We start from the raw sequence: 139,552 nt of genomic DNA on the forward strand, positions 1-139,552 counted from the left end.
TATTCAAATTTTTCTCAGATTTCTCTCCTGAGAGGTAAGGGGCAGTGGTGAGGGGACAGTGGTGAGGTCCCTTTCCGGTCTGCTGAGCTCTTACAGCGGATGCTTGAAAAACTGGAGCAGGTGCTTTTTGCACTGGAATTTTATACCACTTGGAAATCCCATGTGAAACATTCCTGGCGGATAACACCAATTATTGTTTACTTGACCTTGGGCATTTCCTGCAATGTTACCCTTGGGTTTTGTTCTTTGTGCTTCTGCAATCCCTTAAGGGAGTTGTTTCTCTGTTCCTCTGCTAAAACCAGCTTCCATGACAACTCCTGGGGGCTTTCCATGCATTTCTTTACACACACTCAAGCTTTTTTGATTCCCAAACTGCCTTCATGAGGATCTAGTCCCAGCTCTCAGCAGTGTCTGCTCTCGAATAACTTCATCTGCACAACTTACATCTATCACAAGCCTTCACCCATTATGTCAGAAGGGAGTGATGCTTAAAATTCCTGGTAAAGCAACACACTAGTACTAAAAAGAACCAAGCCTTGTGGAAAATGACACAGATCTGGCACAGAAAACATGGACAGCACAGTATGCAATAGCACTGGGGGAAAAAATGACCTAAAGGATTTTCATAAGTGAGGTGTTCATCAGCTGGAAGCCAGGAGAGGACGAACATTGGCTGTTAACTGCACAGTGCTGGAATTCTGCCTGACATTCTTTTGAAACACAAAATCAGGAGGTAGGAATCTCCTCATTCCTTCTTGGTTGCACTTTCTCCTCAAAGCTGCTGATGCCAAATGGGTTTCAAAATTTCCATGTTGTCATGAGCGTCCTCTTGAATACCACATTCCTCACATCTTCCATGAGGATGTCTGTGCAGTCCCACCTTCCCCATGTGTTACCCAAGGCAGCTGTGAAGGTGAGGCAGTGGATACATTTGCTTAGGAACACACAGGATCCTTTTCTTGAAACAAAACCCTTGCTGGACCAATACTAACGCTGCTAATTCATGAGTAGTAACTTCTTCTTGTGCTTGGCCCATCTTGTCTAGGCTATGATGATCCTTGAGGTCACTCTCAACCTGGAATTCTGGGATTCTATGATTCTCCATCATTTGAAGAGTATATCTTTCAGCTGACTTTTTTTTCAGCATTTTGTGCTAAACCTTTGGAGGAACTGACCCCCTGTAGCCTTAAGTTATGTGCATTCAGCACATACCAGAAGCACTCCTCTGAAGGCAAACTATGAAAAAATTCACTGTAAAATTAGGTGTATTCTTAAGTGCTTTCCTGAAACAGAAACCTATGAAGTTGTTTCTGTTTCATCACAGTTCAGTTCATAGCCAGGAACTCCTCTGCCAGTTCTCAGAAGTAATTGGAAATAAGCTGTCTATATTATTTCATTGGAGATTTTCATTTGAATTTTTTCTTTTTTGAGTCAGACTTTCACAAAGAATAAAAACATTCTATAAGGCAGTCGTAAGGAGGAGTAAGGAATTTGTTGTTCTCAGAAGCTGGTGTTAGACACGACACATCCTCACTGCCTGTAATATGCAAAGGAATGTATGGACAACTCAGAGAATCATTAAATGGCTTAAGTTGGGTGCAACCAACAAGGATCATCGAGTTGAACTCCATGCTGAGATTTTCTGCTGGGCTTTGTGCCCAAGGGCTTTCAGATGAGCTCTTCTACCAGGGGAACAAGACTGGGGGATACTGAGGTGTATCCTGCCCTGTTGAAAGATTTTGCTCCTCCAACACAAACAAGGCTAATTTTTAACTGAGATATTTGCAGTTACACATGAAACCCCCAGTACTGACCACCAGCAGGGACAGCAGTGGGGGCAAAGGCAGCTGTGGCCTCCTGGGGAAGAACAATTGAACCCAAACCAGCCAATTCCACACAGCAAGGATTAGGTTCTCCCAGGGCTGCATAGCCACAAGAGTAGTTGTTAATTTTTTTTTTTGCCCCCTTGCCTTTATGTGTTGTTTTATAGTATTTAGTTATGTTGTGTGTTTTTTACAGTTTTTTTTTTTATTTTAGTTGAGTTTTGAATTTGTTTATGTGGCAAGTTTTAGGTTATAGGGTTAGAAATTTTTTTTAGGGTTTGGTTTATATGGTGGAAATTCTGACAGCTAATTTCCATGCCTTGAGAAGAGGCAGGATCATGGGATAGCCCACACCACAAGCTGTGAGAGACCAGTAAGTATCCTGTGAGTACATGTGGTGTTTCAAAGGGCAGGGGATCTCTGCAGAAAAGAAGTGCTGAATCACAGGCAAGGTTGTTCCTCCATGACATGACAGCACACAACACATAAATATGGGTGAAAGGAGAACTTGGGGTTCATATTCTCAGAGCTGATTTTTCCTTTCAAGTTCAGAGTCATGCAGTGGAAAATGTGCACTCCTATTCTTATCTCCCAAGTTTCCCAGCTAAAGAGCTCTAATCTTAGCTTCTGGGAAGATCAAAAGAAGTCCAATAAATCACCTGCCAAGCTGCAGTATCACAGAAGGAAGTAAAGAGAGACAGGAATAGAAACCAGCAGCAGGGAATCTGTGTGATCTGACCAAGGCTGAGCAAGTCCCTGAAGCCAATCTGGACTCTTTATCTGGGGCCTTACACTTTCCACTCAAAACCACCCTGAAATCCACATACCTGAGGCTCAGCAGCACTGATCACCCAGCACACATCCTACCTGATCTTGTGTCCTCACAGCCATGCCTGGGAACTTCATTCCTTTTGTTTCCATAGGAAAATAATCAGATTTCCCAGGTCCACTCCCATGTGACAGCTAAGTCACCACGCTGCTGGAGCTGCTCCATGTTCAGAGCAAGCACAGACCCTGGTGCACGGGATGGCCCCAGGGCAGTGCTTGGGTGAGCAGTGACAAAGGACACCACAACAGAGACCTGGATTCTCCCCACACCCACATGGCACTGTGAGATCTGGGATCCCCAGGGCTGCTTAGTCACACACAGCAGGTTTTCTGCCCTCTTTCCCTAAACATTGTGTTGTTATAGTTGTTTTTCAAGGGTAAACAAAGTGTTGCCGAGGGAAGACTGCAGTTGACTCAGACCGTAACACGTCAAGGGCTCATGGTTCTAAACAGGGAGAGTGTCTGGACATTGTAGTTGTGGCCACGGCTTTGTTACCAAGAAAACTCTTTTAAGGTAAAGGGCACCAGAAACTTTACTAATGCATTATCATTTTATTCAGCCAAGAGAAGGCAGTGCCCAGACCTGATCATTAGAGCCCAAGTACCTTGCAAGCAAAGTCAGGGGAGCCAAACAATGTCTGACCAAATAGAATCACAGAACATCCTGAGTTGGAAGGGACCCACAAAGATCATCAAGTCCAACTCCCAGCCCCACACAGGACATACCAAAATCCCACCACGTGCCCAACAGCATTGTCCAAGTGGTCTCTGAGCTCTGGTTCAGGCTTCGGGCTGTGACCACTGCCCTGGGGAGCCTGTTCTAATGCCCAGCCACCCTCTGGGACAAAGATCTTTTCCTAACATCCAACCTAAACCTCCCTTGACACAGCTCCAGCCATTCCCTCAGGTCCTGTTGCTGTTCACCAGACAACAAAGGCCAGTGCTGCCCCTGTAAGTGACCCTTTCAACCTCTCAGGGCAAAACCAACCTGTCCTGTGAAGGACAAGTGATGTCCCAACACTTGCTTGGAAGTAGTGAAGACTGGGAGTAGGAAGAAGTGAAAACTGCAGCACTGTGCTATATAATTACCACAAGAAACCAAATCCAAGTTTTTGTTTAAAAAGACAAGTTCAGGTTAGTATTTCTTTAGCTGCCTTTTAAATGGTTGACTCAGCACTACAGTATTGTCTGAACACAGGTCTGTTGACCACTTTATATTCTTGAATAATTGAATTTACTCTGGGAGGTGGTGATAAAAGGTACTGTCATCTGTTCTCAACTTAGCAGCAGGCAGCAATCATTTGCTTTTTTGGAATGTGATTACTCCAAAGACATCCCAACGCCATTGGAATGTGGAACCTGGAAAGATTCTTCCTTTTCACAGAATCACAGAACAGTTTGAGCAGGAAGGGACTGTTAAGATCTTCTAGTTCCAACTCTACCATTTTTCAAGGGGGACAGAAAGGCCCTTTGGGGACCAACACAGGCAGTTGGACAGTGAGGTGAGGGCAGGGAGTGACCCCCCAGCCCCTCCTGCACCCCAAGGCCGGACACATCTCTAACCTGCGACCCTCCAGCAACACTTGTAAGGGTCATCAGGCCACCAAAATGTGTTTGAGCTTCTTTAATAGGACTATATTGACGAACCAAACTGTTTCCTTTTACTGATGTTTTTCGTGGAAACTTCATAGTTTCATTGGAAAGATTTATCAGCCAGATTCTGGTTTCTGTCAATGCAAGGCAAAAATTCTCTTTCCATTAAAAAACATATGGTTTGTGCTCAGGAGACAGAGTTTCACCCAGTTCCAAGTGCAGATCCATGGTATGAACCCCACTCAGCCCAAGAGCACCTGATCCATCTCCTCACCTGGCCAAAGTGACACCAACTCATCATAGGGCTTCCTGGTCCTCACCTCTCTGTTCCTGTGTCCCCCTGGCCCCATCTGGGACAGGTCACCTGCTGTGCCTTCTCACTTTTGGAGACTTCTCACTCTAAGGAACCTCCTTGAACACAGAAAGGAACAAAAATTATAAATTGAGCAGGGGTAGAAATGAGGGCAGGGAATCAGGTGAGACCCTGTGGGAAAAGACCTCCCAACACCAACCCCCTCTGCCCCACAGGCTGGGCTGCCCTGCACGTCTCACCCCTCTCTGCTGCTGCTCTAGGACAGGATTGACTTCCTCAGACTCACCTCTGCTTCTCCAACAGGGCTGGCACATCCTGTAGCTTCCCTTCCATAATCCTTTGTGATGTGTCACACAGGAAAGGAAGAAGGGAAAATGTTCCCATCAGGAGGAAAATAGAAGATAAAATCAGCACCTCTGGAATAGTGAAGGGTGAATGCAGAGAAGTTTGGTGTGCTTTAGCACTCCCTGCATCCTCTCCCACAGAGCCTGGAGGGCTCAGCCCACTGCCAGCTGCTGAGCAACTTGGGAGGGTGGCAAATCCTGCAGGCAAGAGAGTGAATTTACCTGTCTTGTGTATGACAAGGTGGAAGCCTCAGGACCAGGAGGGCTGCAGGCTGTTTCGACAAGATGAATTATGCATTTGCACTGGTTTCATCCCCTCTGTATCTCTCTGCACACCTGAAAATTTCCCCATCCTGGATTCCTCTATCAATCCTGGATCTCCACCCTTGGAGGTCAAGGCGTGAGCCAGCTGTGTGACCTCACTAGAAAAACTCCCTTTGGATTCCTTCCACTCACATTAGTCATTCCCTGAACCCTTTCCAAATTTTGCAGCTGGGCCAGCACCTGCAGCGCTCTCCTTGGGATGTGTCACAACCGCTCCTGCAACCAGGAGATTTGGAGCACGTCAGCTCCTGCTGGGGTTTGAGGTGTCACCTCCACCCTGAGTCATTGCCACACCTGGCTGTTACCTGTGGCCAAGTTACAGGTGGCCAAGGAGCCCATGGCACCGACCTAAGCCACCTCAGCACTTTAAACCACTCCGTGGTTTTGTGGGATTTTATCTGGGTTTGAGCATTTAACAGCAGGGGGAGGCCTGATGTGGAGAGCAGCATGGGCTTGGATTTTCATGTAGTGCTCATAGGATTTGGAAAGTTATCTTTTGTGTACTAAATATCTGAGTCATCCTGGGATAGCACTGCATCCACTTTTAGATGTTACCATGTGCTCTCGTCTGCCACAGCTTATGAGGAAAGATTCTTTTAAACCATCAGGAAAACCTCATGCTGCCAACTCTTCTCTCTCCAGCCTTTGGAAACTTCAGGGGAAACCAAAAGGGATTTTTATCTTCTTAATGTCAATTAGCTGAAAAGGTGAAATACCTCGTGATCAAGCCACATGTGGTTTGAGAGCACTCGCTGTGTCTGGGTGCCAGGCAGTGGAGGTGGAGGTGGGGAATGCTGGGTCTGGCACCATGCAGTGCTCGTCCCAGCTTTTCCAGCAAAGCCCATTTCCTGGAAGCCCAGCAGGACTCACGTCCCAGGGTGTTTGGCCCTTCTAAAGGTTAATATTTACCACAAAGGTCCTCCTCAGTCACCCTGCCTACAAGCCCACATGAGAAGAAAATTCGCTGTGCAGAAATTCCAGCTAAACTGGCAATGAGGGGACCAGAGCTGGGGCAAGACCTGAGGAGAAGCTCCAAATCCCCTGAACAGAACACAATAACAGCACGAGGGTGCTCTGGAGATACCCTGGCAGAGTGAGTCAGGCTGGTGGCACCAAGCTGGGGAGCTGCTGGTGGCACAGGGCAGGGGAAGCCTGGCAGTGAGTGCAGAACTCTCTGACTCAGGTTGGGCCATCCCATTACTTAACCCCACTCTCCTGCTTCACCCAGCTGAGCTCTGTGGTCCCACTGCAACCTGCCAAGGCACAAGGATGCCCTGAGGAGGGTGGGACAGGGTGGACCCTCACTCAGTGCTGGCAGGGCCACAGGGGTCAGCAAGGCATCACTTCCTGACAGCCTGGGGAGGAGCTGGCAGCTCTCCCCGCCCTTCCACACCTGCACACGGATGGTAACCCTCAGAGTCACAGCAGTGGGACACAAACTCTGGCAAACCTCTGTGGGAGAGCAAGCCTGGAAAGGCATCTGAAGGGACAAAGGATCTGTGCTGGTGTCCAGGTGGGATGGAGCACTCAGGTTATTAAATAAACACCCACCAAAATAATAAAAAGGACCCCAAACTTCCCTCCTCTCCATCAGCATTCAGCAGAACTGTTTCCTGGGCTCTCCTACAGGCCAAGGCAGCCCAGGGGGAGGCTGGGTGCTGGGAGAAGCAGGATCACTGCCCAGGCTGTGTTTAACAGCTCCTGGGCTCTGGCACTGCTCTGCATCCACTTCTGCCAGCACCTGGTTGGGCCTGGGTCTTCACTGAGCCCCTGGCCATGAGTGCCTGCCCTGCCACCAGAGCAGCCCCAGCTCACCCAGGAGCCCAGAGAACAGAGTTGCCTCCTTGGGTCTCACTGCACAGCTGCTGGAGGCCTCTAGCAGACACCTTCAGGGTTTTTCCTCCCTGGTGAGAAGGGCAGGAAGCTCCAAGGATGACAAGAAGTGTCCCAAGGATCCTGAGCTCAGCCACCAGGCCCCACAGGGACTTCCATCTCAGCACTGAGGTCCTTCATCAACAGAAAGAAATACACAGAAAAGGCACTTCTTTTCCTCTGGAAAAGTTATCCAACTAAACAACTAAACCAGCATCCAGCTTCTTGCCAATAATATTCCTGTTTTCCCTCCCTCTCAGCTCCCATGGTAAATACATATCTGAAGAAGCCAGGATGGTGTGGGAAGCAGTTTCTGCACTAACAGCTCTCCATTCCTGCTCCCCTTCAGACCAAGGGCTCCAAATCCTTTGTGCTGAGCCAGGATAACTGCAATGCAGCAAGATGGGAATCCCTCAAGGAGCTGCAGCCAGTGCCAGAGGCTCCGGCTGCTCCAGCCTCCAACCCATCAGCACTGGGTGTCCTGCCTTGCACTCTGCCTTGGAGCAGAGTCCTGCAGCTGTGCTTCAGTTCTCACAGTGCTCCAGTGGAACCCCTCCTCATCTCCTGCCCCAGCTGCTCTGGGACCTTGGCAGCAGCATTTGGCTCCTGCCAAGGGACTCGGAGTAAGTGAGGCTCAGGGACTGAGCTGCATCCCACTGGGATAAGGCAGCTTGGGAGGGCAGAGATCAGATATGATAAAAATTGAGCATTGGGAAGGGGAGTTCTGGTCCCCTGTGAAGCTCCTTGGCAGGACTTTGAGGGCCAGGCTTGACTGGAGATTGCCAGGGCTGAGGGGGTTCCCAGGATCAGCCCAGGCTCAACGCAGAGGGGTGAGTGCTTCCCTCAGCTGCTTTTCAGCCTTTTGCTTCTCTTCTTCCCTGGCTGAACTGACCCAGGACAACGCCAGGGTCACTGAGCTGCTTCATCCTCAGAGCCCAAAACTGGGGTGAGGCTTTGCAAGTCTGGGATCCCAGTTCAAGCCTGGCATCCTCATTTCAAGGCTGTGGAGCCAGGCAGGTGGGAGCAGACATCCAGGGACTCCTGAGCTCTGGAGCAGGGAAGAGGCAAGTGCTGCCCCTTGGGATTGTCCCCTGTCATCCAGACTGCCATGGATTCACTTGTAACTGCAGCAGGAAGAGCCTGGGATGTCTGTGGGCAGTGAGGGGAGGGTAAAATTCTTTTCTTCCCCCTGCAGCTTCCTTGCACAGGGGAAGTGCAGAGGCACTTTCACATAGCACTCGCTTCAGAGAGCTTTAAACAGCTCTGAGCTGGGGGAAATACCGGCTCCTGAAACCACAAACTATTCCTGGCATCTGCTCCACTAAAAAGAGCTATAAAACGTCAAACTCATTCACAGCATAAAATGTAGCTCTGCATCATCATTGCTACAGGCTGGGAAATGCCTGGAGGCATCACTCTTGTTGACTTCCCTAAGCAACATTTGTTTAAAAAAACCTGCTGCAGTCAGCATGACTGCCCCAAGCTCAGCTCTTGGCTGACTGAGCACTCAGTCAGGTTTGGGGACAGAGCTGGGGCGTAGGAGGACACGGCTGGGCTGACCCAAGAGACAGGAGTGTCACCATGGCCATAAATCCCAGTGCAAACTGTCTGCATTCCTCTGGCACACAGCCTCACCGTGGCTCACAGGGGCAGGGGGGGCTGGGGATGTGTGAGCACAGAATCCCTGAATGGTCTGGGTTTGAAGGGAGCTTCAAAATCATCTTGTTCCAAGGCCCTTTCATGGCCAGGAATGCCAACGAGTGGAAAAGCACTTGGGAAAAACAGACAAGGGTAAGCAGGGTCAGACAGGATGGTCTGGGACTCCCAACACCACCTCCAAGTGAGACTAGGAAAGGACTCTGGTGACAGAATTGTACCATAAAATAACTTCTTTGGTTTCTTTCTTTAGAAAACATCTTTCACACATGGTATAAAAACAGGTAGTTAAGAAATAAATTTCAAACCAGCTGTACCAGTGAGTTTGGGGCACCCTCCCCCTTCCTGTGCCTCAGCTGCAAACTCTCTTCTCTAACAAAAGCATGACAAAAAAATGCAAGCAAATCCTCTGTGAGAAATACTGTTAAATGATTAAAACCCCCAACAAACCCAAACTTACACAGTTTTAAACAAAGCCAAACAGTTTTCTGTAAAGGGGACCATGTTATTCCCCAGGAACAATGACCCTGGATGCAGGTTTTTCTTCTGATAAAATATTGACCCTTGCTGAGGGTTGCAAAATCCGTTGCCAACACCTGGTGAGATCCCAGGAGCTGCCCCAGCCACTGGCAATGGAGTGCTGCTGCTCACACATCCCATCCCATCCCATCCCATCCCATCCCATCCCATCCCATCCCATCCCATCCCATCCCATCCCATCCCATCCCATCCCATCCCATCCCATCCCATCCCACCCCATCCCAAGTGACACAGCTGCCGTGGCGTGGTGCCACTCCATCACTCATCTCTCGTGCTGTTTTTCAAGTTATGTCTGGAAAGATGAATAAATTAATGAAGCCTCAGAAGATAAACACCAAAACAAAAAGCACCCAAAACGTCCAGTTCACGCCCTCAGGGCAGGTGGAAGCGCTCGCGGACCTTCTCCTCGATGGAGTGCAGCTTGACCACGCGCAGCGCGTCCAGCAGCTCCTTGGTGATTTCAGAGTTCTCCTCCTTCCTGTGAGTGAGGAAAGCCCGGATTTTCTCCTGTGTGGCTGCCCTGGTCCACCGTGCCTGCTTCCTCGGTGAGCGCTCCAGGATCTGCTGCAGGCGCTTCAGCTTCCTCACGGGGATGTTCTGATACACCACAAAGTCTATCACGGCTTGCTTGCAGTCGTCACCTTCAGCTGATGGGGGAAACAGCCCGGAGGTTAAAGGGGCATGGGAGAGCAGGGCACAGCCCTGGCGAGGCTCTCTGTGAGGCATCTGCCCAGGGAGGGGGGGAATGCCCCAGACCTGGAAGTGTTCAAGGCCAGGTTGGATGGGCCTTGGAACAACCTGGTCTAGTGGAAGACTGAACCTCCTATCAGTGACGCGCCCTACAGGGGGCAGTCAGAAAACAAAATGTGAAAGTTCTGGAGAAAGTCAATGTATCTGTTCCATGCTCCTCCCCATCAGGGAATGGAGTAAAAGCCCAGACAAATCTGACGCAATTGCAGTAAGTATTTATACATTCTTTTTCCTGAAAATTTCTGTTTTCCTACACGGATTAGTAAATCTTGTAACAGGACCAGCCCTAAGCACAGCCCCAGTCGGGGCACTGGGATGGGGCAGATCCAGTCCCAGCTGGTGGAAGCTGCTGGAGTGCATCCAGGATCAGGAATGAAAACAGAAAGAATTTTTAAGAGGCCAAGGCCAAAGGATTACTCAAACAGGGAGAGATTCGGTTTCGTGCCATTGCAAACTGGGAACAGTTTCACTGATTATAGAGGGATGGGTTAAGCTCCACTGCTCAGGCTCAGCCTCTCCAGCAGGCTTGGGTTGACCATGAGCAGGCCCCTTGTGGCTTCTGAGAGGAATCATAATAAACTGGAGTTTAAAAAAACCCTTCAGTTCCCATTTCTGGGGTGTAGTCTCTCTATAAATATCTGCAAAGGGCTGGTCTGGCCGCGGGCGCCGGAGCATGACGCACGTGCTGCTGACACTGCTCTGACCTGGCCACCCCCCACCCCGGGACTGCATCCCACTGCTGACGGAGCTCTCCAGTCTCTGTGTCAGGATCTCTCCTGGCAGGGAGCTCGCGGGGTGAGTCAGGCTTTGTAAGGAGAAATTTCCGCCCCGTGATGCCTGGAGAGGATGGAAAGGCAACAGCTGCTGGAGGGGAACGTGGACGTTCCCTCACCACAGAGGAAAATCTTTTAGAGTCATGGGATGTCCTGAAGGGACCCCCAAGGTTCATTGAGTCCAAGTCCTGGCTCTGTACAGACCACCCAAAACCCCTGTGACCCCCTGACAGCTTTGGCCATGACCACTTCCCTGGGGAGCCTGTTCCAGTGCCTGACTACCCTTTTCTACCAAGCTGCATCCTGATGAAAGAATGACATTTTTTCACACCAGAACCATCTCCCCAGGATGTGGTGAGATCCCCATTGCTGCTCAGATTTTCAGGACATGGCACTGGATAATCTCATCCAGGCTCATTTTCCCATGAAAGGCTGGACCAGGTGAATTTTCAAAGTCTCTCCCACCCTGGGCTGTTCTATGGCTTTATGACTTACTGTATTTTTGGAAGCTTAAGGGTGAAGGTACACTGCCATCCAGACCAGTCACAAGAAATTTGTCTCCCATGTCTGGATCTTCAGGCTGGAGCAGATGGTTCCAAACAGCTTCCAGCCTCACCTCAACTGGCATCAGGCCCTTGGGATGGGTTTGGAGGCCCTTGAGATGGTTTTTCAGTCCCTTTCTCACCCCCTAACTTGGGGAAGGGCCATGGTACAAAGCACCCTTGTAACAGAGCCTTCTTCTCTGCCCTGCACCTCTCTCATGTTCTTTTGCCAAGAAAGGTTGAACCAGACAGTCCTTGAGATCCCTTCCAACCTGGGATTAGGGGATTCTCTGATCTGTGCCCATTGGCGGCTCCTGCCCAACCTTCCACCTCTGCCATGCCTCAGTGCTTTGTCTGCACCATCACAGTGAGGTGGTGTTACACCTGAGGGGTCAAAATCCACCCCACACTCAGCTCTGATGAACCTTGGGCTCTGCTCCCCTCAATCTGCACAAGACCAGGCTGTGGCTGCCATAAAACCTTCTGGAAAGCAGATGAAGCCAGGAAAAGGCAGTGCAGGAGCCATGCCAGCAGCCAAGCTGGGTGCCTCAGCTGCCAACACCATGCCCTGTCCCAGCACTCCCAGTCCTCCCTGGTAAGATCCAGCAGGATTTCACTGTCAGCTCTTTGTCCTCACTGAGTAGTTACTGTTGCTTAAGCCCAGCACCCTCTCCTTGTTCTGTGGGGCTGACACTGGAAGGAGATGGAGACAGACTATTTTATCCATAATTATTATTAATTATGGATCTCTCCATGCTTTTACAAGCCATTTCACCTCATTTTGCATATAAGCAGGAGAAATTCCCAAGGAAGTTTGCCCTTCTACCCTCGCCCTGGCAGCATCAGTCCTGGCACGCTGTGCCCGTGGCTCACCTGACCCCTGTGTGCTGTTGCCTCTCCCCAGCATGCAGGACGTGCAGAGGGTGTCGTGGTACTTGTTGCCTTGCACGTTGGTCACCTTCCCCTGCTGCTCACAGTCCTGGTGTGGCTGGCACGGATTGGTGCTGGAGTCGGAGGAGAAGAAGCCCTGAGGACACTCATGGCACTGGGTGTCCTCAAAGGGGGTACCTGTGCATGGGGAGACAATGGGACTGTCAGGGGACAAGCTGGCACAGGGGCAGAGGCAGCAGCTGGGGGTGATGCCAGCATCAGGGAGTGTGAGGGTTTGGAAATGATCACTGCCAGCATCTCCCCTGGGAATTGCCTGTCCTCAAGTAGTGCAAGCAGCAGTGCTTTCCCCAGCCTTCTCCCAAGGCTGTGCTGATAAATTGTCAGCAGCCCACAGACATGAGAGGAAAATGAGAGGACAAATCATCTGCTATGAAAAGGCCAGCTCCCAGATAGGAGCCAGCAGCCAGGCTGGTGCTGAGCTGCCAAACCAGCCCTTTGGTTCCCAGAGCTCTTCTTCCCGGAGCCACAGGCTCCTGAGCAAGTGAAAGTGAAAGTGTCTGTGGAGGTGAGAGCTCAGCTGGCCTTGGCTGCGCTGTCACTGCTGCCCTGGCTCCGGGCCAGCGCTTCCCTCGTGTCACAGGGGTGGTGGCACACCAAGGGCAGGATTGTACCAAGCAACTTTCCTGTTCCCTGGGAGCACAGGGAAGGACTCTGGGGCCAGGAGATTTTCCACCCCTTTCACCTCCTCTTCACAAGTCAAATGACAAGCAGTTTCTACCTTGTTGCTGCTGCCTTTAAGTTTTCCCAGAAATCTAATATTTCAGGTCCCTCCCAACCCAGACCATTCTGTGATTCTAAGGCTCAGCTATAACCCCCAGCCACTGTTTGCAAATGGGAAATCCCAAAGAAGTTGGTTTGCCCGGGGCCATTGCTCACGGATCAAAGCCCTCACCAACCCAAACACCAGCAAACTCTGCCTGTGTCCCCAGTTCACACCTTCCTCATCCAGACACCAGCACTGGCAGGTCCAGGGCTCTGCCCACCACACTGGACACTCAGTCCTTGCTGTGTTATTCCAGTGGCTGGGCTGGAGTGCAATCCTCCCCACACAAGAAGATAGTTGCAAAAAATAAACAATAATAACAAAAAACTGGCTTCTCAAATACCCAGCTTGCTTGCATGGCTCCTCAGTCCTAAAGCAAACCCTCCAGATATAGTTCGTGTTTAATTTCAAACTGCTTCCCTATAATGCTTGGAGATCTTCCACCCCCTTTGCTGTGTTACTGCCTTTTGTCATGTCCTATAGAAAATTAAACCACAAATCTCAATCATAAACATCAGCTGAAGACAACAGATATTTTCCCTCTGCCTGATGAGCCTGGAGCTCTTCCATGTCACACATGGAAGGATTTCAAAACCCTCCATTATTTCAAAAGCCTCCACATTTCAAAAGCCTCCCCACTTCAAAGTGTGAAGCAAGATGCTGCTGGGTTTGCTGGTTTGCTGTCCCCTGCTGTGGTTTCCAGGCAGAGCATGCCTGGTCCTCAGTGATTTATGAGTTTACACACATTTGGAGCAAAAAAAGGACCAGAGAAATCTGTACTGGGGAAACTAAATCCACTAAAATATTTTGGGACTTAGATCACACAAGGAGATGGAGTCTCAGACTCAGGAGATAAAACAAAGCTGATTTTGTGGGTTTGGAACCTGGCTGTATGTCCACTGTGTGTTTTCAACACAGCCTCTCCAAACCGCTCAATGAAAAACCACAAAACCGGGCCCCAGAGCTATACATATTCACCAGCCCCTCCCTTACATCCTCAGCCACCTTTTCCAGCCCAGACAATGAGCATTCCCATCTCCTGGGCTGCCCATGCAAGGAGAAGGGAGCTGATGAAGGATCAGGAGCAGCTTGGACCTTCCTACCTGCCCGTGGAACCTGGCTGCTCCAGGGGTGGTCAAGTCATAGCCTGGCTCTGCCTGTTGTGGCAGGCGAGGGATTGACACATTCCATCGAAGTGTTCTGCTGGGGATTTCAAAGGCTTTCAAAGCGATAGCTGGGGGAAAACCCAAGCAAATTCCTCCTTGGAGAGGAAGCAGGAGCACGCCGGCCAGGATGGCACTGTGCCAGTACCAGAGCTAACAGGGAGTCTGTCAGGCTATGGGCAAAAGCACTGGCTGCTGTATTTGTCCTTGATTTTTACCTCCAGGGGAGATTTTGGGGCATGACCAGAGCCTTGTGAGGATGCACAGCGCCCGTGTGGGTACTCACCCGGATTCACAACCCCAGAGCCCGGCGGGCACTCGGAGTGCCTGATGCAGAACTCCATGTGGGAGTAGTATCCCTGCTGGCACTGGCAGGCGCGGTTGTGCGTGGCGTTGCACTGCTGCACCTCCACCTGCCTCTCCCCGCAGATGACGTTGCAGTAGAGGCACTTCTCCAGGTAGTTCCAGTAGCGGGTGTAGTGCAGGTCCGGGCAGGGCTGGCACACCGTGGCTCTGTCCCTGGAGCAGTGCTGTGCCACGAAGGTCCCCGGCGGGCACTGCTGGCATGTGATCCTCTGGCTGGTCACAGCATCCTTCCACTGGTACGTGGGCTGGGCACCGCAGGCGAGCTCAGCCAGCAGGAGGAGGAGAGGGGGGAGCATCCACTGTGCAAAGACAGCGCAAAGAGCCCTGAGCTCAGCCTCAGGCAGAGGTGGGGGCAGCAAACGCGGCCGCTGCTGTTACAGAACTTGTTATTGTTGTAGATACAAGAAATTGTTCTCCCCCCCTATGCTGTTCCCAGCCCAAGGATCAGCTGCTGCCCTCCTTTGCCATCCCAGGTGACACAGCATCCTTCCCAAACCCATTTGTGATGCCTTCAGAACCCAGTTTCCCTTATTCAGAACTTGAAACAGCTCCATCACTTTCCTCTCTTTCTCCCCATTCATTTCCCCACCATATGCAGTAAGAGACACCTTTGCAAACCAAGAGGCAGAAGGGAAATTTTCCAAACTAGCAGACACAAAGCATGCTCCCTAGGATCTTCAACACTTTTCGAAAACCCAGATGCTCAGGATAGGACTTGAATCCCAGTTTGTTCATCCTCCCTTTCCTTTGCAAAGCCCACGTGCCCACCTGACAAGCAGAAGATCCATTACCTTGGACGGATGCCTCAAACTCGGCACGTGGCAGGATGGCATCACACCGAGGGCTTCCAAGCGCCGGGATCAGGAACCTGGGGAGGCAGAGAGGGCTCCTCAGAGGCTGGTGCTGGCTGGGCAGGAGCTCCTCTCTGCAGCAGCAGGTTCAACCCAACCAGCCGGCGTTAAAACAAGAGGGAGATTGGAGAAAGGCTGATAGGCAAAGGCTGATAGGGGAGGGCTGTTGGGAAAGACTGGGTTTCCTCGCCTTTGCTTTCCTCCTAGTCAGCCCTTCCTCCGAGGGAGATGCCGGCTCTCCCCAGCGCAGGGACGGAGCGCAGCCTTACTTATAGCGGCTGCGGGTGGGAGCACTCCCGGCCACCCACGCAGCGCCAGATACGTGGAATGGCCCGGGAGGGGGAAATCACCTCCAGCCCACTGCAGCCGAGAGGGAGCAGTGGTGAGGGAGAGGGAGCTGGTGAGGGAGCAGCCAAGGTCTCCCTTTCCTCCCCTTCCCTCCCATCCTCCGGGACCGGCTCCGCTCACCGCACCTCGCCTCGCACCTCCGCACCGCGCAGCTCCCCGCGGCCGGCAGCGCCTTTATAGAACGGGCCAGTGGGAAAGACCCCTCTCGGGCAAGGGGAGGTGACACCGCTGCTCCATCCCGGCCCCCTCGACTCCATCCCGGCCCCCTCGCCCTTCCCGATCCCCCTCTGCGGCCGCACCGGCTCCGCCTTCGCGTCCCGGCGCCCTCCCTCACCCGAGCGCCGCTTTCGCTCTCGTTTCTGCATCTGCTGAGCGCAGCTGTCAGAGCAGTGGAGCTCGCTCACCTGTGTGGAGGAAGGAGCCTGGTACCATTCCATAGTGTTTCGAGGCTCTGTAAGTTTTGCAGGAGGTTGGTGAGGAATTCTTATCTGGCAAGGGGAAAGGCGGGGAAATCCCCCTGTGAATGTTCTGCTCCCCGGCTGTAAACCCCGAATAATTCGCAGGGACAGCAGCTGCCCCTCGCTGTGCGGGCACAGTTCTCCAGTCAAAGGCAGCCCCGAGGGGCCGGTTCTGCCTGTGCTTGGCCGGAGCTGCGGGAAGCATCGCTGCGGCTCTGCCCAGGGGCTCCGGGATGAGACCCCCTCCCACTCCCACCCCTCCGAGGGCACTGACCCTGCCAAAACACCCCTGATCGTCAGTGCTTGGCCACGGCATTCCTAAAGCCGGCTCCGAGCTTCAACCCTCTCCTTTCAGGAGCACCGAGGATGGCACCAGCGGTAACACTAAACACAGGTACCTCCTGTGGCACAACAACATCCAGCAGCTAAGGAGGGCAGAAACCCCTTACAGGTGACAGAGCCGTAAGTCTTGGACCCCAAGGATTCAAATGAAAAGTGAACTCAGTCCTGCAGGTACAGCCTTGGCAGACTGCGTGTTCCGGTGCCTGCTTCAAGATACGAGACTCCCGCACTTTGTCCTGCTCTGTCTCACCAGATTCCCTCTCATCAGACACTGACAAACAGTCAAAACCAGAGCAAATGCTCAAAAAGGAAATGCGAGTCTCTGTAAGGATGAGGAAGTGAGGACCTGAGAGGACTTGGAGGTTTTTCTCCTCAGGAGTCAGCTCCTCTTGCGGATCACTACAGAGAATTAACAATTCTACCTCTCGCCTCCAGCTCTCAGCCACTGGGGCTGCAGATGGAGAATCTCATGGATTTTATTCTGAACACTCCTAAAGATCAGACCCACAAGAGCTAAACACATCATTCACCAAGAAAATCAAAGCCAGTTCTCTGCTACCCAGAAAGAAACCTCAATGGTCAGGAGGAATCCAAAGCTCCTTTCAGTGAGATCATTTTCCACCCACCTTGGTTAAGGAAAATCCTCTGAATCCTGCAGGAGCCAAGGAGGGTCAGTACTACACTCCCACAGCAAGGTCTGGGCTGTGTTTATTTGCACTTTACACAGAACAGGTGATTTTCACAGGCCCCTCTAAAGTGGGTTTTCATTTTACTGCTTATTTATCTTGATCCCCTGTAGCTGTTCAAAGTAATCCCTGAGCCAAGGACTGCTGGGATTTGCTTCATCAGCTCAGTAATTAATCAGCTAATCTCCCAGCCCTGCTCTGGCACTGAGGCACAGCCCCTTGATGTTTTTTGGGGTGAAACCACTGGACTAGACTCAGTAGAAAGTCCTGCTCTGGAGGGTTTCAGTGGGATCCCTCTGCCTGAGGCTTGACCACCCAGGAGCTGCAGAGCATTTCCTTCTCCACGGGCAGAAACACGACTTCAGTTTTCTATCCCTGGATTTCACATGGAACCCACAAGGTGTGTGAAACAATAGCAGGTGCTTACACCCTGAATGGCACCTGCTGGCAGTCCCTGTGTCCCAGCCATGTCCCTGCTGGGATGGACTGGGACACAGGGAATGCACCGGGAAACTCCGAACACGCCGCTGCTCGCTGCACTGCCATGCCTCATCAACAATTATTTGTGTTGTGAATTTGATGCCTCATCAACATTTTTTTTGTTGTGAATTTGATGCCTCATCAACAATTATTTTTGTTGTAAATTTGATGACGACAAAGATGTGTCAGATGGATGCTCCCAGAGAGGAAAACACCACACTAATGGGACAGAAAGGGCTTCTCCAGACAACTTCCCCAGACTCCAACAGAGACTAGTGGAACAATGATGTTCAAATATTCTTTTTCTGTCTGTTCTTTGCTGGCCCAACAAACCCCCCCAGAAAGGGTTTATCATTGTCTGATTACCAGAAAGCAGCAACACAACTCATAGTGACTCTGACCAGTGGAGGTAGCACAGGAAAGGAATTTAGCTTTGTATTACCAGGCTCTGACTTAACTTCCCTTTCACTACACAGGGCATATTCTCATTCTGGGGTGTCCAGCAGCACTACCTTCCAAAACTACTCTTGCAAAATAAGGTTTCTTGTTATATTCATAGAAAATTCTCTATAGCAAAGAAATCCCTCGCTTCCCATCAGTAACCACTTTGCCAGCCAAAGACAGGGCTCATATCTTTCCTGATTATTAAACATTTTGCTCTGCTGTTTTGATCTCTTTTGTGAGTCCTTTCAGCTGATTCGATGGGGAAAAAAAACAGCAGGAAAGGCTTGTTCAATGACACACCACTAATATTTCAGGTCTAGTCATAGCACTGCACGCACAGCAGGGACAATCAAAAAATTATCTACTTCCTTCATGATCTGTAAGCCATGTGTCATTTGTTTCCTAAAATCAGCAAGGAGTGTCCACAATAGGTTTCTGTCCCCCCAGGCATTAAGGAATTTTGCATCACTTGCATCCTCTGGGTGATCTGCAGAGGTCCCTTCCAACCCCAAGCATTCTGTGAATCTCTTGAAGGCACTGAGATATCCTTAACATTGTTTCTCTGCCCTGTCTCAGAACTGAGCATCCCCAGGTTGGAACAGTCTTCAGACTAAAAACAACTCCAGGAAAAAGCACAACTTTAAAACTACTTTAGTTGAGGGGAAAAAACATCATCATCATATTTATCCCTTTCCAAGTGTGTGAAGCAATTCAACCCCACAATACTTTTCAAGTATTTCCTTCTGTCTTGCTGGATCTGGCAGCGTTTTTGCAGCCCAAGGCCGATATTTCCATCAGTAAACCCGACAGAGCCGTGGTGCCACCGTCCCCGAGGGCTCTTGGCTGTGCTGTGGTTTCCCTCCAGTGGCAGGAGCAGTCAGCTGCAGCTTTCCTGGACACACCAGGCACTGAACCACCACCAATAAATGCCATTTTACTGCTCACTGCTCCCAGCCACACTCCAAATATTTTTCTGTTCATTTTTACAACACATTTGTATTTACATAACTTTTTTTTTTTTTTTCTGTCATTTCTTCCACTTATATTTGAAACATCCAGGACTTTACCTGCGTTATTTGTTCTTGTTTTGCTGTACTGAATAGGTACATGGCTAGAAGGTAATATTCATCCACAAATTTAAACATGACAGACTATGATAGCCCAGAACCACCTCAATTCCTGCCTAAGAGTTTGTTATTTTAATTGTTAATGAAGTACAAAAGTTCCCATTTCACTGCCAGCAACTCTGAGATATGAAGTGCCACTGCGTTTGAATTCTACAACCAGGGGAAATAGGATACTTTGTTAAAATACAGCTGACTTTTCAATTCTGTTAAGAATAAAATTCTATTAACATAAAATTTTCTAAATTCCATTGATATGAAAATCACCTACAGGGTACAACCTTTCCACTTGCTCCTACCAGGGCCATTAGGACTCAATGTCCAGTGTTTTTATATCTGGTTATTTTTTAAAATTCTTTTTTTTTTTAATTAAACCAAATCAAACTTAGACAAAATGGTTTTATTTTACAGTCTAATTTACAGCAGCTATAGAAGATTTAAAATGGATACAATTTTTTAGGTTAACCACTACTCACAGAGAGTGGAAGTATCAAGGAATTTTTTTTAACCCATCTAACTTGATTAATTTAAAAGTTTTAAAACATTTAGTTCCTTCTTCTTGGAAAGCAGATCAGGTAATACAGGCAGATGGAAATACCAGCACTGAGTGAAGAGTAAAGCCTCCCTAGAAGCATGTTCCAAAAAAATCCCATGATAGTTGGAATCAGGCATTGGGGTGTAGAGCAGATGAGGGAGCTTCTGTTCACCATCCACCAGTGGAATTCATCTGTATAAAATGATCCTTTCAGTATCTTCTGCTCTTGGAGACAGTGGCTGCTGCCAAACCCCAAACAGTGAATGTGAATCACCTCTTCCAGGAACACCAGTGGGTTAGGTAGGGGTAGTCTGGCCTCCTTAGCCAGCTCAGGGCCATTGCAGGAGCATTCCTGGGGTTTTTCCATGATCTGGTATTACCTGAAATGACAGCTGCCTCCAGGATATAAAATTTCAGCCAAAGAGTGGCCACAGGAGAATTCAGGGGGTAAAGTGAGTAAAAAATTAACTTTCTTAGTTCTAAGAGAGGAGTATGTTCTGCTTTGTCCCTGCAGTGAGACTTTTCAGGCTCGATCACCTTTGCCAGAAAACGACCTGTGCTGGGGCTCACTCCTAATCCAGAGACAAGGATCACAGGGATTTAAAGAATCTCCATCCTCATCCTCATCTGGCTCCTGCTCAGCAAGAGCCAGGGCACAGCCACTGCCTTCTGCTGGCACAGAGGATCTCCTGCCCTTTCTGTGGGTGGATCAGGACCAGAAGAAAACCTGGATTAATCGCTTCCTCTTCACTTCACTGCGGCACTCGGGACACTTCTTCAGCACCTGTAGAAATGAACAAACAAAACACACAGAATGTATTTATTGTGGAGGAAATGCCATGAATGGAGGGAGTTGTCATGTGGGCAAATAGCGACAGGATAAGGGGCAATGGTTTTACACTGAAACAGGGAAGCATTATGTTAAATTTTAGGAAGAAATTCTTTGCTCAAAGGGTGCTGAGAGGCCCTGGCACAGATTTGCCAGAGAATCCCTGGAAGTGTTCAAGGCCAGGATGGACAGGGCTTGGGGCAGCCTGGTCTAGTGGAAGGTGTCCTTGCCCACGGCAGGGGGTGGGAGAAGATAAGCTTTAATGTTCCTTCCAACCCAAGCCAGTCAGTGAATCTCTGATATTAAATATCTCTAGCACATTTTGTCCAATATGAACCACAAGCTGCAGCAGTGCCGTGTCAGCCCCGAGATCGAGATCATATCTGCTGCTTGCAACCTCACTGTTACCACACAGTCAATTATTTATTTGGCAGGAATAAAAAGGAGAGGAGGCACCATGCAAAGTGGCACCAGACTTCACAGCACCTGTCCCAGCTATGACACATCTGGAGGACTGAAATACAGGAACGAGGAAATGTGGAGCTGCAAGAGCTCTTGTGAAGTACAGCTGCACTTGTGAGTAAAATCCTGTCAAGGGGTTGATGAGTTCCCTGAATTCCTGCTTCCTCTTGCACAGAAGACATGGAAATGTCTCCTCCATGCCCAGAAATGGATGACACACGTGGTCATTACCAAGAGTTTTGTAGGGGAACCAAATACATTTATTTCTTCATAGCATCCCACACCTTTATCATTAGCAGCACAAGACATGAAGGCACATGAGGCATCATTTTGCCACTCAGGTTTCAGTTTCTTCTTCACTAATCATCAATTTTAAAGTCATTTGACTTGCAGATGAATCCCAGCTGTTCTTCCCATGGCTTGCAAATTACTGGTAAAACTGAACTGATCTGTTTATTTCAAAAAGGAGATAGTAAATAAATTTTTAAAAAAATCTCTGGGAGAAGATTGCCAGCTCAGGAGGCCTAAAAACACAGTCAGCTACATCAGTGGCACTGCACGGTGCAGAAGTTCATCATCAGAATCACAGAGTGGTTTAGGTTGGAAGGGACATTAAAGCTCAGCTCATTCCAAACCCCTTCCACGGGCAGGGACACCTTCCACTACCCCAGAGTGCTCCAAGCCCTGCCCAGCCTGGCCTTGGGCACTCCCAGGGATCCAGGGGCAGTCACAGCTTCTCTGGGCACCCTGTGCTGGGACCATCACAGGGAAGAATTCCTTCCCAGTATCCCATCTAACCTCTGCCAGTGGGGAGCCACTGCAAGAAAAGGTGCAGATGGCAAAGCAGGCTCAGGCAGTAGGATTTTGGTTCTGGAGACATTGACTGAAATATCATAAATGAAAGGGGAGAGGAAAAGTCACTTTATCTCCCAAAAGCCAGTGCTTTACCAAAGGCAATTTTAACTGTGACATTTAATTGTGAAATCTTTGATTATTTGCCCATATCACAGATAGTCCAAATGAGAATAACTCAGGCTTTCTGGAAGGCCTGCATAAACAAACCATGCATTTAAACACTGGGAAGCAGCAACTGAACTCTGGAGAGAAAAACCACACCTCAAAGCAGCATATCCTGGTCCAATCTCTGAGGCTTCCCCTAACACACTGAGTCATCCAACATGCTCCAGCACTAGTCCCCCTAATCCTCCTCTAGCTGCAGGGAATTCTGCAGGGAATTGCTCCTCCAGTATCTTCTAAAAGCTTCCAAAATTATTCACCACCTCTCCCCACCACTCTTTTACCAAAATAACAAATTGGACAAGTTATTATCACAGTTTGCAAATCCGCGCTGTGAGTGACACTCTGAATCACTTCCTTGGTGGGACAACATGCACCAAAGGGCATTTGAGTTGAAAAAACAGTGACTAAGTTATTAAGAAAGAAAAACAGTTTTAAATGCAGCCCTGTCAGAGGTAACAAAGCCCAGTCCCATCTGATGAGAGTTCAGAGCTTGGACATGGTGGCTCATTTCCTGCTGGTAAAAGTGTCCCTAATCCCAAACATATGGATGGGGGTGACTGTCCAACCTCCCTGGGCATGAGTGGGATTGGGGATGGATGAGGTAGGACATGGCTCCTCTGGGATTGGGTTCAGGGAAACACAGGATAATCTTCCTGTTTGCAATCCTGTGCTTCCCTCCAGCTGCATGACCAGCACAGCTCTGCCTCATCACTGCAGAAACATCTCTGCATCAGCCCAACTCATATCCTAAATTACAAGGGGATAGGGGAGATTTGGACAATAGGAAGAATTTCTCCGTGGAAAGGGCAGTAAAGCACTGGAAGAGGCTGCCCAGGGAAGTGCTGGAGTCACCAACACTGGGAGTGTTCAAAACACATTTGGCCATGGCAGGACGTGGTTCTAAGGTGAACACAGTGGTGGTGCTGGGCTGATGCTTGGACTTGATGGTCTTTAAGGTCTCTTCCAGCATCAATGATTCTATGACTCTGTATTTGACTTTTCATTAATCAAACAACACCTGAATCACATAATGGGCCACTTAACATTCCTGTACATCGAGAACATTAATTTTACTTATGACAGATTATACCTGTGTAGTGATTAATCAGGTAAGTGGCCAATATGGAAAACATTATTAGTAAGATTATTCAGGTAAGTAGCAAATATGGAAATCATTACTAGCAAATGACCCATGACTCATTTCCTCAAACATGGTTTTGCATGGGATATCTAAATAGAAGAGAAAGAATACTTCCAGTTGGAAGGGACCTACAGTGATCATGAGCTCTTCAGGGCTGAACAGAAGTTATGGCAATGTAATATTAAAGAGCATTAGGCCCTCTCTAAGAAGCCTCTTCCAGTGTTTGAGCACCCTCTTGGTACAGAAATGTCTCCAAATATCCAGGCTGAACCTCACTGATAAAAGCTTTGGACAGCTCCCATGAATTCTGATATTAAATCCCAGGGAGAAGAGCTCAGCAGCTCCCTGTGCCCCGTCCTCAGGAAGCTGCAGAGATCCACCACCTCACCCTCAGCTTCCTTTCTCTGACCCACACAAGCTCAGCCACTCATCCCAGGAGGTGCATCCAGTTCTTCCCCTCCCCTGGACACTCTCAAGTACCTGAAACTGAAACACAATCTCATCTGGCAGGCCAGACTATTTTAATCTCTGCTCTGAGAAATGTACAGTCAGATAAAGGAGCAATTAATAAAAAATTAGGTTGACCAAGTTAATGATCTATGAAAACACACATTAACTTGAGGACTAAGAAGAAATCCAGACCATTAAATGACCAATTTCAAGACAAAAACCAGAACAGGGCAGTACAATTGCTCAATATACAACAGCTCTAATTTTCTGGATTCTTAAACAGATGAAACAATAAATTCCATCTTACTGGTAAAAGAAGTGAATTTTCCCCCTTTTTAAGGTCAATACTTATTGCCTGAGATAACAACCATGCTGTGGGATGCTGAAATGCTTGCCTAACCAAAAAAACTCCCCAGGGACCTCATTCAGTCCTTAAGCAACTCAAGTCTCAAATGGCAAAGATTATGAGCACATGCTTGTAAAATTCTTGTCATGACTTTGTTGGAGTCCTTTCAGCAGTGGAGGATGCTGCCTGTCAGATATTCATCCCCTTTTACACTTCAGCACAAAAGGAAAAATTAGATATTCTGCAGTAAATTTGACTGTCCCATCTGCAGCAAACATGAGATGCCTTTCTTTGACTTTCTTGTTCTTAAGTATGTTCTTTATAATCCAATACTTTTGGATTTTAACATTTTTAAAGAAATATGACAGAACAGACTAAGAAGGAAATTTAGTTGAACAGCTATTCTGAATTCTCTCTAGGACATGTGTCTGAGACATCAGTCTAGACATTATGGAATAAATCCAGAGGAAGTTACTGGTTAATCATAGGGCTAAAGAAGCTCTTCTCTGGAGCCAGGCTGAAAGAGCTGGGGGTGTTCAGCCTGGAGAAGAGTGTGGGGAGACCTTAGAGCCCCTCCCAGTGCCTAAAGGGACTCTGAGAAAGATGGAGAGGGCTTTGGACAAGGGCATGGAGTAAAAGGACAAGGGGGAATAGCCTTAAAGGAGAGCAGGGTTAGATGGGAGATGGGGAAGAAATTGTTCCCTGTGAGGGTGGTGAAGCCCTGGCACAGAGAGGCTGTGACTGCCCCTGGATCCCTGAGAGTGCCCAAGGCCAGGCTGGACAGGGCTTGGAGCACTCTGGGATAGTGGAAGGTCCCTGCCCATGGCAGGGGGTGGAATGAGCTGAGCTTTAATGTCCCTTCCAACCCAAACCACTCTGATCCTATGCTTATTCTATATTCCTCTTGGACCAACTCTGTCTTGGCTGTTATATTTTATTTGGATGTCAGTCCAATGTTTTCTGTGCTTAGCTGACAAGTCAATGTCTTCTTCCTGAGAAAAAGACTTTTCTCTGGAATTTGGAATAACTGGTTATTTTGCACTTGCTTACAGATTAATAAGCTGAAGAATTTTCTTTTCCTTCTGTACTGTTTTTGGATATTCCTGAGCTCCATTAATCAGCAGCCTTCTCATCACATATGAATGTTTAGAAACCCCTCAACTCTCTCATTATTTTGGTTTTGAAAGTCTTTTAACCCCTGGCTGCTGAATCAAATGTTGAGTAAGATTCTCCCAAACCCAGGCAAATTGGGACCAGCTACATCCTCTTACCTAAAGAATTTCAACCACCAATTTACTCAGCTGGGGAAACCAACAAACAGGATGACACAGGAGATCTTTGAGCAGGAATTCAGAATCACAGATTCACAGAATCATTTGCTTGGGAAAGACCCTAAAGGTCACAGAGTCTAGTGGTTGACCCAACACTGCCAAGTCTACCTCTATACTTATGCCCTTAAGTGCCACATCTACACATTATAAATCCATCCAGGAATGGTGACTCAACCACTTCCCTGGGCAGCCTTTTGCTTGTTTGCTTCCTTCTCATGATAGAGCTTTACAGTAAGATTTTGATGGGGAAAATTATGAAACAGAGAATTAAAAAAAAAAATTTAAAAAAAAAAAAACCCCACAGTTTTTCAAGTTGACTCCACAGCTTGTTGCCTATGTAGTTTTAGTCCAGAAAACACGTGGAGGCAGCTCAGAAAGATGCAAAAGTGTGAAAACCCCAGCTTAGGGCAGAGATCTGCCTCCAATCATATTGCAAACCATGGGAAACAATGAGTTAAGTGGTAAATCTTCCACTGGCATTTGGGTGTTCTTTCTGGAAACAGAAGAATTCTGATTCCAGGCTTGTTCACATCATTCTCCTGAAAAGCACAAAACTCCCCAGCAGTTTTGGAAAAAACCAAACCAATAAACAGGAGAACCTTTAAGAACTGCTTCCAGCACGTTTTGCAGCAAGTGAAGTCACAAAATGGGCATTTAAAAGGCACATCATCCTCGCATTTGCAGTTAGAGCAGTGGAATCTTCCTAGAACAGAGGGGAGGGTGAGGAGAGGGGAAGAGAGAGAGAGAGGGAGGAAATGACTAAATTCCTGTAATCACCTGTGAAATTCTCATGTATCCACACTTCCAGTGCAGTCCAGAAAACAATGACCACAAGTGCAATGAACTACCTCAACAGTGCCCTGCTATATTATTTCTTTCAAGTGACCTCATAGTCTCTTGATCAGATCCCAGTAGGAACTCGGGTTACATCCTTCCTTTACAAGGAAGTTGCCAAGAAAAAATCCCTAAAGTTCTCAGGAAACTACTACAGCATTGTGATGAAGACAATGAAGCACTCTGAGAGCACATGCAAGGTACAGAAAGTACAGATTTTACTCAGCAATCCACAGCAGTCATGCTCCACCTGAGCAAATACAGGCAGGAACCAGTGGTTTCATACACCATCAGTCTCAGTGTCATTTCTGTAATTTATCTTTATTCCCAAGTATTAGAAAATGACATCCCAAACCTCCCCTGTACCTACCACACTCTGGTTCCATCTCTAGGGGAAAGATGGGCACAGCTCCAGAGTCTGTGGGTGCTCTCACATTACTGGTTTCTTTGGACACTTCAGTCTTTGGCAACTCAGGTTCACTTTTCTGGCTAAAGCAGAAGGAGGAAATCTTACTCTGAATTTTTCCTGGTGCCCCACTCTTAGAAGGGGCTGTGTCTGGGGAGAAAAAGAGAAAACCAGTGTATAAACCTGTATCATGCAGAACACTCAGACTTTGCAAAACACATCAGGAAATTTCCTCAGTTGTCATTGTATAAGAAGAAAAGCGAATCTGAAGACTCAGTTTTTATGCTATATGATTGGCAACAGATGTTTTTGATAGATACTAACACACTGAATGTTACTGAGAGAGACCCTTTATATGGGAATAGTTCTATGGAAATTCTTCCTACAGAATGGGCCTTGATCCACTCCTGCCCCAATCTCACTTAAATGTAAAAATTCTGCCTTAACACACTTCACAGTTTAAACACGGCAGAACTATAACTAATTTCTTTCTTATTTCTTTGCACTTCCCCAACTCATGTTACTTTTTATCTTACTCCTGTCTGAGTGTGGTTTTTTTAACCCAATGTAGAGATAACCAATGGCTTTGATCCTGCTTGACAGGCCTCCTAGCCCAGGAGAGGGACTTTCACAGGGGTGGGGAGTGATAGGATAAGGGCAAATGGCTTTAAACTAAAGGAGAGCAGCTTTAGATTGGAGATTAGGGTGCAATTCTTCCCTGTGAGGGTGGTGAGGCCCTGACACAGGTTGTCCAGAGCAGCTGTGGCTGTCCCATCCCTGGAAGTGTTCAAAGCCAGGCTGAACAGGGCTTGGAGCAACCTGGGATAGTGAAAGGTGTCCCTCCCCCTGGCAGAGGATGGAACTGGATGAGCTTTAGAAGATGGTCCCTTCTAACTCAAGCCAGTCTGTGATTCTGTGAGTCTAAGGCTGTTGAGCCCTACCCATCATAATAACTAAGATTCTAAACTTCTGATAACTGCTCATTCCCCACCTTGCACGTGGCTGATTCCTTTTGTGCAGCTCTCCAAGCTCTGGGGTTTCCCTTCACTTTGCTCCAGCTGTTGCAGTTGCTTCTCTCCCTCACCACAGACCATTCCAGTCAAATCCTTGCACAGCTTTCTGAACTGCTCTTTGTGGTGAGGACGCACGAACATGTAAAACCCTGGCCAAGAGAAAACACAGTCAAATGTGTAGAAAAGCAATGCCTGACCATGGGAGACTCCATATTTTGGTGGGGAGAAATTCTTTGGAACCTGAGTAATATCAGTCCAATCCCTCAGAGGATCTTAAGCTTGGTGGAACGCTTGATGCTTTTGTGATTTTTATAATTATGGGGTTTTCCTTGCCAGAAGGCAGATGAATATTTAGCATTGAAAATAATCTCAATTTATCTTGAAATTGTTTTGCTCTCTACAGCTCAGGATAAACACCCACCTCAGTGCTTCACCTGATGAGTGACCTAAGAACATCAGGTACACACAGAGAGACTCGGGAAGGAAATTTCTTGTTGCTGTTTGGTTGACAAGGATTCACAACATACAGAAATTCTAAAAAGCCCCAATTAAGATTTACTGCCAAGCACAGACAATTCTACCACAAAGTGCTCTGAGGTCAAAACATTTGCTCAGTAGAGACAGTGACTGTGAAAGAGCGCTCAGGGGGAGGTTATGACTCACGGTGCCACACAAATCATTTTTCTCCCACTCTCCACTTTGCTAAGACTAATCAAACTTGTTAACACACCAGAAAAAGGGTATTCTCTCACAATTTGCAGACTGTGGATCTATTCAAGGCCAGTGGAATATTTATTGTTATCTGCTAAAGATAACAAACAAAGTTCCATCAGCATTTCCCAGCATACACCGAATGCATCATTTCCAGCAGAAGTCATCCCACAGACATGGGAGAAGATCACACAAGATATCACCATTGAGGCAACTAAGATCAGCATATAATGCCTCTTCTTCAAGCCCAATTTCAAAATTTAAAAACCTGTAGCTCCCTAAATCCTTCCATCACTAAACCTACGAAAGGGAAATAAAAAAAAAAACAAAACACTTCTGAGAAAATAAATTATGACACAGTTCCAGAAATATTTTCAGTTGAAGCTCTGTAGAAGAATAGTAAATTAAAAGCCTGAAGTGATCTAAGAACTTAGCAGCAGTATTGCAATCATTGGTCATGGGAATACAACTGAGTCAGTTCAATAGTCAGCATTATCCTTTCTAAAGAGCAATTGTAGTTACTGAGAAGAAAAAACAGTCATGGAAGCATCTGACTGAAGTTAGCTGGGATGAAGGTTAGGACTGGAATTACTGAAATCTTGTGTAATGTTTTTAATGGACAATTTCTACCTGAACAGAGATAACATTTTATAATCATGACATTTTTTGCTCTCTCTATGGCATTCATTGAACACGTTGTTTCTGCCACTCCACTGATCTGGGTAGCTAAACCAAAAGGTGAGACCTCACATGAGATTACAGCAGCCACACTTTCCTTTCAAATAAATAAGAGTGATTTTTTAAAAAAACCTTACTTTGTAGGAGATGAAAGTCCTGTGGCCTCTCCGTGGTGAGTGCTGCTATCACCGACACCATGGCATCGTAATTATCTGTCTTCTTGTAAGCCAGCAGAGCAGAGTAGAACTGGCTGTAGCTGCTTTTGTCCAGAGCCCTCTGCACATCGCTGAGATAAGCAGTCCTGAGGGCCTGGTGATGCTCTCTCCTGGAGCCTGGAGCCTTTTCAGCCTCTTTCCTTGGAGCTGCACTGGCACTCTGCCCTGAGAGACACAGAACGCGTGAGCAGGGCGTGAGGAACAGAGACAAACAGGTCCCTCCATCACATCCACTTCTCATTTCATCTGAAGGCAATTCCTGAAACACTTCAAAGTGGTGAAGAGAAGCCCACCTGCCCAGCCATACACCTCCCTGTGGAGCCAGACCTGCTCCTGGAAATGGCAATAGAGCAAAATTATTCTGGGGATCACTTTTAGCATCTTCTGGAGCTCCTTGATCATTTTAAATGGAGAAATGTGTCAGTAGGTCATTAGGGAATGAGGAGAAGGGGCATGGAGGTCAGCAGTGAATCAGGTTTTGTGGTCCACTGAAGGACTAAAAGCATCTTAAACAGATGGGTTAACCAACTCTACTGGCCTGAAATGTGCAATTTTAAAGTACAGATTTATGACTCCTTAACAATAAGAGCAGACAGGGGGTGGGGTGTGTGTTTCCCAACAGAAAAACAGTGTCCAAATATATTATCTAACCTGAAACAACACTCAAGAGAGCACAAGAGTAATGTAGGAGGTTTGCAAAAGGTAGGAGAAGCTTGGAACATCCTGATAAATGCCAAATGAACTTTATTTATAATATAATTCTCTGATTTCTGGTATGTCTTAGAGAAAAAATTCTGGTTTGCATATCACAGGCATGCAAATATGGATGAAGGATATGACAAGAAACTGATTTAAATTAACCTGCCATATCTTTTGGTATCTGGATCTTTAAAGCCCTTTATTAGATGATAAAGATAATTAGGTTTCAAGACACAGGTTTCATTCAATTTGCTGGAAGGAAAAAAACGTGGGTGTGAATTTTATAATCAGTATTTATTGGATATCCTAGAGCTTTCTTATATTTCCACAGAAGCATTCTCTTCTTAAGGAGTGAGGCACAGAAATAACACATCCATTTAGCTCCTATTATTTTCTCAATTACATATAGTGGAAATAAGTTTCTGTGAAATCATTCTAATGGTTTCAGGGCAAGATCATTACTAAAGATTCTGCTTTATTCAACTATTTTCAAAATACAAAAGAAAATGAGAAAACAAATCAAAAGAAACACTATGGCTTCACACATGAAAAGCATTTAAAGCCTTCCAGGAAACTGGCTTGTTTTTTTTAAGGAAGGATTAACATTTGACTATTCTTTGTCCTCTAAAGAAAGACTTCTTAGCTGTCCAACGATCCTACTCATTTCCTTGTGAGAAACACAAAAAATTCCCAGCTGTTCTCTGGAAAACCCAGAATTAAATAATGAATGAGCCCACGAGTTTGAAGATAAATACTGGACAGAATGAAATTAGAAGGATGCACACAGAGGTTATGTATACTACTCCCTGTTTCTGCAGAAAAACCAGGCTGCCCACAGAGGGAGCGTAAGCTTTACAACAAGAACAAAATGAAACAGTTTCTTCATACCTGAATTCATACTGACGTAATCCTAACTCACATTCTTTAACTGGCTCCCTTTCATGGGCCCTGGACAAACAGGAAGCCCAGCAGACCTGTGCTCAACTCCCACCTCTCCCAGCTCAGTTTCTGGTACGAACGTCTGGCTTCGGCTGGTTTCGTTCACATCCACCTTGATTTAATTTATTGACTTTCTTGTTTTGTTTTGCACAATCCTTGCTGAAAACTCTGAATTATCATCCCTCCCACCTCCAGAGAGTGAGCCACTGTGGTAGGTAAGCAAAAAAAGAATATTGGTTTGCTCCAGGAGAACTTCCAGTCTGTAATGAAATAAAACAGAATAGACTGGGTTTTTATTAAAATGTGAAGGGTACCTGCACTATTCAGTCCTGTTGCCAAGTGAGATCCTCCTTGGTTCAGGTGGAGCCCAGAGTTCAGCTGAGCACACGAGGCCTTGGAGAATGTACTTTTCTGCTGGCTCTGTTTCTCTTCTGTTAAATGAAACCAGTTTATTAACAGTGAATTTAGGGAAGAATGAACATGGAATGGTGCATTTCAAAGTATACCACCCTGTGCTGAAAATATCTGAGCAACCCAGAGAGGCTGTGGCTGCCCCATCCCTGGAAGTGTCCAAGGCCAGGTTGGACAGGGCTTGGAGCAACCTGGGATAGTGGAAGGTCCCTGCCCATGGCAGGGGGTGGAACTGGATGAGTTTTAAGGTCCCTTTCAACCCCAACCAGTCTGGGATTCCACACGGATTTATTTCTCTGATGATGAGCTAACACCCCACTTTTTCAGAACTTTACTGCTGCAGGATTCCTGACAAGTTCTGTCAGGACACAATCACCTTCCAGTCACAATTCTGGTGGCACTATGTGGGCAGCAAAGAAGACAAACACAAGGTCGTTTAATTCCCCAGACTAAACATTTTAAGCAGACAAGTAAAATCCCCTTTTGATACAAAATGACATCATTATTAACTCTGCAGTAACCAATGCTCAGGCATCTGCACAGCTCAAGGGAAGGCAAGGGGATCATGGAGAACAGAGACTTAGCTCAGTACATATTAAATTGAACTTCCTTGCATTTCTACAGCTCAGACGTCCTGCTCTATGAGTGGGTGAACAAGGACATTTGTCATTCAAATGATCCAACTGAACCAAGCTCCTCACCCATTCTCTTGGCCAGGGTCTCCCTCTCCTCCCGTGGGAGGCTGTGCTCAGGTTTGTAGCCACAGCCTGCTCCAGTCAGACTGCAGCACGCTTCATCAAACTGCTTTTTATGCTGGGGTCGAACAAACTGGTAAAAATCTTGCATCAGAGAGAGGGAAAAGGGGGGAAAAAAAGAAAGGGAAAAAAAAATCAATCCACAACAGGTAATAAATGCTACTGAATCCTACAACAGTGGAACTTCAAGGTTAGATAAAAAGGTGCAACTAAATAAATTCAAATCTAAAGGTTTTTATCTAGTATCTATATAATAAGCACACTTACAAATTACACATTACACAAAGGTCAGCTATCATGTAAACACTGAGTAATATTATTACCAGTGGGTAAAACCTCATTTTTTCATTGTAAATATAAAGTAACTCACTTCTCAGTGAAACAGCCCTTGAAGTGCCTCATAAACCATGAGATCCAAATAACTGCTAGGCCGATACTTTAAATAACTGATGTACTGTTAACTTTACACCTCATGTTACTCACTTACCACAAAAGACTGGCCAACCAGAACCCTAAATAGCAAATCAACTTTAGGTTTCAGATGCCTGACAGCTTTCAAAACTAGATTTAGACCTTGATTTGGTGATCAAGTATTTTCTTATTTATGTAGATCAAATTGCGAAACCATGTGACAGAGCTTCCCATTCTTTAACCTTAGATTTTCGCTGAAACAATCTACAAGATGCATAACTACGTGTTTATTATCTCTGTTAATGAAAAAGTCACAGAAAAAAATCTGTCTGTTTGTTCACAAGCTGAGAGGGAAATGAAAAATTACACAGAAAATACTGTTAAACTAGAAGAAATCTTCATGGGAATTCAGTTCCTGTCAGGACAGTTAAAAGGCAATAAAAAACCAGCTAATGCAGTAACTATCCATGTTTGCCCAGATCCTTTTTCTTACACTCACTATCATTTAAACAGAAAATTTCTGTGTATTCTGTCTATTTATTTACTGTTTTAGCACTGAACCTTTATGAAGGCACCCCTCCAACTCACATAACCACACTCTTTATCTCCTAAATTACCAGGAATAAGTCACTGTACTTTTAGACAGCATTTAAAATAACAGAAACTTCCATGGAATATGATTTTCTTCATGAGCTAACACACAATAGAATGAGATTCTTCTGTGTTATCTGGGGATATAAAGTGATGACTCATCCTAATTGAGCTACACTTCACATCTAAAACCCTTCTGACGTACCCAAGCCTGCTTAAAAGACCAAAGTCACTTCTACAAATACACCAGGCATATACCAAAGCTCTGAATGTACCTCGTAGCAGGACGTGCTTTTTTTCATCCTCTACGAAGAGAGAGCTCATTTGGGACAGCATGGCATGGAAGTCATCTGTCTTCTTGTACTGCTGCAGAGCCTTGGAGAAGAGCTCGTAGTTCTGCTGGCTCAGGGTGTCCTTCACCGTGGCGATGTAAAGCGTGGCCCGCGCCTTCTTGGGCTCCGCCGGCTCCGCTCTCCGCTCCTGCTGCAAGGCACAAGAGGCTCCTCAGCAAACAGCAACACCTGGGGGGCTCCTTTCAGGTGGATTTCAGGTGGAAGCAACACATTTACAGTTCCAACAGCACACAGGGTGATGGAAGGAATCATAGAAATCGCTGAGGTTGGAAAAGTCCTCTAAGGTCATCTGTCCAATGGCCCACCCAGCAGCACCACTGTGCTCACCACAGAACCATCAATGTTTCCACCTGACAGGTTGTAAATCTATGTATTATTCACCTTCCCCATTGACAAAACAGCTTCAGGAAAAATTCCTAGAGAAGGCAGCCAAGTATCATTACACAATTGTACTCTCAGGAGAAGGGTTAATAAATTTACATTTATTCCAAAGCTGGAGGCTGACTCATCGTGACATCAGATAGCAACAAACTGCAAACACAACCTTCTGCATGAACCTGTTCTCTTCCTTCTCCCAGATAATATCAGCTTTGGGATGAGTTTTGTTTGCCAGGTGCTTGGCAGATTGACAGACAGGGAATATCCAGTTAGGACAGCACCTTGGACAACTACTGGCACTTACATCACCCAGGGAATTCTCCTGAATGTATTGTGGCTTAAGCAATTAGCTGCATAATGAGTTAATTTAGTTTGGAGATAGGGCAAAACAATAATGCACAGCTGCAGAGCTAACACGGTAGGATGTGATTCCTTACCCCAAACTGGTCAGCTCAACCATTGGAGGCTCCACCAGAGCAGTTGGATCTGCTGATCATTGTAGGTCCCTGCCAACTGAACTATTCCATTTTAATAAAAAGGAATGAAACCACCCACCACTCCAGTCAAATTGTTCACACAACTATCAGTGTCAGAAAACAATTCTTTTCACCTACCATCCCTACCTGGACCTGTGCTTGATTTGGTCTGGGATGTCTGGATTTGGGAAAGAGCATGACAAATAGATTTCAGATATGCATTGATGAATATCTACAATTCTGAGAAAAAACCACATCTGTTCTAGCATCAGTCATCTGTCTGTCTGGAAATTTCCAATTCAAATTAAAGCAATCTACAGTTCAAAGGGATGGCATAGACACAGGGAAACACCTACTGTGTTGCTGATTAGCTTTATTTTCTTCCTTCCTCCTTTCTGCTCATCTGTTAATCTCTTCTCATACTGAAGGGAAAGTGTGGACAGATGATGTGCCTGTGAAGATGAAAAGAAAATAAGGTACAAAAAATGCTTCTCAGAGTTATTGCCCATTTAATTTATGTATTTTCAGCAGTAAAACTTGATAACCCAGTTTATGATCCCATTCAAGAAAGTGAAACAAGTCAACCTAAATTACTGTAACAGAGCCTGGGCACATACCTTTTTCTAGAGGGTAGGAATTTACTGGACAACTCACAGAGACCAAACCAGAAGAAATTAAAGACAAAGTGGATCTTGAGTGTGCAAATTCCTGACTAAGCAAAGTAGACTGTTCCAGGGCAGCTGAGAGTGTACACAGACCTGTGTGTAACTGGTGGTTCACACTCCTTTCACTTTCCTGCCCAGAACTCCTTGTACACACAGACCTGTGTGTAACTGGTGGTTCACACTCCCTTCACTTTCCTGCCCAGAACTCCTTGTACGTAAGGGAATGAAAAACTGGAATATAAGTAGCAAGTCAAATATTTATGATACATGCAGTAAGTCAGAAAAATTATCAAAACCATCTCCTAAATCCTGTGCTATGTAAAGGCAGCACCTTGAAAAGCATGATTCAGCAGAAATAAGGCTTCCTAGACAAGTTTTCATGAGGCGTAACTCACAAGGAAATCTGATGACGGGGAACTGTTATTATTTAAATTATTCAAATTCAGAAATTATTACTTGTACTGTGAATTTTTGAGGTGACGAAGCAAATTCTTTCTGAATGAGAGCAGCTGAACTTTCATTATTTCGGGAACAAGAGTACAGTGTAACTCTGATAAAAGGAAAAATGATAACACAGACACTACGCTGGATGGTGAAGACAGGAAATGACACAAACCTCATCTTCAGTCCAAATCCAGTGCTCAGTGCTGGACTCAGTGAAAGCTGCCTGAGAGCCAGGGTGGATTATACCCACCAGACTGCTGGGGCCAGGTCACCAATTTGGGAGCAGCACAAGGTGACCCCAGAGCTCTCCACAAGCCTCAGACAAGCAGAAAAGCCAAATAAGCAAATAGGAAGTGGACCTGAGTGAGTGCCAAGCTGTTGGGTCTATCATCTTATTTGACTCCAGAAAATGCTGAGCTCTGCCAAAAGCACTGCAGCTGTGTTAGGAATATTCTGTAGCTGAGTTACCAAGTCCCTGGAAATGTGCCAGGCTTTCCAAAGAATAGGTTTTGGTGTCGATGTCATGGCAGCACAATGAGTGACAGAGCCCATTTTCCACTTGGCTGCACACAAGTTAAATATTTGCTGTCCTTTGTACATATCTCCATTCATGTCCTTGGGCCTACTTAGATATTCCACAGATACTCCTACATTTACACATTTTACCTCAGGCATTCCACCCCTAAGGAATGTACTTAAGGACACTGCAATAGGCATTGCTGAGCTCCATGAATGGGTCTGCAAGCCAGCAGTAAAATACTCCAGCCAGCTAAGGGAGCCATCCAGCTACTGCAAACAGGGATTTTGGGGAAGCAAGAATGCAATCCAATTACTGATGTATCAAAAATACCAATCCAAGCACAAAGTAAACTAACAGCACAGAAGCAGCTTCATTGACCTTAACGTGATAGTGGATTTTTGATTCAGATAAAATATTCCACAAGTCAGCAACATTCTTTCTCTAGGGCAAATCAAAGATTTTCATCTGAAAATGCAATTTCTAACCCATAAATCCTGTCCCACCCTTTTTTGAATTCAATATCTGGTCTCATACCAGAGGCTGACGCAGACTCCACCCAGGACAAATTGTGTATTTACAAACCTCTTCTGTGGGAGCTCCTTGCTCCTCAAAGTGTGGATAACTTCCAGGAATCCTCCTGGACAGCAGCCTTGGAGCACAGAACAAGCACTTACCATTGATCATCTACTTGGAGGTGGCAAGGAAAGCCTTTGATTAATTTAGTTATGAGAACTCGCAGTTACTGGTGCTGATCACGGTGAGCTTTTCTTGAAAGAGGATTGAGCTGGCTCCCTTGATGCCAAAACCATTCTGCTTTAAAGCCTGCAATTTTTACTTATAAGGAAGTATTTTGCCATTACCTTTTCCTCTCCTGACAGATCAGCTTCCTCCTCTGCATCTTCAGTGCTCTTCTCACTGCGCTCCAAGGCATCCAAGAGCCCAACACATTTTCTTCGGGGTGAGACAAACTCCTGTTCATATTCCACACACAGGCTGGGTGCTCCATCTCCATTTACTGCCACCACAGCAGAACACAGGAGGCAAATTAACATTTCACATTCTCTCCTGCATTTTCTTTAATTTAGTGATAGTTCCCCATCTTATGAAGCAATCCCTAAATATCTGTTGGTGAATTAAATAATCTTCCACCTCTTGCAAAAGTGCACTATATAATTTAATAAGAAGACTGCTTTTATACATCACTTCCAAAGTTGGTCAAGCATTTAGTACCACAACCTGGCAGATTACTCTCAAACTTTTTCTTAAGTGAAGGTGACATTTAACCCCAAAATGGCTTAGGATAAATGGGAAAAAGTTTTACTGCAGCAGCTGTCTGTGTTCAATTATTTTAGATTCATGGATTTTCACAAAATTGAGTTCCAGAGTTTTTAAATCATGTTTTGTACCAAAATCTCTTATTATTTTTAAACAGAGCAAGTTTTTATTAAAGCCTACAATTCTTACAGTATCAATACCCATAAGACACAGTCACCAAGGTCCCAAATTACATATTCTCAGTAATCAGAATCCAGGTTTCAAATACAAGAATTTTGATCTGTAAGTAGGGTTAAATTAGTATCAGCTTGATATTTCTGTAAGGCATTACCTTCAAAATGTATTTCCACTAGTTTGTGAAGTGACTCTAACAGTCAGTTGCCAAGGAAAGTCACTATTTTGGGAAGAATGGAGTATATTATGATCACTGTGACTACAGGGGAGTTTGATGTTACAGCTGATGCAATGCAACTGAAAATTCTCTATTATACAGGAAATGAAACTTCTTCCCTTCACCTCCAGTGACACACTCCAGCCCACACTTTGAGATGGATCTACCAGCCAAGTGTGTGGAAGGTAAATAAATTGGTTCAGCAAAGCTCAGCTGCTCATTGTGCAGCTGCACAAAAGAGACTCAAATCAAAGGAAGGAGCAAAAAGTGGAAATTTTGATTTGAGAGGGAGAAAAAAAAGTGGAGGCCAAAATAATCCCTTTTAACAACAACCAGCAACTACACTGGCTGTTACTGATAGGTAAAGCTTTATAAAAGCTTTATAAAGCCTTACCTATAGGTAGCAACTGGCTTAAACGTAATGTGAACTCACCCTCACTAATAACTGGTTAGGAATCACAGCTTTAAACAAACTTCACTGTTCTGTTCCAAACCAGCAAGTCTAGAGTGCTGGAAGAATATCTGACATGAGAAATGTTCTATTCTTTGGCATTAGCTACCCACAAAATTTTAAATATTGCTTTGTTCCCATGTCCTTTTTGTTTTCTTAGACAGATTACTGAGTAAGAATCATCTATACAGCAGGATGGAAGGAGGACACAGAGAAGCCAGTGCTAGGCAGAAAGAGACTTCCCGTTCTTATTTTCCAAACTGTGATACTCCACCAAAAACTTCTCCTGTTCTGTGGGACACTTTTGCCAGTCCCCTCTGCCTCTTTTCTCTGCAATTGCAACAGTTTCCCCCCATTTTCTAATGCTTAACTATGTCCCTTCTGACCAGACTTTTACATCAGTCTTTGACCTCTCCTTGCTTTCTCTCCCATTTCAGTTTCTAGCTATTTGATCCTCCTTTTTGTGGTTCAGCTTAAAAAAAAAAAAGGTGTATCTGTGAGGACCCAAACATTACCTTTCCTTTTCCTCTTCAAACTTGGAACATGGTCATCCAGGTTTTTAGCTTTTTGCAGGGAGAGGACCTGCTCAGATGAAGTAGATGGTGCTGCATTGCTTTCCCCTAGGGAAGCACTATGTCCAGGAGGGCACTGAGGCAGGGGTGGAGGAATCTGCAAGCAGTTCACAAAGTGTTACAATAGGCAAAGGCCACTTTTCCACTTCATCCGTGACCAAAAATCTCAGCAACAATCCAGAGACATCTCCTTTACCCCAAATAACCTTTGGTAGAAGACTGTTACACACTCTGGGTTTATGGGCTTTTGAAAAAAAGGATCAAACAGTTTACAAGTGACACAGCTGAAGTGCAGTAAGCACTCTAAGTGACCTGGTACCAGAAAAAGGAACATGACCTGCTAAAGAACAACCACTTCCTAATGCTATCCTTGCAACAACAGCTCCTTCTGACAAAGTACATCAGGTTGTGGTTTTGATTTACCATGAAACTCTCACTCATGATCAGAAAAGATCATCAAGTCCTGAAGCATCATCCATCTGTAACTGATTAGTCTGAACAACTTGTATTTGGCTAAAGCATCTTCCAGGAAGTTGTCCAAGTCTTTATATGAAATTTTAAGAGCTTATTTTAATCTTAACATCTCTTTTGGGAGCAAAGAATTTCCCACCCTGGCCTCCAGCCCATTTCTTGCTATGACTTTCTCCAGTGAATTAGGAAGGATTTTTACAATATTAGTTTTTAAATCAAGGAACTATTACAGATAACATCATCTTCCTAATGCTAATAGAGAAGCTGTTTTAGTATAAGTGACCCAGTGAGGAACTGCAACAACAACTGATGGTTTGTATTACTCTTTTTTACTAGTCCATTTAAAGCTTCAATTTAAATTTTGGGGCATGATCCTTCCACGCACATAACCTCACCCTGAGACAGAAAGCTTCTGGATGCCAATATCAGTTCCAGGATTTGCATACCAGCCAATAAACACATGTTTACTTAGGAGGAGCTGGAAGAGGAAGATATTTTTGTGATCTAACCTAATGAATTGCCCAGCATAACAACACGATCCTGTCCCAGATCACTCTTGGAGAAAGATGAGGCATATCTCCAGTAAATCATCCAGTGTTGAGAAGTGACAAGTGACTCTGTTTTAGGCAGGCTTGTGAGGAGCAGCGAGCCAGGCTCAGTGATGCTGATGCATACCTTCCAACCTGAGATCACCTGAGATTATCTCACATCTCTCACCTAGCTTGGCATCCCCAGTTCCCAACACTGTTCAGGAAATAGTGGGGGGTTTTTTTTGGTTTTTTTTTAAGACACTTACAATTTCTTGAGCAACACGGAAGAAGAGGGAGACACTTCTGACCGCGTGCCCGAAGTTGTCATAAACATTCACATAGGGCCGGACCCACGAAGGCAGTTTGCCTCTGACATCAAAAGTTGTGAACCTGGGCAGGACAGGAAAACCTGAAGATTATTTGCCAGGTTGGGCTAAATTAATTAAACAAACCCTAGATCATTATCCAAAAGGGCAAGAGAGGAGCAGCAACACAAATAAAGACATAACAGTGCAGTAAATGTAATGGGGTGATGCCTTCACTCAGGAGAGAAGGGCTTTGCTGATTCCATGTACTATCAATTAAACTCCTGTTGCCTATAATATACATATTATACTAATGAGCATTACAGAAATGGATACTAATGCAGTATAATGTAAATACAGGATATGGCTATAAATAGTATTGTTTCAGTAATATAATCTGCCCTCATTTCCATTCTTCTTCTCTCAAAACACTGCAATGCTGCTGACTGCCATCTCAACGGAAAGATGGAGAAAGTGCAAGATCATAAATTGTTGTCACATGGTTTCCTGTGTTATTAAAAACATGAATTCCAAAAATTAGTCTGTTTTCCATTAAAACCATTAACCTTCTTCTGCAGCTCCAAGACTACATCGCTGGGGAGCAGAAGATAACAATCAGTTACTTCCTTGAAGTAGCGCAATATTTATATAACCTGCTATATAAATTAATGTTAATATTATGAACTGTAGTCTTTTCCAAACAGCAACATCAGCACATTTATATTCAAAATACCAACACCTCTGTTGGGATACAAAGCTGTTGATGTTGTTGACACCCCACCCCTGGAAGTGCTCAAGGCCAGGCTGGATGAGGCTTGGGGCAACTTGGTGTGGTAAAAAGTGTCTCTGCCCTTGGCAGGAGGTTGGAAAGAGATGAGATCTGAGGTTCCTCCCAACCCAAAAGATTGTGGGATTGAGTGAGCCAGGGCTCACCTGTGGTCACACAGGAAGATGGCCCCGTAGTCCTGGCGGTGCCTGATGACCCGGCCGATGGCCTGGTTGACAGCCCGTGATGCCTGCTGGCTGTACCACTCACGCCCAGACAGATACTGCAAGAGGAAGAATTAACATTATTTACCAGCTAAAATGTATTCTCTGTGCTGTACAGTCACTATTTTTTTTTCCTAAAGAAATAAAAAGTACAGAACAGATGTTGGATAGTATCTATCAGATGTACTGATCTGAGAAATCTCAAAGAGCTGAGGAAAACCAAACACAGGCGGACTCCAAAGTCACACCTGATTTACAGAGCACAGAAAACTCAAGCAGTGATGTCCAGCTATTTCTTACGCTATTCTTACATGGTGTACTCAGAGCCTTGGCAGTACAACATATTTACCACACTAGAAAACTAAACCCAAACACTCCAACACGCACCACCACACTTCCAAAACAATAATTCCCAAACCAGGCAGCACAGACCATTCTTCCTGCCCACGCTCTATCTGGATGAAATAAATCCCTCACAATGAGAGATGGATAACACATACAAAGATTTTGACTGAAACTCTGATTACATCCTTTTTTGGGCCCTGTATTTAAGACTGTGCCAGAATTTGGAACCCTAAACACCATTAAAAAGGTGGCTGTATTTGTGACAAATTCCCAAGGCTGTTTGCATTTTTGATACTCATTATCCCATGAGGCTGAGAGGATAACAAAACCCAAAACCCACTGGGACAAGAGGCAGAACCAATGACACAAACATGCAAAGAGCCAAGAGTGAGAAGCTGCCCAGTCTTACCTGTGCACCTGCACTAGTTCTCTTCATCTCATCCAGGAACTGCATCTTTAAAATGACCCTGGGATCCATACGAGGGGGAAATGGAAGCCCAGTAATGATGACTCCTCGTCCATTTATGTCTGCAAAGTCCAGGCCCTCACTGGCCTGCAGGGACAGAGTTTTCCATCATCAGTGGGGTTAGAAGTGACATTTCAGAGCAATTCAGCAGTTGTTGGCCCTTTTTCTCCATTCAGGTAATTCCCTAGACAAGTGTAGTTTATCAATAGTTTCAATTAATAGCTTCAACTAGATTTTTTGTTGTTGTTGTTTTGTTTGGAGTTTAAACTTGGCTTTTTCCTCTGCCAAAAGTCAACCCTATTAATTGCTGGCCTGTTCCTAGATAAGACCAGCTGAGAACATGTCAACACCTTTGTTTAAAGCTTCCACACCCTGAGTTGTTGACAAGACATAACAACATAGCAAACCTTCTGTGACAGTAAAAATTAACAGAATCATTTCAAAGCAATAACACAAAGGCATCAGAATCACCAGACTATAGTGCCATATCCAGCAGCTGTGCTGTTGACATCCCATCAACTATTTGTCACTCATGTCCCCTGTACTCGTTCACTGTGCTGAAATGAATAAAGCTGAACAGATTGAAAAAAAATTAGGAAAAGAGAAAAAGCCATTCTGTTCTTCAGCTGAATCAAACCCCAGCAAGGAGACTTGAGAGAGAGCTATGTCTTTTCTTCACTCTAACAGCCTCTTTGGAGACTGGGACAAAAGTTTCCAGAGTTGGATCTTTTCCTGGTACACAGTAAACAGCAACAAAAAGGCTCTAAGAATGATTTGGCAAATATTTCCATTGACAAACATAAGTCAATTTACCAGCACTGGAAGATGCAAAGGAAAGGCCATCAAATGTGTCCAGAGAACATGAAGTTAACAAATTAAGTGTTTTAAAGCTGAGTATTACGTTTGGTTTGCAGCAGTGCTGTTTTAATTTTAACATTACACTTCTCCAGAACAGCTGTTCTCATCCAACAGGTTACATTTTCTGTGAGTAACCAACATGAAATGCAAGTCTGATGCTCATCCACTTCAGAGAAACCAAAACGTGTACATTTTATAAACACAGGAGTGAATCACGCAGAAATGTGACCTAATTTTGAAAAAGCTTCAGAGCATTTGTTTTTTTCCCCACATATAATCACAGTCAAATAACAGAAACGTACTGAAATCCAAAATGAAGGGTTTTTCTATCAATTATATAATCTGATCTCAGATGAAACAAGTTCTCAGTTACATTACCTTGCCCCGACACACTGCCAGAAATACAGCTCCATTGGACTTAGGACAGGTGACTTTTTCATAATAGGCATCAATAACCTAAAAAATATAAACAAGTTTAAGAGGAAGAATGGTATTATGGTTAGTACAGGGTACTAACTAAATTTCACTTGTACACTAAGATCTAAACTGTGATTAATTTGGTTTTGTATAATTGTCTTTTACCTAATTGGAAATGTGAGAAGCCATTTTCTCAGTAAAAACCTTATATCACTGTGAAAGCCAGAACACATCTGGGTAAACATAAAAAAATTCAGATACTTCTGATGAGAAGATGGACCACCCTCTGCTTCTGCAGATCGTTAAGTAAAATAGACAGAACAGGAAAGCAATTCTCAGATATTAATTATTCTAAGAAGCAAACAGAATGGGTATAAATAAACAGGATGACACTGCACAACTCTTTAACATCCAAAGCAGGATGAGCTGGGAGGAAAAGTCCTGTAGAAGGTCCACAAATGCTGACTGTTGAAGTGACAGCTTTCAACCAGCTCAATTACTCAGCATTTGTGTTAGCTGCTCTTACATCACCAGATTTAAATGAAGACTGAACCCTGCATGGCCAGACAAGAGGAAAGGAAGGATGCACACGAAAACTATACTTCAAAGAAGCACTCAGTTTTACTTTCCCCCTAGGCCAAAAACTGGGGTGTTTCACACCCAAATGCACCTTAGGGAAGGTTGTTAAACTTAGAAACAGTTTCTGAAAACGATAGAGGTAAATGCAAATAATCAACCTCTGAAAAGCTTCCTTTGTTTCTGGGTTCCACAAACATTGGCTTCACTTCTTCTATTCTTTTGGCAAAATCATGCTCCTGTTAAAAGAGAAGGTCAGAAATGCCAAGTGAGCTCACACCACAAGAACAAAAATGCTCAGTGTAGTTTCACTGACTTCCCCACCACAGCCTGTTCCTCTCTTGCCAAACACAGAAGAGATGGAAGCAGAAATGTGCAACCCCCTAAGAGCACCAGCAGTGATCCCTTGCAGTTGGTGCACCTCAGATATCAGGCAGATGGGAGAGTTCCAGCACTCACCTCCAGTCCCAATCCACAGCATGAAACCTCTGCCCCTGCCTTCTCAAGGAGCATTTAAACCAAAACTGTTCCAGCAAATCTCACCAGGGACATTCAACTCATCAGCACAGAAGTACCAGAAGTTACAGAACTTTGCAATGGTTACAAATTAAAATTAAAGCAGAGATGCCTACATTGAGATTTTTTCCCCCAAGTGTTGAAACAGAGACTAATTCTAATTCAGAGGTTTAATAAAGAAAGGTCTGATGAACTAAATAAAATGTGACATCAGATGGAACAATATATTAAGACTCTTTTGGGTTTGGTTGAATTCTTTTGCTTTCTACAGCACTGCACTTCAGTATATTGTGCTCAAAATAAAAGAAGCCTTACCTGAGGTTTTTTCTTTCCAGATTTTATAATTTACTTATTCACAAAGAATTTTTCATAGCATACCAGAATGTTTTGGGTTGGAAGGGACCTTAATAATAATCCAGTTCCAACCCCCTGCCAAGAGCAGCAATGTCTTCCACTAGAAGGTTTTTAATTAACATGGTTAAATGGAATAATAAAGGCAGAGCAATGAACATACTCTCCAGTATTCCAGGCTCTTATCCATGACAGGATATGATGGGAAGAACATCAACAGCCCATGTGGCACAACTCGCACAAGGTTACCTGCAGTGAGATAAGACAAGAGTGTAGCTGAGGGTATTTTCATCCTGGGATAGAGAACATGGACTGCAGAGGAAAAACAACAGCATGGACTCCTTCCAAAATATTTTCTACTTTCTTAATGTGAATGACTGTGTATTAGAAGTTGTTTCAGTTCTTAAAATCATTTGATAATCTTGTCAAGGTGTAAGTTTTAACAGAGAACCAAACCAGCTTTCATTTCTCCTCCATGTCCTTCAAGCATTTCTAGATTTAACAGATTCTTTTCAATCATGTTAGCCAAACTACACAAATGCTCTTTTATTCTGTCCTTATGTGTTACAACTTTGTAATTCTATTGTATTAATAAAATATAACCAAAACAATAAATGCTGACTTTAGGCAGGCTTGACACAGCTTAAAATATCACCAAAAATTGCACTGATTTCCTGTGATCCTCAATTGCTCTGCTCATCCTTGTCTGCATCACCTCTGGCTATTGATTTCCTAGTTTGAGGCACTATCTGACTGTGTTAAAGAACCACCTTTTTGACCCAAACACAAACTCATGACTATAAACATGAAGTCCAGACTTGGAAATATGAATTCAGGGACTCAATTTTGTGTGCTTTTAGAGCAGCCAGCTGCTTTGAGCAAGCAGAAACACAGAAAACCAGACAGCAGCGAGATATGCACTGCGATCCTTTACCTTTCTCCTACTGCACCTTCTTTAGCATTGCCCATTCTAAATTTCAAAAAGTCCTGGACATGAACCCATTTCTGAAACCCACACACTTCACTTACCAATTGTTTTCCCCAGAGAAGATAAATAATCCTCTGAAAACCTACAAAGAAGAAAAATCAAATAACACCATTGCATTTCCTTTTCTATGTTTTTCATCCACACTGATTTCTTTTGATATTCATCTAAAATAGCATTTAGAGACTGCCAGTTGCTCTCCCTCCTGTGGCAAGAACCAATACCAAGGGCAAGAATTAATAATACCTTGACTACATTTTACTAATACTATGAAATATCCTTATTGATAGCTCTGAAGATTATCTAAGCTTCAATACTTCAAAATGCACAGGTAAAAATGGGCAGCCATGTGAGCAACAACACACATGTGAGAGCTCTGCCAGAAAAGTCTGCCAAGCCTGACTAATAGTAAGACATTTTAAAAGAATTCTTGATGAATTAGGTGTGGTGTGTGCTTCAGGGTAAAAAGTTAGTTTGGTTACTATGGCAATAGTGATTTACTATTCCTTAGTAAATCACCTTGTCTTTGGCTGAAGAAGTCCTGCTCTTCAATAAGCCATCTTCCAGACCTGACTGAAAAATCCCCTGTTCTCCCATGCATTTATGTTCCTTTCTTTTTAGTACCCTGTAGTTTTGTGTACTGTTTTCCCAGAAAATTTATATATGCATGGAAAATCCCTAACATATATACCTTTATAAGACCTACAAATACTAGTATCAACACACAGATGTTGTCAAAACACTATGAATACCTTTCCATCAAAAAATCCCCATGTTCTAAAGCCTTGGAGGGGTGGAACCCCCACCCTGCTTCTTTAAAAGACAGTATCTTCAACAGAAGTGGAATGGCACACTAAAACCTCAGAAAATAAGAAATCCAGTCTGAGGGTTTTCCAGATTATGACTTCTCTGTAAAAATCCATTACAATTGCTGAGTCCCTTTCCAGTTCTATGGAACATCTGGCCTTTGCTGGCAGCAGAAGCACTGCCAACCCTGAACAAGATACACAGAAAAAGTGATGGAAGACCAGATGAGCAAAAAAAATGATGAAAAGCTTGACAAATATTTGGACATGTTTTCCTTAAGTAGGCAGCCCAGTGGTGAAAGAGAGGCTGGGCATGGTGACAAGCTTTAAATATAAAAATAGTTATTGCAAAGGCCAGTCATGTTTGAAGTCAATTAAGCCTTCAGGAAAAAAATTCAGTGCAGCTCCTGGGGGTTGTGGGTGCAGGTCCCATCTGAGGCTGGTCAGGGCCATCAAGGACCATCAGTGCCTTGGTACCTGATCCCTCCAGACCTCCAGTTCTAAATTTTCAGTAGGAGTGGTTAAAGGATGTTGTTATTCAGCATTGATCCAAGAAAACCACTAGAGATCCCTTACTTAACTGGCATATTCCTGTATGAGGATGCCAGAACCCAAAATGTTGGAACCCAAGACTTCAAAGCAGGATTCCACACTGGAGTTCATTACCTTCTTTCATAGGTGGAAGTAAGCACAGTTCCATCAGGTCCCTTTGGAATGATCCCAACCCAGAGCTGGTGTTTATCAATGACATGAGGATTCTCCAGGCAAACAGGAAAAGGGCTGGAGAAAAAAAGAGGAAGATCCCAGTCATACTTATGATATGATTCCCTACCAGTTCCAGAACCATAGAATGGTTGGGTTGGAAGGAACCTTAAAGCTCATCTCACTCCACCCTTGTGCCATGGGCAGGGACACCTTCCACTGCCCCAGGGTGCTCCAAACCCCATCCAGCTCAGCCTTGAGCACTTCCAGGGATGGGGCAGTCAGAGCCTCTCTGGGCACACAGAACACTTTAAAATCCTGAGATAAAACCTGAATCCACGAGAGCAGATTGTGCATTTTTCAGGAATGGCAGTGTTCCCACATCCAGGTACTCACATCTGCATTTCCATTGTAAAGGATGAGAGGGGGGAGAGTGTCCCGCTGGTGAGGATGATTGTCCTGACTCCCTGTCGAACGAGCTCGTGCATGCTGTACCCAGGGCTGAAACACCAATAGCTTAAAGTCTTCCCTGCATTAAATAAAGAGAAAACACTAAGAAGTCACTCAAACTGGAAAAACTAAACTGTGACCAGCATATGGCACATTGCATCTAAACCTCAGAGTAAATCAGACAGCATACAAAGTTAAAATTCCAGATGTATGGTATGACCTGCTTTTGTTCTTCCTAGATTTAATGACTTTTAATTAAAACATCACTGCTCCTTCATAATCTAATCAGAATGTATGTTCAACCTTGCACCTGCTTGAAAAAATAACCCCTTCTCTAAGAGGAATTTCCTATATATCTATATAGGCTATAGATCTTTCACCTAAACTTCTGACTTTCCTCACAGTCAACTCCCAAACGTTTCAATTTCTGCTCAAATCTTTTATGGGATGTGATGACATATATTTATTTATATATATATATATATATACACACATATATATATATATATACACACACACATATGTATTTTAGTGTGTGACTCTGAAAACATGTAAGTTATCAACAGGAAGAATATTAAGAAAAATAAATAAATCACATCAGTCATTTCCTTCACTGCTCAGCTCAAGCTTGCTGAAAACTGCATCAGCTTCTCAGTGACACAGGCACAAGGGAATGAAACCAACATCCATGTCAAGAACAAGAGCAGCCAAATAAAACATCAGCTTTTGTTTCTGTTTCTGCTTTTCATGAAACTGCTTTGCAGTTTCAGTGATAGAAATAAATACCTCTCACCCAAGTATCACGTGCACTTTTAAATTTACAGACATCAATCAAAGCCTTCATTTCTAAAAGTAGCAGCTGACGTTTTCAGGAAATCCCCATTAATATCTGCCCAATGAGTCACTTACTGCTTAGAATGACAAATGAACATTTACTCTCAGGTAAAGTTTTACCCTTCCATCCCATTTGGACAAACATATCCAGACAATGCCCAAATTCTAGAAGACTCACATTTCAAAATTCAGCAAATTCTGTATCTTTCTAACTCACACTAACAATTCCAAGCAAACTCGTTTGGATCTGTGTATGGACAGGCCAGTGAGCACCTACATACAAGAACAAAGTCACTCAGCCAGGAACCCAAGAAATCCCAGCACAAAAACAAATTGGGATGGCCTGGAAAAGGACAGCAACCCCTCATGTCTGCTCCTCCAGTGCTCAGCTGGGAACACATTTCTGTACCCAGCATGACACCTGCCAGGCACCAGCTCCTGGACAAGCTGGGACTGCTGTACATTTTTAGTCTGGCGTGCTACAATTATGTCTTTAAGCTTAAAAACAATTTTTAACCATTTCCAAGGTACCATTCACCAGCAGGAAGTGTTGGGTGTTAAACAAAGCTGCAGCAGCTTTTTCCATTCCTGGTACAAGGACAGCTAATGCAAGGAGAAGTGGCTTGCTAATAGTTTACAACATGATGATTTTGAGCAAATCATGAATAAGAGCATTTCAACTTAATGCTAAACTGCAACAGTCCAGTATTGTTGGCATAAACAGCATCTGTTCCCAGATGACTTAGGCAGGAATCTCATCAGCTATCCCAAACTATGCCCCTTCTCCTCACCAATTACTTTGTAGAGAATGATGTTTGAGTGGATAATTTCTGCTAAATCTCTGGAAAACAGCTGTTCTTAAATGTTTGAATTATTTCTATGCTATTTGCTATATCACTACAGGAAACCAGAGACTCAGTCTATCCTGTCTGGCCTCTGCTAGGCTTACACAAAGCACAAGTCTCAGCATACTCAGGTGTGTCACACAGGTACTTGCAAATACTGCTTTTATTTGGAAAACAAATATATCAGAATTCATCTACTGAATCACAGAAATAACCTAAAAGTGTTTGTATTAGCCTCCTCCTGTACCCATCTTTCACCACATCTACTCAGAATTATTCCTGTATCTTAGAATTCCAATTGAGCAATATCTCAAGAAACCAACATTTGCAGATTACCAAACAGCACTAAACTTCGTGCAGACATTAATGGGGATATTATGTGCAGACCCAGTAAATTCCTGGAAATTCATTCTTTGAAAAAATGTTACTTTTGTCCTTAAAAGAAGGACTTGCATGAAACAGATACTTACATACTCATGAGCACTTAACTGAGTAATTAAGTAGATATGAGGCTAAGTATTTACAAAAATCCCTGAAGAGTGCTCTGTGAAGAAGACTTAAGTAAAGATCTGCATTTATCTTCTCTAACTGAAAGTGTTCTGTTTTCAACCTAAGTATTAAAAAAATAAATTAAAAATCAGAAAGAATGAATGCTGGAGTCCAACAAAGCCAAGCTTGGTGCTGCTTTATAGGAGCATTAGGATAAGCCTTTGATTCAGAAGCCAAGTTTCTTTTCTTCTAAATATATGGGTTTGAAGAATGGTTATATTGAGGTAATTCCAGATACTGGGTTCTGCAGAGCATAAGGAACAAAAATAGGCGGGAGGAGAGAGACAAGGAGAGGGAAAAATCCCAGTTGAACTGGAAAGTGTAGTTGAAGCTGAAACCATCAAGAACTGACAACACATCCTGAAGAATTTAGGAAGTTGCTCAAAGTAGGAAGTTTCACAAAGTAGAAAGGTAAACATGCCCCAAGGCATGGCACTTTCTGCCTAAGAGCTCACATGATCTCGACAAGATCTCTGGCACATGACATGAACCTTCCCTACAGGGCTCCAAAAGGAGCCAACAACTGCAGCACCTGCACAATGTGAGTAATTTCAACAGAGAATGAGGACTTGCATGGAATTTGCTCTTACACCACCTTTAACAAACATTTTTGCCATCATAACTGTACCTGAACCCCTTCTTGCCAAAGGCAGTTACAGCCTTATTCAACACCAATTTTGTGTTGAACTCAATTGTTGTACAGAGAAATCCAGCTGGTATGAGGAGAACAGAACATGCCATGAGCCTCAGTATCAACCTAAGGGTTGGAGGAGAGCTCCCCATTCTTGGCTGCTCTGAAGATTTTCTCTACACCAATACAAACTACAGTTCCATAATGGAGATGGATCTTCTTTCAACAGAATCACTGCCCTACAACAACTCCAGCAGTGCACAAAACACTAATAATACAAGAAAATTTTGTATTGAGATGGCACGTGTCACCTCCCCTTCAGAAAAAGTGAAATGCTTGTCCCCAACTCATTGTACCCACAGTGGAGCTGCACTTGTTTTCTTCTATTTGAACCAGAAAGGAGCAGTTTCAATCCAGCTTTTGCATGAACCTCCCCAAGAGCAGTCCTGTACCTTGTCTTTTGGAAGATGATGAATTCCAGGGATCTGTCTTTTGTTTCTTTTTCTGACTACCATTATCCACGTGAATATGTACCTGAAGGAAAGTAACAAACATTTCTAGCAATGGCTGCAGAAACAAACTTGCACTTCATCCCTCCAAAAAAACCTGGCCTACATTAAGAATAATTAATGCAATTAGTGTCATTTTTATAGTTTTACTAAGGTTATACAATTTCCTGTTTCTTTTATATTTTGCCACCAGTATTTCGTAACTAAGGACCAAAAAAGTGCATCACCATTCAACCAGTCATTTTTGATTCAGATGATGGGAGCAGCTTTTCATGGGCTGACCTGAGCAGAGCCCAAGAACCAAATTATTTGGGTATTTCCATCAGCGTAAACCACACAGATTAAATGTAGAACATTAGTGTGATGGAAAGATTGCTTCATTTGGCAACAAAAATAGTATCAAGTCTTAATTAAAAAGATGTGTTCCTAAAATTCATCATAACACATCCCACAAATTCCAAACTTTAAATAAATTAAAACAACTTCAGGGAGGAGGTTCAGTGGTTCTGTTGCATTTGATTAGCGCTGGACTAAACTAAAAACACATTGCTGGAAGAACACATCAATTCTTTCTTAATATTCAATATCAAAATTTTCTGAAATTCCCATTTGCTGCACTTTCATAATTTAGTTTACAAATTCCTTTAAAAGTTGTGTTTCTCTTCAGAGTATAAATTAAATACAGTTCCTTTCGTGTGGTTTTAGGGGTTTTTGGGGTTTTGTGTGGGTTTTTTTTGGTTGGGAGGTTTTGAGAGGGAGGTTTTGTCTTCTTTTTTCCTCCCCGTAATCAATTTGCTGTACTATCCACATCCTTCCAAGTCTTAGATACACAATGCACAGACATTAAATGCCATGAGGAAAAATGCAGCGCATAAAGCCTCCCCTACCTTGTAATATTTAGATATTGCCTGATGTGGCAGGAACCCTGTTGTGACTCCTTCTGGAGGATCAATGCTGAACACTGTCTGCAAAATGGAGGGAAACGGAAGCACAGAATTATTTGAATATGGAAATATGACAGAATATGGAAATGACCTCCAAGATCATTGAATCCAACCTGTGACTGATGCCCACCCTGTCACCCAGACCAGAGCACTGAATGCCACATCCAGGCATTCCTTGAATACCTCCAGGGACAGGAACTCCACCACTTCCCTGGGCACTTCCTAAAGCTTGACAACCCTTACCCATGGAGAAATACTTCTTGATGTCCAACCTGGACCTCCCTAGCACAGCATGAGATCATTCCCTCTTGTCCTGTCCCTGTTCCCTGGGAGCAGAGCCTGACCCCACCTGGCTGCACCCTCCTGTCAGGGAGTTGTGACAGTGAGAAGGTTCCCCCTGAGCCTCCTTTTCTCCAGGCTGAGCCCCAGCCCAGCTCCCTCAGGGGCTCCTGGTGCTCCAGACCCTTCCCCAGCTCTGTTCCCTTCCCTGGACACGCTTCAGCCCCTCCATGGGTCTCAGAACAGGACACAGAACTGGAGGTGAGGCTTCACCACTGCCCAGCAGAGGGACAATCACCCCCCTGGTCCTGCTGGCCACATTATGTTTTTATACATACATACACATACATCCTTTTGATTTTTTGCTTCAGTAAGATCTCTAATATGCATTTGCACTGAGATACGTCTCCACAAAAGTTACTGCTGCGATAACCTTAAATTTATTTCCTTACTCTTGTTGTCATACAAGACAGAGAACCTTGAATAAATACAGTTCTTCTGGGCAATTCTTGCTACCCACACGGGGCTCCCATTGTTCCAAAAACTGCAAGCCAGCATCTAAATATACTCAGACTACACAAATGACAATATTATTATTCACACTGTTCATGACTCTGCCTGTGGATAAACACTCTTATATAAGAGATCAGTCACAACTAAGCATAGAAGAACTTTTTGAGTTCTTTCAGTCTAAAATTTCATCTGTGGTCCCTCTGCTAATAACACTCTGCTTAGAAAAACCATCAAGTTGTAATCATATCTAATTGACCGTGTATTAAATTAAAAGCTTCTATCAGAGTTATGCTTTTCCCCCCTTTCCTGTGTGTGATGTCTCATGACTACAAACGATGCTCTTTAAAACATAAGGCATCCCAGTGCAACTTCAATGAAAACAGCTGTGGTTCTCAAATATTTACAACTCTGTTAATTTTTCTAAACAAAATTTCTCCAGACATTGATAGGAATTACCCGAGCTCATAAGAGATTCAGCTAGTTACAAAATGTTCCCCAGCAATTGAAAAAAAAAAAAAGCATATTTCCTGGAAACATTTACTTCTGAAAAATAGCCAAAGATATGGTGTACAAAAGAGATTTTGGTAAGTGTTCTTTGAAAAGGAAGAAAAAAATATTATTATTAATTAATACAAGCTGGTGATAAATAGAGACTCAAAGACAAGGCTCTGCAAGAAGCAGACACAAAAGCTCTGTCCTAGTCCCACCCATCTCAAGATGACAAACTGTCCCCTGGCAGATCCTCTGCAGTCACTGCATGTCCTCAGCAGCAGAAAAGGGAGCTGAGTTTTCTCCTCCAAATTCAAATCTCTTTTTACCTATCCACAGCCCAAAAGAGCACACGCAGACAATGATTCCAAGTTGGTTAGCAGTCCTCTGGGATCAGGGGACCTGGTTTCTACTTCTGAATTTTCTCATCTCTCAGCTTTGAAACATTGAGAAACTAATTCACATGAGGCTCACCTGACCTTCCCTCAGAACAGCAACATCTCCCAGTCTAAACCAGTCGGAACCAGTGTACACAAATCACTACTGCTGTACTGGAACTTACACATGAAGGTTTTGTTTAACCACTCCTAGAAAAACAAAATCCTATGCATGCCACCCTCACAAACACCCATGCATTCAGAGTTCAGTGTTGCAAATCTGCCAAGACCACTCAAAACACACCCAAGTTACTTGTCTTTATCATACAGGTCTGCAAAGTTTGAATATATTTTTCATTTTCAGTTTTAAACAGGGTGTTAATCTCTGGTGCCCTTTTGCACACATATATTTCAGGCCCACTGCACCTCTGAATTTTATGGGGCTTTGGATTTTCATAAGCAAAGTTTTGGAAGTGCACAACAGGGAGACAACTGACAGCACATGGATACCCACAAGTGTCACATTCAGTTCCTATGGAGCTGAAATTATTTTTGGTTTAGATATCTCATAAGTTAATAATTAAATGAAAAAAAAACCCATTAAATTATCTTTTGTTTGCTTTATTAGTTAACTTCTCTTGTTATTTCATAAGATGATCTCATATTCCTAAACACTGCTGCAAACAAGTTCAATGACCCAGCTCCACCTGGTGGATGCTAAGCCTAGCCAAAATTTAAATCCAGCATTACCAAAAAGGGAGACCACAACAACAAAAGAAAAACTTGGGTAAAAATCAGATCAATCCATCCCATCAGGCAGCACCATTCTCCTCAAAAATTACAAACTTGCACCATTGCACAAGTGTACATCCCAACAAGAATAAAATTGACCCAATATTTTTCCACATCTTTTAAACCAGCTCTTCTATCCTTCAAATGATTATAGAAGCAGCATTAAATATTTACCTGGATAATATCTGAGACCTTATGCAATCCAGATGTATTGATAAATATCCCAGTACCTGGAGAAAACAACACAAGATTACTCTTAAAATACAAATATATATCCTCTTGTGTACAGCCACACCATGTCTGAAGAGCTCAACACTCTAAATATGATTTGAAAATATTCTCTGAAACAATTAATTTATTTCAAATTTTTCATCATTATTTAAGATGCAAAGAGAAGCATAAAACTGGCATTCCATGTCTGACACACTGGGAAACTGTCATCCCAGAAAATCACATGCACTTCTTAAAGCTCCTCTGCATTAAAAATGGGAAAGGAGCTAATTAAAGCAGCAATTAGAGGAGCAGTTAAAAGAACATATGAAACATACTGATGGTGGGGATTTTGCATCAGAAATGATCAACAGATGCACTTGTCAGACCAGAATGCAAATGGCCTAAAAGGAGAAAGGTGCTGGGCAAAGAAAAAAGGAAGAGTGGATGTGTTGTCCAAGGATGCCCTTGCAGAACTGACAGTCTGTATTCTACTCCTTTCAGTGTTTTTTCTGAAGAGTCTGCTGGTAAGAGCTAAATTATTTTCTTAACACATGTAGAAGTTAAAAAAAAATCTTTACAGTAGAGTAATTTAAGAACAAGTTGCTGACAGATATTAGAACAGAAGCTTGTTAAATCAAGGAAAAAAACCCCAACATATTATACAATTCTCTACATTCCTGTCTTTTAACTCCAGAGCCAAGAAGAACTCACGACACTAAAAGCACCATCAGAAAAATGTCAGCAAGCTTCACACCAAAATCCATGTGGTTTTGGAGAAAAACAGTGTCTGTGCAAAAATCCTCTGCGTGGATGGATGGACCCATACATGGGTACAAACTCATGTTTGACACAAGGGGTTCTCAGCATCAGTTCAGATACATGAACAGACATAAAATACGTTTCCTAACAGAGAATCCTGCAAGTCTTAATAAAAAGACACAAGTCCTTAAGGTCAGATTTTAGCTTAGAGAAGCTTTATCATTTGATTGTCTCCCCTAATAATGCAAATCTCCAGTCACTTACACTAAAGAGGAAAGTCTGAGTAGAACAGCTAAAAAGTTCATGCACTTACGGCCTGAAAGAAACTGTAAAATCTGCTCCAGTGACTCCAAGAGGGAGGATTTGGTCTGCCACGTTATTTGGGCCTCTGCAAACAGATCAAAGATGTAGCTGCAATTTACAAAGAAAAAGCAGAAATGGGTAAACACTGTAAAGAATCAAATGGACACACATAATGTTACTTTTTCAGAACAATAATTTCACCATCAAGTAGCAAAACATGTTTCTGTCTCCATGAGAATGAAAAATTTACAAGAATTAAAGTAAGTACTTGCTTATAAAGGCAGTGCACAATTCTGCCATGGCAGAAAGAGCACAGACCACACCATTCCCTTTTTCCACCACTCCTTTCCAACATAAAATCCATTACTAATTTAGAAGCAGATAGGCATGCAATTTCCATGATTTTTTTTTTTTACCATGTATAGCAGGCACCAGTTTAGAAATAGGCTTCCAGAGCTCAGAGGTAGCTCAGAAACATCACTGCAGCATTGGTACCTCTGCTTAAATAATGACACAAAATTGAAAGAACCACAGTGAGGAGCTTCTTCCAGCTCAGGAAACCCAAGCAGAGAATTTTCCACTCTTGAAACACTAAAAAAGGGAGTTCCTCCAAAAATAATAATTACTACAGATAGGGGTATTTAAGGAAAACCAAAACCTTGAATAAATACTATTCCCAGAAACTAGAACAGAGCTATAACCCCAACAGCTGACCCAATTTGCTGTACTTTTAAACATTTAAAGACATTAATGAGAAGAAATTTACCTTCCCTCTTTGGTGACTCCACTACCATTTTCTGGCAGCTCCACTGCATCAATAGCACTTTCAAGCTGAAGAAGAATTTCTTTAGAAAAATTAAGAGAGAAGAAGTTAGGGTGTCATGTCTGGGACACATCTGAATCACTTTTTCAAATGTACTTTATCACAAAGGCTGTTACAAAAGAGAGCAGCTTCTCTCAACTCTGTAAACAAACCAAACTGATCAAAACCAATTTCCTGGATATCAACTTTAAATATTCATATTCAACTCTAAGAACTCCCATGATGTCAGTTCCTAGATGACGCTGAAGTCAGCAGCTAAATGTTAAACTCTTCTTCACAGACAGAAAAGGTTGTTCTTGGAAATGCTTTGTATACACGAGCTATCTCAAGCTCTTGCTGTTCACTTCAGGTTCTGACAGCAGAATGATGCAACTGATGAAGTTCCAGCTCACTGACAAGATTAGAAAACATGGAAACTTCTAACAAAAAAGTAAAAGACACATTCATCTGCCAAATCTCTCTTCTTGGGAAAAAACTTACTAAACACTCCAAAAAGTTCTTAGGAAAAGCCAAACAACCATCTGTGAATGCCTCCATTATAAGTAATGTATATGGCAATGCTACGTGAGCTTGATTTATAATTGCTGAACTTTTGAAACTGTTTTAACAATTTTCAACAACACAAAAAATAAACTTACTCTTGATCTTCGCTATATCTTCCAGTTCCATGTTCAGTCCTGTTGAAAAAAAGTAAAGATTTCACAGAGGTTGTTTCAGACCTATTTCATTCCCAGTTTCTTCATGCCTTTCCAGAAACTATGGCTATGAAAGTTAGAATTGCATGCATGGAAAGATATTTTTAGTGTTCTCTTTCATAACCCCTCATGCCACATTGGTTTGACGAAATCTGTGTCTGGCAACAATTACTAACAACAATTTACTTACTAACAAGAGGGCAAATTCCCCAGAAACTTTCCCTGAAAGTTATTTTCCAGTTCTTGGTAGTGGCACTTCATAATCCCAGAGAAACAGTGATGTTTCTGTCACTGTCACTGTCAACACACCTGAACTGGCCAACTCCATGTTGAATTCAGCATTGATTTCATTCTGTTGAACCACTTTGGCTTGTTCCTCCAGGACAACATTTATTGCATCCATTGCTGAAGCCAAATCGTAGGGAGTCAAGTCAAAGGAAGAGGATTCCTCACACAACTTCTCCTAAAATGTAAGGAATGGAAGAATTATTCTGACCACTCTGTGTGCAGTTTGTTCAGGTAGTGTCAGACATGATGAAGTGGAAGTGACCAGGCTTGATTTCGTTTTTCATCTTCAGCTCAGGCCAGAGGATATTTTATAAACACCTGAAGACTTTGACTTTTAGTAAGCATCATTTTTTCTGAAACGTAGAACAGATTTTGCCTCATCCACATTATCAACATTCTAGAGAGTACAGAAAGTAATTGATGTTCAAGCAGGAAAATTTTTAATTAGCGAATCAGTTTGTTCTTCAAAAAAGCTATTTCTACACTTTCTATTTAAAAAGTAGCAATGGTTTAAACACTCAGGATTAGTAAGTTTGACAAAAATGTCTGTGACTTTGAAAATTAGGTCACATATTGCTTTGCCAGAAATTTTCATTCACAAAAAGAATCATTTTCCCTGAGGAATGATGATAAATAATAAGGCCTAACCTACACAAATATTTGACTGTAATAGCTATGAAGAAATAAGTTATAAAGAAAAAAACTGCTAAGCGAGGTGCATGTGTAAACAATCTAATCAGAAAGAATTTTATTTCAGGGTAATCACTAAATTTCCACATATTAACCTCAAAGAGACAGCAGCATCAGATAACTATTGCAAAATGAGAAACTATTCTGGCTAATTTCTGCATGCAGGCATCAATTAGTACTTCTTGCACACTACAAAGGAAAAACCAAATCCAAACCCCAAACAACTGTGACAGGATTTCCACACATTTTTTCAACAGAAGGAGAGATGTTCTGATGAAAGGAGCAAATGCAGGATGCAGCTCTGCAGTGAAGCAGAGCAGAGCTGTTTACTGAAAGGACACCAGGCACTCAAAAAACAAACCACAGCTGTTCAGTAGAAATCCCACTGGGAGACTGTGGCTTCGTGTGCCAGAGAAAGGGACATATTTCAAATACTCCTTTGCATTTCATCATTTAGGAAAAGAGCTGCAGTTTCAAGCCAGCTGAAAGGAAGAACACATAAGGCAGCATTATTTTTGTTTTGTTTTGTTTTCCTGTATGAGAGAGGACTTGGAAATATTACAAGAGTCCTGTCTGCCATCTATTGCACTTGGAAGAGCTGATGCAGCTGATCTTCAAGAATGGGCCTTTCATGATTTTTTACACAGTGTTGTCTTAGAAGTCTCCAAGAAAAGAAGCACCTCATAAATCTGGAGATGTACCCTTTAGAAAGAAACCATCACCTTGTAAAAAATCAGCAGTGCCAAAGGATTGTTAATTAAACTACAATAATTTAACTGTCACAGAAACAAGAAATGTTCATGAAAATTAATATTAGCAACATATATCCGAACACAGAGTTTACAGGCTGTTTGTAATAGGACAGGGTGTGTTTTATTCTTTGGATGCAAATTGAAAAATGGTAACAGGCCAGAACAACTCACCACATTGTGAGCTTCATCAAGGATCACCACAGTCCCCTTCAGGTCCAAGTTGTGTGATTTCCTGCTCTAAAGACAAAAGCAGAACAAGAAAATGGACAAAAAGGCCACTGAGAAATGTGGATTTGATTTGCTGAGACAGTGGATGATGAGATAATTTTGGGTTTTCATGTATTTTGTAGCTGGGTTGTTTTTTAGCTTTGAGAGAACAGAAAGTAATGGCTGTGGCTGCCCACTACAGAAACCACAGAATCACTTTCTCTGGAAATGAAGGTGCTAAAATGTATCATACAAATGTTTACAGAGGTTACAATTCATAATAAAGAAAAAAAAAACAACCCAGATGTGCCATATTGAGATTAATGTAACTAATTTGAGAACGTTTAACTATGGATTTGCATCACTTTGAGTCATTTTTCGCAATAGAGATCTGGGAGGAGTGGAGTGTAAAGCAGAGGATTTGCCTTGTATTTACAATTTTATGCTTGTGCTGTCTTTGCAAGTGGATATTCTGGAAACGTGCCCTTCAGTACCACAATGTTTCTCTGCTTATGGGATTTTTAAAATTTATTTCACAATACTTTTCCGCTTATAGGGCTTAAGGGATTTTTTAAGTTTATTTTTTAATTTATTAAACTTTCGGTCTTCCTGCAGCATTGGAGTGCAATCTGGCTTTTTTTATAATTCATTGATTACTCCAAGTTGCATGAAGATGTCAACACATTTGTTTCCTCAACAAGTTTTCAAACTCTCAACAAGAGTTCTCAAAGGTTTCATTTTCCATCCATGCAATATGGAGAGCCTATTAAACTGTTTGTACACAAAGCCAGAATTTATTTCCAAGAGATTTTTCCAATCTCTACTGAAAGCTTCCTTATTCTGAAAACCATGCAGCAGCTGCAGAAACAAAAATATCTCAGACTGCATGCAAAACTACTGCACAGTGTGTGACTGAAGATTCATGTCCAGGAGGTGAACATCACCTAAAAATGGCACCACCTTCTGCAAAGCTAATTCTACAATATAGATATAGAATTAGAATATAGAAATAGAATATAGAAAAATCCTAAACTTTTTTTTTTTAATCACAGGAAAGAATTTACAGAGAAAACCCCCAAATGGCATCCTCTATAGCCCTGAACTTGAACTGGGGTTTGGTCAGTTTTGAATCATACATAATGCATCCTCTTGCCAAGCATCACTCTTCACTGTTTATCCACTAAAAGACAACATAAGACAAACAGAAGAACAACTGTATTTAAAAGCAAAGCTAAATGTTACCTTTGAGTCTAGTAAATAGTTGTAAGGCATAAAAATAATGTCTGCTTGCTGCTTCAGACTTCGAGAGAGATAGTAAGGACAAGCTCTGTTAAAAAAAAAAGTACAAAAAAAACCCAGTACAGACTATAATCCTTGCAGAAATATTAAGAGAGCATTCAACATTCATGCACTATGATACACAAATGAATTAATAAAAGTGAACAGAGAACAATTTTCTTTATTTTCACAAGTCAGGAGGAGGAAGGTCAGAGGGATTGCTCACCTGTGCCTGTTTCCATTTTTAACCAAGTCTTCAATATCCATGATTGATTCAATCAGTTCTTTCTCTGTACTCTTTTCTGTAACAAATGACATTAAAACCACCAGCTTAGCTGAAGGCATCACACAAAGATTTGTTGTTACCCCGATCATCAAACTCATACACTAATATTTCATTCTTGAAAGACAGTAACAGAGAAAAACACACAGAAGTGGATTCTGCCAACTCTTCCAAACCTCTCCCCCTGTCTAGCAAATCCCTCCCTCTCCAAAAAACAGGGGTTTGCTTCCAGGGGAAATTAAGGTGAGCCACACTCACCTTCCACATTGTTATAGAAATGACAAGACCGAGCCATCACCTTCATTCGGCACATGTAGATCTGTAAAACAAAACCTATTTCAGCCAGAGTAACACAGCTTGTCAGGCACTGAAAGCAGGTTAAGGAGTGCAATCAGTTCTAACAGCAGCTAATGAAGAAATGCTAATCACAGCTCCTCAGCTTTAAAATCACGTGTCCTGCTCACTTTGCAAGTTAGACTCTTTTTCTGCAGCACAGAACACTCACATGCTCAGAGATGAATGTGTTATCTTTTCCCATTAATACTTTTCAAAACAGTAATCTTTGATATTGTAAAAATAACAGCTAAATCAATAACTGAAGCAATGTTTTGAAATTATCATTGCTCTTGACAAACACATAAAAAGCAGATCAGAAAGCAAACTACAAATTATTAACTGTCATGTTCTACACAGTGACATCCTTCTTTGGATAGAAAATGTCACCAGAGACTCAGAATTACATTCTGCACTCACAAAACTGGAAAGTAAAAATTCCTAAAAACACATTTACAACTACTGTATTTCCCTGCAGCTTCTTGTAAAACAATGTCAGGGTGAAGAATGACACAGAAATGACACAAAAGGCTCCATGTTCTCCCTGAACATCCTCTCCAGGCTCTGATCTCACCTGCATGTGGTTGCCCTCCTGTCGCTTCACTTCAGGATTGATGCAGAGCTGCTCCCTGGATCCCAGCACACAAACCTTTGGCCTGGATACACAAAACTGAACATTAAAAAAAAGGCAAGAAAGAACAGAGTTTTACATGCTTAGATTGAATGTATCAAAAGTGAAAGATTCAGGAGAAACAGATGAGCCCAAAACAAGAGTCAGAGCCAGAACAAGCCAATTAGTCTGTTTGTAACTGCAGTGTGTGTTATTGGACTTTGAGGCACTGCATCTCTGCTGGCAGCAGTGGGTGTTAATAAACAGCAGCAGCTCACAGCAAGAAGTCACAGGAGCAATTTACACCATCCACCACAAAATCTGGGTTCTGTTATGACAGCTCAGCCCAGTCAGCTGGGGCCTGTCATCCATTACAAGCTTTTCCCAGCTGGTTGTGATGTTCAGAGCAAGGTTAGGACAGAACTGATTCAATGCAAACATTCACCACAGTTTGGGCTTTTCTGCTTATAACAAGGTTGTATCTTTCCAAGAGCCATATAAACAACTGACTATGCCTGTCCAAAGAGCTCAGCAGCACCCTGGCATGGGGACAGCTGAAAACTGTGACAGCCACTGGTATAACAAAACCACAAAGTTCTTCACAGATTTACATCAGCCTGAGGAGTTCAACTTGGTAATGGCTCCCCACTGCCTTAAAAAATGCCCCCAGAAAAATACAAAGAGGGGGAAATTAAAAAAGGTAATTTTATAAGTTAATGTGTCAAGTAAAAAACCAAAACCAGACTAAATTCAGAAAATTCTATGACTGAGGGGGAGAAGCTGTGAAGTATTAAAATAAACCAAACCCATCAACAAAGAAAACCAAGTTCTAAACATGCACATTAAAGGAACTACATTTCTCTGGATATCATCTTTTATGCATTCATCCACAGAAGTTCAAACAGCTACACCAGAGGGGTTTCTCTATCTTTTCTTTGAATAAGGACACTACCCTAAATCATACTCACCTGTACACTGTATTCTTTAACTCATTAATGACTTGTGTAAGCTGGGAGTGAGTCCTGGAGGCATAAATTATTTTTGGAATGTCAGTGTAATAAGCTGCCAAATAGAAGAGAAAAGAAAAAAACAGAAAGAAATAAGCATAGAAAGGAGAACTAGGGATATTCTTAGCCTCCCTCCCCAGCTGGTACTATGGTAACAGTTTGTCTTGTAGAGACAGCAGGAAATGCTGTCATTTAACTATTCACATATATAAAATAAGCTAAATGAGTTTCTAAGAAACTAAAGAACTAAATGAGCTCCAAGAAAAATTCAAACCACATCAAACACCTTGAAAATGTATTAAATGGTGAAACTGTGCATCAGCTGCCCAACAACAGCTCTGTAACTTTTACAATTGTATATTTATTATAAAATATAGATAAAAGCACGTGTTGGCTAACATCCCTGAGTGCAGAGGGGGTGGTACTCACTGGGGACATCCCCATCTGTGGCAGCAGTGCCCCAGGAGGACAGAGGTCTGTCAGGGAAGAGCTCCACCCCGTTCATGCGCTGTGCGATTTTCCGGGCTGAGATGGTGTCCTTGAAGTGCTCCCGCCAGGCCAGGGTGGAACACAGCAGGCACAGGGTCTTTCCTGTGCCTGTAGGGCTCTCCAAAATGCCATTTACCTTCTTTGTTAGAGAGAAATGAAAGAGGGATTTAGGGGTTCAGTAGAACAGGTCTTGGAGCGGTACTGAAGGTTCTCTGCCAAGGAGCAAACAGCAGCTGGCAGGCCCACCAAGCAACACCCACACAGGAGGTCTAATCAACCTGTAGGACTCTCTAATTAACCTAATGAGGTTCAATCAAAAACCCAGAGGCAGCCATCAGATTTATTTAGCACAGGAGTTCAATTCTCCACTCTCAGGGCATTGGAGTGTGTCATATTTCAGCATAAAATACATGAAAATATGAGAAATTATTGAAAAATCAGCCCAGAAAGTGGCTCCCAGATAACAGAGTGCTGGTTTCCTTTAGGATTAAGGTTTTATCCCATGTCAGTTTAGGCAGAGAACTTTGTCAGCACTTGGAACACCTCATCCTACAGGATGTTACACCTTTTAAGTGTGGGGCAATACTAAAAATTGGAAAAAAGCAGCTGAGCTCAAGGAAAGGAAAGGTATGAAAGGAATTTATATCATGAGCTCACTTTGAGTTCAATGAGAGGAGGCACCAAGCAGGTACCATGACACAGAGCAATGCAGAGCCAGGTGGAAAGCCAAGGTTTCCACAAGGTTTCCACAATAAGCTTGTCTGGTCTCTCAGGAGAACATGGACTATGAAGATGTGCCCAGAAAAATAAGATAGCTGTGTGAAAAAACCATTTTATTATTTCGACATTCATTCAGTAAAATTATCCTCTCACACAGCAAATGGAAAATTATACAAATAGTCCAAATATTAACAAGACAAGACCAAATCCCTCCATGAGGAATGGCTGAGACAACTGGGATTGGAGCCTGCAGAACAGAAGACTCCAAGGTGACCTAACTGAGGCTTTCCAGTTTCTGAATGGGGCTACAAGAAACATGGAAAGGGACATTTTACAAGGACCTGTAGTAAGAGGACAAGGAAGAATGGATTCCTACTGACAGAGAGTAGGTTTATATTGGAGGTTAGAAGGAAATTCTTCCCTGTAAGGGTGGTGAGGCCCTGGCACAGGCTGTCCAGAGAAGCTGGGGCTGTCCCAACCCTGGAAGTGTCCAAGGCCAGGTTGGACAGGGTTTGGAGCAACCTGGGATAGTGGAAAGTGTCCTTGCCCATGGGAGGAGGTGGAAAAAGGTGAGCTTTAATGTCCCTTCCAACCCAAACCATTCATGACTCTGTAATCAGACCCAGCCAGCCAAGAACAGACTGCATAAATACAAGCACTACTTTCTCAGCCTTTCTTCCTTTTCCCAATTTAGGCAGGAACATCCCGTCTATATTTCTACTGACTGTCACCTGCCAGCCACCATTTTAATTACCACAGAGCAAAATAAAAATACAAGTAAAAGGTCAGAGAAGATTTGGAAAGGCAGCATACAAAGCACATAAAGAAAACTTGAATTGTGACAACCTCTTCTTAGAGAAATCATTTTGTACAGTTAGAAGTGACACACAGTTGGATACTCACGCACCTTTTGCAGGCATTCCAGCACCTTGGCCATGTAGGCTTTCTGGCATGGGTAGGGCTGGAAGGGGAAATCCACCGTGATCCCATTCACAGTGATCCTGGGCATGATTCCTTCCCTGAGGTGCCTGCAAAAAAGGGCACACAGTGATGACTTTGCTGTCGTGGTGATATCGAAGTGATATGGAAGAGACCTGAAAGTTCACCTCGTTCAACCCCTGCCATGGGCAGGGACACCTTCCCCTGTGCCAAGCCCCGTCCAACCTGGCTTCAGACACTTCCAGGGACGGGGCAGCCACAGCTTCCCTGGGCAACCCGTGCCAGTGCTGCCATCACCCTCACAGGAATGAACTTCTCCCCGATACCGCATCTGGCCCTGCCCTCTGCCAGGCTGAAGCCATTCCCCTTTGCCCTGTCACGACAGGCCCTTGTACACAGGCTCCCTCCATCCTTCTCGCCGGCCCCTTCAGGAACTGGAAGGTTCAATTAGGTGACACCGCGTCAGGACGGGCCGGTACCGGCGGCTCCGCAGGAGGCTCACGGACACACCCGCTCCCGCACTGCCCGGGCCGCACCGCCCGCTCCGGCCCGCCTTCCCGGGTCCCCGCGGTGCCAGACCCCCGTGCTGCAGGGTTCCCGTGCCCTTGTCCCCCGCCCCGCCGTGCCCCCGTCCATCCCGCCGCCCCGCCGTGCCCCGTCCATCCCGCCGTGCCCCGGAGCTCTCCGTGCCCCTGTCCATCCCGCCGTGCCCCCGTCCAGCCCGCCGTGCCCCCGGAGCTCTCCGTGCCCCCGTCCATCCCGCCGTGCCCCCGTCCAGCCCGCCGTGTCCCCGTCCAGCCCGCCGTGCCCCCGGAGCTCTCCGTGCCCCCGTCCAGCCCGCCGTGTCCCCGTCCATCCCGCCGTGTCCCCGTCCAGCCCGCCGTGCCCCCGGAGCTCTCCGTGCCCCTGTCCCGCCGTCCCCCGTCTCTCCGTGCCCCCGGCCCGCACCTCCCGCTGCGCCGTTCGGAATCCCCGCGCCCCCGTCACGTGTCACCAACGCGCGACACGCGTCACTTCCGGCGCGCGCCTCGCGAGAGCGCCGGCGTTGCCCCGGTAACGGGCCGGGAAGGCGGCGGCCATGGCGGGCCCGGGCCGGGGGAGCGCGGTGGAGGCCGGGCCGGGCCGTCAGGGAGAGAGCGGGGCTGGTGGCGTCTCATGAGTGGCCCTGGGTAGAAGCGGCGCAAGCCCTGCGGGGTTCGAGCGCTGCCGGTCTGAGGGAAGCGGTTCCGCTCCCCGGACAGGCCCTGGGTGGTTCACCCGGAGGGTTCCGCAGCCGCTTCCCCCGGGGCGGAGGCCGAGGTGCGGCCCCGAAGGAGCGCAATATCGGCTGTTCGCTGGCGAAAAGCTGCATTTCCAAAGCCTCCCAGCCCTGTAGGGGTCCCCCGCGCCAGGGCCACCCGGGAGTGGCGTTTCTCCCGTTCTGAACGGTTCAGGAGCGATAAGCGGTGCCCTTGGCCACAGTTTGTGCTTGTTCCCTGCTGTGCTTTGTGCTGCGCTCGGCCACCCTTGGGCGGTGCTGCACGCAGGGGAGGGCAGAACACGGCAGGATGCTTTGTGAAACCCTCGGCATTTTGAGGTGGGAGGGTTCTGTGGCTTTATGTTGAGCCTCGTACCTCCTGCGTTAGGAACGGTAATGAATTCTGACAGGTCTCTTTTGTTAGGGGTGAATGTGCCGCCCCTTTGTTCCCGGCTTTTCTTCAGCACGGTGCTCCCACCCTTCAGTCCCCTGCCAGTGCATCCAGGCACATCCAGGAGCTTTGTCGGCATTCCAGGTCCTCAGGCCGTGTGATTGTGGTGCACTGCTCTGAACTGATGGATTAGCCAGTTTCGTCAGAATCTGGTTTTAATAAATGCTTAGGCATGGTTTACCTGGATCCCCAAATTCTGTAAAACTATGTTTTATGCAACTCTATGAGAGAGAAGGCAGGAAGAAAATACTTTGTACTCATCTCTGTGGTTTATTGCTGTATCTCATGCTGTCACTGCATAGATGTAGAACAGGATGTGGCTTCTTCTAATGTAGCTCTAAAATGCTTTACTCCTGGCCAGCTGCACAGCTTGTTTGTCTGTAAAACAGTTCTGATATTAAAAGGAACAGACCTTAAACTGTGGAAGTTAAACATTGTGTGATCTATTCTGTTCCTGAACTCGTTGTACCTTCTGTGTCATGGTGTTGGGTCAGGGGAGCTCATGGGTGTTGCTGGTTTGGTTGCCAGCCCTTAAATTCCTTGAGCTGAACTTCCCTGGATCATAAACTGTCTTTAATTGTAGGGAATGGGCTGGAGAATGCTTGAGTTATTCCTGCGGATCTTTGTGTGCTCCACACAGAGTTTAACAGCTGGTTTTGCTCATGTTTCTGACTGTGAACTCTTTAATGTGATTCCAGTCACACACAATTAAGCTGCAAATGATATTAGTTTGTAAAGATTGTGAAATGAGAGTGTGAGATAACTTGAGAGGAGAAAAAAATGTTTAGAACTCCGCATAAATACATGGAATACCGTGTTGTTGTGATTCCCTGTAAATACATCTTTGCCACATGGAAGAACAACATCAGTAGTGTATCAGAGGATGTTGTTTTGCCTTTCTTCAGTGCTGTTGATAGAAGCAGTGTCACTGCTGACAGAGGGGAGCAGGGAGGCATCCCAAGGCAGGAGAGGCTGTGAGTCAGCAGGTGCCCGTGTCCAACAGCGAACATGAGTCAGCTCCGCAGCTCCTGGAGCTGCTCCTCTGCACCAGTGACCTCACCTGACCAGGGCTGCAGGCTGGCAGCACTGCTGGCCTTCTAAAAACAGAACACAGACAGTGGGTTCTAAGTTTAGAGGGAAAAATAATATTCTGTGTTGTGGAGGTTTAGTGCAGCTGCAGTGTCTGTTGGGATAAAGATGTGATAAATAAAGGTGTTGGTCTCACACTGGATTGTCATCTTGGTGTTTGTCTGCTGAGAATAAACCCTGGATTCTTATAAAGATGGAGTTTGGAAAGGAAAGAGAGATTTCAAAGCTGTGTCTGAGCAGCACAGAGAGTTGTGTGACAGCCCCTCACCAGCCTGTCCCTGCCAGCCCAGCCAGGAGGAACCAGCTCATCTCCACTTCTCACTCATTACTGGGATTTAAGATCTTGGATAATCTATTTTTCATTTTCAAGGGGAAAAAAAAACCAAACCAATGTACAAAATAAAAACCTTGTGAAAGATCATCCTTAACCACTGTGGGAAAGTGACTGAACCATACCAGAGACCCCAGCAAGGGGAACGCTGGTGCTCTGCAGAAGCACAAAGTGAATAAAGGCCGTGTTTGTTCAGAGGCTGCCCAGGCAGAATCTCTCTTCCCAGATGAGATCCAGATGCTGAGAGAGGAGCAGGAATCTTCAGGAATGGGACAAAAGAGCCACAAGGGCCACCTGTGAAACTGCTGTGGTTGGCATGAAGGTTATTTACTCCTTTTCATATAGGGAAGGATTGAGTTGCCATTTGTTGTCTTTCTGGGGGGTTTTTTGGGTTTTTTTTCCTCCCAATTGTTTAATTTCTTCTAATCCTGACAGTCCAGAGCTTTTCAGTCCATTTACTGTTGGGAAATAACAACACAGCTTTCCACCTTGACCCTCCATATTATTTGCTCCCCATTTCTTACACAGTGTATTCCAGTGGGACACGCAGCCATGGCACCTCTAAATCATTCCACACCCTTTCCTCAATAAAAGAAATAAAACGTGTGCTGGATTGATGCCAAAAATCCAGAATGTTGCAAGAGGTAGCCAGACCTTCTTGGGACTGCTGGGAATATCAAAGGCAGAGTTCATCCTGAGCAGAAGGGGGAATCCTGCCAGCAGCCAGGTGCCTGGGATGGCTGCCTTCCTCTGATCGTCTTTCATTTTTGAAACACACACAAGATAACCTGACATAGAGATCCAACCCAGGGAGAAAGTAGAGGGAGTTGGAGCTACAAAACAAGGGCTTGGACAGAACAGGGAGCAGTTAAAGGTCATTGAAAAATCTCCTGTTGCAAGCACACGTTGAAAATGTGTGGATAGTGTTCATTTTATTATGAGATATTTTAGATATTTTCTCTATTTTTGTTTTCTCCCACAGCAGCATTAGAATAGGACACTGGGAGATTGGGGGAAAAATTAGGAAAGAAGAAAAATCTCTGTCTTTCTAACTGAATTTAGTAGGCAGTGTCTGTGGCTTCTGCCCCTGAGCAAGCCAGAGCACTGGCAGGTATTCCAACAACCTGTGGTTCTCTGCAGCAGCTGGAATTGTTTGGGAGTGTCTGCATTGCAGAGTGCCAGGAGATGTGTGGGTTTGGGAGGATTCCTTGCTCCCAAGTGTGTGTGTGGTGCTCTAAAAGCACAGAAACATTGGCAACTGGCAATAGCCACAAATGGAAATGAGAAATTATAGAAAACAGAGAGAAAATTATAAGAAAAGATGTTCTGATGCCTGGGGTGGGGGAGAAATGCAGAGAATTCTCAATGAAATTGAATGGCTCCATTCTGCTTTCTCCTCTACTTTTACGGCAGTTTCCTCCCCAAACTGCAGCTCCTTTTAGTGCCTCAGTGCTGGTGCAAAAAAAAAAAAAAGAACTAATCCCATGCCTAAAACCCTGCTGGGATCCCTCCTCCCTTTGCTGTTTGCCTAAAGCTGCTGCAAGGTTTGGGGTTTGGGTTTCGTACCTCAGCCCAGTCAAGCCAGACCCCCAACCTGGTCCTGCAGGTGAGGCTGCCTTAGAACGGCTGGTTTAAAAAATAAATAAATAAATTATCTTGCTTAACTCTGCTTCCAGCAAGGGAAAAAGCAGTTTAGCCCATCTCGAGCAGACAAGAAAGGGAGGAAGAGGAGGAAAAAAATCCTCTTTTGCCAGCGCCCGGCTGGGTGTGTCTCGTCTCCCCCCGCCGCGGGGCTGTGTTCCTGGCAGGCAGGCTTGCCTGGGAGGGATCTGCCGTCAAAGCCACCCAGGAAAGGAGGCCTGATACGCTCATTAATATTCTGAACTAGTGACCCTTCTTTTTCTTTCCACCCCTCGCCTTTCTCTGGGCGCTCCAGCCTCTCCCCGCCGCGGATGGCTGCAGCCCCCTCCAGCTGAGTCAGTCCTGCCTCCCCGCAGCATTGCAGCACCTCCGCAGCTCCTGCGCTCCCTCCTGCTCCTGCAGCACCGCTCCGCTCCCGCCGCAGCATGGCCAGCACCGTCTCAGGTAGGACAGGCGGCTTCTCGGGGGCTTGGCATCAATGCACTTCTAAAACCATCAAGTTTTATACTTTTTTTTTAATCATTATTCTGAAGGTTTGAATTGGGTTGATTTTTGCCTTTTTTTTCCCCCCGTGGGTTTCGGGGGAGTTCTGTGCTGAGGAGGCAGCTGGTATGGCAGCATTGTTCCCCTTCCTCCCCCATACACACACACCCCTCTGATGCAAGATAGCAGGTGGGCTTTTTATTTTAATATGAATACACGTGTGATAAACTTGCCAATTTAAAGTATTGCTGCCGTTTCATTGTGCCATTAGAAGATGCTGCTACATGCCAATTAAATATTATTTTTGTAACGTCGTAGAGCTTTTTTTTTTCCCTGAGAAAAAACTGTACGTGGTGCAGCTGGATGTAAGGAAATCACAAATTACATTTTGTTTTGTGAAGATCATGTGTTGCCTAAATGGGTAATGGAGAGGAAGACATGGGCAAGAGTCAGTAATGCCCTAAAAAATCCCCCAAAGCAAACCAGAAGAACCTGGCTGAGGTTTCGTGTATTATCTCGGCTTCTCAGCCCCAGATTTCTTGCACAGCTCACATTTCTTGGTTCGAGGATGCTACAGGGGAGCGGTCCTCTGATGGCGTTGAGTGAAATGAGATGCTGCAAGGGGAGCCCTTCCTCCCTCCTGCAGCAGTGCCGGGAATCACAGCGCGGCTGCCCGGGAGCCTGCTCGGGTTTGGCTTCAGGATGGCAGCCCGAGGATGCTGTGCTGCTTCGGTCCAGCTCCCTAAAGACCCGTCTTGCCCCCTTTGACTGGGAAGGAGGGAGTCAAGCAGCTGAACATGGGAGTGTGGGTGAAGGAGAAGAAAAGCTTAAAATGGTTCAGTGAACAGTGGGTGGGTTAGAGGGTCTTTCTTTTAGAAAACCGATTTTTTTCTTGGAATGACTCTGAATTCTGCAGCCCACAAAGAGGCGCTTGGAGGGGGAAGCGAGATCCTGGAGGGCTGAGCAGGAGCGACAGACAAAAAGGAAGAGCCGGCAGTGCTTTATGCCCCCCAGGCAGGGAACCAGCCCTCAGGAGACCGGGCAACACTCGCTTCTTTCACTGCCCTTTGCCGTGCTTTCCTGCCGTGCATTTTCTATTCCTTGCTCCTCTTAAAAGATCAGTAGATGCAGGGGGAAGAAGGACAGAGAGATGGAGGGGTGTGTATGTGGGGGGAGTATAAGGGCGCATCTGATCCTGAGAGGGCTTTGCATGCAATTAAAGACATAAAGCAGCAGTGTAAAAATGTGTTTATGATAGAAAACCTCCAGCTATTGTATATATTCCTGCCAGTATCCCTGTCTCAATGAATGTCTGCAGCAGTGCACTCTTGGGAGGTGCCACCCATCTCCTACTGAGCAGGACTGGACCTCGTTTGCAGAGAGGGGGTGGGAGGGAAGGCTCAGACTTACCAGCCCTCTAAACCAAGGTTGCATCAAACTTGAGATGGATGAGGTGGAGGATGAAACACGTAGGCAGAAGATGCAATTTCCAGTTGGTGCATTCTCACCCTTCCAGCCCACTGCATGCCCATAGTACATTTCGTCCTCCCAAAGATGCAGTTTTACTGTCAAAGACACTTAAGATCATGAAGAAGCATGAAAAGGGGCTTCCTTGTGACTCAGATCAAGCAGAGAAGCAGTTTCAAGGAGTAGGAAGTCATGGGAAGCAGTGCTGTGGCAGGAGGGAAGAGAATAGGGCGCTGTGTGCCAAGGGAGGGTCGGGGCTGAGCCTCGCCCAGCTGCCTTTGCAGGAGCAGCTCCCCATCGCCTCCAGCTCGTACAGCAGCAATGGGCAGTACCCTGGAAAGGCAGGAGAAAAAGAATTAGGAATCCTTCAATTAAGGAATGAGTCTTGTTCTGTTTTTTCATTATTTCCTTCTTTATTCTCAGCAAAAGCCGATCCGTCCTGAGGGGAGGGCAGCTGCAGTCGTCTGCGGCTGACGCCCGGGGGGCTTTATCCCCCTCGGGAAGATTTGCTCGGTTTGTTTAAACAAACAACCAAATCCTCGGGATGAAAAGAAACAGGGCTTGCTCCCCCGAGCCTGGCTGCCCTCTCTCTTCCCTGCCTGTCCCCTCAGGCGTTTTCCCCGGGCCCCAGGGGTTGTTTTGGGCGCTGGAGGCGGGCGGCACATGCTCAGTGCCGGCCCAGCTGCGGAGCCGGCCCCGCCGCCGGGCAGCCCTGGCGGGCAGAGCCCTCGCACCTCCTCCCGCAGCATCTGCACAAGGCTTTGTGCCTTTGTGCCGGGGGCCCGGCTGGGCTCTGCAGGGCTAAGGAACTCCCCCCTCACAGGTTCGGAGCGTCTGGGGTGAATAAAGAGAGGCGAGATTATGAAATGATGCAGAAGGTGACATCCCCACCGGCTTTCTCCGACGCTGGCGTGTCTGGGAAGGTGGAGCCAAGAGGGAACACCGGGCTGTCATTCCTGGCCTCATCACTGGCCATGGTAGATGGGCCTTGGCAGATCCCAAGGTTTCCCCGCCCTGCACCGAGATGTGAGAGCAGAGGGACTTCATGTAGCTCTGGGTTATCCCCTGATGCCTTGTCTGGGTGGCATTGAAGGACACCATATGGTGTTGCCCTGTCCTGACATTTCTACTGCCCATGCTGGAGAGTCAGAGTCCTTTCTGTCAAGCTCTCCATCTCTCTGTGTTCTTAAGAAATTACTATTGTCTTTTTCTTTGGCTGTTGAAGAAGTCTATGTGGCCTTAAAAAAATGATGGTTCTTTCATTGAGAATTCAGTTTTACCTGCCGAAAGAGCCTATTATTGTAGGCATTTATAATTTTTCCCACCAGTGTTTTCAAACAAGGGAACTAAATAATTAGCAAATACTTGTTCTTTCTAAAATATAAATAATATCTGGTTTAATGGCACCATATAGGCTCCAGGAAGATGCTTCAGATATCTCAAACAAGCCCTTTCTTGGAATCTGTCATTGTTGGTTCTGATCTGGTGAAGGCACTGTTTTATCAGATGAACATATTTTCCTTCTTTTGAGTAAAAGCTGAGATTTAGTGGTCTGATGTGGCAACCAGAAGGCTGCAGATAAGCCCATTGTGACAGCAGTCTGGGCAGCAGAGGGGTGAACGTGGCTGATGATCCTTCATGACAATCCTTGCAGGGACCTGAAACTCCCTCAAACTTCTATACCCCTAAATTAACTGGAAACAACATACCTGGCTAATCCCTCCCAGTTGTCCTACTGATATGGGCTGTACTCCTCCAGATGTGAGTTATGTTTTAAAAATTAAAATCTCCCCTCCAGAAGGGAGTTAAACCAATGTGCTATGATTTAGAAAATACAAAAGAGCCAGAGAGCAACCAAAGACCATGTGCATGTGCATGTGCTGTGGCACTTGGGTACCTCCCAAATGGTAAAGAGCTGCTCAGCATATTTCCAAATAATCCTTTTATTCTTTCAAGGTCTACCTGATTGTTGCCCTACTAGAGAACCTTATCCCCTCTGAATTTGTTTATACAAATAGTGCCACTATATAATGGGGAAATAAAATAATACTCAGTTAACAGAGAGGAAACCCAGATCCAAAGAGACCAAATGCACATCTGTACCTGACACATCATGGCACTGGGCTCTGCTTTTGACTGTCTCATGAACTGCTGCCTCATCAGCTCCACAGCTCTTTCATAGCTCTTTGTCTCACCCAAACTTGACTGTGAACCTATTTTTGCCCCAAATCCACAAACATTCTGGGTCAGCTGCTTCCATTTGGTTCCTTCCTCTGCTTTATCAAGAAACACAGGCCACACTTCTCTCCTTCCAGCAATAACCCCCCAGCCAGGGCTCTGCTGCACAGTTTGGGCCCTTCTCTCTTGCTGAGCCCATACAAGAGGAGATTTTCCCGGTCATTTTCCTGGGAGTAACCCACATGTTCCAGTGCTACAGCTCAAGTGATCTGCTGAGGCATTGGCTGGGCACAGCATAGGTTGTTGTGACATTCATGAGCTGCCAATAAAACCTGGGGGAAGGAGGTGGGTGATTGGAAACCACTCCTGGGCAATGGTTCAGCAGATGTCTGACAGAAGGCAGAGCAAACCTCACATCTGCCTGTTCTCATGGATGATTCCACACGAGCCCATTGTAACTTCTGCACCTGGATTTCGTGGTGTGCCTATGCCATCAGTGTGGGCTACAGCTGCTGAGCTGACCAAAAAAAAACCCCAATCAACCAAACAAACAATAAACAAAAAAAAACCCCACTAGTGTTTTCTGGTTCTGTAAGATCTGCTGCTGACTTGCTTCTGGAAGCTGGGCAGCAAGAAGGTGGAAGTGCATTAGACTGAAGGTCTGGCCAATATTTTTATAATGGGATTCATAGCAGGGGAGAATATCTAGAGCCTGCTGTGCTCTCAAGGCTTGTTGAGGACTCTGGTTGGTTTTTTTTTTGTGAGTGTGGCTTTGCAGTCTGTGCTGGAGGTCTCAGTAGTGTCTCTCTCTGTCTTCTGTACCTTCTGTTTAAGCTTTGACTGCATTTATAATTGCCCTATTCTTATTTTTTAATGAGATAATATTCATTATGGAAGCAATTCTTACTTCTCCAAAGTTATCTTCACAAACCAAATTATTTGCTTGTAATAACCTTCCTCTGACCTTGCTATCAGACAGAGCACATCCAGTCTCATTCATTTAAATTTCACATAAATTAGTCTTGCTCTGCCTCTGGTTCACTGTGACTGATGCCACGTCGGTGTTGTGCCGAGATGGCCTCGCCCTGTTTTGCTGGATGTCATTAAACACCACCCCAAAACCTGGCTGCAGTTTAGCTTCATCTATTTAGGAAACAGAGAACAAAACTTTTTAATGAATAATAGGTTTCAAGCCCTACCACCCAGGCACATCATGAGCAGGAAAATGAATCCCATTGCTCCTGCACCACACCATTCCCAGCTGTTCCTCCATCTCTGGCACCACCAGCACTTGGGGAGCAGCTGGATAATGTCTCTGGGGGTTGACTTGGAGATAAACACTTTACATGGATCGATGGTGTGCACAGCACTCGTGCAAAGCAGCAGGGATATGGAAATGCAGGATATTCCCTACAGCACAAGAGGGAGCAGAGGAAAGGAGTCACTAGAGAGAGCTGGGAGCACCCTGAGCCTCCTGGTACCTTGATGAAGGCTCAGGACATCTCCCTTCTTCTGTTTCCAATAGGGAGAAAGTGATTTTTCCCAGGCAATATATTATATTTTAATATAATAGTAATAGGCAGGGAAAAGTAAGATGAAAAATTGTAATAAAGATTGATTGGCTCATGGGGTGTGGGGTGGAATACAACCAAACTAGAATCAGCCTGTGCTGATTGCAGGGCATAAATGTCCAGAAAGGTTGAGGAACTGACTGCGCCTTTATAGATTGTAGCTTAATCACTGCTCAAATTCCTCTAAAGCCAACAGAACGTGAGTTCACTCCACTTTACCAGATGGGAGGCTGATATATTTTCTCTAACTTCTACAGTTTATTCACTTCTTGGTTTACACAACTCAGTTATTTGCAGTGTTTCACCCCCATTCTGATATGACACAAAATGTTATGACACAGAGATGAAGACCATACCAGAGTGAATGAATTTGCTGCTGATCCTTCTATTGCAGTGTTTGCATTAAAAGAGAAATAAAATGTCAGTAATTCACACCTGAGTGAGCAGCCTGTCCTAATCCTCTGCCCACCAGCTAGGCAGAGTTCTTGCTGCACCTCTGAGACTGAAGCAATGCTTTGGTATCAAGTCCCTGAGGACCCGAGTCAGATTAATTTATACAGAAATGAAATATTTGCTCAGTGCAAGCTGAATTTATTCTTACTAAGTTAATAGAATTAAAAATGCTAATAGATGCTCAAGTTAAAAAGTTCAGCATTCCCCATCTAATTGTTCTTAAAATATGTACATTTGTGCACTAGAGCCATCCTTTCTGGGCAGGAACTCCTTGGCCATGTCATATTCTCACCAGCCACATGTCTTTTCCTAGTTCAAGGGTTTTGTCAACCTTAAATATATTGCAAATGGGAGTGCAGACACTTCTGAAAAAAAAAAACTAGTGCTGAGGTTGGGCATCTTTCACCCCTGAGTTTTAAGCAGCTGTCATTGAGCCAAAGTCTTGCTTCAGGAGATCTCAGGTTTGATCTTCACTGACACAGGTTTCCAAATAGTTACCCAGAGGTTATGGCTCTTCTAGTTACTGAATCAGAGGATGCACCTCTCCTCACAGGATGCCTTTTCTTGTAAAACAATTGATAAAACAATTATTTGTCACAGAATGTGTCATGAGCGCAAGGCCATCACTGTGATGCTTCTGTGTCCCACAGGTGTAACTGCTGGCCCTGGAGTGCAGGTGTGGAGATTTCAGGGATTTCAGGGGTCCGTGTAGTTCTCAGGACATGGATCAGGGGCTCCTCAGGACATGAATTACATTGAGGGGTTGGACTGTGTTCAGAGAAGGGAACAGAGCTGGGGAAGGGTCTGGAGCACCAGGAGTATCTGAGGGAGCTGGGTGGGCTCAGCCTGGAGGAAAGAAAGCTCAGGGGGAACCTTCTCACTCACAGCTCCCTGTCAGGAGGGTGCAGCCAGGTGGGGCTCAGCCTCCTCTCCCAATTAACAAGTGACAGGACAAGAGGACATGGCTCAAATTGTGCCAGGGGAGGTTTAGACTGGACATTAGGGAAATGTTGTCACCGAAGTGGCTGTCAAGTCCTGGCACAGGCTGCCCAGGGAACAGGTGGAGTCACCATCCCTGGATGGATTTAGAAGCCATGCAGAGGGACACCAGGGACATGGTTTAGTGGTGAGCTTGGCTGTGCTGGGGGAACACTTGGACCTGATGATCATGGAGAGCTTTTCCAACCCGAACAAATCTGTGACAATCCTGTGCTCCCGTGATTCTATAATTCCCTCAGGAGTCACTCCTTGCCCCTCTTCAGCCCGGCCCCCGGTAGGTGCTGAAGGGACAGCTCCGGCCGGGGTCCGGCGGGGCCGCGGTCCTGAAGGGACAGCGCTGGGCGGGGAGCGCGGCCCCGGCGGCTCCCGCGGCCCCGGGGGCTCGGTCCGCCGCCCCTTCCCGCTGCAGAGGGCAGTGCCCGGCAGCAGAGGCTGCCCGGGACCATCCCCCGCCGGTCCCCGGGGCCGCGGCAGCCCCGGCCCCGCTGCCCGGCCCCGGGTGCCGCTAATTGCGGCTGGCGCCGGGTGCGGCTGCGGGCTCCGGGGCGGGGGGGATGCAGAGAGCCCAGCGCTCAGCACAGCCCTGCCGCAGCCCAGGGCCTTTTGTCCTCCTGCTCCTCTTCATTTTAATTGACGGAGAGGGACGGTCAGTTTGCTCTGCAGAAGGGACAGCAGGACAGGGGAGATCCCGATGGAATGGAGGCAGCTGTGAATCACCACGGCAAACCTCCTGAAAGGCAGAATCATCTGCACGCAGAGCCAGTGTGAAACCCAAGCCATGAAATACAAAGCACTGTGCTCTGTCACAAGTGCTGTCAGACAATTAAATCGAATTAAATGAGAAGGGTCAGGGGTGTGGCACATCTGCCTCATGCCTTGGTTTCACCCAGGCCCAGACATAATGGTGGAGCAACGACTTTGTTGACCGGTTTGTTTGTATTAAATGATAATGTCTAAATGATAATAAACGATAATGTCTCTCATCTATTCCCAGGGATCCTCCTCAGGACTCTTGGCAGCACATTAGGAGATGCATTAGCTTCCTGCTCCATGCCATGGCTTTGGGCCTCTCAGAGGTTCTCCAGAGGTTTTGTTCATTAAGAACAAAATCAGAGATGTCTGGCTGCCACTGCTGGTGTAAACTATTCCTATTTGGTTTACATTTAACAGCAGGACTGGGTAGGAGATTCATATCAGAATGGGGAGGAAGCTATAAAGTGTTCAGTCAAGATCTGAGCTTCAGGGATGGTGGTTTAGCAAAAGAAGGGTGTTAATTAAGGTGAAGTTCTGTATCTAGGAGGAAAAATAAGGGCAAGCATGAAGCAGGCTCCCACTCAAAACTGTGGGAAGACAGAGGAGAATACCTGAAAGATGTTCCTAAGGGCACGTGATACACACAATGTTACTTTTTTCAGAATTGTTCTGCATCTAATGCCTCTTCAGATCACAAGGTTCTGGGGATTTCCCTGTCCTGGCTCAGGGGAGGGTCTTGCTCTGAAGGTGGCATTGGAAGCTGAGTTGCAGAGTTGCCTCTGGCTGGAGCACGAAATGAGCTCAGTCCAGAGGGGACAAACCAAGGCCAGAAGCCCCAGGATATGTGGGAAATCCAGAGGCAGAGCCAAGGCAGGAGAGCAAAATGCCTGTGCCTGTGGCAGAGGCAGGAGGAAGGGCAGCACTCAGGGCAGGTTTGTCAGGACATGCAGACATGAAGACACTGTCCCCACACGCCTGGGTGTCACCCAAGCAGCCAGCCCAGGACAAAGCCTCACAGCACCCATGAGGCAGCAGCACCCACTGCTGAGCCCCAGCTGCTGACCTGCCACATAGGAGTGATGCTGTGAGGGTTTCGCTGATGTGACAAAGAACGTGACAGCCTGAGTTCAACTCTTTCTATTTTGAGGTTCTTTGTCAGGAGGGTGCAAGCAGTTCACTGTCTTAAATGTGCTGAACTTCAAAAATACAGGTGAAGATTGCCCCAGAAGCAGACTCAAATGCCCCTCTGTTCTCCACATTGCTGACCTCCTCTTGCCTCTTCCCCCTCACCTCAGAAATGCTGAATTGTGAAATATTCCCAGCTCGCCAGGGCTTGAGCAATGTTTCCAGGTGTCAGAGGGCATCATTTATCTCAGAGACTGGAAATTCCACTTCCAGTGGAGACAGGGTGGGGCAACTGTCCCAACATGTTTAACCAAACAGGCTGCAGCATCCCAGCTCCTCTGGAGGGAAAATCCTGCATGGAAACTTATACCCCTAGATGTGTTAAATCCCTAATCTGTGTGTTCCCATAACATTTGTCACACTGGCAGCTAATTTAGGCTGCTCTAGATCAGACACTCCTTGGGGACCTTTTGGCAAGCTATGGCAGCATGGAAACGTCTCCACAGAGTCTGATAGCTGCAAGTGGGATACTTGCTTAATTTCTCCATGAAAAAGAGATGCTGTTGCCAATAGAACCTCTCTCATTGCTATCTCGTATCTTTCAGCCTACAAGGAGAAAATGAAGGAGCTGTCTCTGCTCTCCCTCATCTGCTCCTGTTTCCACACCCAGCCCCATCCCAACACCATCTACCAGTATGGAGGTAAGTAATCTGCTCCCACAGGAGCTCCAGCAGTGTTTGGATTATTCTCCCACAGGCAGTGTGGGAGCTTGCCAGAGTCAGAGTCTCTCTGCTTCATGCTGGGGTGACATACAAGGTATTAACAGCAATGTGACCTTTCTGTAATTATGCCATGACTTTAAATTAATTGCATTTGCATGGAGAGGATGAAGGTGATCTCTAATCAAGAAACAGTGGAGATAAAACAAAATCACCCAGGTCAGGACATGGGAAAATCCTAATTCCTGTGTGAGGAGCTTGATGACCTCAGGTCACTTTCCTGAATGGCACAGGTTCACACAGTCCCTGTTTTTTTTTCCCCACAAAGATATGGAGGTGAAGCAGCTGGATAAGAGGGCATCAGGCCAGAGCTTTGAAGTGATCCTGAAGTCCCCTTCAGATTTATCTCCTGAGAGCCCAATCCTTTCCTCCCCTCCCAAGAAGAAGGACCTGTCTCTGGAGGAGCTGCAGAGGAGGCTGGAGGCTGCAGAAGAGAGGAGGAAGGTAAGGAGATGTAATATATACTTTTCTGGTACTAATTGCACCAAACCCTAAAACTCAGCAGGAGTAATCAAAAAAAAAAAGGCTGGGAAGTGTTCTGACACTTGTTATTCCAGTGTAAATTGTCAGGTGAGACATAGGAATCATGGAATGAGGTTCTGCAGCATGATTTAGGCAGGGAATTCAACTCCATCATCATCATCATCATCATGGTGTAGATGTGGCATTTCGGTACATGGGTGAGTGGTGGGCTGGCCAGTGCTGGGGGAATTGTTGGACTCAATGATCTCAGAGGGCTTTTCCAACCTAGACGATTCTATGATAGCAGGGAAAAGGTGTCAAAAGTATCTTCCAAGCAAGAAGATTGTGTTTTGGGGTGGAGGGGGGTGGCAGAATGGTTTGAGCAGAGGAGGGAGTCAGAAAGGCTCTCTGGGGAGATGAAGGCTGGACCAGCCTCCCCGGTGGCCTCACCCCCATCCCTGGCAGACCCAGGAGGCGCAGGTGCTGAAGCAGCTGGCAGAGAAGCGGGAACACGAGCGGGAGGTGCTGCACAAGGCACTGGAGGAGAACAACAACTTCAGCCGCCTGGCCGAGGAGAAGCTCAACTACAAGATGGAGCTGAGCAGGGAGATCCGTGAGGCACATCTTGCTGCCTTGAGGGAGCGGCTCCGCGAGAAGGTGAGTGTGACCCCTGGGACAGGGCTGGGGGTGCTGATCCTGATGGGAAAATGGTCCCAGTGTGATGGGTGCAAGGCGTTTTCTTGGTGGTGGTTGCTGAGGAGGAGCTCTGCTCCAGAGCAGCATGAGGAGGGGGGTTATGTCCTTCAAGGTCAGTAAAGAACATAGACTGGATAATCATGATAAATGCAAGTCCAAAGCCACAGCATCAGGCCCACTGAGGGCTGCATGGCTGAAGGGTTTTGCAGGAGGGAGGAGCCAGGAATGTGTTCACTGGAGGTTCCATCACCCGGCTCCCACAGATGATCCTTCACCCCTTACAAGTGTAACCCCTGCCCTAGGGGTGTTTTGAATGGGAAACTGTCTTTTTTTTTTATGTCTGATGCAAATCCCATGTGCATGAGGAATATGTTGATCACAAGAGCAGGGCGTGTTAGCCCGGTGTAATTTCTCCCGTCTTCGCAGGAACTGCACGCAGCCGAAGTCCGCAGGAACAAGGAACAGCGGGAGGAGATCTCTGGATAAAGGGCTTTTCTACACATCTAGCACCTGATTCCTGTTAACAAACCAACCAATCGACCAACCAACACATTTTATTTTGTTTGTCTAGATGCGAAGTTCGGTTCTCCATGCCCCCTCCCCGGTGTTTGTCCCCCAGCTACACGCTTCTCTGCATCCCCAGTCGTCAGTGCTTGTGGGGATTCACAGATCATAGGGACCTCTAAGCAGAATAGCAACTAGTTCACATCAAATAGAGAAACAATCAATGATCAGTCAATCAAACAGCTTCTTTGGATGGTGTTGTCATTTTTTTAAAAGAAAATATTTCTTAAACTGATGTAAAAAAAAAAAAACCAAACCCAAACGAAGATATTAATAAATTCAACCAGCAGTGTCACAGAGATACAGATTTCTTATCTGGGGCTTTTCCTCCTCTTGGTGTTTGCTCTGAGCCAAATATCAGTTTCAGAAAAATGGGAAGTAAGTGATCATTTCTGTATGTGAAGTAAAATAAGGAGCAGGCCCCTGTTTGCCCATGGTAGGAGAGAGGAAGGAGAGGGATGGATGGCTCAGGAGTTGCAGTGTGCAGAACCCCATCTTTTAGCTGCCTCCAGAGCCAGCCCAGGTAGGCAGTGACCACCATCCTCATCTTTGAGTGATTTTTGAGAACTCGTGGAAGCAGCTGAGGGGGCACTGCCTGATGCCCTGGTTGGCCACTGAGCCTTCTCCCCGGCTGAGTGGGGACTGAGAGGACTTGGCTGCTCTGCCCAGGGGAGCTGTGGGTGGTGATTGCATTCCCAGCTCCTTGGGAGCCCTGGGAGAGCCCCTCAGTCCTCTGTGGGCTCCTCAGTGCTCCCACAGTATAGGATGCCCCTCTGTTAGGAAAGAAAATCCAACAGAGACAGTGCATGGTTGTGAAATAGCCTTTTAGTGTACAGAAAAATCCTTCCCTCTTCCCAGTGATGGATGTGGCTCTTTGGAGCCACCACAGGGCAGATTGCTGGAAACCAAATCCTGAGGCTCTTTTCTGATCTCCACAGAATTCCCAGCTGGATGTGGGAGCGATCCCTCCACGGCCATGGCTTGAGATGTCAGGGGACTCTGCTCCTAAAAGGAAGGGCTACCTTACTCCCAAACCCCTCCTCGTGGGCTGGGGGGAGGACAGGGCTGTTAGAAAGCTCCTGTGCTGTCAGTGACAAAACTAGATTTAGGGCAAAGAAGGAAACTGAGGGTTGAATTTCTTAACAGTAGCTAATGATCAGTTTATAGTAGCAGCTGTCTTAGATAAGCATCTGTGTAGAGCGCGGCGTCACCGCCAGCATCACCTCATCCATATAGTGACAAGAAATTTTAAAAAGTTTAAAAAAAAATTTAAGAAGTAATTTAAATGAAATGTTTGTGTGTAAGAAATGGTTGAAACTGTCAAATGTCTGTGTCCCACGTTGGTGGGATCTGAGAAGGTATCTGCGAGATATTAACCCTGTCCTACTCTCTGTGGTGCTGAGTGTTTGCTTGGTGTGTAATTCTGACCTGGAGCTTGTTGTAAATACTGTTTTTAGTACTATGATTATTATGATTATTATTATCAGAAATGTTGTACTCATGAGCAAGAGTTGAAAACAAAAGAAATGGCCATTTTCACTCTCTCCTGGGGGCTCAGAAGGAGTCAGAGGCTGGGCCAGGTGAAGGCAGGGTGCCAGTGGGATGCTGGACCAGAGAGCAGCTGGAAAATGATGGAATTGGGAGCTGGAGGCAGCCGAGTCCTGCGGGCAGGGCAGTGAGAGTGGGGACGGCTGCTCCTCATGCTTGGAGGAGAAGGAAGGGCTGAGAAGAAGAATAGAGGTGATGCTTCAATTCTAGTACATATAATTTAGTGTCGATCAAAACCTCCCCATGCGGAGGTTCCAGGTGGTTCTCTGCAACCCCATGGAAACTGGAGGATCTGTCAGGTTTAGCATGTGCTGGAAGAGGGCTGTAACAGGTTGTTCCAGTCAGAGCTGTCCTCCCAAACAGCTCCCGTGTCTCCAGGCTCAGTTCCTGCCTGGATCTTCCCTCTCAGTCCCTTGTGCTGCCCCCACGCCCCTCTCTTCCCCCTCTGTGAAGCCCAGATGGGTCTCAAGTGGGGGAGTTATTCTTGCAATAGCTTTTCCTGGCAAAAATTCCCATGGCAAGTGCAGAATGGCCTGGCAGATGGTGCTCATGCAGGTGTGAGCACTGGGAAACTAATTTTTCTCCCCTCCATCAGGTTGGTGCTGTGAGGAACGGTGGATATGGCTGGGAAGTGTGTTACTGCAGGAGAAGCTCCTGCACCAGAGGAGCAGGGACGTGCAGGGAGAGCTGTGCATTGGTAATGTCAGGGAGCTGCTGCCGAGACATGTTGTGCCAAGGAAACAGCCTCACCTGTGGGGCCAGAGGCTTTACATGTTTGCCAGTGCAGATGGATGGAGTAGGGACATTCAGGAGCTTGTCCAGTGCCACTGGGCACTATCAGGGAAATGTGTGACTGCTTTGGCTGCACAGTGTTGGCTGGATGAGGGGTGTCCACCCACTGCTCCAAACCCATCGTGGCCAGGAGCTCATGCAGCACTGTGCCCAACCTGCAGCACATGGCACAGGCCAGGATCATGGTTATTCCATGCCTTTCCATATCCTGTCATGCTATTGGCTATGTGCAGCTGCATACTTCATGCCTAATTAAGTATCCTCATTAACATCCTTACCGCCCCAGCCTATGTCATTCCTGGAGCATTCCCATGTACTGTGGATGTGGACACAGCATGCAACCCCCCCAGTTCTTGGGGTCACCTTCCTTATTGTGGGGCTTGCAGTCTCCACTGATCCCTGAAGGTGTTTATGAATTGAATTCTGAACCAACAGTTTTAAAACTCATTTTTGCAGCAGCATATGGATGTGATAATGTGCTTTGTAGGGGGAGCATCCTCAGGGCACCCACGGCACCCCTGCCTGGACTTCAAGTGTGGCAGCAGAGTGAGGGAGGAAAGTCAGGAGGGTGACATCATCATGTGCATGCATGGGCCTTCCAGGAGCCCTCCTGGAGAAGAGCCTTTGATTAGGGCAAGAATGAGGAGCTGAAGCTAAATGAGCTCCCAGCTGGCACCAACAGCCGGGCGATGGGTGAAGCTGTAGGAAAGCTGGGACAACCAGCCTCACATCCCAAATTACAGCTCTGTGCCCTCCTTGTTCCATAGAGCAGAGCTCAGCTCTGCCTGTAAATAGGCACTTCCAAGGATGCTGCCCTCTACGACTGCTTCTGGATTAAGCCTATTCTTTGTCTTATTATTTTGAAGTCATTAAAAAATCTTGCTTTAACCCAGTTTTGAGGTTCCCTTTGAGTTGACCTTCCAGGGCTGGTGGGAGTTGAGGAGTTGCATGCATCCTACCTCGGGGGTAGGTCGGTATTGCTGCTCCCTTTCAAATGTAAACTTCAGCTTGCTTGCTTTAGCTTAGCCCAGCGACTCTCTGGCCCTGGCTCTGCAATCCTGTCTCATGGGGTTCGTTATATCCCTCCCAGGGCATTCCTGTCCTCTTCGCAGTGGCTGTGCACCCGGCTGTGCACACGCACACAGAAACACATTAGTGGAAACAATATATGCACATACACTCTGATACCACTTGAAATGAGTCAGGGAATGGCTGTTTACGGTGCTAGAGATTTCTTACTCTCCATGCTAGGGACAAGATGACATAGTAAGACCAATAAACTCCACCTTTGTAGTCAGTTGTCTTTAAGTAAAGCAGCAGAGGGGCACTGGCCCATGCCTATATGTGGGTGCTCTGTGGTCCCCAGGGTGCAGGGATGCAGGGGGCAGCTGGGCATCCCTGGCATCCCCATGCCTCAGTTTCCCACACCCTTTGACAAGGGGACATAGATGCTCCCTCCCCACGGGGACCACGGGGGAGCCGATGCCTCCACATCTCTAAAGTGCTCTGAAATGGGAAGTACCAAAGTACAGAGTCAGGATATGCAGCTGTGCACCCCGGGAGGAGCACCCCGGCCCGTGGCTGCAGGAGAGGGTTGGGAGATGACTGTGTGGGCACAGGGCTGAGCTGTCAGCCCAGGGCTCAGCACTCTGGCTGCCCTGCAGGCAGGATGTGCTCCTCCTGCCACAGCCGGGGTCACCCTCCCTTGCGCTGGGTGGGGAGCTGGCACAGTGTCACTGAAAGACTTTCCATCCCTAACAGAGCCTTGTCCGGTTCCCTTTGGTCTGCCACGTGCATTTCATTGTCAGCTTGAGGTTGTTGTTGTGCAAAAGAAGTGATCATGAAAAAAAATAAAGGAAAAAAAAAGAAATAAAGTTGGTATGAAACCGTATGTGTCCATCTCTCTCCAGAAATGGGTTGTTTTAGTTCCAAGGCTTCTCTTTGTATTGTGAGAATACTAATAAACAGCATTAAACAGAAAATTGACCTAAAGATTTAACAAAATAGACCCTAATCCTCTGAATCTCAGTGACTTTTTCACACAGTATAAAAGAGGCAGAAATTGACAGTTTATCACCATTCTCAGAGGGACAAAGTAATAAATGCTTGAATGAGAGTCCTGCTGCCATCCCCTGTGGCTGGGAGTGAGGGTGGGCAAAGTCTTTACACTGGAAGATGGAAAAAGATATAAAACAGTTACAAATACAACAAATGCAGTTTTAGAAACCACATGAGCTTCTTTATTTAAAACTCCAATGCTTACTTCATGAGCTTTTCCTGAGAAAGGATCCAGCCTGGGCTGGACAGAGAGGGTGGGAGCAGGGCTCTAGTCCTCAGGAGATGGGACCCCAGCCCATGAGACCCTGCATGGCCAGCACTCCCAACCCCAGCCCTGGAGCCAGGCACACAAAAATGTCCAAAAGCTGCAAGTGAAAACAGGGAAGTTTGTAATCCACAAGGACATGTGGGGGAGGGTGCCTGGCTGAGCTGCAGGGGAAAGATTTCCCCACTTGCCTTTTGGGGAGGGCTTTTGCCACCACAGGAGGTGCCCAATGTCACTGGCCACTGTCCTCCCTGTCCCTGAGGGGATATTGAAATAGCAGCATCCTCCTGGGCTGTCCCACATCTTGTGATCCCATCAAAATAATCAGTGTGGGAGACTCCACAGAGCTCAGCAGCACTCGGTGCACAAGGAGACAAACCGAGGGGAAGGCAGGGGGGTAAATTTTAATTCCCAGGGCAGTGTTCTGTAATGGCAGGGAGGACAGTGCCAGGAGGACAGTGCCAGGACAGTGCTGGGGCCATCACAGTGGTGGCAGTGGCAAGCAGCCCATGCCTGATGCTTTTCCCACATGTCCTCAGGACTCTGCTGCCCGCACAAACAGGAATTCTATTTTTGCAGCTTGACCTTCCTGATTCTGGAGATAACAACCTGACTGCAAACGCAGCATTGCTCACTTTTCCTCTGAGATTTGATACAGTCCACTAGCCCAGGCTCTTCTAAAACATGGATATAGTAAAGTAAACCTCTGCATTTGTCCTAGGAAAACAGGCACAGTTCTTGGTGCCAGACAGTTTGAGATATATTGATGAAACTAAGCATGGTTACCTCCTAACTATTTAATTCAAGACATTCAAGACATCCTTCATCCTTTCATGATCTGAAGGAGAAAACCACAGAGGCATGGGATCTGTTGGGGCAGGATGGGGCGGGAGGAGTGGAAGGAATTGTGGAGAGGCTCCCACCACCTTCCAGCCCCGCCCAGTGTGCAGCCCTGCAGGGCTGAGTGCTGAAGACACAATATCGAAGGCTTGAACCACACTCAAGCACCCACAAAATCATAGAACCAAGGAATCGTTTGGTTCCAACCCCCTGCCATGGGCAGGGACACCTTCCATTATCCCAGGTTGCTCCAAGCCCTCTCCAGCCTGGCCTTGAACACCTCCAGGCATGAGGCAGCCACAGCTTTTCTGGGCAACCTCTGCCAGGGCCTCCCCAACCTCACCAAGAACTTCTTCCCAATATCCAATCTAACCCTGCCCTCTGTCAGTGCCCTTTGTCCTGTCACTCCATGCCACACCGAGAGTTCCCCGGGCAAAAAATCAAAATCAAGTCAAGAATACAAAATACCTACCTAACTGTTGAAGGGCCCCCTACAAAGTGCTTGAGCTGTGCCTGAGTAAGGGAAGGGATCAGAGACTCTGCCAAAGTAAATGCAAAAGCTCTCCTGGGCAGGCAAGACACAGAAATTTTGCAGAGTGATTTCGTTTGAAAAATAACAGCTCACCCTGTTTCAGCAGCCTCACTGGCACCATGGCTGGAGCGAGTCTGCCCACTGATAAAGGGGCAGAGCAGGGAGCAGATTAGGTGCCAGGAGGTGAAATCATCCCACTCTCTGTACTAGAAGGAGCCCAGGGACCTTCCTGCATCCTGGGATCTGACAGCAAAAGCCAGGTTTTGCTTTCCAAGAGGCCACTGACTCAGAAAACTGGAGTAAGGCAGCATTACTGAGGATTTGCTGCCTTCTTACCACCTTGATAAGGCTGCTGTTTTGGGGTACTGTAGGGAGATGGTTTAGTGGAAAAAGGGACCTTTTATCTGTCCTGTCCAACCCCACTGGGATCCTGAGGAAGCAGCTGCCAGGGAAGACAACAGCAGTGGAGAGATAGACATGCTTCCATGGAAAAGGGAGTCACCAATTCCAGTGGGTGATTTAACCACGCTGGTCACCGCTGGTTATCTTGGGGAAGGAAAAGAAATACAATTCCTTGTGGAATATCACTTTAATGGTATTAGCTTGGGTAGACTGAGGGTGAGGGGGAACATGAGGGAAATAGAGGTGGCAGCTGGTTATCAGGCAGGGTTGGTTTGAATGGGGATAAGAAAAAAAATAAAGGAAGAGCCTTGGGAGAAAAGAAAAGCATGAAATAAAGCACCACAAATGTATCAGACAGGATCATTAGGAATTTGTGTAAAAAATACTAAAGAGACCAAACACCACCTGAACACCTGTCAGGAAAAGCCACCCACCCAGTAGCTGTGAAAAGCTGACGGAATGAAAACATAGCGAGTTTTTCCAAAAGGGATTCACGACTTTTGGGGCCTCTGGCCTCGCTCATTCCTTCCCAGAACGTGTTACCCACCTACTCACAGAAGAAGTGCAATGTGGTAAAATCATGCAAAAAGTCCTCCCTGAGAAATTCTTGAGTGCCTCCCAAATTTGGCCTCACAGGCACAGAAACGGCAGAAATTAACCAAATCCTGTGACAGCTTGTCATGGCTGGGGAAACACGGAGAGCAGAGTCACAGCTCAAGACTTAGTGCTGAAAAGGACCAGCAGCACCTTGGGGGTGACTCAAATAGGAAAACAGACCCTGCATCAAACTGGCCAAGGGCATTTTTTAAATGCTGGAAATGGCCCTGGGGAGACCTTAGAGGCCCTTCCAGTGCCTAAAGGGGCTCCAAGAGAGATGGAGAGAGATTTTGGACAATGGTATGGAGTGACAAGGGAATGGTTCACACTGGCAGAGGGCAGGTTTAGATGGGATATTGAAAAGCAGCTCTTCCCTGTGAGGGTGGTGAGGCCCTGGCACAGGGTGCCCAGAGAAGCTGTGGCTGCCCCATCCCTGGAAGTGTTCAAGGATGTGTTCAGCCATGGACAGCTGGGGGCTTTCACAAAACCCTGGAGAGCCAGAGAGGGACACAGGGCTTGGGGGACACACAGAGGGGCACACAGCCTAAGGGGAACATGCAGGGTACACAGAGGAGGCAACGGGGGATGCAGAACCTGGGAAAAGGATACAGGGGACATGGGGGGCACAGAGGAATGAGGAGGCGGAACAGGGGACATACAGAGGATACACAGAGAGGACACAGAAGGCATGCAGGACCTGGAAAAAGGACATGCAGAAGAGTTGTCATGCACGACCCCAGATGGGGACATGAGGGACACACAGGAGGCACAGTCGGGAGACACGCATGGTGCACACAGCCCGGGGGGGAACAGACAGGGGACACGGGGGGCATGCAGAACCCTGGAGGGGGACACGCAGGGGACACGGGGAGCATGTAGGATGCCAAAGCGAGACACGCAGGGTACACGGTGCGGGGCACAGGGGACACACACAGAGGACACGGGGGGCAGCGGGAACCAGGAGGAGGACACGGAGGGCACGGGTCGGGGGCAGCCGGGAGACACACGGGAGAGACACGGGGGATACGGGGGACACAAGGGGACACAGAGGGGACACCGGGGGGATTCCCCCTCAGGACCCCGCGCGCGGGGACCCCCGGCAGCGCGCGCCGCGCCCCCTCCCACCCCCGCCCGGCGGCGGCGCAGGCGCACAGCGCCCGCCCGGTCCCTATTTCACGGGGAGCGCGGGCCGCGGCGCCCGCGCCAAATAAGTCTCGGTAGCCGGTGCGGGCCGTGCGCCTGCGCGGGGCCCGAAAGCCGCGCGGCGGAGCCCCGCTCCCCCCGGCCCCGCTGCCGCCCTGCCCGCGCCCACCGCCGCCCGGCCCCAGCGCCCGCCGCCGCAGCCCGAGCGGGGCTCGCGGGACCCCGGCCCGAGGTAAGCGCCGGGCGCGGCCTCGCCCGCCGCAGGGCCTCCGCCGCACGCGCCGCCCGGGTCCCTGCGGAGCGTCAGGACGTTACGGCGGCGGCGGCAGCGCCCGGCCGCCCGCCCGCCCCGCGGCCCCCCCGCCTCCTCCTCTTCCTCCTCCTCCTCCTCCTCCTCCTCCCTGCCAGCGGGAGCGCGCCCACGCGCCCCTCTCGCCCCCCCGCAACCCCCTCCCGCGCGCGCCGCCCCGCAACGGGGCCGAGGCGGGGACACCGCGGCGGGGACACCGCGGCGACACTCGGGGCACCCCTGCCCGCCCGCCGCCCCCCGCCCGCCTCGGCGGCCCCGTGAGACCCTCCCCGGGCAGCCTCCACGTGCAGCGCCTTCCGCCGCCGGGCACCCCGCTCCGCAAACCGCCCCCCCTCCCGCCGTGCAGCCGCAGACCCCCGGGCACCCCCGCTCTGTGTCCCCCTGTGCCGCACTCGTGTCTTCTTCCCCCCTCCTAGAGGCCGCTCTCCATCGTCTTGCAGCTTCCCTGCCGCTCTCTTCCGGGCAGCCCCCCACCCAAGCAGCCCCCAGCATGTGTCCCCCCCACCCTCGTGCAGCTGCAGCTCCCCTGCACCCTCCTCTTCGTGTAGCCCCCCACCCGTGCTGCCTGTGCTGCTCTCCGTGTCCTCTCTCCATGTAGCCCTGCATGCCCTCTTGTACCCCCATGACCCCCCCCACCCCATCCTGTGCACCGCTGTTTAAGCCCCTCTGAAGCCACCTCCCCGTGCATCCCCTCTCTGCATCCCCCTCTCTGTGCTCAGCCTTGCTGGCTGCCCACAGTCTCTCTTCCTGGTTTCTGCCTTCCTGATGCTGCACCCCAAAAATCTCTCTCCTCTCCCAGTTGTGCTATGGTTTTTTCCCCTTTTTTATTTTTTTCCTCACTTTACCCCAGATCTTTCCCACAACCCTTGACACAGTCTCAGCACCCTGCAAGGTGCAGCAGGAGGGACATGCATGGACACCCTGAGTGCCCCTCGTCCTCTTCCACAGCCCCACTGCTGGTGTGTTTTTAGCCACTTTTTAGATTACTTATGTTTTTAGCCCACTTTTTGTCCATTCAGTGCTGGCTCCTGCCCAGAGGCATCTGAGCAACACACGTGGAGTTCAATCCCATGATGCTGGGCAGGATGTCTGGAGCATCCTGAAACCCAGTTCCAGCTCAGGCGTGTTGTGAGTGATGCTAATATTGTGGGAGGAGTTCTACCCCAAAATGAAGGACAAGAGTAGGGATAGAGTGACAACAAAAATTGGAGTGGTTGAGCTGGAGGCAGCTGATCATCCATGCCACTGTGAAAACTGAAGTGCTTCTGCTGGTGCTTTGTGCTGGGCTGGTACAGAGGGGCCATTCCACCTTGGACAAACGCTGTGGGCTCTGTGGAGGTAAAGAGCACCTCGTGGTGTCCCTGTGGGTCAGGCAGGTGTTTTCTGCAGGGCATGAACTTGGTTGTGAAGTCACACTGGACATGTTGGGTCAGTGCTCTGCTCCAGCCGTGGCCTGGGGAAGGGGTGGGAGCCAGGTGGCATCTCTGCTGTGCTGTGTGCCACTGCTTGGAGTACTCCGTGGGGCTCTGAGCCTGGAACAGCCACACCTGGACAAGGTGTTCCCTTACCTGTCTCTGCGTGGACTGCACCAGTGCTGTAGGTGCTATAGGAGATGCTTTGTGGGCATCGACTTCTCCATGCCTGGGCTGATCCCCAGCATTGTGGGCAGCAGGGCAAGGGAGGGGATTCTCCCCCTCTGCTGTCCTCAGGTGAGACCTCACCTGCAGTGCTGCATCCAGCTCTGGAGCCCCCAGCATCAGAAGGATGTGGAGCTGCAGGAGTGAGTCCAGAGGAGGTCATGGAAATGCTCTGAGGGCTGGAGTGCTTCTACTCTGGAGACAGGCTGAGAGAGTTGGAGCAGAGAAAAGAAGGCTCTGAGGAGACCTGGGAGTCCCTTTCAGTTCCTGAAGGGGCTCCAAGAGAGCTGGAGAGGGAGTGCTGTCTTACATCTATTGCTGATTTATTAGAAATGCACACTTTGAAATAGTTTCCAGATGTCACTGTTTCTGCAGGCTTGATGTGCTTTTTTAATTTGATTTTTTTTGTGTGTGTGACTTTGGAGGAGGGAACAATCCCCGTTCTACTGTGGAGGAGACAGTGACAAGCTCCTCCAACAGTGTGAAATCGTGAGATAGTTTGAAATACATTTGGAAATGCACCTTCAAACTGAGTATCTTCATAGCGCTTATGGTGGATGCCAGGAACATTTTTTTTTTGGACCTCTTTCACACTCTGCCCTTCACCTCCTGCACCCCAGTCTCACCCATGCCCATCATTCTCACCCAGCCTGCAGAGTGTGTGTTGGTTTGAGCTTCCCCTCATCCTTCCTCCTGGCATGGAGCACTTGGGGATTTGCTCATCCCCTTCTCCTTCACAACATGGGGTCCCTGCAATCCCTTCTCTCCTTGCTCCCAGCACACCCAGGATCCTTCCATGACCGAGTTCAGCAGGGAGACCTTCTGACTCTGGGCTTCTCCCCGTTTCTCCACAAGCAGCTGGTGACTGACGGCCCTCCCGCGATGGCCACGCCGGACGTCAGTGTCCACATGGAGGAGGTGGTGGTGGTGACCACGCCAGACGGCACCGTGGACAGCAGTGGCATGGAGGAGGTGAAGACAGTGCTGGTCACCACCAACCTGTCCCAGCACGGGTAAGAGATGGAGATGGTGCACGCTGAGGGGACGTGCTGGAAACCCTCCCACGCGTGGTTGTGAGTTGGGATTTGATCCCCTGCTGCTTCCTCCTGAATCCCTGCTCGCTGTGGGGACCTCAGTGGTGGCCATGGAGTGTCCAGTTCCTTGCTAGGGCTTCCTATACCCAGGACTCTGCAGCTCTGTGCAGAACAGGCTCCACTCTTTCCCTCTTTTGATGGGGGGAAAAAAGACCAACCCCAAATACCTTTTTCTGAGTGGTTTTGGATGTTGGAATGGACATGAATCCAGGTGGAACAGGACACCAGTAGCTAAATCAGTGTTTTTCTGCTATTTATTTCATGAGGGCTGTACTGAACTCTGAACTCCAAGAGACAAGCCTGTCCTCACCACGTTGAGGGTGGTGCAGCTGGGCTCCCCTTCCTGAAGGTTTGGGGTTGGCTGGGTTTTGGCTGAGCTTTGCAGGAACCTCCACTGCCTGCAACAGGAGTGAGGGAGGTGTCCTTGAAACGATGTCCTGAATGCGCTGCTCTGAAGAACAGAGTGAAGGTCTGATTGTGGAAGTGCTGCTGTTTTGCCCAATTTCTGCCTTTTCTGTTGGCATTTCAGATTCAGGGCTGCTGTTTGTTCAGATTTGGTCTGTTCAGTGGCAGGTTGGCCATGGCCAAAGAGCCTGGCTGGTGCCTTGAAGGCCCACATATCAATGGACTCTTTACTTTATTTATCGTTTTGGATTTTTTTTTTTTTTTTTTTTTTTTTGAGTGGGACAGAGCCCAGAGCCCTTTGTGTGTTTTGTTCTTTCAGTGGCCAGAAAATCCAAATTCACACCTGCAGCTGCATCCAGGCAGGTTTGTCTGAAATAAGTGGGTGTTGACTGGCTGTTTATTGCTCTCCACAAGATATTTGTCTCCTTTTCTCAAACGTGTCTTTGTGTCAGTGCCCTGAGGCTTTGGGCAGGGCAGAAGGCGACAGCTCAGTCCAGGTGCCTCCCTTTGTGCTGCTGGAAGTGAGATAAAGCCCATTAACAGATTAGGTTTTGGTAAAGAATGCGCAGGGAGAGGCAGAGGCAAGAGCTGTTGGTGCTGGAATGGGCAAGATCTCTGCCCTGTTCTTCCTCCACGTCCTGAGTCAGTGTTTCCAAGAACCTTTTCAATTTCCAGAGGAGTAGTGATGGTGGGGAAGAAGGGCTCTACTTCTCTTGTTTTCTGTCCCGTGGAGACTCCCTTGTCTCCCTCAGTGGAGAAGCAGCCAGATGTGACACTTGGGATGTGGCTGCTCTTGGATGCAGAATGCATCTTGGGGATGGCAGTGGGTTAATGGGAAGGATGTGAATTTTGGGGTCACAGAGTAAAACCTGCCTGACTCCCCTCACTGAGCAGGGCAGCGGGGCTGGTGGTGGGTGGCAGCACGAGCCACGCACAGTCTCTGTGTGGCCTTGCACAGTTGCCCCCACCAGGCTCTGCTCCTTCTGGGGCAATGCCACAGTGGCACTGGCTCCTCCATTTCCCACTCTGCAGTCGCAGCTGGTGTCAGGAGAGAAGCTGCAGGCACGGGCTGGGATCCCTTGGTGTTGACTCAGTTACCACTCTCATGGGGAGCTTTCAACTTGCCTCTTGTGAGGGTTAAACCAAAGTCAGCTTGAGGGTTGGTGCCTTCTTTTCGTGCTCATCTGGGTATGGTTTTGCTATTAAAATAACCCTTTATACAACCAGTTGTTAAGAGCTTAATTAGTTCATGTATTCTTAAGGAAAAGGCTGAGAGAAATTGGAAAATAATAATGAGCAAGAAGCTTTTCTCTTTGGTCTGCAAGAGGAGGGGATCTGCTGGGTGCTCTGATGAGGTTCTTATATTTCTGATCAGCACAGAATTCTGGGGGAGACTTTTCTCTTTCAAGTTTCCAGGCAAGGCAGGAACAGAAAAGAAAGGAGACGCCAGCCCACTGAGTTATCTGCACGTGCTTTCTTCTCTTCCTCCCATCTGGTTTATGGATCCTCCTGGGGAGGAAGATGAGAACCATCCTCCCCTGCCTTCGTCATGGCAACTGGCAAAGGCAGGGCCAGCTGGGGGGCTGCACTGCTGGGCCTTGGAAGGTGTTTGTGTTTTCTCTTGCATCTGCCTCAGTCTGTTGCCCTGGAATGGGAGAAACAGCGTGGAGACAATCGCTTTTTTTGTGGTTTTCTCTCCCGTACATGTCCATGGCAGACACAGACTTAGTTGCCTGAATTTTTTGTACAAGCTGGGAGTTGGTTTGTTTGTTTTCCTCTGGAGGTTTAAGGCATGGGCTGGGTTATTCCTCCCCATCCAGTTGTGTCTTTCGGTCATTTTTTGGAGCAGTGCAAATGCAGTGGAGTCCTGGAGGAAGCTCTGAAAGGTGCTGACTTTTCTTCTGGGGGGTTTCTTCTGGTAAGTTGGTGGAGATTCTTGATCTGGAGGCAGGTCAGGGCTGTGGGGTGCTGGGATGCTAGAGGGGGCTTTTTCCTCGGGCACCCTGCTGAAGTGCCACTGCTGGCCTTTCCCCTGAAGAAATGTGAGAACCCAGCAGCAAACTGATGGGAGGCCCCAGGTTAGAATTCTTCTGTTCTTCTGTCATTCTGCCACTCATGTAATGATCACTTGTGTGCAAATGCCTTGGCTCAGAGTTTACCTTTTCGAGTCCTTTCACGTTACCCTCCCCATGCTTTGCAGGGCTCTGGGCTGGTGGTGGCTGTGAGCTGCAGGGGCAGAGTTGTGTCCATCTTTCTGTCACAGCAGGACCTGTCTCCCCTGTCTCTGGAGCAGCATCTCCGAGCCACTCACCTGGTGAGGCTGAGCTGCCGCCCACACCATTCCTTATCTCTTATGCTCCCCACAGGAACCTGCCCTGCAGCTGCTGAGGGGAGGGATGCTTTGAAGCTGCAGTTCCACCCTGGAGCTGTGTGTTAGGAGCCCAGAAGGGAAAAACCAGTTGCTCTTGAATTTCCTTGTCCCCGTGGCCTCACGGGTGAGAAATGTGGTTGCCAGTGAGTCACTAGGACTGTCTTTTAATTCATCTGTGGTATCAAACTGAGGGAGGTCTCAGGTTTATTTTCTCTCTGGAGTTTTCCTAGGGAGTTTATATGCCAAAGTGTGTAAAAAGCTAATTGTATTTCTCCCCCTGCCTCTGCAGGTCAAGCTTTCTGCAGCAATTAGTCAGCTTCAGTAACACCACCAAACATACATCTGAAAAATCTATCTTAGATTAAATATTGGGAAGAAATTGTTCCCTGTGAGTGTGGTGAGGCCCTGGCACTGGCTGTCCAGAGAAGCTGTGGCTGTCCCATCCCTGGAATTGTTTGAGGCCAGGTTGGACAGGACTTGGAGCAACCTGGGAAATGGAAAATGTCCCTGCCCATGGGAGGAGCTTGGAACAAGATGAGTTTTAAGGGCCCTTTCAGCCCAAACCATTCTGTGTTTCTATGAAAACCCATTGGGAATGGTCCCTGCTGAGTGCTGGCTGTGATGTGCAGGTGGGATCCACAAGGGCACCAATCAGGGTTCCCTCTGTTTGGACCTCCCCTCCAAAGCCAAGGGGGTGAGGAGCATGTCCCACATCCCAGCCAGAGGTGCCTGTTCCCCCTGAGTGTGGGAAGCTCCTTGGAGGGGCTTGGGCCTGCATATTGCCATAACAAAGGAGTGAGGATGGGAGAACACCAAAGGAGTGGGTGCTGTGCAGGACCCTCTGTGTGACTCCATGGGCAAAGCACCCAGAGGAGACTGAGATCTCAGTGTGAGGACAGTGGAAGCAATTGGATAGCCAGCTATTAATTAATATCATGGATATATCAAATTTTAAGAAGCTCAGAGGTTGTATTGCAAATGTCTGTAGCTCATGTTATCTCTGCTCACAGATCTGCTCTTGGGGTTTGTCCAGCTCCTTTATGGAGTCTCTGTGGCTCCTTGAGGTCCTGCTCCCTGAATCATCCTGCATACCAGGGGATTCAGCCAGTTCATTGCCCAGACAGCAACAGCATGTTTCACACATGTTTTTCCTGGGGAAATCTGAAGCAAAGCTTCCAAAGGCTGGCAGTGACTTCTGAGCAAGGGGCTGTGCTGACAGCATCTCTCCATGCCAGCTCTCCAGCATGGGCTGGGCTGGAGGCAGATCTACAGGGCTGGGATTAAAGGGGAGGCAAGAGAGAGCAGGCCAGGCTGCTGACAGGGGCTTGCCTGCTGTGGGGTTCTTCATCTCCACATGAAAAAATGGATCTGAGCCTCCCAAACCCAGAGCTGACTCGTAGCTCTTGTGGGAAAATGTGATCCGAGGGACTTCTGAGGCAATTGTCTCCACAGGGCATCGGGTGTGGGGGTGGCACAGCCACATGGCTTAAGAATGCCTCTGCCTCTCTTCCCAGTGGTGACATCAACGAAGACACTCTGGAGACTGAAAATGCAGCTGCTGCAGCTGCTGCTGCCTTCACAGCCTCCACAGACCTGAAGGAAGCGGTTCTAGGTAGGTCAGCTCTTTCCACAGCCCCTGGTGCCAGCTCCAGCACCCCGGTGTGCCCAGCCCTGCGCTGGTGTCAGACGGGACAGTCCAAGCACTGTTGTGCAGAGCTGCTGGGGCTCCGGGGGTGTTCTCCTGTGGGCCCTGGGGATGCTCTGCCAGCATCCAGGGGGGTGTGGTGACAGCAGGGAGCTGGCAGTGGCTGGCTGGGCTGCTGCTGCCCTCTCCTGGTCCGGAATGAGTCCCTGTGTCCAGCCTGGCTCCTGCCATTCCAGCTTGCCACAGGGATCTCAGTTTTACAGCAACTTGCTGGCTGTGGTTGCAAGAAATAGTGAGTTTAGGGAACAAAGACTGATCTGCTGGGCTGGAGTTGACTTAAACCCAAGGGTGACCCCACCCAGATAACATCATTCTTTTTTTATCAAGAATGGATGACTTCCCTGTGCTCAGCTGCAGCTGGATTGGCACAAATCTGCCTGGGCTGTTTTGCCTGAGAAATTTGGGTGTTTGGATGCTTTCATAGCAAAGTGCAAGTGAGTGGTGACCACAAACCCCAGCACCCCCCCATGCATCATATACTTTTTATTATTATTATTTCTGAGTTTCAAAACCATCATTGCATGTGTGGCTCAGGCACATGAATCAGGAGCTGTGGCTCATGTTTCTCTTTGATCTGTCCCTTCCTCTGATCCCTGTGAGAAGTGAAGATGGCTGAAGATGAGGACAGTTTGGAGGCAGAGATTGTCTACCCCATCACCTGCGGGGACAGCAAAGCCAACCTCATCTGGAGGAAGTTTGTGTGCCCCGGGATCAACGTGAAATGTGTGCAGGTGAGAACAGAGAGCCCGGCACTGGCCTTGTGCTTTCCCCTTGCCTACATAGTGAGGTCACCTGGTTTCTCCTGGTTGTGATGAGCTTTGATCAGCTGCTTTGCATCAGAACCATGTCGTGGTAGGAAAGGATGGCATTTTCCTGGGGCTGGGTACCTGATATTTGTCCTGATTAAATTGCGTAGTTCTGGCTGGAAAGATGGTGCCTCCATTTAATGTGTTACTGAAATTTTGAGAAATTTGGACACTTGCAGTTCTGCTCAGTTGGAAAGTTGATAGTTTGAAAAATGTATTGATTGAGGACCTCCTGAAGAGTTGCCTGCTGTGTCCTGGGTAACTCATGGTTAAAATTTGCATAAATTCAGGAACATGCCATGTGTGAGTCATTGCTGGCATTTGTACACAGCCTAAACAATACCCTGCTGAGGGAGAGTCTCCTCAGGCTCCCAAAGGATAGTCCTTGCCCTTCCCAGCAGAGATGGTCTCCTCTATCCATGAGGCAGAGGATAGATGCTGCTGCCTACTAAAATCTGTCCTCTCTGCACTGAAGTCTTTGTCCTTGTTCAGAGATGCAGTTTCTCATACAGTAAGAGTGAGCTGCTCTGTGTTGGTCAGCATGGCCATGAGAAAGAGGAGGCCTGGATTTGGGAAATCCTTTGAGGTGGGCTGTAAGGCACCTCTTAAGAGGACTGCCTGGGTCATGGTAGGACTCGAGGATCTTGGAGGTCTTCTCCACCCTTAGTGATTCTATAATCCTGTGATCCTGCTGGTTGCTGTTAGGTCAGCGTGTGGGTTCAGGCACAGCTGGGTGTGTAGGGCAATAAAAGGAAGGGAAGAGTTGGCACGGTGTGTGCCAGCTCCCTGAAGCTGGTTTGCTCTGGCAGTGGGTGTGCGCTCCCACAGAGGCCAGAGGTTCATCATACCAGTGGTTGGGTTCGAGAGCATGAGGTCAAAGACCAAATGGGCTTCTTCCCTCTCTCCTATAGGACATAATGTGCCTTTGGATCCAAATATTAGCAGTGCAGCCCAGCTTTCACTGAGTCCATTGTTAGTGGGAGCGTGAGCAGCTCCCTGCTGTTAATGATACTTTGCACAAGGTATGGGTGTTTTCCCAGCTGTCCTGCCTGAGCTGGGCACTCCCTGAACCCTTAGGTTGGAGCAGGTGTTAACTAACCATCTGTGACAGCAACGTTTGGCTTTAATCTTTCCACCTTGTGCCCTGTTCTGTGGGGTGGGCAGTGCCTGGCAGCCATCTGTTTTGGTGGTGTTCAGTGGCACGTGGAGGCTGCAGCCACTGCCAGGCACGGGGAAACGCTACCAGGCTCCAGCTGAACCCTGCTCACAGGGCACCCTTGGCTCGTTTATGGCTTGTGGCACTGATGTTGCACCCCTGCCTTTTGCAGTTTCATGATCACCTAATCAGCCCCAAGGAGTTTGTCCACCTGGCAGGCAAGTCGACCTTGAAGGACTGGAAGCGAGCGATCCGGATGAACGGGATCATGCTGCGGTTAGTGCCTCCCTTTGTGTCTGGACACTTCCTTCTGGGGGATTCTGGTGGGGTGCAACACAACCTTTGGAATGGCAGTTTTGTTGCTCAGGGAGCAAATGAACAAAACTAAATGTTTGTCTTAATGACAGCCTGGTCCCAAATGTGGTCTGCCCAATGGCTTTGTTCTTTCCTTGTGCCTAGGGAATAATTTGGGGAAAGAAATATTTCTCTAGTCTTTCCAGGGCTTGAACCACTCTGAGTTTCCAGCTGCTGTAGGGACACTGGAAATTTTAAGGGCTGTTGGTGATTGGGCCATGCTGTCTGTGGATTCTCAGCATGACCCACCAAATGAAATCAGTCTGGTCATCACCAGTGCTCTGGTTGCAGCACTCCTGCTTGACATCACTTCTAAATAAATCCTTGGCAAAAAAAAAAAAACAACCAAAAAAAACCAAACAAACCTTCTTTATTGCAAGCATTTCTCTTCTCTAGTATTAACTACAGTAATTCAATTCCTCTATGGTCCTCCTGAACACCAGCCTCAGTCTGTGATTTAATTAAAGTCTTTCTCTGCCTTTGGGCCGGATGAAAAAGAATCACCTCTTTCCCCAGGAATTGTCAGTGGTTTTGTGCTCTTTTCACAGGGTGACATTGCCTTTCCCTGTATTCTTCTGCTTCAATGCAGGCATCTCCCATATTCTTTTTAAGCAGCTTTTGCTCCACATAAATTTTGCATAATAGGTTTAGACTTTGTCAAGGCAGGGCTTTGAGAGAAAAAAAAAAATCTAGAGGGGAATGTCAGAAGGCAAACGCAGCAGCCCATGGGAGCAAATCTTGGTAAGCTGAGGTGGTTGTTGGCCAGCAAAGCCTGGGAGTGTTTTGGAGATAAGGTTCTTGGATTGGAATATCCCATGTTCCAGTGTTGCCACTCCCTTTGAGATGAGAGACCTGATTTTAGTTTATAAATAGGGTTATGTCCTGTCTCCTTTTGAGCTATAGAGTCAAAGAAACAAGGAAGAAGCTCCCTGTGGTCTCACTGTGAGCTGAGACTCCAGCTGACCCTTTGGCTGGAAGCTGCAGCTTCAGAGGGGATGTGCTGATGGGACCAGATAGGGGCTGTCTTTTCCCCTTCCTTCCTCAAGAAATGAGTTAATCAGTCCCAGTAAGGGCTCCAGTTGGCTCTGCCTGCTCTCCTGGCATTTTGGAACTCAGAAGTTTGGGGTGAAGGCCGCCAGGAGCTTCATCTCAGACCTCTTAGCTGTTGCTGATGTGCCTGTCCTTGTGCTTGCTCCCTGTCTTTCAGGAAGATTATGGACTCAGGAGAGCTGGACTTCTACCAGCACACAAAGGTCTGTTCCAACACCTGCCGGAGCACCAAAATCGACCTGACTGGAGCCAGGGTGTCCCTGACCAGCCAGACATCGACAGAGTACATCCCTCTGACTCCCGCCTCTGCCGATGGTACGTGCAGCCATTCCTCACCCTCACCTGGGGCTTTGATGCATCCAAGCACAGAAATGCCACAGAACCAAAGTCCCTGGGGCTGCCCCATCTCTGGAAGTGTCCAAGGACAGGTTGGACAGCACTTGGAGCAATCTGGTCTAGTGGAAGGTGTCCTGTGGCAGGGGGTTGGAATGAGATGAGCTTTGAGGTCCCTTCCAACCCAAACCGTTCTCTGATTTTATGAATCTGACCTATAATTACAGGCAACTGTTTAATTAGAAAGCATTCTAATTTTGAAATACTTTCATATTTAGCTCCTTTTGCCCCTGAGCATTAAGAACAGCCCCCAAAGTGCCCCACACTCCAAGCTCCTGGTGGTCTTCTGAGACAGGATAAACCCCTTGGCTGGCTCTGTGAGCACCCATCCACCACATCCTGGTATTGTGGTGGAAGCTGATGCTGATGCACAGCACAGCCCAAGCCCCCCTGTTCGACATGAGCTCATTACCAGGAGATGTTTGCCAGCTGCTGGGCTGTGCTGAAATAACCAGAGCCCTGAAAGCTGCGGAGTAAAGGAGCAGAGGGACTGGGTTTAATGGCTGCAACTGAGCATTCCAAAGGCTCTGCACAGCTCTGTGGGGCTCTGGCCACATTCCCATCCATCCCGCTCCTGCGCACAGGATGAGTGACGCCTGTTCCCTGCCTCTATGGTAACAAAACTGCTGAGATTTGGCAGAGCTGGAGGGAAGGAGAGATCCCCCCTGCATCCCTGTGCAGTGGGGAGGGGGCTGCTCTTCCCTTGGAGGCTTTAGAAACCCTCCAGGCAAACAGTGGCTGGGTAAAAAGGCCAAAAAATCAGATTCTAAATCTGTTTGACTTTTACGCTGAGCAGTGCTGCTGTGTTTGCAGGGGGGAACGGGAGGGAAATGCTGCTCTCAAGCATGTGTTCCTGTACTGCAAAGGTTGCAGGAGCAATCCCTGGGGATTGCACTCCAGTGTAGGAAAACAAGTACAGCTGGCACCACAACCACTTGGGCATTTCTGTTCAGCATTAAGATCTGCATTCAAACAGATGTGATCCTGTGCAATATGAAGGAGAAGTCACAGAAATGCAGCAAGGGAGTGCTTCCCTTGGAAACAGCCTGTGAAAATACAGTGAAGAATCAGGACCTGGGAATTTTTTTCTCTTCTTTTTTGCTATTGGTTGCAGTGAACGGATCCCCGGCTACAATAACCATAGAAACATGCGAGGATGCCAGCGATTGGAGCACCAGCATTGGAGGTATGGCTTGGGCTCCCGCAGGGCTCGCTGGGTGGAGGAGATGTGGGGAAAGAGGGAAGCAGCAGGGTAAGGAGCGGGAAGGACCCTGTTACCAGAGCAGCCTTGCATGAACCTCCACTGGGATTGTTCCTTCGCTGCTTATGGAATAGCACTGTGTTTGTCCCACCGGGGTGCAGCCTGGCTGTGCAACCTTGGGATGAAGTTGTTTCCAAGCACCAACATATCAGAGCCAGGGCCAAATGTGGCTCAGGGTGAAAAAATTCTTATCAGAGGGGTCATGAAATCATTCTCCTTGGTGCTACTGGCTGTTGCAGGGTGTCCTGTTGGTGAGGGACAGGGGTGGGAAGAGTATATCCTCCTTTGGGTCCATGCTCTGGCTGAGCTTTGCCCCAGCCCTGTGACCTCAGGGGTCCCTCCCAGCCTGGCAGGACTGCAGCCCTGCAGGGGTGTCCACAGGGAACCCATAGCAGATCACCATTAAACCCTGCCGAGGATTTTGAGGCTCTCCCTTGCTTCCTCTTTCTCCAGATGACACCTTTGCTTTTTGGCAAGGTCTGAAGGACAGTGGTCTCCTGGAAGAAGTGATCCATGAGTTTCACCAGGAGCTGGTGGAGACCATGAAGGGCTTGCAGCAGCGAGCACAGGATCCCCCGCTGCAGCTCGGGGGTAAGGATCTGGACATGGGTGGTCAGTCATCTTGGGAGAGGGGCTTGTGGGTTCTTTTTATCCTTAGGGATAGCTGGATGACACAATAGGGACATAGATCATCATAAAAAAAATCTCATTTCTGGCTGACCGGTGAGGCTGCACTTGAGGATAATTCAGGTGACCTCAGTTCTCCAATTCCCTGTGCCTGGGACTTCCTCTCTGCTGGCTCTGGGTCTGGACAAATGCTTGGCTGGGGAGCTGAGGTGGAATTTAGGCCATTGGAATAACGATGCAGCAAGCAGCTACTGTGCCAGCAGATTTCTTATCACCCCTGCTAGGCAGGAGAGGACTGTTTACATGCCGGTGACCTCTTGCCCTTTCTCATGGCTTCTGCCTTCTCCTCTTCCCCAGCCTCTTGCATTACCCTGCTGCAGATTTTGGCTGTCTCAGCTGGACGTGTTTGTTGTCGTGTGGCTTTTGCCAAGCCACAGATAGCTTGCGCAGGAAATTTTGCTTTCTCAAAGATTCTGTGTCTTGTTTTTAAGATGCTGTTTTACTAAACAACGTAGTCCAGAACTTTGGGATGCTGGATCTGGTCAAGAAGGTCTTGGCCAGCCACAAGTGCCAGATGGATCGCTCGAGGGAGCAGTACACACGGGATTTGGCAGGTATGCCCTGGACACCGCTGTGGCACCGGGCGTCGCTGCCAGCACCTTTTCTTCTGGGCTGAGAAAGTGGGGGTTGTGTTAAAGCTGGTGGTTGTTCAACCAGCCACGCCAGGCATTGCCACCGCCCTCTAGGAAGCTTGCCCAGGATCCAGGCTGAGCCAAACCTCTTCTCTCTCCAGCTCTGGAGCAGCAGTGTGATGAGCACCGCAAGCGAGCGAAGGAGCTGAAGCACAAATCACAGCATCTCAACAATGTCCTGATGACCCTCACACCCGTCTCCGTTCCCACGCCTCTGAAACGCCCCAGGCTCACCAGGGCCACCTCCGGACCAGCTGCCATCACCTCCCAAGTCCTGTCCCAGCCAGCGCAGCTCGCTGTCACCCCCGGCGTGCCGGTGTCCCAGGTTGCCAACCTCCCTCTTGGCAAAGTGGTCTCGGCCCTCCCTCCGTCGGTGCTGGGGAAGAGCCCAGCGCAGCCCCCCGCCGCCAGCTCCCCGGCCTCCCCTCTGCTGGGGGGGTACACGGTGCTGGCCTCTGCCGGCTCCACCTTCCCCGGCACGGTGGAGATCCACCCGGACGCTTCCAACCTGACGGTGCTGAGCACGGCTGCGGTCCAGGACGGCAGCACAGTGGTGAAGGTGATGAGCCCCTTCCAGCTCCTGACGCTCCCAGGACTTGGCACGACCATCCAGAATGTGACACAAATAGCTCCCGGTGGGAGCACGGTTGTGACTGTCCCGTCCGGTGCCACCGAGGCTGCCGGGGATGAGCACGCTGCCGCCGCCATCGAGGTGACTGCAGTGGCTGATGAGGCGGAGCAGAAGTGAGAGGGGGGACTTGCCTGGAGGGACGCTGGCCGTGCCACTCTGGGGGGAACTGCCTCTTCTCTGGCTGTGCTGTGGGATGAGGAGCAGTGGCATGAGGGGCACGGGCTAACAAGACCCAGAGCAGCTCGTGCTGGGAGCAAGGAGGTTCAGGTCAGAGGGAAGGAGGGGGGAGGAAGGATGCCCAGAGAAGGGAAAGGCAGAAATGCTATGCCTTGTCTGGAGGAGGGAAGAAAAAAAGAGCTTATTTTTTATAAAGCTTTCCTCCCCTGTTCTCTTGGAATAGTTTTCCTGCTCTGGGTCATCAGCCCAGCCTTCTTGGCAGGCATAGCTGGAGCAGGGAGAAGGCGGCAGCAAAAAGAAGCTGCCGAGGGGTCTGGTGTGCAGGGAGCTGGCTGCTCCCCTTCCCTATGGGCTGCAGGCGTGGAGAGGGATGCCAAGAGCAGGAATTCCGTGGATGTGTACAATCATTGACACCAGGAAGGGCTCTGGCAGCATGGGTGCAGGCCCTGGGACGCTGAGTTTTGCGTGTGACACTGGCTTTGGGTGGCAGAAACAGGTGGGAACTGCTGCAACAGTGGGCATGGGCGTTGCCCAGGTCTGCTGGGGAGGGAGCAGGGAGAGAGGAACCCAGAGGGCTGAGAGCTATGACTTCTGAGGATTTAGGGTCTTTTTCTAGTTTTCTCAAAAAGGAAAATCCATTCTTGGGATTTTTTTTTAAGCCAACGGCGATTTTTAAGCAAAGCCCTGCTTGGGAAGCTCGTTCTGCACGGCAGAGCCGTGCTGCAGAGCGTGCAGAGCTGAGCCCCACGGCCGTGCTCCAAGGAGCTCACACTTCCTCACAAGGGGGGGACCCTGGTGTCCCCAGCATCCTGCAGGACCCGGACGCTGCCATTCCCTCCCTGCTGGGAGCAAGCAGCTGTTCTGTAGCGGGTTCCAGTTCTCCTTCAGCCACCCCACTCGCTGCGACTCTCACCAGGTCCCACCCCAGGGCCTGTGTGTCTCATGCTGTCTCCGGCTGGAAGGAGCCGGGTGCTTGGAGTGTTGGGGTTTCTCCAAACTTGATCTGGCAACAGCAGCAACGACAGGTCACTTTATTGAGTAATAAATATTTTTTTGAAAGAACGTTGCTGGTTTATTTTGTTTTTATGTCCAGGTGTGACAGCTGGGATTGTGAAATGGGGCTAAGGCAGGACAGGAACACACTTTATTAAATATAAATGTATATGTCTTCTGTGTTCCCACTGGCCCTGCGTGTGCAAGGAGCCTGAAATGTGGCTCCTAAGTCTGTCCATGGCACAGCTGGGGTGGCCTGGCTGCACCCAGTGCTGATAACCACTGGTCCCCAACCTATGTTTAGAGGAGTTGACACGTAATCAGGAAGAAAAGTGATCTATTCTTCTGAACCATTAGATTTTGTTTCGTTTTAGCTGAGACTCAGCTGGGGCCACAATTGAGGAGGAGTCCTGCCTTATCAGAGGTTTTTCCCTCCCAGCTGGCTGCTGCTAAGATATCGCTGTCATATCTCTGTACTTGGGACAGCAGTAGCGTGTCAGACCGAGGACATATAAAGGGTTGTGATCAGCCTGAGCTGCCTTTTGCCTGTCCAGCGTGAGCAGCAGTGCTGAGCCACACCTGAGGTGTGTTTCCAGCCTGAATTCCCCCTTTCTGTCCTGCAATGGTGAGTGAATGTCCCTCTGCAACACCTTTCCCCAGCAGTGCCAGGGTGGTGCCTTGGCCCTGGGCTGAGCATACCACTCCAGCCATCTCTGCTTTGGCCAAACTCGTCCAGGTTATCCAGGGGCTGTGGGAGGGGGAATGTTCAGGTGGAAAGGGGACAGCTGGAGGGACCTCCTGGCTCCTCTTTAAAGGTATCTGAGAGGGCACCAGGTGGAGCATGGAGGGGGACAGGATTTGTGTCAGGTCTCTGTTGGTGTGGTGCAGCAGTGGGCAGCAAGGGCCAGCGCAGAGCAAGCTGGAGGCAGCAGCCCTTCTCTGGCTCCGTGCACCTTTACCTGCCCTGGAGACTATAGATCACCTCACCGGCAAAGCATTCCCAGCGTGGGTGTACTTTGCTCTGCAAAGCAGCTCTTCCTTGGGATGTAAACAGCTCCCAAAGCAATAAAAGCTCAGCAGGCAGATTTGGGCTGGTGCAATTCTTCACTCCCTTTGCAGCAGCTCTGGGGGCAGCCTGTCAGGGAGGTGCCGATGGGGCGGCCCTGGCTCCCTCGAGAGAGCCCTTGGGACGTTCAGGGATGCCCCGGTGATGTGCTGCACTCCTGGGGTGGCTGTGCTGCTCCCGAGTGTGCCCCGGTGCTTCCCCGCCCTGCCGAGGGCAGCTGCGGGCTTGGCAGAGTCAGCAGCTCGCGGTATGAGGGCTCAGAAGGAAAAGCAAAGAAGGGAAGTTTGTCTGCAGCGAGTTGTATGCTGAGATTATCAGTGTCTGGAGGAGTCGCCTCGGGCTGGATGCGGCCGTGGGCGCTTGGGCAACATTCCCTGGCCGGGGGGAAGTCCCATGATGTGAGTGTGGCTGTAGATCCTGGCCTTGCCGCTCTGGTTTCTGCAGGGGTGGTAAAGCCTTGCTCGTGGAGAGCACGTCCCACCTGTGAATCAGCTCTCACTCCCCACGGCGCTGAGACCTGGGGCTCTGCAGGGGGAGCCCCCAAACCCTCCCCAGGGACTGCACCCCACAACTGGGACATTGCTGTGGATACCAGTGTGTCCACCTGCTCTGTGAGCCCAGGGTCCCTGGGTAGGGCTGGGGCTCTCAGCACCCAATCCACCAGACTGGAGCTGCCGGCACTGCCTTCCTGGGGCCCCCTTGGGTGCTCAGGCTGAGATCTCCTCCCTTTCCTCCTGTGGGGAGCTCAGGGCTGCTCCGCTCGCAGCCGGGCGTAGAAGACTCACACCAAGAGACAAAATTACGTAAGGGCTGCGGATGATTCATGCCAAGTTCCTGTTTCCCCCTAGATTGTGTGATGATGGAGACTCAGCCACTTGCATTTTCTCCCCCAGGTATCCAAGGGAGCAGACTGCAGAATTTGGGAAAGAGCAGAGGCTCCCACTTCCCAGAAACACCGCGAGCAAAGCCTTGCCACGGTCCTGCCTGGCAGGGGTACCAAGGGGAGGATTTCTGTGAGAAATCACCAATTCCTCGCTCTCTGCGTCTCTCTGGGCAGGTTAGGGCTGTTACCGGGACAGGAGATGCTCCAGCATCCTCCCGGGAAGGCTCTCCCCACTTCCCCGGACAAGCGGGGGTGTGCAGCACACAAAGGGCAGCGAGTCTGGCGCTGGGGCGGGGAGCAGCAGCGATGATTTCCTGGGGAAATCGCTCCGTGCCTGTCGGCCGTGTGGCTGCAGGAATGGAAACCGAAACTCAGGGCTTTCGGCTCGGTGTTTGTTTGTCTAAAATCGGCAGCTCCTGGGTTTCGGCTCTCCCCCGCCCTAATGCTGTGGATGCGCTGACGCAGCTTTGCCTCCTCCCTGCTCCAACAGCGGCTCCCTGCGCTCCGCAGCCCGCGATGGAGGGACGGCAGAGCCGCCTGCTCCCCGGGCTGCTCCCCGGGCTGCTCCCCGGGCTGCTCCCCGGGCTGCTCCCCGGGCTGCTCCCCGGGCTGCTCCCCGGGCTGCTCCCCGGGCTGCTCCCCGGGCTGCTCCCCGGGCTGCTCCCCGGGCTGTTGAGCAGAGCCGGAAGCTTTATATAATTCGGTGAAAGCTGTTTGCTTCTAGAGCTGGAGGGAAAAATCTCCCACCTGTAAAATCAGTGAAACCTCCAGATATCCCACCTGTAAAATCAGTGAAACCTCCAGGTATCCCACCTGTAAAACCAGAGTGAAGCCTCAGTGCCAAGGCTGGTCCCCGGGGTGAGCTGGGCACTGTCCATCCTGGCTCCTCAGGGGAGTAGTGCCAGGTATTTTGTTTGTTTGCCACTGCTGTCTGATGCTGTCGCAGACCTTTGCTGTGGTTTAGAGTCAAGGCTGCAGAGAGGATGATTCCTGCCCCAGGCAGTAGCAAATGGGGCTGGACTCCATCACTACAGACCACTCTGATACCAGGGCCGGGCCTCACTCGGTCACTCCTTCCCAGGCAGGGATGGGGCCCTGGTGTTGCACAAACCGTAACAGTTCCCATGGCAGCTGCAAGGACAAAGCTGGGGAGCCCTTTCCTGGATGGGAACACGGAGCACGGGGGCTCCATGGGGTCATCCTGCTGTGAGGCTGAGCCACCCACTGCTCCTCCTGACAGAGCAGCAGGGCCTGGCAGCCGTGGCCCTGTGCAGGTGGCCATCCTGCCACGTGTCCAGCAGTGACCAGGGTGTTGTTGCACAGCCCTGGTGGCTTTGCTGCCCAGGAATGCCTGGTTTCCACAGCCATCCAGTGCCCTCTGCTCTGGTGGGATCCATTCAGCACTCAGAGGCCTGGGCTGCCCCACTCCTCTCTGTGGTGGGAAAACCCTTTCCTTGCCTCCCCAGGCTGCTGGATGGGAGCAAGGTGAGAGCTCCCTCTGAGGCACCCAGTGACTGCGACTGCACAAAGCAGGAAGGTCAAAAATATCATTTCTCTTCCTCCTTCCACTGGTGTTGACAAACATGCCAGAAACTGGTCTCTGCCCCTCCTTCCTCCTTGCTCCAGTGCCGGCATGCCCCACAGGCTGCCTCTGTGTTTCCTCCTCCCATTTGCTTTGAGGAAAAACTTTTCTTTTGTTGCTAAGGCTGGCTTTGTGTTGAGGTGGCACCACCAAGCATGACGTTCCCATCAATCGATGGAAGGATTGAACAGCACCGCTGTCAGCAGGAACACTTTGCCTCTGGTGCTTGTGATGTTTTACAGCCACTTGTAACTGGAGGTGTGTTTCCCCTGGTTGTTTCCAGGGCTTGCACCTGGCTTCTGGCATGAAGATAATTCCATTAAGTGGGAATGCTGGGGCTTGACCGCAGTGTTGTGCACAGCATCTGCTTTACAGGTCGGGACTTCCTGAAGCCTTGTGTCCAGGCTGGTGAGATGCGGCTGCTGTTGTGGGTTCCTGGGGCTGGGGCTGTTAGAGGAGCTTCCTAGGACTTTGCTTGGGTTTGTGTGTGTTGGGGTCATGGCGGTGTCAAGGGTTTGTTGGTTCTGTGGGTATTATTCACAAATTGGCACATCACCAAGCCGCACAGGGGCAGGGCACTGCCTCTGCGGGGATGAGGTGCTGAGCTGCTGTGGGATGGGTTTGGAGAGGTGCGAAGGGGCTGAGAAAGGGCTCCAGAGCCCGGGTGCTGAGGAACCCCCTCTCCTCGAGTGCTGAGCTACTTGTGTGGTAACACGTGCCCACAAACCGGGGTGCGGGTCGCGCCCCCCGGCTGTCGGTGCTGCCCCACGAAACACAATACAAATGAAACCGGCTGCTGCCGGGGGTGGATTTCGGGTTTGAGTTTGTTTTTAGCTCGAGGCTGAGCTCTGCAGCGGGTGCATCGCGCCAGGGGGACCGAACGGAAAACGAAAGTGATGAACAGAAAGGAGGGCAGCGCTGTGCCCCCTACCTCCGCCCCCCGAGCCCGTTAAAAAGGAGGCTGCCGGGGGGCCGGGCTGAGGACTGGGGCTGCCGTTCAATATTCACTTAAAACTCCGGTGCCGCCGCTCCCGACTCTGGACCGAATCTGAGCGTGGGGAATCCGGACTTGCTGCGGGTGAGCAGCGCCCCCGGGAGCGGCCCCCCTGCACTTGGGGACGACAGGACCGCGGGGAGACTTGGCCGCCGATGCTCGGGGATGCGGAGGTGGGACAGGAGCGGGGTGTGAGGCTGGTACCCCCGGAGCGCCCGCCCTGCTCGCTGCTCTCTGCGCGATGCGGGTGGTGCTGTCCCGCCGGTGCCGCTCCCGGTACCGGTCCCTGCTGCCCTGGATGCTGGTGCCCGCTCCCCTCGGTGCTCCTTCCCCCTGCTGCCGGTCCCCCCACCCCGTGCCTGTCCCTCTAGTCCGGTGCCCGCTCCCCGCTCCTGGCGGCGGTCCCGTTGCCCGCCGGGGCTCTCGTGGGTGCCGGTGCCGATCCCCCCTGCCCGGTGCCCGCCCGATGCCCGAGACTGCTCCCGCTCCCCCCGGTGCCGGCGGGCGGGGCGGGGCGGGGCCGCAGTGATGCAATTTCCGCGAAGTCCGGCCCCGGTTTGAATGCAGGGAGGCCCGAGAAGCGAAACTGCCGCCGGCAGCGAGTCCCCGGCTCCCCGCGGGTCCCCCCACCCCGGCGGCGGCGGCGGCGGTGAGAGCGGCGGGGAGCGTTCCGGGGGAGGGGGAGCTCCGGGGATGTGCGGTCAGCGGAGCGCCCTGGGGGGCTGCAGGACCGAGGGTGCCCCCGGTAGCCCCGCAGCGAGCCGTGGGGTGCTGCAGGGCATGCGGGATGCTGCAGGGCGTGCGGGGGTGCGCATCCCGCTCAGCCCCCGCCGCGGCTCGCAGCGTCCCTGCCTGCGATGGGATGCGTTCGGGAGAGGAGGGTCATAGCCAGAGTGCAGGGTTTGAGGTACAAAGCCCTGTCCGGAGGGTGGGCAGAACCCCGGGGGTGCACAGTGCTGCCTTCGGTGGGCGATCCCCGACGGCGATATTCTAACCCTGCTGCCGCCTCTGAACTCCGGGGATGGCATCTGGGAGCTCCCGCTGAACTTCTTACAGTTGGATAAAAACAAATGCAGCATCTTGGGGTCCACGTGTCTCGGGGCTCCGTGCAAACTGGAGGGTCTGTGCCTGCACACACACTCGGGCAGTGGTGTCGCGGCTGTCACGCAGCAGCCAGGCTGGTAGTGCCAGCTCTTGAGTGGGATGTGGAGTGAGCTGTCTGGTTGAAAAAGGCTGGGAAAGGGCGGCGCCAAGAACTTTGGAGGCTGTTTTTGCACTGGAGGGAGATTCCAGAGGAATGCGGTTTCGGTACAGCCAGGAGGGCTGCGGGTAGGGGGGAGCACCGGCCAGCATCGGCCAGGCAGCCCCTCTTCCACTGTTTCCAAACCCTCCCGGCCAGCCCGGCTGCTCTGATCGCTGGCAGGGTGCTGGAGATGCTGGGAAGGTCTTGCACTGTTGCTCTGAGTGCTGCTTGGCACTTCCAAGGGCCAGTGCTTGGCTCGGTCTGGTAACTGGGGTGTGGGGCTGCAGCCACCCGAGGCACACGGTCCCCTGTCCCCATCCCTCTCCCAAACCTCTGATCCACGTCACTTGCTGTGATCGAGGGGCACTTGGCTTACTCCAGCGTAGCGTGTTGCCTAATGTTCTGTCAATAATTAAGCCAAGAGCTCAGAGAAGGGCTGCATTCCTCCTGGTGGGACAGGATGGATGCAAAGCATCGGGATGCAGGGGCACGATGAGCATTTCTCTGCCACAGCCGTGCTTCCCCTCGGCATTTCCAGGGAAATGTGATTATCTCTGGCTGCAGCGCTGCCCTGCAAGGCGCCTGCCAGGGACGATGCTTGGACACAGCATGGCCCGGCCCTGACCCAAAGCATCTTCCTGAGCGTGGAGGAAATGCCATCAGCGAGGCCATGGTGTGCTCTGTTTGGGTTTGGTTTGTGGCAAGGCTGGAGCAGAGCTGGGCAGAGGTTGTGTGGGGCTGTGTTGGTGCCTGAGAGAGAGGCAGAACTCACCCAGATGGGGTTGGGGGACAATAAACCAGCCTCTGTCTGTCCTGGTGATTTGTCACCCATCAGCAGGATGTGAGTGGCTTTAGATGCCAGGCACAGCTTTTCAGAATGCATGTAAAAAAGGTTGTTTTTCTTGAAATATACAAAATTCAGCTTGTAAATCGTGGTGTGTGGCTTGCTGGTAAATACTGCTCCCCATCCACTCTTACCTTCCCTGAAGTATTTGGATTTTGCCCTGTTGACATCAGTTTTATTCCCAGTGGGACAGCTGTCTTGGGGCACACCTCCCCAAGCTTCCTCGTGTATTGTGTCTTCCCTCCACCCAAGCTTGGATTGCAAAAGTTCCTTTTCTTTTCTTTTTTTCTCTTTTTTTCTTTTTTTTTTTTTTTTTTGTATAAGAGTGCTGTAGAGAGAAAAAAACCTCCTTTAATTTGGCATCAGCACTAGTACTGTGCAGAGACTTTGAGAGAGGTTTGCACTTCCCCTTCCTCTTCCCTCCCACCTCCAGACCCAGAGCATGTTCTGGCAGTTTGCTCAAAATCAAACGCCTTCTTAAAAAAATAAACAGCAGAGGAACTGACCCCTTTAAAGGTGGAATATTCCCTCTTAGCTTTCTCCAGCTGGGATGCCCTGCCTAGGCATGAGTTCCAGTGGCACCCTGGCTGTCCTGCACGGTCTTGCTGGGCAGTTCTTAAGCGTTTTACCCGGCTGGGTCGGTGCCGGCGGTGCTGCAGGACCGCCCATGAGCTCTGCGGCTGTGGACGTGCCGGGACCGGGAAATTCGGCTCCCTCTGCCCGGAGCTGAGTGCCAGCGCCCAGATTTCTTTCTCTCCCGTGTGTGTACCTGAGGTGTACTGGAGTTTTCCCGAATTACAGTGTTGCACAGATGTCGCTCAAACCCTGAGCTCCTTTCCCAGGAGGGCTCGGCCGGAGGCGGAGACTTGCAGAGGAAGGAAGGTGGAAGTGCTATCGGAGGGATACCAAAGTGTTCCCGAAACTGCAGATGTCAAATCCGCTGGGAACGTGCTGCCCTCGCCAGCTTCAAAGGAGCTGCAAGGCTCTTGGCGGCTGAGCGTGACCTGTGTCCCGCTCCGGGCGTTCCCGCTGTGGAGATTCGGGAACAGCCCGGCCCCTCCATGTCCCTCTGCCCTGTGCCAAGGTCCCTGACACTCCCTCTGCCCTGGGGTCCCGCTCAGCTCCATCCCACCCCTGATCTCCCGGGGAAAGCCAAGTGGGAAGGCTCTCCTCGAGCGAAGAGTCTCCCCAGGCCTTCTGACGCCAAAAAGGTGCAGGGTTTTCCGCTCCTGCAGTCCAGCCTCGGAGCAGGCTGTGTCTCCCCAGACTTCTGCCTGGTTCCCGGTGTCTGGGGGTTTTTCTGGTGCTCACAGCCTGGAGCAGTTTGACAGGAGCAGCTCCAAGGGGTCTGCAGCCCCCACCAGCACCGTGCTGCCTTTGCTGTCTTGCTGGGAATCAGAGGAGCATCCCTTGATGCCCTCGGGCATGAGACAGATCATTCCACTCCCCCTCCCCTCTTTACAGATGCTTATTTTCAAATTTTCACAAATTATTTGATTCCAGTGCAAAGCATTTTATCTGCACCAGAACCTCAGCTGTGGCTCCAATTTTTCTTTTTTGTGGTAGAACCAGAACACACAAAGAGCTCCTGACCCCTGGACTGCAGAAAGTTTTATTCCAATGACCATGACCTGGTTACAGCCAGAGGAGAGGAATACCCTGGCTCTCTGCTGGCCCCAGCCAGCTCGGGGTCACTGCTCTTCTTTCACTGCCAGCCTGCACTGAGTGCTCCAAGTAAAGGTTTGGGAGTGAAGTCACAGAGCTAAGTCTGGGTGATTTAGGTGTGGATGCAGAGCTCGTGGCGTGGCACAGTGACCCCAATCAAACCAGGGCTGGCGTGGGAGTGTGCCACGGAATCCCACAGCTTCCCGAAACAGAAACCTGCAGCTCTGCCCAGTGCCAGGCTTGCTGCCAGGCCTTGAGAGATAAACTGAGCGGGTGTTTATCCACTGGGCACGTGTCTGACCTGATGCACACACAGAAGTAGGATTAGATAAGTCCTTCGTGGCTCAGCAGCAGGTGGATGCTGTGACACTGGGATGGGAGGTGAGGAGGTCTCTAAGGGTATGCTGGGAATGTGGGTGATGCTCCAGCCACTTCCAGCTTGGTGTTTGGAGCTCCAGCTGGAGCAGCAGCCTCAGCACTCCCTGGCCACTGTGCGCAGCACCCTGTTCATCCCAGAAGAGAGGAAAAGATTCTTAATTAAAAGTGCAGAAGCAATGCAAGGTTTGCTTTCCTACTCCGTTGTCCATTGGACCTCAGCTGCAAATCCTGCTCTTCCCTGGTATTGCCAGAGAGCCAGTCTGTGGTGGCAGCTGGCCAGGAGCCTGAGCTGGGTGCTTGGCACGAGGCCGGTGGCTTTTCTTGGCAGCACACCCTGCCCACAGATGTGCCCAGGCGTGTTCCCTTCACCCTGACTACGTGACCCAGCCACCAAACCTTGCAGCATCACTCCCAGGAGTGCTCCTGGCCTCTGGTTACCCAGGAAACTGATGGCAAATGCCGGAGCTGGTGGCTGGAGAGGGCAGTGAGCTGTGAGTTGTCTTCCTCACCGCCAGGGCTGAGCTCTCCCAGCCGGATGTTTACAGAGCTGTCAGCTGGAGAGATGCCACAGGCCCCTGTTCCAGCATGCTCATCTCCTGGCCTTGGTTTGCTGCATCCCAGGAGCAAAGAGGGTGCTTGCTTCATAAATTAATTCCAATTAATCATCTGTGCTATGGGGCAGATGGGCTGAGGGGCTGGAGCTGGGTTCCTCCCGCTCGGCGTGGGGCTGCCTGGCCAACTCAGGGAAGAAAACAGGATAAAGAAAGAGAAAGTTGGCAGGAGGGACCCAAGGCGGGGCAGGTGCTGGCAGCAGGAAGAGGAAGTTGGATCAGGTGGTGTGGTCCAGGGGAGATCAGTGGCTGCTGTGGGGACTGTGCTGGGACCTCTGGATCAGTCACTGCTTTGTCACTTTGGATGGTAAATGCTGATGGTCTGTAGGGACACTGGGGACCAGGCTGAGCCCTGCTGGCAACCAGCACTACTCGGCAGTCTGATTCCTGTGCAAAACACTCCCCTGGGACCTGGGCTAGTGGGGGAACAGAGCTGGGGGAGAGGGTGCCGAGGCCGAGGTTGCCTGGGTGAGGTTCCTGGCTGTGCCAGTGCCTCTGTGTGTGCCCAGCCAGGGATTGTCTGATATTTCCTGCTAAGTGATTTGTTCCTTGTTCCTCTGTCAGGCTTCATGAGCTTGCACCGATGACTGGCAGGTATGCAGTGAGCTAGGACAAGGCCACCGCTCCATGGCACCTCCTCCCCACAGCATCACCTTCTGAGATCTTCCCGCCGTTGATTTTGCCCTGCTCAAGCTGCTGCCAAAGATGCCAACGATCAACGGCCCAAAGGTGCCACTGGGCAGCCTCCAGCAGCAGCTGGAGCTGCTCCTGGTCTGCTCCAAGTGCAGTGTGAAGGAGAACGAGATCACCTACCACCCGCGGGAGGTGGAGCACAAGTGCATGTACGAGATCCTGCTGGCGCGCTGCCGCGGCCGCAGGGGCACAGCGTGGAGGAAAGTGTCCCGGCGGCCCGGCTTCCCCAACCTGGCACGCTACGCTGTCTGCAGGTACTACGTGATGGGGGTGGGCTGCAACAGGCACAAGAACCAGTGCACCTTCGCCTGGAGCCCAGAGGAGGCCATGGTCTGGAACTTCGAGAAGGAACACCAGCTGGAGCGGCGCTGGTTGAAGGCAGCGGTGCTGCGGGCGCAGCTGGGGGACCGCTCTGATGCCACCCCCCATCCCACTGCCAGTGCTGCCAGTGAGATCACCAGCGAGTTCGGGGGGCACTTCCAGGAGATCTGCAAGCGTTGCTTTTTCGGCTGCCCCCAGCGCATCACAGTGGGTGGCTGCGGGCGGCTCTGCGAGTCCCACCGCCCCTGGGACCCGCTGCTGGTGCACGCAGTGCTGGACAGCCAGAAGAAGCAGCAGTACACGGCCATCCGGCCCTGCCCCGAGTTCATCGAGACCCTCACCTACTGCCGCTTTGTGTCCCGGGGCTGGCCCTGCAGGCACGGCCCTCAGCGCTGCCAGTACGCCCACAGTGATGTGGAGATGGCCGTGTGGGAGGCCGAGAGGGAGCACGGGTTGCTGCGCTCCGACCTGCTGCCGTCCGTGGGCACTGGCAGCACCAATGGCAAGCCAGCGGCACCCACACCCGTGCACTTCTACTGCTGCATCTGCCTGGTGACCTGCAGCTCGCAGGAGAGCTTTGAGAACCACTGCTCCTCCATCGAGCACGTGCAGATGCTCTCGGCTGACAGCTCCATGCAGTGGGCGCACCGTGCGCCGCCGCTCGGGCTGACCAAGTTCTCACTGTGTAGCAGGTAAGGCAGCACACGGGGAAGAGGGCAGGGGCAGCAGGGAGCTGCTGGCTCCTTGAGGATCCCCCTGCCACCAGGCAGGGGTGGCAGCTGGAACACCTCTCTCCCGACAGAGCGGAGGTGTGTGAAATGGGGGACAGCTGCACCAAGGCTCATTCCAAAGAGGAGCTGCAGGAGTGGATCCAGAGGGTGAAGGTTTCCATGAAGAAAAAGAAGCAAGCCCTGAAGGATGGGCTCTTGTCCTACCAGGACCGGCTCCTTGCTGAGTATCGGATGTGCTCCAACGAGGTGTTAATTGTGAGTTAATTGTGAGTGGTAGGCACAGGGTGGGAGTGCTTTGGTCCAGGGCATCACAGGAATTCTCTGGTGTAACAGCTTGGGAAGGAAGTCCACTGCTCACCTTCCTAATGGAGATGCAAAAAGGGACGTTGCTTTCCTTCAACTCATTGGAGACAGCAACCTGAGAGCCTGCTCGGGGTACCCGAGCTAGGCCATGGGTCCTCTTGCTTCCCAAGGCTGCTGCATGGGGACCTGGATAAATATGAATGAGGATGGAATATGAGGATGTACTCTTGATCCCTCTTGGGAGGATGTAGCGTAAAGGCAAGGATGAAGATGGCACTGTGGAGGGCTGTGAGGTGTGTCCCTGGGATGCTGCCTTCAGTCCCTCTCCTCTCATGACTCCCCACAGATGGCTGAGCACCTTGAGGGTGTCCAAATTGTGTGTGAGCAGCCTCTGCATGTGCAGCTGGAGGACAAGAAGACAAAATACCAATGGAGGTTCAAGGTCCATTCTCAGGTAAGCTCAGTCCTGTGGAGGGTTTTGTTTGGTTGGGTTTTGGGTTTTTTTTAGTTACTACTTCTGCAAGGGGCAGAAGGATGGGGATTTGGGCATGTTTAAATGAGGACGTGTTGGGTATTCAGGATCTGCTGAGGTGGTGCCTTCACTGGGGCTGTGTGCAGGGGGTGCAGCCACTGTCTCCTGTTGTGTGCAGTGGTGCTGGGGCAGACCTCCCCTGTACCATCACAGATTCAGCTGCTTTTCTTACTCAGGATTTTGTGGATGTTGGGGGCAAAAGCCTGTCTTCTCCAAAGCAGATTTCCCATTTACTGCACACTGGTTGATATTAAACTGAAACCTGAGGTTCTCTGAGACCTTAAAGTAATCGCTGTGGGATTGCTTGAGGAATAAGCTGTGGTGAGACTGACATAGTGTTTAGTTCCTCTAGCAGCTTTTTCTAGGAAATGCTGCTGGAGCACCTCCCCAGCTGCTGGGCTCTCCCCGTGGGCTGCCCTCACTGTGTCCCTGTCTTCCCCTCAATGCCAGATGCGTCTGCAGCACGTGGCCCTGCTGAAGCGGGAGCCCGGAGTCAGCTTCTACTTCTCGGGGAACGGGCTTTCCCGGGGCCTGCAGTACATCTGTGGGGAGCACGTGGCCACCGTGTCCTCCTCGCCCCGCACCGCGCTGGTGGAGGTCAGCATGGAGTGCTGGACCCTGGGCATCTTCGAGCAGTGGGTGGTGTTTGACTTCGGCAGGCGCCCCGTCCTCATGCAGAGGGTCAAGGTGAAGGTGGGCCGGAGGGAAGCCCCCCAGCACGTCCCCAGCACCAGGGAGAGCAGCCGCCCCGTCAACTTCGTGCGGTGGGATCGCGGCAACCGGATCATCATTCCCAGCGTGCCAAAGACGGATGAAGATGTGGTTCTGCTGGCAAAGTACAAACCTCCTGCTCTGGCACTGGATTACCAAAGTGAGAGTGTTGTAAAATCTAAATTACAACATGAGAGTGGTGCGGACCTCCACATCACCAGGGTCAACTATCGGGAGAGGATGCACAGCTTCCTCTTCCGTGAGGAAGAAGCTGAGCAGGCTCTGATTGCCAAGTAAGTGCCGGGTGTGAACTCTTTTGGGGTTCCTCTTCATGGGGGACCACAAACCTGTTGCTAACCCTTGGGGCCATGATGCTCCTGGGATCTTCTGTCCATTCTGGGTTGGGTCTTGTGATGCCTTCCCAGAAAACTGGAAACCTGCAAAGCAGGATGGCTTGCTGGGTCTCATAATGTGGCTGTGGATTAGCTAGAGCATAGTTTCTGTCTGTATGTGCTTGGGGGGCTGGCAGACCCTGTCTGGGTGTAGGTGACAATCCCCTTTCCATGGGGGAGGGCTCAGGAACTGACAGATCCTTTCTCTGCTCTTCATCTGGGTGTTTTCTCCTTTCAGACTCAACCTGCGTGTGCTCATCTCGCTGACCCCCATGCTGCAGAGCCTCTCCATGGGGGCGAAGTTTGCTCACTCTGGGGAGCTGTTTGCTGAAGTGCCTACCCCTTACAACCTCTCGCCGGACACGGACGAGGGGTACCTGCTGAGCAGGTCTGTGCCCACTGCCTTCCTGGCCCTTGACCCACCCGTGGACAATCGGGTTTATGAAGTTTCTGTGGAGCATAAAGCCACCACAGAGAAGACGATCTGGCTAAAGATACCAAGCAGATGCTGCTCAGAGCTGAACTTCAAGGCAAACACCTCCCACAAGGTGGAGATCCAGTTCCAAATAGACCAGCTGCTGTTCCGGCAGTGGCACCAGGCTGTGGACCGCCTGTTGGACGAGAAGCTGGTCGTGCCAGATGTTGCCAGTTGCTCCATCCCCTACTCTCTTGGGTCCCCACAGAGAGGCAATAGCAAGCAGAAACAAGCCATCTCCTTCATCACGGGCCAGCCGACCACCAGCCGGCAGGTCCCGCCTCTGCTCATCTATGGACCTTTCGGCACAGGGAAGACATTCACCTTGGCCATGGCCACCCTGGAGATCCTCAGGCAGCCCAATGCACGGGTGCTGATCTGCACTCACACAAACAGGTTAGCAGGGAAGAGGCAACGAGAACTGTGGGCAACTGAGGGGGTGAGGGGGAGCCAGGGTGTAAGCCAGAGCTAAGCTACCCTTTTCTCAGTGTGCACTTCAATTGCTTGTTTAAATAAATCAGTTTTTATTGAATTTGTCTTAAACTGCTCTAGTTCCTCCTAGGAGGAAACCTGGCATGGGTGGAAGTCTTTGTGGAAAAGGCAATACAGACTCACAGAATCCCTGAGTGGTTTGGGTTGGAAAGTACATTACAGCTTGTCGTGTTCCAAACCCTTCCCCTAGACCAGGTTGCTCCAAGCCCTGTCCGTCCTGGCCTTGAGCACTTAACATATTCCTGCCCCATCATAACATGGGAATGTGGCTGGACAGTTTTCTCCAGGCTTTACTGTGTACTGCAAGAAGTAGAAAGCTGCTGCCTGACCATGCAGGGATAATATTGTGCTCTAGTTGTCCTTGAAGACTGTTTGACTCTGTGTACATGCCATTCTATTGACTTTTCCAGGGAGAGTTTTGGGAAGAGGAAATGCAGATCTGGTCTGAATGCCTTTGGATCTGCCTTCAGAGAAACCAGGCCAAGACTGTTAAAATTAGAGCAGTTACACTGAAAAGAGTGTCCACATCTGATCCTGCAGTCTGTTACTGCCTCAGTTTTTAATGCATAATAGATGGTGCCTGCTAATCTTAGCCTGTTCCAGGCTGTTTGCTTGCATGGAAGCTTCTCCTATAGGTCTTGTCTCACCTGGGGATGGGGATGCTTTGCTGCCAGAGGACAGCTCCTTGTCACTTGGCCCTGGACAGCATCAGGGCCACAGGTTTTGTTGGGCACATCACATTTTTCCATAAGAGTGTCAAGAGATGTCATAGTCTAAAAATTCCAATTCCTATTTTAAATCATACTATTGAAAGAGGCTGGGAATTGGTGGCTGTGTAGGCACTAGTTCCTTTGTGCAGTTGTGAATGTCTGCTGTGACAAGTGTGGTGTCACCAGAGCCAGGAGAGAAACTGGATGTGTGTTGCAGAACGATGAGAGAGAACTTTGTCTCACAAAATTTAGGAACAGCACCAACAATTCCTTGATGTTTTTCCCTTTCATTCCCCTCCAGTGCTGCTGACATTTACATCCGGGAGTATTTCCACAAGTATGTGACCATGGGGCACCCATGGGCTGTTCCCCTGCGGATCATGTACACCGACCGGCCCATCACCATGACGGACCCCATCACCCAGATGTACTGCTGCCTCTCGCCAGACCAGCGCTCCTTCCGCCACCCCACGCAGGCTGAGATCGACAAGCACCACATCATCATCACCACATCCATGCTGTCCAAGGACCTGAAGGTCCCCCCAGGCTACTTCACCCACATCATGATCGACGAGGCTGCGCAGATGCTGGAGTGCGAAGCTTTGGTTCCGCTCTCCTACGCCACTTTTGAGACCCGCATTGTCCTGGCTGGGGACCACATGCAGATAACCCCAAAGCTGTTCAGTGTTGAGAGTGGGAAATCTGCTGATCACACCCTCCTGAACCGGCTCTTTCAGTTCTACCAGAAGGAGAGGCATGAGGTGGCCACGAAGAGCAGGATCATCTTCAATGAGAATTATCGTTCCACTGCCGGCATTATTGAGTTCGTCTCCAAGCACTTCTACATCGGCAAAGGCAATGCTATCCAGGCCAGTGGGAACATCCCACCCCATCCCGAAATTTATCCCCTTGTGTTCTGCCATGTGTCTGGTGTGGCCGAAAGGGATATCTCCACGATTTCTTGGCAAAACGTCTCCGAGATAATACAAGTGATTGAGAAAGTGAAGGAGATCTGCCAGAGGTGGCCGGATGAGTGGGGTGTCCGGGATCTGAAGAAGATCTGTGTGGTCTCCCATGGGACACAGGTGTGTAGAGGAATCCTGCATTCCACCTGAGGGGGCTATGCCTGCACTGCTGACTAAACACTCCCTAAGACTTTTTAAATGTATCTATTATTATTTGTGCTTGTAAAAATAGGAAATCTAGGGTCTCGTGTGCCTTCAGTGGTTTTTTTTGAGGCACTCTTCATTTAGGTAGTGTGTCCTGGTGTCCTGGGTGGTTGGAGCAGAGATGGTGGGATGGCTTAGTTAAGCACTTCTATCAGCATATTCTAAGCAGGTTAATGACAGGGCAGTGGAAGCTCTGGCTGAAGTCAGCCCAGATGTGTGGCTGCTTTCAAGTAATTTGGGGAACCTGCAGCTGGGCAGGATGAGGGACCCTGGTGTTTAGTGGGTGGTGTTTCTGAGCTGAGATTCAGTTGTGCTCTTTCTTACCTCTTACCAGGTTTCTGCAACAAGACAAGAGATGAGAAAAAAGCAGCTACAAGATGTGGTGGTGGAAAACTATGAAAATTTGCCAGGTTTGTGTCTTGTGCAACAGTCCCTCATGCCTGGCTACATTTTGGGGTCTTCTGTGTGAGAGTCATACACAGCTTTTGCAGTCATGCTGGTGGACAGGAGGGTCCATAGCAATTACAGCCACTGTGTAACAGGCAGGGGAAGAGACATGGGGGCATTAGCAGAGGAGTTTTCCCAACATCTTTTTGTTTTACTCCTGTTAAAATGCAAAATATTTGCTATTGTTGTGGGAAAATACTTCTCTGGGAGGTACTGCCAGGCAGAGCTCCCCTGCCCTCTTGGTGTCTCTGCCACCACCCTAGTCCATGTAACACTGATTAGGAGGGAGTGCCTGGAAATCCTTTGCCTAATTTCCATCGCCTTCTGGTTGGTAGATCTTTGATTTTGTCTTTTCCTGAGTGAATAAGATTTCACACTGAATTAAATCTGCACCCAACTGTCAACTCATTTCAAATATATGGACGTTGCTTTGTAGGAGGGTAAAAATCCTGTAAGTGCCATCTCAGAGACTTGAGTATGTGTAAATCATGTGAAGCCCTAAGTACCAGTGAGGGAGGCGAGTGACAGAAAGGAGCTGAAACCAGGATGTGTACCAATCACAGAACAGCTCACTAGAGGAGGAGTCTCCTGCTCTGGATGACAAGAGAGGGATAAGGCTGGTTTTGTCCTCAAGGACTTAATTTATGACTCATCTGTGTTTTCATTATCTTTTTTTTTTTTTATTGCGCAACTGGGACTCCTCGTGGTGAGAATAACACCCAGGGGGTGTTTGTGATCTCCACACCCTTTCTTTGCAGCCTCTTCCCAGCTCTGACATCACTAGGATGCCTCTTGTTGGTTGTTATTTGTTGTGTGATCAGCAGAGGGGAGAGGGATCCTTGCAATTGATCACTGCTCTTGTTCCTGTAAGACCCTCAGTTCCTCGGGCAATTTGAGATTCACAGCAAACTCTTCCCTGCAAAGAGGGGCTGCTGATGGCACTGGGCACGCTGGGCTACTCTATGGGTGCTCATGGCTGCACTGCTCCAGTGCTCTGCCTTCATCCCATCTCCAAGCTGTCCTTCCCTCCCTGGTGTGATGTCCATCCTGGTTCATACAAAGAGGATCTCACAATCCCCAAGAGCTGCTTTGCCCACATCAGGTGACCCCTGTGTTTCAGCCAAGAGAGGTTACATCAGTCCATGGCCATGTGACACGGTATAGACAAGTGGCAGCCAGGCAGGGTCTCTTCCCTGTTGGGTTCTCCTGAGTGACTTTTCCCTTGTCCCCTCTGGTGCAGGGTGTGAGTTTCGAGTCATAATCATCAGCACAGTCCACACCAGCGAGAGCCTGCGTGTCTCAGCCTCCCACCACCTCGAGTTCTTCAACGAGGCCAGAGTGCTCAACACCATCATGACCCGGGCTCAGTCGCTGGTGGTTGTGGTGGGGGACGCCGTGGCCTTGTGCTCCCATGGCCAGTGCAGCAAAGTGTGGAAACGATTCATCCAGCAGTGCATCGATAAGGGGAGCATCTCCCCGGAGAACCTGACGATGGCTCAGATCAAACAGGCTGCGTGTGACAAGGAGAGCTGGAGCAGGAGCCTGGACAGGGATGAGGAGGACAGTGACACAGACTCCTTGAGCTCTGAGGACGAGAGCATAAATGCCGATGATCCCATCCTCCAGGAGCTCTTGGATGAGAGCAAGAACATGCTGGTGACAGTGTCTGATGAAGGGCTGCTGAATGTGAAGTCTGAGGCTTCAAACCAGAGGAAAGACAGGTGGGAGTATGTCAGCTTCTCTTCTCAGACGATGCAGCAGTATCTGCATATGCACCCCCAAATGTACAAGAGGTGTGAGCTGGTCAAAGAGGGCTTCGACAGAGCTTCTGCCTTCACCCTCAATGACTCCCCTGCTATGAACATCCAGATCAAAGGCAGAGTTAACTGTGGGACAGCCTTCACTGGGGACGAGGTGCTGGTGGAAATCCTGCAGAACAGCACAGGTGACAGCAGCAGCCACCGCCCACAGGGGAGGGTGGTTGGCATCCTGAAGCGTGCCGAGAGAGAACGGACCTTCATCTGCATGATGGACGAGTTTGATCCCCGTGTGATGATACCCATCGATCCCACTGTCACCAAGATATTTGTCCCGGGGCTGAAGGAGAAACCCAATGTCATTCCCATCCGCAAGCTTGTCAATGGGAAGTACGTAGTGGTCAGCTGTGAGAAGATCAGCCAGGAGACAAGGAGGTGCCAGTTCTTCTGTGTCCAGGTCATCTCCTGGCGGGAAGGGTTTTACTACCCTTTGGGGATAATAACAGAGATCCTGCAAGCAGCACTGACTCTGAAAGAAGGCTTAAAGATCCTCGCCTTGGAGTATGGTTTGGAGAACAAGTACCCAGCTCCTGTCACCAAAGAGTCAGCCAAATACTCCTCCAACAGCAACATAAACCTCACCAAGGAAACTCTGAAGGACTGTCGGAATTACATGACCTTCACTATTGACCCCCAAGGTGCCAGGGATTTGGATGATGCTATCAGTGTTAGGGATCTTGGGCGTCATTATGAGATTGGGATCCACATTGCAGATGTGGCTGGCATAATTCCCAAAGGCAGTGCCTTGGACCTGGAAGCAAAGAAGCGGGGTGTCACCTACTATGCTCCCAAGCAGGAGCCTATATGCATGTTCCCACCCAAAATCAGCCAAGATGTCTGCAGCCTCCTGCCTCAGAAAGATCGACGGGTGATCTCCTTGTTTGTCACCGTAGAGAAGGAGAGTGATCAGATGTTAAAGGGAATCTTCACCGTCTCCGTGATCCGCTCGGACAGGCAGCTGTCCTATGAAGAGGCAGAGCTCTGCATTAAGAACTGCTACAGGGGAGCAGCAAACGCCCTTCGTTTTGATACTCTGGAGGACTGCATAGCTGTGGCTTATCACTTCTCCAGGATCCATCGGAAGTTTCGGCTGCAGGAGGACTGTTTCTATGACCGGCTGGATGAGGAAAGTTCCCCGGGTAACAGGGGGTCCCATCAGATGATAGAGGAGTTAATGATCATGTTCAATAGTTTTGTGGCCGAGTTCCTCACCAACCAGGAGGTGACCAGAAATGTCACTCCTCTCCGGTGTCAGTGTGAGCCAAGTCTTGGACAGCTGTCACATATGAGAAACAAATACAGCCACATCATTCCTTTGTCCATTCATCTCTTGCATCACCTGGGAGAAATGCCTCCTGCACAAGACTCCCCTAAAACTGTAGAATTCAGTCTTCTGGGCCCCATCTGGGAGCACCTGCAGTCAGCTGCTGATGCCCAGGACTTCCAAAAGATGCTTGACCTCGTTGTCACTGATGACATCCACCCCAAGCTGGCCCCAGTGACCCTGGAGTTCAGGAGAATGCTCAGCCGCTCCTACTTCTGTCGCTCCAACTCCACTGTCCAGTCGAAGGCAGGCCATTACTCCCTTCATGTTGACTCCTACACCTGGGCCTCCTCTCCCATCCGCCGCTACGTGGATGTTGTGGTCCAGCGGCACCTTCATTCTGTGCTCCGCAAGAGGGCTATCATCTATTCTGCAGATGACATCGACTTTCTCTGTCACGACTTCAACAGGAAGAATAGCCAGGCGATGGCGTACGAGAAGAGAGCTCACTCCCTGCAGATGGCCAGCCAGCTGAAGGACCAGGTCCTGCAGAAGATTGCCTTTGTGGTGGATGTTGAAGAGATGAGCAGGTTTTTTAAAGCCTTGTTTCCCCTGAACAACGAGAGTCTTCCAGATCCACAGAAGATTAACTACAGGTCCCTTCAGCTGATAGAGCAGCCTGTGTTTATTCAGCAGCGGGGCAGCATCAGGCTGACCTGGAAGAGGAGGATGTACTCTGCAGAGACACAGGAGAAGAGCCTATGGGTAGGACCCCTCCGTGACAAGAGCGTCACCCTCCTCCATACCCAGACGTGGCAAGAGGTGCTCAAGGCCATCAGGAACGAGGAGTTTGACAGGGCTGCATCCCTCCTGCTGGAGAGCAAGGAGCTGTACCACCGGCACATCGGCTGGGCACGCAAGAGCTCCTGCACCCACTACATGGAGCTGTCCCTGGAGCTGAGCGCCGGTGACGCGCTGTGGTTCCAGCTTACCACTGACGTCAGCCGCGGCTTCCTGGTGCCCTTCGTGCAGCTGTGGTGTGTGACACCGGGGTTTGACGTCTGCCTGCAGCACATGGAGAAGCCAATCGAGTGCTTCTCAGCCTACGCCACGCTGCCCTCCAAGGACAGGTACAAGAGCGCGACAGAGTACAACAAAGTGTGGATGCCCATGAGCGCCATGGAGTCTGCGTCATGTGCCGTGGCCGAGAACGACTCGATTGTCGTCCATGATATTAAAATAAAGTGGGCAAAGCAAAGGACAAGCAAAGGACAGCTGCAAGGGAGCTTTGTGCTGAACAAGAAGTGGTTGGCAGCCTGCTCCATTGAAGTGGACTTCTTCCATTGTTACCTGTGCATTCGTTTAGGTGGGCTGAAGCTTCCCAAGAGACCCCAGAGTGATGAGGAACACCTTAGCCATGGCCTCCAGAACCTGTCTTTGCGTGACAACGGCAAAACTTGTGAGAACAAACTTGTGGTTGATCCTGATACCTACACCTGGGTGGCTCATGGGGTCACGGAGGAGTTGAACGATGATGATAAGTCGGACAGGACTGGTCAGCAGACTGTGAACTTTTACATCCACTATATGTCTATGGAGACCATCCCTGTGGAGATCTCACAGGGTTCTGCCAGGTTCACAGTGGAGCTCATTCCAAAGATGCTGCCAGACATGTAAGTGGGCTCAGTAGTGTGCTCTAATTAACCTGGCTTCCCACGGGACCCCTGTGCTGCACCTCCTTGGGCTTTCCTCACTGCTGTGGCTGATCCCCAGAAAAACCTGCCCTTATCCTTACTCTCACTGGCCATACTGTTGGGCTGTGGGTCTTTGGGGGGTGTGGCAGCACTCCTCAGGTCTGTTCTCCAGAGGGTCTCATGCTTTTCTGGTTTTTCCTGAGGATGGGGAGATAGGGGAAGGTGCTGAAATCTCCCTGAGCACCTGCTTCTTATGTTACTGGGTTGCTGCAATATATATTATAAAAGGCCAAGTGAAGCCCTGGAGTGGGGTTGGCTTAGTGGAAGAGCTCCCTAATTTCCAAATCATTCACCTTTGTTGTTGCTGCAAAGCAAATTCTGCTCTTTTAAAGTCAGACCTCATGTCTAGTTTGCCCTTCCTCATACAGAGCACAGACTGCTGTGCACCCCTGATGCTGTAGCATTCTCAGGGCAGAATGTCCTTCCTTTTGCATTGTGAATTTTAGAAAACATTGGAAGTTAATCCAGTTAAAGGGGGTGGGCCATAACAAAACAGAGTTGAGACAGGAGTTGTGTTCCTTGCTCTCAACATCTTTGCAGGCTCAGCTCTTCAGTCAGTTGAGAAATGGTCCCAGATGCAGAGAAGCAGAATAAGTTTAAGTTATTTGTGGTTTAAGTTCTTTGTGGAAGGAGTGAATGCAACAACAAAGCGTAGAGAAAGAATAAGTAAGGCAGTTGTGCAAAGCTGTATTACAACTTTTGCTATTTTATGCTGCATTCCTTTCATTCTTGTGCTTCCTCGTTTGTCAGACGGAAAGAAAAAGCAATTTGGAAGCTCAAGCATGCCTCTGACCTTGCTAAAAGCATTGCCCTTGGCCACGAACCTCCTCAAAAATGTAAGTGCAAATATTAACCTTTCTTACCTTGTGGCTACTTGTTTCTAGCCAGGCAGGTGCCCTGGCAGTTTCTGTGGGCCCTTGCCGTAGGGGTGATGGTCCCACACCAGGCAGTTCCCCTGACAAGGGGATGAGAGGAGCTGCTGTGTAATTTGGGATGTCCTGCTGGTGGCTGTCACACCTGAGATTGTCATTCCCAGGACTCAGAGAGATGGGTCATGGGTAGAGTATCTTGGCATGGGACAGGGATTATTTCTACATGGTCTTGTAATGGACTACCATCACTAGGTGCCTGCTGCACCCTCTTTCTGAAACACTTCTGTGCTGTCCTCAGTAAGCTTCTTTAAATTTGTTTTCTTGGCTCTTTGCTGTAACAGTGACAAGATCCAGAATCCTGCACCAAAATTCCTTTGATATCCCTGGTAACAACCGGAAACTTAACCAGAGTCAGAACAAGGCTGTTATGGATGCTCTGAGAAAATCCTTCATGCTCATCCAAGGCCCACCAGGTAAGGGGAGACAGCAGAATGCACCTGATGTGGTGTGAATGACAGGTGAGAGCTGATCTGCTGCTTTCCATAGGACCCTCGGTGAGCCAGGAGAAGGGAGCGTGGGTTGACATCACCTATAGCTGTGCAAGGCAGTCCCCTCCATTCTTGATTTTATTTCTGATTTTATGGCTGATCAGCTGGATGCTGATCCAGAGCATGAGTGTTGTGGTTAAAATGTTCTCAGCATACTCCTTTTTTTTCTAGGCACAGGGAAGACCGTTGTTGGAACTCACATTGTCTACTGGTTCCATAAACTGAATGAGGAGAGTGTTGAGAAGGACAAAACACCATACTTGGAAGAAGAAAAGGACAAGAAGAGGAAGTGCATCTTGTACTGTGGCCCATCCAACAAGTCTGTTGATGTTGTAGCTGGTAACTATCATCTTCTAAGCCCCTGAAGTGGCTTGTACTGGTGGGAGGGGGAACACGTGGTGTGGAGGGGCAGAGAGTGGGGCTGGTGCTTACAGAAGACCCTGCACTGTGAGATGAGGACCAGTGGAGATGGGCTGATGAGTGAGGGGCAGGGAGAGACGCCTGAGCATCACCAGTGCCTGGTGCTGTCTGAGCAGACCTGCCCTCTTTCTCCAGAGATGCTGCTGAAGATGAAGCACCTGAAACCACTGAGGGTTTATGGGGAGGCCATTGAGGCAATGGAATTCCCATACCCGGGGAGCAACCGGAACATCTCCCGTAAATCCCTACGGGATGCAAAGCCAAAACGTGAGCTCAGGTAGGACGGCATGGCCCTGCAGGCTCCTAGGATGCTGGGGAGAGGTGGCTTCTGCATCAATAACACTGAACATGGAGCAGATAGTTTCATTCCACCACTGCAGAGCAGGACTATTAATCTGCTTTCTAATTAATTTGTAATTAATTTTTTTCAAGTGAATGTGTACACTGTAATGTAGCAACTAGTCAGGAAATCCAGCCCCTAGATGTTTTTCCCTGCTTACAGCTGCTAAAGGGAAGCAGCAGTTGTATTTTATGTCCTCAAGGTTGAATTATTTGGTCTACAAAGATGGGAAAGTTTGGCTGTGAGTTTTTTAGCTAATGAGGTTTCTCCACATAGGCAGGTGGTGTGGTCTGCTTCACTGTAGAAGAAATCATTCAGGTCTCAGTGTTGAGGGAAAATATTTACATATTGACTCTTTATTCAGCGAAATAATCCTGCATCATCGCATCCGGCGGCCGCCCAGCCCCTTCTGGCAGAACATCTGTCGCTTTGACGCTCGGGTGAGGAATGGAGAGGATATCAAAGAAGAAGAAATAAAGGAGTGAGTAGGAAGAGACCCTGGTGAGAGATGGCTGACTTTGGCTGTGTGCCACCTCTGAAGCACAGATTAATAAACTGTGTGTTCAGAATAGTGATAAAAAGTGATGAGCTCGAGGTTACAGGTACAGCACAGAGCCTCAGAATCCCTCCTGCACTGGTGCTGTTGTCCATCTGGACCAAAATTCCAATTCTGCCTGTGTGACCCTTGAATCCTTCACCCGGACTCCCTGTCCTGTTGAGTTCAGGACAAAGCACATTTCCTACAGTGTCCATCCAAAGCCCTTTTCTGGGAACACCAGCTCATCCTGGGGAGGGAGGCAAGGCCATAATCATTTGGGAAAGCACAGGCTCTGCCTGGTTCCTCAGTGAGGAATCTGAAGGTGTTTCCCTTATGCATAACCTGGTGTTTTCTGCATCAACACTAGGTACAAAGATTGGTTGTCCAAAGGTCGTTCGTATCAGCTGGCGCGTCACGATGTCATCCTGTGCACCTGCTCTGTCTCGTCTGCGGGCGCCCTGGAGCAGCTCAATGTCAAGCAGATAATCATCGACGAGTGTGCCATGTCCATGGAGCCCGAGACCCTCATCCCCTTGGTCTGCCACCGCCGTGCTGAGACGGTATGTCCCTGCCAAACACGTGTCTCTGGGACAGCTGCTCAGGGCTTTCAAACCTTTTCCGTCCTTTACCATGCTGCTCTTATGAGACCTGTTAGGATTTTAAGGTTTGTGCTTCTTTATGGGGTGGGTATCGCTGCCACCAAAAAAATATTCTGGCCCAGGTACAAAGTATTAACGTGACAAGAAGCATAGACACAGTTGGGACTGTTCAGCCTGGAGAAGATAAGGGTCCAGGGAGATGTTAGAGCCCCTTACACTGCCTAAAGGGCCTCCAAGAGCAATGGAGAGGGACTTTGAACAAGGGCATGGAGTGACAGGACAAGGAGGAATGTCTTCACACTGACAGAGGGCAGATTGGATATTAGGAAAAAAAAATCTATGAGGATGGTGGGATTCTGGCACAGGTTGCCCAGAGAAGCTGTGACTGCCCCATCCTTGGAAATGTTCAAGTCCAGGTTGGATGGGACTTGGGGCAACTTGGTCTAGTGGAAGGTGTCCCTGCCCATGGCAGGGGGTTGGAATAGGACAAGTTTTAAGGTTCTGTCCAACCCAAACCATTCTGTGAGTCTAGAATTCTATGGTTCTTTGTTTTCCTCCCATCAGATGGAAATGTAATCTAGGACAGGATCTTTATGTCGTGTCCAGTGTGGACTTTGGCTGAGGTTGCTGTAAGCGTAACATAAATAAGTAGCACTGAATATTTGTGTACAAACCGCCTGTCAAAGGTGGCCTTTGCAGTGCCACCACCCTGCAGCTGAGGTGTCTGCTCTTCCTTCCAGGTTGTTTTGCTGGGGGATCACAAACAGCTGCGGCCGGTGGTTAACAATGATGTCTGCAAGATTCTTGGCATGGAGACATCTCTCTTTGAGCGCTACCAGGGGCAGGCGTGGATGCTGGACACACAGTACCGCATGGTGAGGCCCTGCAGAGGATTGTCTTCTCTCCATCACAGGAAAGGGAGGCTTGCCCTAAGCATCAGATAGTCTCCGTTAGTGCTTCCCCTTCCTAGACACAGGATTATATCCAGGAATATGCCAATGTCATCTCCAGCAGAGTGGCACTGTGGGTGAAGCCTGCCCAAAAAAGATGCTGCAGGCTGAGAAGTTCCTTGGGTTTTGTTGTCCTCATTTCCCCCCATTTTCTCTGCCAGCACAAGAGCATCTGTGAGTTCCCATCCCAGGAGTTCTATGAAAGGCGGCTGAAAACATGTTCTCAGCCTGCTCGGAAACCCAGTGTGCTCCACCACAGAGATAACAACTGCTGCCCCATCATCTTCGGGCATGTGGAAGGGAGGGAGTACTCCCTCATGATTTCTACTGAGGAAGGAAATGAGAACTCCAAAGCTAACCTGGAGGAAGCGGCACAAGCGGTGAGCAGGGTCCTGGGGAATTGCTGAGGAGGCAGAAGGGAGGGCGTTGTGCTGGAATTGTGGAGGGATGATAAAAATACAAAGATCAGCAATGTCTGCCTGGTGCCTCCCGGGTCTGGAGAACACCAGGATGCCCCTGGGCAGAGGCAGGTGTAGGACAACGTGATCCCAAGGCAGGCAGCATCACTGGCCTGGGGAAGGGTGCTGGGGGGCTCTTCCCTCGGCCCCGCTCCCAGGTGAGCAGGACGCTGGTGTCCCCAGGTGAGGATAGCCAAGCAGCTGACACTAGATGGCACCATCCGGCCGGAGAGCATCGCCATCCTGAGCCCCTACAACGCCCAGGTGTCCGAGATCAACAAGAGCCTACAGAGGGAGGGCATCCGCGGGGTGACGGTCTGCACCATCATGAAGAGTCAAGGTGAGGGGACAGGAGGGGGAGGGTTGGATCTGTCCCCTCCTGCCTTCCTGAGGAGCTGCCCACACATACAGCCTTCGAGCAGACCCTACCCCAGGGTCATTTCAGACACAGAAGACCTGATTTCTGGGTGATTTGTGATTATAATAAATCTTTTGGAAGCCTCTGGAGTTATTGGGTAGGGTGAGGCTGCTGAAGGCAGGAAGGTGGAGGATCTCTAGTGGAAGATTTCTAGTGAAAGGTTCCCTGCCCACGTCAGGGAAGCTGGAACACAGAATGTCTCTTCCAAACAAAACCATTCTGACAGTCTGTGCTTCTATATCTGAGAAGGGTGTTGGAGAACTGCCAGAAGACATTTGTTACCTTTGGAAAGCAATGACCAGGAGTCCAAAGGCCTCCAAAGCAGGAGAAACCCAGAGGGTGGCAGTAGAGAAATGAGTGTCCTGTGGGGTAGGGAAATGACCAGATGCTTCCTTCTAAGAAAATCTGGTTTGCTTCCACTTTCTAGGAAGTGAATGGAGATATGTGATCCTATCAACTGTACGCTCCTGCCCCCGGTCTGAGATCGATAGGAAGCCCACAAAGAGCTGGCAGAAGAAATACCTGGGGTTTGTTACTGACCCAAACCAGGTCAATGTTGGCATCACACGAGCTCAGGAAGGGCTCTGCATCATAGGTGGGTATCCTTGGACCATGCACAAGCCTTTAGGGGATTCTCAGATAAAGGGGTGGTGATCCACACTAGTGCAAGTGGTCTTGCTTTATTCTTCTGCCTTTTAGTCTGGGGTTTTGAAACTGGGCAATCTGGGCAAAGCAGGGCTCATTCTCAGCTTGAATACAGCAAGTACAGTTAGTTTTTCTCACCCTTTGCTTTGAACCATGTTGTTTCTGCTGCTTTCATGCTAGAGCTCTGTCCTAACAAAAATCTGGCTGCTCATTTTGCTCCTAATCATGCAGGTGTATGCTGTGATGTGTAGGGAAGCTGCTCACAGATATGACAGCATGGAAAACAGAGCTGGGATTTCACAGATATGTCCCTGCAAATGACCCAGGCCCCTTAGCTAGAGATTATAGACAAAAATTGTATCAGCCAAGCCTCTTCTAGCCACTAACCTGCTGTCCCCATCACGGTGCTCACAGGGAACAGGTACCTCCTGGAGTGCAACCCTTTGTGGGGGAGACTGATCCGGCATTACTTCCACCACAACAGCTGCACTGCAGCCCAGGACATTCGTGTCAGGAGGAACTCAGCCCTCGCCCGGTGAGGACAGGCCCTCTCTGCCTGAACTGCGTTATGTGTGCCTTGGGAAGGACCAAATCTTTCCATTATTCCATGACCTATGGAGCCAAATGCAGCGGGGATCTGGGAGCTTCCCGCACCGTGACAACTCAGCTTCAGCGTCTGCTTCAGCACCTTGAGGTGTTTTTAATCAGTGCAATCTCGGGCAGAAACTTTCAGTTCTAGCAAACCAAAAAGGCATTGGAGATAGATGATGGGCATGTGACTTTCCTGATGATGATACTATTTTTGTAACAGTAAGTCGCTCGGCAGAACCCTCATCCTACCTGCCACTGCAGCTGCAGTTTGGGGGACCAAATATTTACTCCAGCTGTCGGGGTTGCATTTTGGGGATCAAATGCTCAGTCCATTCACTGGGGTGGAACGACTGCATGCAGTGGAGCGGCGCAGCAAGCTGCTGTTTGCCATGGAGGACCAAAGCTGAGTACTGCCTCTCATTTTAAATCCAAGGACAGCAGATTTTTAAGACTTCTCATTTTTTACTTTTTTTTTTTTAAGTGAAGGAGGAAAGCAAGGAGAGATGCATGCACCACTCTTTGTCTAGCCAAAATGATGTTCTCTGAGTGTGTAAATATAACAGTGGCAAGGCCAAGGTGATTTTGTAAATAGATTTACGTGTTCTTTGTATGAAGGAAGTTGTCCTCACCAGCATAAAGGCAATGAAAAGCGGGGACCTCTCCTACCAGGAAACGTTGGGATTCGTCAACCCATTTTAAACTGTTCAGAATTTTATTTGAAATCTCCTTTTGATCCCTCCTCCCTTTCCTACCCCACTTTTTTTAAAGCTGCTTTTAATTTATTAACTTTGAACTCAGTGAATTTGTTTTATAGCCTTATGGCCTGAGTTTTTAAGAGCAGTGAAGGAGTGTATGTGTATATGGTATTTCTGTATTCTCTGTAGCCAAACTTCTGTGAGTTGGAAGCTGTGGTTCACCAGAGAGACTGCTTTAATCCAGTGACATGTGGCTGGTGGAGATGTATTGTGGTGAATAGTGCCCTTTGAGAATCATGGAGCTGCTTTTGGAAGCATGACAGTTTTGAGGGAGGGTGTCTTTATCTCATTTCAATTCTGAATGTATTAAGTGCCTGCCTCGGCTCTCCCCAAACCACATGCTTGGCTGTCCTTAGGTGTTCATGAGGGATGGAGCTGAGATGCAATCACACAAGTTTTCCTTGTGGTGTGGATCCCTGTGATGTCACAGCGCTAGCAGGAGGGATTTTGTCTTGTTTCAACTGAATCCAGCATAGCTCTTTCCCGTGTGGAGGAATAGCAATAGGAAAGCATTGTGTCTGGAAAAGTCTCGATTTAACGCTGTGTTTCTTCTCATGGCTCTGTGTTAGACTTGACTCCAGAATCTATGGGAGGTTTTGTTCTCTTCCTAGTTTAAACTACCTTCCTGCAGCCTGCCTTTGGGGGGTTTGAGCTGCATGCCAAAGACCACGTAGGCTTGCTCTCGTCCTACTGAAGCATAATAGTGGGCATATGGCTGGCAATTCCAGGAAGGATAAAGACTCATAGGAAGTATCTGCTGCTGGTTCTAAAGATGCTTGGTAAAAAATGGTAAGGTAAAATTCATTGTTCCTCTTCGAAGTCATCCTGCCTGTGATCTTAAAAGATTCTGCACCAGCCTGATTAGCAAATATTACTGCAATTCCAAAATAAGATTGTCTGGGGATCATTCTGTGGACTACTGAAATGCAATCATCTTGCTCCGAGATGCTATGGAGAATTGCAAAAAAAGATGGAATTGTTGGAATAACTACTTTAGCATGGTGCCAGCTTCATTTAACAAAGCCACCTTGGTTCCTTTAGAACCAGTGGACCTCATTTTCATGATCTCCTGTAAATGAAGAGATGCTCCCATGGGTTTTGTGCTGGTTATTTCATACATGTAACATAAACAAGGAGACTCACCCCAGATGTAGTGGCTTAGTCAGTGCCCTTGCAGGGGGTTTGGCCAAGAAAGAGTCCTCATAAAGCAACTCCTTTTGTCCTTAGTGGGGGAAAAAGTGTTTCTTTCTACCCCATGGAGGTAGAATGAAATGTTTTGCTTGGTCACCTCAGTGTTGCAAGACAATATACATGTTTGGTTTTTTTTTCCTCTGAGGATGTATTTTATAACTGGTGATTAGGAAATGCACCCAAGCAGCAGTTACAGCCAGGCTGCCCCTTGGGCTGCTGGTGCTGTTATCAGGTTCCTGGAAAGCTGGTCGTGCAATAGTCAGGGATAGCAGAAAGTGCAATTAAACTTTTTATAGACTGTAGTGACAGCTGAGTATCATATTCTTGTCCTTATGCTCATGGAGAGAATCATAGAAATCAATAGAGGGATAAAGGTTCAAATTAGCCTGGTTTCATTTGCATGCAGAGTTTTGAATTTACTTTTGGAAGAATTTTATGTTTGAGCAATATTCTTAAAATACCAAACTTTTGGTAATCCCAGTAGGAACACCCTGGCAGCATGGTGCCCAGGGCATCTGTCCAGTCACAGGCTCTGTGTTCTCCACAGTCAAAGACAAAAGCACATGGCTGCAGGACACAAATGTCAGTTCATCCAACAGCATTAACTTAATTTTCTTAGCCCTAGCTAGAGCTTGAGCACAAATTGAGCATGGGGAACCTGTGCAGGCAGCCAGTAGTGAGCCCAGCATCAGGCTGGCTGGAGACTGTTTTTGAGGATTTGGACAGATCTGTGTAGGACAATCAATTTACTGCAATAAATTGTTGGAGTTTTTAAAAATAGAAATGAAATGTCAAGTGTCATGAAGTCTGAATTAAGGAACTTGAAATGGGGCAGGTTTTTATCTTTTGTATGTCTGTGACTCGCAGTAAACCTCAAATGACCTTTTGGATACAAATATTTTTATCTGCTTTGACTGTTCATAAGAATAAATCTCAACATTCCTTTTTTGATATTTAAGCCATAATTGTAAAAATTATTTGAATTTATTTAAATAATAAATTTTATTACTAAAAGGTCTATTTATGTCATGGTTTGACTAGAATCTGTGTGGGGACAGCTCCATTTGGACTGAACCAAATGGTAAAAAAGAAAATCAACATTAACTGCAGGTTTTTGGCAGAAAAATAATTTTTTTACATATTGAAGTTCTTTCCCTATTTGTTGGGAGACTTGGGCACAAGGTGTAGAGGGTGAGGAAAACCAGTAATGGACATAAGTCTGGGTGGTGATTTGAAGAGCTTAAGAGTTCAGTTCAGGTATTTTGGAGGAAGGAGAGTAAAAACCCAAAACATCATTGGAAGAAGCTGCCACTGAGCATCCTTCAGTGGATGGAAAGCAATGGATGGTAGAGATGCTTCTGTCTCCTGTGCTCTGCTTCAGAAGTGTCCTGCAAGATTTCCTGGTTCTGGCTGTTCCCACCTATAGCCTCTGGCAGTGGGACAAAAGTGTTGAGTCCCAGACGTTGCCTCAGTATGTTATTTTTTGTGAGAAATTTCAAATGGGTTACTGCTAACCTAGAAAGATTTTGGGACAGCACCTGTACAATTGCTGTTGAAAACAGAATGAGTTTGATTTTAAGCAAACCATTTAAACAATTTATTTTTAATTACTCTTACTCATCTTTTTCATTAAACCATTAAACTGAGGGATTCGGTCTTGGGAGCCGCCTCATCAGGCTGCGGCTGGGGGCTTCCTTGGTGTCTTCAGCAGGGTGAGTTTTTGTCTTCAAGATAATGCAGTCGTGCCACTGTGAGTAGACGAGAGTGTGAGAGTCAGATCTCCTCACTTTGAACTCGTACAACCTGCCGGGCAGCAGGTGGTTGATTACACACGGGTTGGAGATGACTTCCTGGCTCCGCCCGTATCCTGGTTCTGTCTGGGTGTCGTCTGTCATGAGCTTGATCTCCAGCTGCCATCGTTCCAGGTGCGACTCTTGACTTTCAGTGAACCACTTGAGCTGGGCCCAGGTCTCGCACGCAAACGACTCCATCCGATCAAAAATCGGCGGCTTCTTCGTGTAGAGAGAAAAACTAATGGGAGGGTGTAGAGCACCTCCAAGATGTATCTGTGACACCAAACTGTGCTTGACATGGAGCTTCCTTGGCTCTTCCAAGGAAATGAGCTTATTGAAAAACATGGAAAGCTTGAACACTCTCTTTATATTCAAGTCCCACTGGGAGAGGAAAGTTTCCACGTCACAGATCTGTACGTAACGGCTCAGCTCCTCCCGACCTCGTTCTAACTGTTCCAACAGCTCAGTTAAAAGTGCCAGCTGGATTTCAGTCTGTCTTTTTCCCACCTTCTTGATCTTCTGTAGTTGGCAGGGGTTTGCTATTTGCAAGATGTCAGCAAAAATCATCATATTGTTCTGGTCTCTCACGCACACGTGTCTGGGCTCAAACTTCAAGTAAAAGTAACATTTCTTCAGAAGATGAACTTTATTCCAGTGGTACTGGAGGTGGTGGGGGTTCAGGTCTGAGCGCAGGAAATCCAGAACAAGGTTTTTGTTTCTCAGGTACTGCTCCATGCTGGCAATGTCATCCTGTTCTTCTCTGGGTACGGTACTGTCCGAAGTGGTTTCAGTCTCACGAAAAACCTCAGCCATGTTTCCAAAGCTTGGGTGCTGTGCAGGAAAGCAACAATAATAACACTAAGAACCAAAGGAAAAGCAGCTGTGAGGGAGCACAATCATAGCTGTGACTCTTCTCTCTTAATTAAAGCTTAGCTCATAAAGAACTGTCAGACTAGGTGTAGTTCCAGAGGAATTTTGCCTTATACTTGTATGGTTTCTAATGTTCTGTATCCTCTACTTATGTGTTCCAACTGGTCTCACTCTACCCGCCCTTGAGAGGTTCTACCTCTACTTAATAGATTCACTGACAGGAACTATTCTCTAATACACTCTGCCAAAATTTCTCCCTATCTTATTATCCTGTTTCATTCTAATTAGCTGCCTTTGTACTCCTGTAAGCAATTTCTTTCCATTCTTCTGCCTCTCTGGAGATGCCTATTTTTCTCTCTTTGTAATCTGCCAGGCTGTTGAGGTTTGAGGCCCATCTTAGCCAGTTCCTACAGCTACATAATCACTTTGGTGATTCAAATTAACCCTCTGCCCCCACATGAGCTGGAATGCAGCAGGTAGAACAACACAATCCACTGAGTGCCACTTTATGACAGCTTCCAAGAGGAATGACAGCGTTTTCCTTGCACCTGTACCTTCACCAGTGGCTTGATATTCAAACCTGACTGTTTTCTGTGATGTGCTGCTTTCCCTATCTTTGGGTTTAGTTTGCATCATCTCAGACCATGAGTCCTACTTGCTTTCCTGCAATGTACAGCAAGAGAATGGCACACATGTAAAGCACCTGTAAACAGGTAACAGCTTGCTGTGGGGGTTTTAGGCAGAGGTTCTTGCAGCACCACTTCTGATGGCTTAATCTTAGCTGTTTATGGGGCCCTGGAGTGACAGGACAAGGGGGAATGGCCTAAAACCAACAGAAGGCAGGGTTAGATTGGGTAATAGGAAGAAATTCTTACTTGTGAGGGTGTTGAAGCTCTGGCACAGATAGACTAGAGAAGCTGTGGCTGCCCCATCCCTGGAGGCATTCAAGGCAAGGTTGAATGGGGCTTGGAGCAACCTGGGATAGTGGAAGGTGTCCCTGCCTGTGGCAGGGCATTCAAATGAAATCAGCTTCAAGGTCCTTTCCAACTCAAACCATTCTGGGATATTTTACACTTCATTTACTGGCAAAGATGTACCCTGGCTGATGGTGCCATCTGTGCCAAGGTGGAAAGTGTTTCTCTGTTGTGATTTAGCTGAAGTGCCCATGGCTCACACAGCTTATTGTACCACAAACAGCAATTAGCTAAATAAGTGCCTGCGTCCCTGTTGTCAGTGATACTGTACTGAGAACCCAGATGGATATTTAGGTGGCTTTCACAAGCTGAATACACTTGATTTGAAAACAATATAAATACAGTGTTCTGAAACTAAGACCTAATTGGAATATCTTAATTCTTACATGCCCTGTAGAAGCTAGATGGTGAGATCTACTTAACAAAGCCATTTTTCTTGGCCTCATTTTCCCTAAATTCATAACAGAGCTAATAACACTTCCTCATAGGAATTCCGAGCGTTTGTAAACCTTTCAGCTGTCTGGCCCTGAGCTGCACCACAGTTTATAGTAAGTCACTCATTTGCAACTTTATCTTCCAAGAGAGCTGCCAACTAAAGAAAAACAAGCTGTGTTTCATTTTCATTTTTTTTCTTTCCACAAAAAAATCCCGACCTAAACCAAAGCAGTGCCAGCTCCCGGCACCGTGTACGAAGCAGCAGGACCAGCACATGTGCCAGGTGACATTCCCCACTCTTGGAGGGATTTGGCTCTGCCAAGCAATGTGTTTGCCCACAGACCGAGCTGTCATTGTGCTTGTTTTCCCTTGCTTTTTCCCATGTTTTTACATCCCCCCCCAATTTTTTTTTCCTCCTGCCAGGGAGGGCTGGCTGTATTCCCCGCACCGCTGCTCTGCTCGCAGCCGGGGAGGCCGCATCACCCAAAGAGGGGTTTGGAGAGGTGGCAGGGGCACCCAGGGGCTGCCCCCTCGGGCTCTGCCCACCTCGTCAGCCGTGCCCATGTGCCATTCAGACCCCGGGAGCCGCTTCCAGGTGCTCCTCAGGCCCCGGGAGCCGCCTCCAGGTGCTCCGGTCCCGGCGCGGCCCGGCCCGGCGCGGCCCCTCAGGTCGCGGCCGTTGCCACGGCGACCCCTGGGCCTGGGGAGCTGCGGCCGAACCGGGACAAGCCCCGGAATGGTTCGTGTCCTCCCCTCCGTAACTCACAGAACCCTTTGAGCTGGAAAGACCTTAAAGCTCATCCCGTTCTACGCCCCAGCCGTGGGCAGCGGTGGCGGTAAATCCCAGTAATCTCCTTCCCAGCCGCTCCGGTCCCTCGTACCTTCGGGGGCTTCAGGCTCCGTGACACCGCGCGTCGCGGGGAGAGCGGCTCTGCCCTGCCCTGCAGCGAGACGTGTCTGCGGCCACTGCGAGCGGTGACACCGCGGGGACACGGGGCTGCCGCTGAGTCACAATGGGATGGTGGAACCACGGAAGGTGGCAGCATGGAACCATGAAGTCGTAGCTTCACAGGATGGCTTGGGCTGGAAGGTCACCTTGTTCCAAATCCCCTGCCATGGGCAGGGGCACCTTCCACTAGACCAGGCTGCTCCAAGCCATGTCCAACCTGACCTTGAGAACTTCCAAGGATGGGGCAGCCACAGCTTCTGTGGACAGCCTGTGCCAGGGTCTTACCACCCTCACAGGGAAGACTTCCTTCCTAATATCTGATCTAAATCTCAGATAAAGCCCTCTGGGCTTTATGGCATTGCTGCAAATGAGGGCTTATTTGCTTTTTGGGGGAGAATCTTTCAAAGTCCATCTGAGGCCAGACGCCAGCACTTCATTCTCCACAGTGAAACTGAG

At 48.4% G+C, this 139,552-nt stretch overlaps 6 protein-coding genes across 17 annotated transcripts; 3 read left to right on the top strand and 3 right to left on the bottom strand.

The window, feature by feature from the left end:
- Window positions 1-9,509: 9,509 nt before the first annotated feature.
- Window positions 9,510-16,063, bottom strand: TNFRSF6B (TNF receptor superfamily member 6b). Of its 4 annotated transcripts, none has more exons than XM_063404397.1 (5): window positions 15,926-16,063; window positions 15,393-15,469; window positions 14,522-14,900; window positions 12,232-12,426; window positions 9,510-9,940 (listed from the first exon to the last, which is right to left on the bottom strand). In XM_063404397.1, the coding sequence occupies exons 2-5, from the start codon at window positions 15,432-15,434 to the stop codon at window positions 9,666-9,668; spliced, it is 891 nt and encodes a 296-aa protein (XP_063260467.1). In that variant the 5' UTR covers window positions 15,435-15,469; window positions 15,926-16,063; the 3' UTR covers window positions 9,510-9,665. The 4 variants fall into 4 exon arrangements, with proteins under 4 accessions (XP_063260467.1, XP_063260470.1, XP_063260469.1 ...); XM_063404400.1 differs by having other exon boundaries at window positions 15,931-15,949; XM_063404399.1 differs by lacking the exon at window positions 15,926-16,063 and adding an exon at window positions 15,643-15,787.
- A 3,552-nt stretch (window positions 16,064-19,615) lies between these two features.
- RTEL1 (regulator of telomere elongation helicase 1) lies at window positions 19,616-68,182 on the bottom strand. 2 transcript variants are annotated; one of them, XM_063404378.1, is made up of 36 exons: window positions 65,504-68,182; window positions 64,524-64,644; window positions 62,837-63,035; window positions 62,369-62,462; window positions 61,365-61,446; window positions 60,716-60,776; window positions 60,401-60,476; window positions 60,139-60,223; window positions 58,861-58,926; window positions 57,269-57,422; window positions 56,903-56,941; window positions 56,208-56,286; window positions 55,452-55,549; window positions 54,341-54,396; window positions 51,660-51,737; window positions 50,716-50,797; window positions 47,351-47,483; window positions 46,919-47,032; window positions 45,491-45,531; window positions 44,625-44,710; window positions 43,756-43,833; window positions 42,980-43,057; window positions 41,687-41,830; window positions 40,876-40,991; window positions 39,904-40,027; window positions 38,580-38,733; window positions 36,808-36,962; window positions 34,675-34,770; window positions 33,387-33,594; window positions 32,056-32,193; window positions 31,258-31,374; window positions 29,228-29,470; window positions 27,680-27,850; window positions 26,653-26,838; window positions 26,048-26,151; window positions 19,616-20,653 (listed from the first exon to the last, which is right to left on the bottom strand). In XM_063404378.1, exons 2-36 carry the CDS (start codon window positions 64,623-64,625, stop codon window positions 20,579-20,581), a joined length of 3,912 nt encoding a protein of 1,303 aa, XP_063260448.1. In that variant the 5' UTR covers window positions 64,626-64,644; window positions 65,504-68,182; the 3' UTR covers window positions 19,616-20,578. The 2 variants fall into 2 exon arrangements, with proteins under 2 accessions (XP_063260448.1, XP_063260449.1); XM_063404379.1 differs by lacking the exon at window positions 26,048-26,151 and having other exon boundaries at window positions 19,618-20,653; window positions 65,504-68,181.
- A 1,293-nt stretch (window positions 68,183-69,475) lies between these two features.
- Window positions 69,476-85,260, top strand: STMN3 (stathmin 3). The gene is made up of 5 exons (XM_063404401.1): window positions 69,476-69,748; window positions 78,939-79,034; window positions 79,381-79,556; window positions 80,040-80,231; window positions 80,697-85,260. Exons 1-5 carry the CDS (start codon window positions 69,730-69,732, stop codon window positions 80,754-80,756), a joined length of 543 nt encoding a protein of 180 aa, XP_063260471.1. The 5' UTR covers window positions 69,476-69,729; the 3' UTR covers window positions 80,757-85,260.
- Window positions 85,261-85,534: 274 nt separating this feature from the next.
- GMEB2 (glucocorticoid modulatory element binding protein 2) lies at window positions 85,535-104,308 on the top strand. Of its 4 annotated transcripts, none has more exons than XM_063404393.1 (10): window positions 85,535-89,243; window positions 91,814-91,971; window positions 96,343-96,440; window positions 97,134-97,264; window positions 98,668-98,771; window positions 100,057-100,214; window positions 101,407-101,478; window positions 102,007-102,144; window positions 102,672-102,794; window positions 102,974-104,308. In XM_063404393.1, exons 1-10 carry the CDS (start codon window positions 88,557-88,559, stop codon window positions 103,618-103,620), a joined length of 2,316 nt encoding a protein of 771 aa, XP_063260463.1. In that variant the 5' UTR covers window positions 85,535-88,556; the 3' UTR covers window positions 103,621-104,308. The 4 variants fall into 4 exon arrangements, with proteins under 4 accessions (XP_063260463.1, XP_063260465.1, XP_063260464.1 ...); XM_063404395.1 differs by having other exon boundaries at window positions 85,536-89,243; window positions 91,817-91,971; XM_063404394.1 differs by having other exon boundaries at window positions 85,540-89,243; window positions 97,137-97,264.
- Window positions 104,309-108,329: 4,021 nt separating this feature from the next.
- Window positions 108,330-135,093, top strand: HELZ2 (helicase with zinc finger 2). 5 transcript variants are annotated; one of them, XM_063404376.1, is made up of 20 exons: window positions 108,330-108,462; window positions 114,504-115,645; window positions 115,756-115,939; window positions 116,334-116,441; window positions 116,970-117,523; window positions 117,861-118,493; window positions 119,601-120,384; window positions 120,803-120,878; window positions 122,156-125,669; window positions 126,501-126,586; window positions 126,964-127,095; window positions 127,342-127,509; window positions 127,726-127,867; window positions 128,295-128,411; window positions 128,836-129,028; window positions 129,808-129,942; window positions 130,179-130,397; window positions 130,659-130,815; window positions 131,321-131,488; window positions 131,953-135,093. In XM_063404376.1, exons 2-20 carry the CDS (start codon window positions 114,645-114,647, stop codon window positions 132,075-132,077), a joined length of 8,496 nt encoding a protein of 2,831 aa, XP_063260446.1. In that variant the 5' UTR covers window positions 108,330-108,462; window positions 114,504-114,644; the 3' UTR covers window positions 132,078-135,093. The 5 variants fall into 5 exon arrangements, with proteins under 5 accessions (XP_063260446.1, XP_063260445.1, XP_063260444.1 ...); XM_063404375.1 differs by having other exon boundaries at window positions 108,444-108,579; XM_063404374.1 differs by lacking the exon at window positions 108,330-108,462 and adding an exon at window positions 108,485-108,612.
- A 124-nt stretch (window positions 135,094-135,217) lies between these two features.
- FNDC11 (fibronectin type III domain containing 11) lies at window positions 135,218-137,994 on the bottom strand. Its single transcript, XM_063402226.1, has one exon. It carries the CDS (start codon window positions 136,679-136,681, stop codon window positions 135,713-135,715), a length of 969 nt encoding a protein of 322 aa, XP_063258296.1. The 5' UTR covers window positions 136,682-137,994; the 3' UTR covers window positions 135,218-135,712.
- Window positions 137,995-139,552: the final 1,558 nt, after the last annotated feature.

The sequence above is a fragment of the Prinia subflava genome, chromosome 8 (genome assembly GCF_021018805.1).
Source record: "Prinia subflava isolate CZ2003 ecotype Zambia chromosome 8, Cam_Psub_1.2, whole genome shotgun sequence".
Lineage (NCBI taxonomy): Eukaryota > Metazoa > Chordata > Aves > Passeriformes > Cisticolidae > Prinia > Prinia subflava.

What these genes read in the sequence shown, in the direction of transcription:
- TNFRSF6B (XM_063404397.1), bottom strand. Translation starts at nt 15,434, where the DNA reads ATGCCATCCTGCCACGTGCCGAGTTTGAGGCATCCGTCCAAG. An exon ending in GTTTGAGGCATCCGTCCAAG is followed by an intron (nt 14,901 to 15,392) that starts GTAATGGATCTT and finishes GTCTTTGCACAG; the next exon opens with TGGATGCTCCCCCCTCTCCT. An exon ending in CAACAGCACACAGGGGTCAG is followed by an intron (nt 9,941 to 12,231) that starts GTGAGCCACGGG and finishes TTCCCCCATCAG; the next exon opens with CTGAAGGTGACGACTGCAAG.
- RTEL1 (XM_063404378.1), bottom strand. Translation starts at nt 64,625, where the DNA reads ATGCCCAGGATCACTGTGAATGGGATCACGGTGGATTTCCCCTTCCAG. An exon ending in AGGTCTCAGATATTATCCAG is followed by an intron (nt 51,738 to 54,340) that starts GTAAATATTTAA and finishes TCCATTTTGCAG; the next exon opens with ACAGTGTTCAGCATTGATCC. An exon ending in AACAGGACTGAATAGTGCAG is followed by an intron (nt 29,471 to 31,257) that starts GTACCCTTCACA and finishes TGTGTCTCTCAG; the next exon opens with GGCAGAGTGCCAGTGCAGCT.
- STMN3 (XM_063404401.1), top strand. An exon ending in CACCATCTACCAGTATGGAG is followed by an intron (nt 79,035 to 79,380) that starts GTAAGTAATCTG and finishes TTCCCCACAAAG; the next exon opens with ATATGGAGGTGAAGCAGCTG. An exon ending in GGGAGCGGCTCCGCGAGAAG is followed by an intron (nt 80,232 to 80,696) that starts GTGAGTGTGACC and finishes CCGTCTTCGCAG; the next exon opens with GAACTGCACGCAGCCGAAGT.
- GMEB2 (XM_063404393.1), top strand. Translation starts at nt 88,557, where the DNA reads ATGCAGGACCTGGAAAAAGGACATGCAGAAGAGTTGTCATGCACGACC. An exon ending in GACTCCCGCCTCTGCCGATG is followed by an intron (nt 100,215 to 101,406) that starts GTACGTGCAGCC and finishes TATTGGTTGCAG; the next exon opens with TGAACGGATCCCCGGCTACA. An exon ending in TTGGAGCACCAGCATTGGAG is followed by an intron (nt 101,479 to 102,006) that starts GTATGGCTTGGG and finishes CTCTTTCTCCAG; the next exon opens with ATGACACCTTTGCTTTTTGG.
- HELZ2 (XM_063404376.1), top strand. Translation starts at nt 114,645, where the DNA reads ATGCCAACGATCAACGGCCCAAAGGTGCCACTGGGCAGCCTCCAGCAG. An exon ending in CCACGAACCTCCTCAAAAAT is followed by an intron (nt 126,587 to 126,963) that starts GTAAGTGCAAAT and finishes TTGCTGTAACAG; the next exon opens with TGACAAGATCCAGAATCCTG. An exon ending in GCTCATCCAAGGCCCACCAG is followed by an intron (nt 127,096 to 127,341) that starts GTAAGGGGAGAC and finishes TTTTTTTTCTAG; the next exon opens with GCACAGGGAAGACCGTTGTT.
- FNDC11 (XM_063402226.1), bottom strand. Translation starts at nt 136,681, where the DNA reads ATGGCTGAGGTTTTTCGTGAGACTGAAACCACTTCGGACAGTACCGTA.